At 39.7% G+C, this 118,341-nt stretch overlaps 3 protein-coding genes across 3 annotated transcripts; all 3 read right to left on the bottom strand.

Moving 5' to 3' along the window:
* Positions 1-12,705: 12,705 nt before the first annotated feature.
* On the bottom strand, positions 12,706-41,393 carry LOC143880233 (peroxidase 4-like). Its single transcript, XM_077383063.1, has 4 exons — positions 41,051-41,393; positions 39,996-40,187; positions 14,836-15,001; positions 12,706-13,582 (listed from the first exon to the last, which is right to left on the bottom strand). The coding sequence occupies exons 1-4, from the start codon at positions 41,327-41,329 to the stop codon at positions 13,197-13,199; spliced, it is 1,023 nt and encodes a 340-aa protein (XP_077239178.1). The 5' UTR covers positions 41,330-41,393; the 3' UTR covers positions 12,706-13,196.
* Positions 41,394-47,486: 6,093 nt separating this feature from the next.
* Positions 47,487-85,147, bottom strand: BLOS1 (GCN5L1 family protein). The gene is made up of 3 exons (XM_077383062.1): positions 84,901-85,147; positions 68,291-68,496; positions 47,487-47,758 (listed from the first exon to the last, which is right to left on the bottom strand). The coding sequence occupies exons 1-3, from the start codon at positions 85,001-85,003 to the stop codon at positions 47,669-47,671; spliced, it is 399 nt and encodes a 132-aa protein (XP_077239177.1). The 5' UTR covers positions 85,004-85,147; the 3' UTR covers positions 47,487-47,668.
* Positions 85,148-97,238: 12,091 nt separating this feature from the next.
* On the bottom strand, positions 97,239-98,509 carry LOC143878555 (uncharacterized). Its single transcript, XM_077380827.1, has one exon. The coding sequence runs from the start codon at positions 98,501-98,503 to the stop codon at positions 97,373-97,375; it is 1,131 nt and encodes a 376-aa protein (XP_077236942.1). The 5' UTR covers positions 98,504-98,509; the 3' UTR covers positions 97,239-97,372.
* Positions 98,510-118,341: the final 19,832 nt, after the last annotated feature.

The raw sequence follows: 118,341 nt of genomic DNA, 5'->3' as shown, positions 1-118,341 counted from the left end.
GGCCAAATCCCCCTTATGACACATTGAAGGTTTGTCTGTTGGGAGAAGGAATTTATGGAGAAGATCATGGATGAGAAGGATGTTTTCTTCAATTTTCCTTCCTTTTATAAAAGCCAAGAGGGTTGGATTCAACAGCATTCCAATGACTATCTTTAATCTTAAAGCCATGATCTTGGTGATGGTCTGTCTTGGTGATGGTTTTGTAGAGGAAATTGCATAGGGAGATCAGGCGAAATTTTTCCGGGGATGTTGCATTCGGCACTTTGGGGCTTAAGGCTATGAATGTTGAGTTTACTTCAGTTAGCAGTTTACCCTGCTTAATTTTTTTTTTGGATTGCCTCAATGAAGCCTGCTCCGAAAATGTACGAAAAAGTTTGGAAGAAGGTACCATTAAAGCCATCCGGGCCTGGTGCGTAAGTGCGTTGTTTCCATCAGTCTGCATCCCAGCCTCATGAATCTCTTCTTTACCAATTGGGTGAGAGAGGAAGCTGCCTCTTCGATAGTCAGCTTTCTGCTTGGATCTGGAATCTCCTGAGTGTGGGCCTTTTCGCTGTTAAGGCACTTTCTGAAATGGGATATAATGATTTCCAAAATTTCCTGGGGATTTGTGGTGATGCTCCCATCTTCAAGTTTCATTCCCATTATATTGTTGGTGTTGGGTTATGGCATTTACGGCTGAATGAAAAAACCTTGTGTTTGAATCACTGAGATGGAGCCAGTGCAATTGAGATTTTTGTCTCATCATAGACTCCTCGAGGCCTGATACTTTGAAGAGCTCCTCTTACTTTTCCTTCTTCCCTTAGAGTTTGGCAGGATGGGTTGTTTGCCAATTTTTTCTGAATTTCTTCCAGAGATGCCCTGATGAGGGGAACTCGTATATCTTTATCTATATGCCCTCTTTCAGTTTTTGGGTGAATCTGTACATTGGATTGCCTCTGAATTTTGTTGCCCAAGCTCTTTCTACGATCAAGTATAAAATTCCATCATTCAACCACATGTTCATGAATCTGAACGGTTTAGGCCCGAGTTTTTTGTGGCTTTGAAGGGTGATTATTATCAGCTTATGATCGTAGATGCCAAGAGCTCTGTCTTCTGCATAGGAGAGGGGGTAATCATGAAGCCAGACATTGTTCATTAATGCTCTGTGTTAGTGGGCAAGCTTTCTTTCTCCCTTGTTTGCTCTGTTCTTCAAAGAAAGGGTGTTTCCTATAGCCCTGGCATATGTTAAGGAGCAGTTTTTTATGAAACAGTTAAATTCTTCCATTTTCATATGGTTTGGAGTTGCTCCTCCATTTCTTTTATTTGGGAACCTGATGACATTAAAGTCTCCAATGGTGATACATGGGGAATGAAATCCTGAGGATAATTGTTCCAAATCAAGCCAGAGAGTTCTTCTATCGCCGCAGAAATTGTGCTTGTATATAGCAATGAGCATGGTTTTAAATTTCACACGAAATACTGAAATTTCGGATTTTGGTCCGCGCTGACACCGGAAGTACATGAATTCGGTGTCGATCCAAATTTCGGCCGAAATTTCTGAACTTTTGGAGTTTTGGAAATCTCGGCTTAAATTTCAGCCACATGTAGTTTTTAAATTTCTTCCGAAATTTACATCTTTTGCGAAATTTATGCCAAAATTAACAAAAAATGTTTTTTTTACCGATTTTGGGCCGAAATTTCTGTATTTCAAACCTTGGCATTGAGGTTAATGGTTTGGTGTGTCTGTATTACTTCAACTTCAGAGTGGATTAATTGATTTGTTTCCTTCCCGATGGATATATTTACAATTATGGGATCCCAGAAGAACCGTATTCTGCCTTTGACCACACTGGTGTAATTTCCATGCTATAGCCAGCCTCACAGATATCCTTTGAATAATTTTGCATTCTGTTTTCCTTTAATTTTGTTTCGAAGAGACAACTGATAGCACTTTTGTTCTTCTAATCAAGTTCTTAATCTCACCGCGCTTTGCTTGGGAGCATAGTCCCCTACCATTCTCCACTCATTTTTTTGTTTTTGTTTTTTGTGTGTGTGTGGGTGGCGTAGGGGGCGCTCGTCTCAATTCTTTCTCTTCTCTTTCGAAGCTTCACTTTGTAGCCAATTCCTGATTTTCACTTTGCCAACAGGGTTTCTCGGTGTCTGACATTTTTCCTGGGCGTATGAGTTCTTCCGGGGGAATGGGTTGTTCTTTCAGGTTTCTTCTGTGTTTCAGCTGAAGTGGAGCCGGTGTTGTCTCTTCTTTCCATTGCTTGCCTAGATGTTAAAGCTTCTCTCTTTGCTTTCATCTGTTTAGCATCCTCTATTTCATTCGATTGGGAGTTCCCAGATCTGGTTTTTCTAGGATACTGAAGCTGTTTGACAGGGCAATTGCTTCATGTATGGGTGAGGAAGGTTCTTTTTGCTCCAGTTGGGGAATCACCTCGGTCTCTCTACCGTGGGAAACTCTAATTTCCTCTGCTTTTGGAACATCTTCCTTTTTCTGAATCCATTCTTGCCTTGTTTGTGAGGTCTAGCTTGAGAATTGGGGGAGTGTGGGCATCTTTCACTGGTGTAGCTGAAATCGTTACAGGGTTTGTTTGCATGCAGAGGCATTCCAATCATATTCCACTGATTGGGCTTGGGGACCTGAAGGATTGTAGATCTGGATGATGTCTGGAAGGACTCTTTTGGTGCTGACCTCTACACACACTCGGTTATAGCTAAGTCTGGAGGCTTCCACCATTGGCATATCCATATACAAAGTTCGAAAGATGGTGCTAGCGATTGTGCTAAGCCCCTTTGCCGTCCAAAACTTTAAATGTAGGCCTTGAAATTTAACACAGATGAGAATTGTGGACAATTTCAGTCATTCAAGGGGACATTCTGATGTCCATCGTTGGAGTATTAGTGCTCTGCCTGTGTAGGTGGGAGTTGGGGATTCCAGGACCGACCTGTGAATAATCTTCTGCATTTGTAAATTTGAAAAGAATAAAATCCATTTGCAAGGGCAAAGAGTCTCATCAGGTGGGCCTCTTTCCCATAAAATACCCACCAGGCAATTTTCCCATTTTCCATTGCTTCACGGATGTCATCTTCCTCAAAGTGAACTTATACATTTTCATCGTTTTCCAGATTCGGTCTGATGTATTCCAGTTTGGCGGACTAATTTTTATGTTTTCTTGCTAAATAGTTGGCTCCATTTTTTATACTTCTTGTTTTACAGAGTACTGCTAATACCCTGTTCTAAAGAATGAGGAAAAGAAGAAGAAGAGAAGTTGAAAGAAGAAAATTGAGTAATTTCTATTATTCTGTATCAGACTATCTCCGTACATTTATGCTGATGATGGATCTGTTACAACCGTTAACTCAATTCAGTTACCACAATGATTACCAACTAACTATATTTCTAACAACTCTTACAACTGTATTAACCTTCTTGAAAATGACCTTTCTACTTCTTGGTTACATAGTCAGTCAACCACTTGGGCTGACCCCTGTCTCTTTGAAGCTTGCCTCTCTTTGGTGTGTTGAGTTCTTTTTTTTGAAAAGGTGGTGTGTTGAGTTCTTGAACAGCTGACTCTGCTTCTCGATTCAAAGGTGTATCATTGCCACCCCCATTAACAGCCACCTTGTCCTCAAGGTGAAGGGAAGGAAATAATTTGTGAAATTCATCAGCATCTTCCCACGAAGCTTCCCCCAATGGTAACTGTTTCCACTGAACCAGCCATTGTTGAATCAATTTTTCTTGCCGGAGGACCCGTCTCTCACCCACAATGGCCAAAGGTTCAATTACTGGACGGTTGTCAATGCTGACCATCGGCAACTCAAGTGGCGAGCTTACTAAATTGGGATCTCCTCGAAATGGTTTCAAAACCGAAACATGAAAAACAGGGTGGATTTGTGAACCCTCAGGTAGCTGAAGTTTATATGCAACCAATCCAATCTTCTTGGCAATTTGAAATGGACCGAAAAACTTTTTCCGAAGCTTATTAGTAGGTTTGTGTCCCACTGTTACTTGGCGATATGGTTGTAGTTTTAAAAAGACCCACTCCCCTTCTTGAAAATGTAATTATGTTCTGTGTGCACGGCCTTAGCCTTCATTCGGGATTGAGCTGCATTGAGATTGGTTTTCAGAGTATGCAGGATCTCATCTCTGGTTCCCAAGTCTTGGTCTAAAGCTTCCAATTTGGAACTACCTCTGCAATAAGCTGGAATATTAGGGGTAAGTCGCCCATAGATTGCTTCAAACAGAGATCTGCCCAATGATGAATGAAAAGCTGTATTATAATGGTACTCCGCCCAACCCAAAAATTTGGACCATTTTGTAGGATACTCCGATGTAAAAGCCCTCAAATATTGTTCTAAGCAGCGATTGACGACTTCAGTTTGTCTGTCAGATTGCGGGTGATAGGCAGAGCTCATCCGTAATTCTGTCCCCTGTAATCGAAACAACGTTTGTCAAAATTGACTCAAGAAAACAGAGTCTCTATCACTGACTAGCGATCTGGGAATTCCATGATGTTTGCATACTATGTCCATAAACAATGAAGCAACCTTGCTGGCATTGGGTAAAGCTCCAAAATGGGCTCCTTTAGAAAATCTGTCTACTACCACCAAGATAACAGAAAATCCCTGAGAATTGGGTAAATGAGTAATGAAATCCAAACTTAAATCTTCCCAAACCTGTTCAGGAATAGTCAAGGGTTGTAGGAGACCATAAGCAGGAACAGTAGGGCTTTTGATTTGTTGACAAGTAACACAATGCGAAACAAACTTGTGAACATATGCTTTCATTGATTTCCAAAAAAAATTTGTAGCTAAACGAATATAGGTTCTGTGAATACCCGCATGACCACCGATAGGTGTAGAATGAAATTCCTGAATCAAATGATCCTTGAGGGTGGAATTAGCAGGTAAATAAAGCTTCCCTTTAAAGTATAGTAACCCATCTCGTGTTGACCAGTGAAGAAAATCCTCAGGTTGCAGTTGTAACTTTGTGAACAGAGCTTGAGAGTCATTATCCCATACTAATTCATGCTTGAGAGTATCCAAAAATTCAAATTGAATACTAGTAAGTGCCATTAATTCCATTGACAAGGAAGATGAATCAATCTCATGTAATCTGGATAAAGCATCAGCTGCATTATTCTCCTTACAAGGCTTATAAACAATTTCGTAGTGATACCCCAAAAGTTTAGTTAAATAATGCTGCTGTTCTGGAGTCTGAATTACTTGATCCATAAGACCCCGTAAACTCTGCTGATCAGTCTGAATTAAAAATTTGCTTCCCAACAAGTATTGACGCCATGTAGCCACTGAAGTTGTAATAGCTCACAATTCTCGTATATAAGTTGAAGCTCTTTGCATTCTAGGACATAATTTCTTGCTAAAATATGCAAGAGGATGCCCATTTTGCATCAACGCCGTGCCAATTCCCAGCCCAGAAGCATCCGTCTCCAAACAGAAAGGTAGAGAAAAATCTGGTAAGGCTAGAACTGGAGCCTTGGTCATTTGCTTGTTTCAAATTATCAAAAGCTACTTGAGCTGAATCATTCCACAAAATCCTTTTTTTTAATAGGTCTGTTAAAGGGGGGCTGCAATGGTAGCATATCCTTTGATGAATTTTCGATAATACCCTGTTAAACCCAAAAATCCTCGTAGTTGTTTCAGAGTAGAAGGTAGGCCATGACAGCATAGCTTCGATCTTCCTAAGATCAGGTTGAACTCCTCTTTCTGAAATAACATGATCCAGATATTCAATAGAATATTGACCAAATGTGCATTTACTATGCTTAGCGCAAAACGAATGATGTTTGAGGGTTTGTAAAACATGCGAAAGAAGAATGCCATGATCATCCATGGATTTACTAAACACCAGAATGTCGTCAAAGAAAATAATGACGAATTTTCTAAGAAAGGGTTTAAAAATGTGATTCATAGTGGCCTGAAAGCTGGAAGGAGCATTTGTTAAACCAAAGGGCATGACAAGAAATTCAAAATGTCCATCATGAGTTCGAAAAGTAGTTTTGTGAATATCAGAAGGAACCATTCGAATTTGGTGATAACCCGCGCGTAAATCCAATTTAGAAAACACTTTAGCACCATGTAATTCATCAAGTAACTCATCCACTGTAGGAATTGGAAATCTATCCTTCACAGTAATGGCATTCAAACCACGATAATCGACACAAAATCGCCAGTTCCCATCCTTTTTCTTTACCAATAAAACAGGGGACCTAAAAGGACTAGTGCTAGGTTGAATAACCCCAGAATCAAGCATTTCTTTAACAAGCTTTTCAATTTCAAATTTTTGAAAATGTGGGTATCGATATGGCCTGATGTTCACAGGTTTTGAGTTTTGTTCTAATAAAATCTGATGATCAGTAAGTCGAGAATGAGGTAAGGAAGAAGGTTCAGCAAATACCTCTGTAAATTTATAGAGGGTCGGTTGTAAAGCTGGAACCACGTGTTGATACTGAGTATGAACTAATTGTGCAGGAAGGGTACTGATTGACGCAGGTAATAACATGAAACACGATGCTAACCCCCCATTATCCGCCAATTTATGCAACTGTGTTGGCGAGATAATATCTGATTGCTTATCTTTAAGCCCTTGGAAATGAAATGGTTTCCCTTGCCATACAAATTCCATAGTTAAGGAATTATAATTGGTTGTAGCAGGGCCTAAATCCTGTAACCATTGAACGCCCAAAATCACATCAGCCCCTTGTAAAGAAATAACAAAGAGATCTGTCGTGAAAGAATGGTGTTGGATGTGAATTTGAATGTTGGAACACATTCCTTGGCAAGTCAGAAATTGGCCATTTCCAACTTGAACCTTAAAATGAGGTGAGTGATTAATAGGTAATCCCAAGAATTTAGCGACTCTTTCTTGAATGAAATTATGAGTACTGCGTCCATCAACTATTACTTGAAGTATATGATTGGCAATAACACCTTCTAACCGCAGCGTTTTTGACACATTGAGACCCGTTAATGCATGAAAACTAATAGTAAGCTCTGATGAACCATTCACAAACTCTGGCTGGAGTTTAGATTCTACTGAATTAAACAAGTCATCTTCACCATTTCCACTTTCTAAAAGCAACAAAGACATCTGATTTTTGCACTTGTGACCCGAGTGAAATCTTTCATCACAATTAAAACAGAGCCCGTTTTCTCTCCTTGATTGCATTTCAGCATAGGACAATTTCTTGATTAGAATTTTCGAGGTACTTGGATGGGCAGCAGAAGAAGAGGGTTTGAATGATGGTATAGTGGAATTGGAAGTAGGAAAGGAAGAATTGTTGAAGTTTTTCTGGTTGTAAGGAGTAGGAGCAGGACCTAACACTGAGGGTTGAGTTCCCAAATTAGAATTCCATGGTCGAGCCGTCCGACGAGATTCAACAATTTTGTCTTCCTGTAAACGAGCAAGACCGATTGCCTGATGCACTCCGTATGGTTGATGTGCTATTACCGCTCATTGAATCTCAGGTTTAAGCCCAGAAATAAAACAGCTTTTCTAGAATTGATCAGAAAGACCGTAGACTTTATTTGACAATTCTTCAAATTCAGCTTGATAATCAAGAACATATCCAGTTTGAGTTAATTTTGATAACGCACCTTGCGGATCGTCGAAAGGAGAAGGACCAAAATGATATTTGAGGGCGGATTCAAATTATTGCCAAGAACGCAGTTGATTGCTATTAGACATCCATTGAAACCAACTAGAAGCTAGACCTTCCACATGGAAAGAAACCATTGGAAATTTCTGATTCTCTGGAATCTGATGAAAAGAGAAGAATTTTGTAACTCTAAAAAGCCACGCGGTCGGATCTCCTCCATTAAACTTCGGCAATTCAAGCTTGATGTGTTTCGAAGATAAGGTGGGAAGAAGAGTAGAATTCAACTCGTCATGGTTTGAAAAAGAGGTAGAATTGAATTGGTTTTTGCTGGATTCCAATTCCGAAGACAATTTGTCTAATTTTTGTTGCATTGGAAGAAGGATAGCCATGAAATCTTCACGCATTTGTTTCTGCAAAAGAACCATTTGAGCAGAGAATTTTTCTTCAGCCACATCCGATTGGGAGTTTTGCCGAGATCGAGTCGCCTCCGCCATGAATTACAGACAATGAAAGCACCAAATGATACTTCTTGTTTTACAGAGTACTGCTAATACCCTGTTCTAAAGAATGAGGAAAAGAAGAAGAAGAGAAGTTGAAAGAAGAAAATTGATTGAGTAATTTCTATTATTCTCTATCAGACTATCTCCGTAAATTTATGCTGATGATGGATCTGTTACAACCGTTAACCCAATTCAGTTACCACAATGATTACCAACTAACTATAGTTCTAACAACTCTTACGACTGTATTAACCTTCTTGAAAATGACCTTTCTACTTCTTGGTTACACAGTCAGTCAACCACTTGGGCTGACCCCTGTCTCTTTGAAGCTTGACTCTCTTTGGTGTGTTGAGTTCTTGAAGACTCTGCTTCTCGATTCAAATGTGTATCAATTTTCCTTTTGCTTCATTCTGATTCAAGGGGACAATCTGGTGCAAGCCTTTCCCATATGGTTTATCTTTTCTTTGCACTTCACAACTGTTCCCATTTTCTCTTCCTTCTCAGGTTCTGGTACAAGACTTGGTATTTCTGTATGTGGGCACGAAGGTTTTTCAAAATTTGAGTTGTCTTTTGAGAGGTGGGAAGTTTCTGCCTCAGGGAAGGTCCCTCCCAAATTTAAAAACACCTTTTGGCGCCCTATACCAATTCCACTTTGTATTTCGATTCCTCAGATGAAATGTTGACTAGTCTTTTTGGAGAATACTAGTTTCGTGAAAGATGATGTTGCTTTTTTTAAGAAGGTCAGTGACCATGCTATTATCCTCCAAGTTTTCTAATTCCTTGTTCAGAGTATTTCCACCTTTGTGTATGGAGGCGTCGGCTTCCCGCAGCTTACAGGAAATGGGAGTCTCTATCAACGTCCCGATTTTGGTGTTTCTATTAGGGTTGTTTCCGACTTCCGAAGGTGGGGTGAGAAATTGGTTAAGGGTTTGGGCGACCAGGCAGGGGGGGGGGGGGGGGGGGGTGTGGGGTCTATGTAGATTTCAGATGGATTGTAATTTTGTGGATCTGATAGCTGCTTTTTTAATTTACTTTTCTTTCTTGAGGAAGAATGCTAAAAGCCCATCCTCCCTATACTTAAAAGTGGTAGCTTTGACCGTATCTTGGGTAAGAACCGTTCCTTGTTTCAAATTTGTATCTGCTTATGACCTATGGAATGAGTGGAAAGATTTATGCCATAGTGTGGAGCAAATGAAGAAGATTGTGTAAGATTGGGTGGCCATGGCCCATGGTTTTTTCAAGTTTAATTTTGATGGGTCTAGCTTGGGGAATCCTGGGCCCGCCGGAATTAGGGGGTGTTCTAATAAATGACTCAGGGGAGATCCTTTGGGCATTTGCGGGTCCCATTGGCATTGCAGATGCTAGTGAGGCAGAGGTGAGAGCGGTGCACCAGGGCATCAAGCTATTAGATAGAGAGATCATAGATAAAGTCGTGGTTGAAGGGGATTCTCTAAACGCTATTAGATGGATCACTAGATCCCGTGATCACTCCATGGCGTTTTGATAGATTCTTCAATGAGATGTATGATTGGTTGGGGCCGTCTGTTATTGCTTTTCAACATGTAAGAAGATCGACAAACGCCATGGCTGATAACCTAGCTAGGGAAGGGGTGACAAAGGATGCGCTAGAGATTTATGATTCTTTGCTTCCTTGATTTTGTTTTTTCTTCTCTTTCTCTGTAGGCCCTTTGGCCTCCTCTTCTTTTTTCTCGTATTGACCATCTCAGTCTTCTTTATATTAATATACTTGTTGCCATTCCAAAAAGATAAAAAAATATTGGTTGTTTTAGCAATTCATCTATTACTCTTGCTGGGCCTCTTCCTGGGTCGGGTGGCTTTGGAGAACCCATCTGATTATCAGGCAGATAGGCAGGAATAGGGAGGTAGTGAAACTAAGCAGATGAAATAAACTTTGACTACAGATCAGGGTGAATAAAAGCAGGACAAGGAGTTAATGCAATGCAGATGCCTAATGGTACTTGTAAAGGAGGGGTGGGAACTGTCTAAATGCAAAACAAGAATGGAGTGCGATAAATGCGGATTATATAGTTATGGAACGGTTATCAGAGAAGGGTTGCCTCATGTTGCTTGTCGAGGATCCATGCAACAGAAGATTCGTTTCCTACCTCCCGAGCACCTCACTTTCTCTCTCTTTGTCTTTTTGTTCGTCTAGTTATAACATACCGGTAGCTCCAAAACCAAGCATTAAAGAACAAACCAAATCGATACCTCCAAAATTCTCTAAGATCTTTTCGGCTGGAAACCACTGCAAATCTGAACAGGCAAGGGTTTTCCCCTCCCCTTCTGTTTCCTATGAAATTACATTAGTTGATCAAAAATTGGTGTTCATCTTTCACATTTCATTGAATTTAGAAGGGTATTTCCGAAATCTATTATATGATGACACTTAGTAACATAAAATTAAATCAAAATACATGTTTACCATGATGTTGAATGCAAAGTTTACGATTTATATATCTTCTGCAATTTTATGCTAGCAATAAGTTAGAGGAAAGATATACGAACAATACGGAGGAAAACAACTCGAGTTTTGGGCTATGTAAATGATAGATGTGAGGGATGGTCGACAGTGGCATGGGTGGTGGTGGATGGTATGAATGGTCGATGGTTTGGAGATGAGAAGTTGGTTGGGTTAAATAGCCTTAAGAATGCCTCCTTCAGGCTGAGGAATTGTGAATGCCCACATCTCAAAGTACATGGTTTTGATTAAAATGTATGGATTGTTATGTACGTATGCTTAAATTTCATTATACACAAAGTGATTGCTTTTATTATTAACTTAGTTTATCATTTTTGAAGTCTGTAATTCTACAGGCATTGCTGAATTCATTCTTGGTTAGTGCTCTTTACACAGGGGAAAATGGTGATCACACCTACTTAGTTCCGGGTAATTGCTCATCCTATGGCTAGCCTAGAGTTTTTACTTTCAATTTTGTTTGTATGGAATGAGTATGAAGTTCTCCTCATGATTTATTTCGTAAATTCCAATATCTCCTGATTTAAACAAATAATTTCAATAGCCCATGGGACTTCCACAAATTTTAGATTTCCCACACTCATTGGTGAAAGAAATGGAAACTTTGCCATTTCATTTACCAACTGATGGGAGTGGGCTGACTTCAGCTGCCTACTACCCTTTTCACCTGTGCATGGAGTCATCGAGTTCCGTATACAAAATTTGAAGCTTTATGAAGGATGAGTACAATTTTCACCAATAAACATTCGTAATTTTACATTTTTTTTTTAAATGGATTCGTAATTTTACATTAGTGTCTACTTAAACTAAACTATGACATTAGTGTCTACTTAAACTAAACTATGTTTCAATTTAGGCTCTGTTCACTTGTTTTCCCGGGAAAGGAAAAGAAAATGTTTGCTGGGAATCTGACGTGGCATTAGGAAGAGAAATCCAGGGAATCTGTGCAGGAAAGGTTTCCTGGACTGTTCACTTGCGAAGGAAAAGGTTTCCAGGGAAACTGCGTGCCCTTCTTTTTGCTCTAGTTTTCCAGGGAAATGAAATCCGTGTGTTTTTATTCGGAAATGAAATCCCTAAAGTGTGGGAAAATGGGCTTTTGCATGTCATTTTTTGCTTTTTTGCAAATATTCCACATGTGTAATTCTATTTTCCCTGGAAAGCAAGTGAACACCATAATTCTGTCTTATCAAGGTCTTGTCAGGGAAAAAATAAGTTGTTTTCCAGGGATTTGCTTTCCTGGGAATGCAAGTGAACAGAGCCTTAGAGAATGGAAAAAGGTTTTGTTGTAATTACTTACATTGGGCATGACTTCTTCCATGGATCGATGCTTTTTGGAACTGTCATTAGTTACAATCTTAAAAGCAGGAACCTTCTCTCGGGGTGCCGCTCCCACCTCGGAACCTCGATTCGGCGCTCCTTAGGAAGGGAGCTTGCAGGGAGCGTGACCCCAGAGAGACATGAACCGTTCTAATGACGCTCACATCCTGCTTCTATTACTCTATAGGTCCCACCATCAACAACTTCCTCACATGAAACTCCTCCAACTCTTCACAGTACTTCATTGGAGCAAGCACAAAAGGCTTGTCCATCTTCAGAAGGCACGAGGAACGAGTGCACACAAATGAAGATGGTGAAGATGGTTAGAAATTAGCTTTTAGATGTACTTAAATTTTGAAAGATACATATGAAAATGGTTGGAAACTATTATTTTTTTATGTACTTGAATTTTGAAAGATATATAAAGAAAATATTACATACACGCTCCCATGGCGCTACCAAACTTAGACTCTTCTAGACCCCACGCTTCCCCGCCCCCACACCCGCTTCGTGCTTCTAAGGTTACAATTCATAATGCAAGCATTCTGTCACTGATGTTGCTATTATCCACCAATAGCACTTATGCTTTTTCTTTTTCTTTTTTTGCTGGGTAAATTCATTCCTAACCTGTGATCTCAATTTTGTGATCCTTATATACAAATTCGTAAAGGACCTTACTCAAACATTCTCATAATATTTATTTACTAGCATGATTCACCAGTGAAATTAATATTTCATTAAATTGAACGTTTTTATGCCCCACATATCCACGCGCCCACATAATATATACATATAAACCTCATAGCATTGCTCAGCTCATCTGTTTTGTTCTTTGTTCTTCAGTTAACTTTCATTCTCTCATCATAGCATTGCTCAATTCATCTGTTTGTTCTTTATTCAACTCTCATTCTCTCATGGATTCTTTTCGATCTAAAATAACTTCCATATATAATTAAATGCTAAGCGCCCCTTCCAGCCAATGGGGGCTCCCTCTCACCTCCATTTCTACAAGGGCGCCCTTCAATTTAGAATACCTCTCTCTCTCTCTCTCTATATATATATATATATATATATATATATATATATATATATATAGAGAGAGAGAGAGAGAGAGAGAACGGTTCCTACACATATGTGTAGATAAGTTATCTACACACTAGCTTAAAATACATATATAGAAAACGGTTCCTACACATATGTGTAGATAAGTTATCTACACACTAGCTTAAAATACATATATATATATATATATATATATATATATATATATATAAAGTCTTAGTTGACCTTTCTACAATTTATTCTGACTTCTCCCTTGCTTCCTGTGAGAGGATTAATGTTCCCCATTTTCACCATGGCCTTAGAAAAGTCCTTGAAGAAGTTTGAAGGTTTGCTCGCGAATTTCTTCACCCTGGATGCAGTGGAACTTCCATTCATGAGCTCTTGATCTGAGTGTAGAAGGCCTTTTTTACCCAATAAATTCTTGTAATAGTACTCATCGAAATGGGTAGGAGTCATGGTATCGAGAGGGGCGAGTGTGTTGTTACTCCCAACTCTTGGGCACCTGGATTGCAACGACTTGGCAAATGAGATGTCTATGTTGGAGTCATTGTAGATTCGGTTTCGGAAAGTTGTGCATCTCGCTAGACCAATAGTGTGTGCTCCTGCAAGCCATAAAGAACTCGAGCCATCAATATTATAGAACTCACACACAAAAACACATTGACATACTCCATAGTGCTAAAATGTTCATATGCAAGAATTTGAGAAATGATGGATACATTGAAGACCTATACAGAGAGTTTCCTGATGAGGCTGAAATGGAACTTCAGATCAATGGATTTACAACCTGTTCAGGTAAATTTTCGGGGTATCTTTCTTCACAATGATTGTCCTTCAAGGTTTGTTAGAGGATGCCCAAGTTGCTTTCGGTTCCTCCTTTTTCTTCCCTCTGTTCTTGTGTTAGTTGGGAGGATTAGGCGAGTGGTAGTGCCCCTCTTCCTTTGGTTGTTGCTTTTTAGGGTTTTCCTGTTGGATTTTGGTCTTTGCAATGGTGAAAACCGTATTTGTAAAACCCATATAGAATTTTCAATTAAGATTAATTTCCACCATGTGGTTCCCATAAGTAATTTTGCATGACACGGTTTGTATTTCAAGCCCTATTTAGGACATGGGAATCATCCTTTGGTGGTTTCTTTGATGGATTAGGAAACCACTTCCATAGTGGGCAGGTTTAGCAACTGCTCTCAACTCTAGCTCTAAACTCTAAAGAACAAAGGCTCATCAAGTTTTTTCTCATCCATCAATAGCAAAAGGGCATAAGTCTAGAGGAGAATAAATTTGAGGATTGGCTGTTGGTTTACAGTTCAACAGGGAAGATCATCTATGGCCTGTAAGTACAGAAGTATTTCTGTTTCATGTATATTGTGGTTGACAAGATCAAACTGTTTGAATCAGTTTAAATCAGTAATATATTTAGCACTTGTTTTTCTGTTTCACATTCTCCTCCTTTTGGCTCTGGTGGCTAGGTGTTTTGTCTTCCTCATTGTAGGTCTGCATTTTCTTCTATACAAAATTTGAGGTCCATCCCATTCTGTTTCTAGTTAAAAAAAAAAATAGTACTAAAGTTTGATGATTCAACAGGGAACTCAGCCAAGTTTACTTGACACAACATCAAGATAAGTTGAAGTGTCCAAAACTCGGTAGAACTAAAAAGCATAAATGCTACCAGAAGTACTTGACTTGAACCAATGGCTTAGATGCTTAAAACAAAACACTTCACCACAGATCTGTGTTACCATCGTGTCATATTATGAGAATGTCTGTTCATATGTACAGATTATATGAATGTTACTCACCTCATGCATGCATGGATGGACGTACATCATCAAAAGTATACAAAATAGAATAAACTAACCTGAAAGAGCCACTAGGTCTTTTAATGAGAGCCCTTGATTTGAGAAGCTTGTTGCAAGGGCGCTTAGATTTGATGTGGGTGGAGGGATATCATTATTGGCAGTTGTTATATTAGCTGTAGTAGAATCTCTTCTTCCTAATGGAACCGTCCAGGAAGGGCCACCCAACTGAAAATTTAAACCCAGCGTCTCTTTAGAGATGGTATAGTAAAAGATGGGATGAGGAATAACAGACTAATAACACAAAAATGAAAACTGAAAAATAGAATAAGTTGGAAATTGTGCCCAGAATTTATAGCTGCCAATCATGTGTCGTATTTGTTGAGAGTTTTTTTTTTCTTTTTTGATCGGTAAGCATGGGTTAGGCAGGACCCCCACCCGATGTAACCCGATGTATTAAATAGAAAGAGAATTACATGAAGATCATAATTGAGAAAAGAAGACAGCCCCACCTTGGGGGGCATTTGTTGAGAGTTGTTTATGAGTTATACATGGTGTTTGTGTTTGTTAACTTACCAACTTCTCCAAAAGTTTAAGCTGTTGGAGAAGGGCAGTATGTAATCTTTTATACTTTAACACTCCCCCTCACCTGTGGCCACTTGGCAAACACGTGGCACATGTGGTGCCACTTTGGGCCGACCATTGCATGTGGGTTTTTGCTATCCGGGAGGTTTGAACTCGAGACCTTTGGCTCTGATACCATTTTAACTTACCAACTTCTTCAAAAGCTTAAGCTGTTGGACAAGGGCAGTATTTAATCTTTTATACTTTAACAGTGTTTAATGCCTTAAATGGGATATCCACTTGGGGAAGATGAAAATATCGGAACTCCTTTTTATTTTCTTAAATATAGGGAAAATCAGTTATGATTTCCCATAATGTATGAACACTTGCAATTTTCTAAAATGTAGGGAACTTATTTGCTTCTTTAAAAAATGGAGGCTGCTCTTCTTCTGATTTTTGAAAATTGTAGGAAGAGACCTTGCGATCTTTTTAAATGTAGGAAAAAATGCCGAAAAAATAAAAAGACAATAACAAAAAAGAGCCACTAAAAAATGATAATATAAAAGCACTAATAATCTTGCATTTTTTTTTTTCTTCTGCAAGAGATTCCAAACATTTTTTTGTCTTTTTTTTAATGGCAACATTGTTTCTTATCTGAGTTGCTTGAATATCTAAATAAAAAACCTGTATTTAACAATCAACCGCACAATACGCAACCTATATGTCCATGTAGGAATTCACTCTAGAATTATTTTAGTTTGAACAATTCACATGTTGCCATTTGTTTCTCTATGAACTACGCATTTATAAATTAGTCGTTTTTCGGAAACGTTATTTACCATAATCTGTAGGATTGTTAAATCATCTTCAAATGACTTTACATGTGTTTGGCTGACACCCCCAATAAAGTGTCCATGCACATTGAGTTGGTTGCATACAATAATATCCATGAAAAAAGTGTAAGTACATTTAACAAAATATTATTAAAAATATAATATTAATTGAAAAGATTGTGGTGTGTGCACATGCATATATGATGTTTTATCAAAAGACATGAGGCATATAATGTTGGCGTCAATAGGGTGTGGCCCACATTGGACTCACGCCTATTGATTTAGATGCCCGACGCCCTATTAATACCCCCTTTCCCCTAGTGTTTTGTTTTGTAAGGAGTTTTCAAGATAAATCCTGATTGATATTCTCAATGCAAGTAAAAGAAAACTAGAAATTAAGATTGGGGTGAAATTAGGACTATAGTTCTAATCCCGAATACTCTTTTATGCATATGTATCTCTTCTTGATGGGTGGAGAAGAGAGAGATACAACAAGAGTTGAATTCCTATCATAAGGGGTCCCTAGTTTGGGAATGAAAAGCTCCTGTGAATCTATTGATCTAGTCATCAAGCCTTCATCATATCAGTAGTGTTGCTTTACAGTTCGAAGAGGTACTAGGGAGAGGGACATTGTTAGTGGATCGGATTTGTTAAACTATAAAAGATAAATAAATGCCTTTCTCCAACAGCTTAAGCTATTAGAGTAATAGGTTGTTTCACATGGTATCAGAGCCAAAGGTCTCGAGGTCGGCCCAAAGTGGGACCACATGTGCCACGTGTTTGCCAAGTAGGCCACACGTGCGGGGGAGTGTTAAAATATAAAAGATAAATAACTCCCTTCTTCAACAGCTTAAGCTTTTGGAGAAACTGGTAAGTTAACAGGATCATCGCATTGGAAAGCATACCCTATGATCTAATCGGCATACCGGGGCTAAGTTATCACATATTACTCCATAAATAAAGTTTAACGATTGGTATCAGAGCTTCCCTTCAGATTGCGGTGATTGAGATGATATTACAGTCCGACTCTATTCATGTGATCCTATGTATTTGATGTTCTCCTAAAAATAAAATTTTCATTTCTCTGTCACATGACTAATATTAATTAAGACCGGGGTCCTTGGTTTGAAAAGGAAAAGTTCTTGTGATTCCATTGATCTAGCCATCAAGCCTTCATCAGATCAATAAGCTCCTTCATGTTTCAAAGAAGAAACCGGGATAGCGTTGTCATTACTGGATCTAATCGTCGCATCTGAAAGCATACCCTAGGATCTAATCGCCATGGCTGGAGGTAGGTTTCCACATATTACTCTATAAATAATGTTTATAACATATAATTCATACTTAGCTATCATCCATAAACAAGCATTGATCCATTTGTAGATTTGGACCATTGATTGTGCTATTTTGCCACACGGTTCAACATCTCCCATTTTGCCAATACAATTTAATAGAACCTCCCGAGTCCCATGAGGATTGCTTTTCTCCATAACATGTCCATAGAGATTGCTTCAATCAATGAATCTACTACTATTTTTCGATATGGAAAATAACATACCACTATCGTATTTTATCCATAACATTATAAATATAATATACTAGATTTTAAAATATTTAAATTTTGAGCTCAGACATCTCATTTTAATGAATAGATAATGCATCCATATCATCACAAAACAGGTCAATGGGTTTATTTCTATTTAATTTAACTTCAAGTATAACTTTTGAAGATGCTAAATTTCAAGTGATATATTCGACTGTCATGGTGGATTTTGCAACACACATCTTCTTTTCACTATATTCTGATTTCATAATACCACCTAGGGCAAACACATATTATAGATTATCCATAAAAGCCATTATTTTTATTAGAACTTTATCATTGTTTTTATTTAGTAGTACTTTTGGGTAATTAAAGAAACATGTAATGGGCTTATATATATATATATATATATATATATATATATATATATATATATATATATATATATATATATTGAACACATGTTTTCTCTAGTTAATATTGTTGGAATATCATGTACAACGATTCAACGATGGCAAGGGGCACGGGGATATGGCATTCCAATTTCTCTTGTAGACCTAAAATATTCACAGTAGGGGTTTAGGCTAAACATCTCTTCCTGTACAAAAATGTCATCAGTTGAGACTCTGAATAGAGCTTGGTAACCTACCTCAGTCATTGCGTTGGAGACCCTAAGCAAGCATAATGAATATTGTATAGGAGTTTGCCGACTAAACCGGATCATTCGTTTTCAAATGACTTAGTGTTATTCTGAATATAATTCATATAGTATACCTTGACCGAGGGATCATGTCATTCTATTCTATGTGCCCGCAGCACAATGTTAGTGTTGCCTACTAGCTAGTCATGATCAGAGATCCACTTTTTGATGCACTAGATTGTATGGCTTGGCTAGGAGGCTGATATGGATGCCCAACATGAAATCTACTACCACAAAAGAAGAAAATTTACAGTTCACAAGTCAGATAAGACTCTGTTACTCTGGCCAAATGATGTGGACCGGGTCCACGGTAAAAGCCTTGGGGTTTCATAGATAGATAGGTAGTCGTTTACTATTAGTCTTCTTTCTTTGTAGTAGGGGTAGCTTTGTAGTTTTCGACTGTCTAGTGTCTTTTGTAGTGAGGTAATCTTGTAATAAGGAAGAAGGGGATGTGTGGAGTCTTCCTTCTATTCCCTATTCTCAATAGAGAGATGAGAGAAGGCAGCTCGACCTTTGCTTAATCTCTTCGATAATTGCAGACACCTTATCTTTAGGTTTCAGTTTCATTCACTCATTCCATCTCGTCAGATAGGACTTTGTTACTCTGGCCAAATGATGTGGACCGGGTCCACGGTAAGAGCTCTAGGGTTTCATAGATAGATAGTTAGTCGTTTACTATTAATCTTCGTTCTTTGTAGTAGGGGTAGCTTTGTAGTTTTCGAGTGTCTATTGTCTTTTGTAGTGAGGTAATTTTGTAATAAGAAAGAAGGGGATGTTAATATGGTAGTTGGGATCACATGGGGACCATTGCCACTTGGCAAGGTTGTTGGAGGTGGTTCTGGGCCACATTGAGGGGACCGCATGCCTCTTGACATGGTGTCGCATGGCAACCACTTAGTAAGGTTGTTAAAGGTGGTTGGTGCTACATGGGGCCACATGTGGTAGCAGAGAATTGACATGTGGCAAATGGGGGACCACATGAGTAACGACCTAAGCGCCTAGAATGGTGACAAGTGTCCAAGGGGACCACATGTGCACATGGCAATTGGACACTTATCTCTCTCTTATTGGTGACCAAGAAACAAGTACAATCCGCTTGGCACATGTTGATTGGCTGTCTACCCCATTCCTCCTCTATAAATAAGGGTGCATGGCCCTCATTTGGGGGAGTTTTTTTTAGATATTTGATTGAGTGTTTTCCAACCTGTGTTGCATGGATTCGGATTCACGTGTCGAGATCCGACACGGATTCGAGGTGTCGGGTTCAGTAAACCCCAAAAAGTAGGATTCGTTGATTTGGTAATTTTTATTAAATAAATTAAAATTTAAAAATTTTAAATATATACAAATATGTATGTAATATTGTATGTATATGTAGAGTTTTTATTAAGAGAGACGAAGAAAGGGGAACGGGGGTCAATGTTCGAGGGTCGAGGCACTAGGTTTTTTATTTAAAGAGTACATGTTGTGATTTATATTAAAAAAGTTAAGAAGAATATACATTTAAAGGGAAAATATATAGTTTCGCATTTTAAAACATAAAACGATGTGACGGATTCGCCCAAAAAAATTGAATTCGTGCAGGACACAGCTACAATAAGAATCCGGGTCTGTCCCACATGAATCCATCTCCGATTCACGTGTGGAGATGTGTTTACACGGATTCGACATAGGAGGGCAAAGAATCCATGCAACGCAGTTTCTAGCCAAGGCTGAGAAGAATTTTCAGCCCCTTTGGGGAGTTGAAGGTGTTTTGGAGGGAAAGTTGTGGCGGAGAGCTGGGAGAGCTCTTGGATTTTGTGAGGGATTTTCTTTCCCTCTCTCCCTTCCTACTTTGAATTCATTGTAGAAACCTCTTGCTTTTATTTCATGTCTTGCTTGTTTTTATCTTGCTGATTTGTCATAATTCTTGGTTTTTGTTCTTAACGGTTATGCCTTTCTGATTGATGTGTTTTCCTATGGCTAAACAACAAAGCTTGAAGATCATAAGAAGTTCAGTTCTCCATGCTTCCTGAGAATTAGTTTATATCATATTTTGTGTACAAGTTCCGAGGAGAACAGAACCTACTTTGGAATTTCTAGTTAAAGAACTCCTCTACTTTCTCGATCCACATTATGTTAATTTGCTCTGTCATATGACTTCTACAAGAGTGTGTGTTCTTGAAACAGGATCAGTGATCTACTCTTAAGTCTCTGCTCACCAATTCATAGTCTTCACCACCAAATTAGAATTCTGAATAGAGTTTTCTCTTTATGTAAACTACAACCAAAAAGCTCAAAATTCCTGTCTTGTTCATTGTTTCTTATATTCTGCAAGAACATGGAAACTGAGTACCAGGCGCTGTTTTGAGAAAATTCCATGTTTTCTGGTTGTTCGATCCATACACTGGTTCCTTTCAGTTTTTGTTTGAAAATTTCCTTGACAATTTGAGGAATATCACTCTCTTGATCGAATTGTGGACCTAATGTTTCGTATCTACAAAGAACTCCATCTTTTGGCGTTCATTCATCTTAAACATTTAGCTCTTTGAATAAGACCAATCTGCAAAGAAAATTAACTGCACTTGGTTAATTCCACCATTTCGGTTTCTTGTGATTCAGTCCTAAATGTTTTCAATATTTTCTCAGCATTGATAGTTCTTTGGGTCCTTTCCCTATAAAACTCAAAAGCAACTCAATTCAAGAGGATCCACCTGAATCAATGCCTTGATACACTTGCGCTAAGACTTAGTAACACCACGTCAAAATATTCTGGAAGTGCAGATTGCTTTTCACTGAATTGAAACCATTCACAAGTAGTTCAATGGTGCAGATCACATCTTGAAGAAAACCCACATAGTAACAATGCTGAAACCTTCATATGATTTTCAACAAATTGAAGCCATACAGTAGCAACATGAGGGAGAAAATTTCACAAACAGAGAGCACGAGATAAAGGCGTGGATGAATTGTTGATTACAGTCAAGATCTAGTTCTTCCACCAAAGAACCAGTAACGGGTTGAAGAAACTCAGTTCAGAACTTTGATGTGGTGAGCAACAATTCTTCCACGTTACAACAGACAAGTAGAAATCGGAGGATCTAACCTCGGTCATTGTCCAATGCCATCCGTGGCTTCTAGCTGTTGCCAAAGCAAGTTGGACATCGGATACTATCATGGCGATTATCAACATAGCTGTTGCTGCACTGTGTAAGCTTTTAGCGTTGCTCATTATATTGGATTCAGCCGCATAGTAAAGGAGCCGAGCAAAAGAGAATTCCATGCTTAGAATTCCTCTTTCTTGCTCGATGGGAAAGAGAAGCCTACTTCCATTGAGATCCATAGTTTTACTTGGCTTGAATATGTAGAATCCAAGCTTAGTGCCATTTTAGGATTGTGAATCAATACTTTAAGTTGAAGAATGGGGAACATGGGGTTCAAAGTCAGCCATTAAACCGGGATCTGACCAGTACACTCTCGAACTGGTTCAATGAGAATTTGCTTACATGGATCAAAGCTCTTGAGTAATCTAGTTGATGTTTGGCAGATTGAATTTCTGTGTCAGATTGAAGAAACCTGAGATCTTATGTACACAATGATTTCTGTCAGGGAGATTATGAGGATGGGCATTATGAAGACTAAGTTCAGGAACATCCTAGCAAGGTGGAATCAGTGTTTTTCTTTTCACTCTAAGAGCATAGCCACTCTGATAAGCTGCGAGTAATTTACTCTCCAATGGCAGAAGCTTGGGGACTGAGTTTAAGGTTTCACATCGGATTGTTTGGGTGAGTTTAGTACAGCTAGGTCACGTGATTGAGCAGCTGGTTATAGGGTTCATTGTGCCTTCCTCTCCATCTCAGTACTGAGCACGGACACCACCCTTGTGTCTGTATTAGTATGGATCCGCCTTATGTTCCATGCCTCGACCTCGGATACTATCATGGCGATTTTGAGGCCACTCGTACACGATGGGCTGATGCTTTTGAAGAGTATTATTATTATTATGGTCGAGATCACCTAGATCATCAGAAGACTTTTCGTCGTGTCTGAGAGAGAGATCATTTCTTGCGTTTATATTCTCCCCGAGTCTATTGGCAGCGATGACAAATATAAAAACAGCGTCAGGAGCGAGAGGCTAAGTAGAGGTAAGGGAGAGGAAACTGATAGGCAGTGGTTTGAGTTCAGACAGGGACTAGAAGAGTGTCAAGCACAGTTTCAGAGGGATTCAACTAAGCTGAGCAGTATGTTAGCAGCATATCAGAGGAGTGCTACTTCCTCTTCTCCACCTCATGAGGAGGATGAAGAAGCAGATGAGTTGCCGACATTGGGTGTTGAGCTAACATCACTGCCTCATGAGGAGGATGAAGAAGCAGATGAGTTGCCGGCATTGACACCATGATGTTTTTGGCCGGAGAGCGAGGGATGACATCCCTACATCCACTGACTTGGGTCTACACTTGCTTCACATCAGAGTCAGGCTTCACGGCGAGCTCTTTTCTAGCGTGAGTGGGTGTTGGGGGTGGGGGGGGTGGGGGGGGTGATGTGGACCGGGTCCCCGGTCAAAGCTCTAAGGTTTAATAGAGAGATAGATAGTAGTTTACTAGTAGTCTTCTTTCTTTGTAGTAGGCGTAGTTTTGTAATTTCTGAGGGTCCTTTGAAGTAAGGTAATCTTGAAATAAGGAAGAAGAGGATGTTGATGTGGCTGGGTAGTTGGGATCACATGGGATTGCTGCCACTTGGCAAGATTGTTGGAGGTGGTTGTGGCCCACATGCAGGGGCCCACATGCCTCTTGGTATGGTGCCACATGACAATCACTTAGCAAGATTATTAAAGTTGGTTGGAGCCACATGGGGGCATATGTGGTTGTGGGGAATTGGATGCGGCAATTAAGGGATCACATGTGTAACCACCTAAGCTCCTAGAATGATGACGAGTGTCCTTGGGGACCACATGTGCACATGGCAAGTGGACACTTGCTCCTATTGATAGCCAAAAACCAAGTACAATCCACTTGGCACATGTTGATTGGCTTCTGAAATGTAGGTGTGACAATTCAAGAGGGGGGGGTGAATTGATCACTCAAAAATTTTGAGCTTAATTAGTTGGATTATTAGAAATTAATTTGTTAATTAAGCACTAGTTAATCTAACCCTTGTTAAAATAATCAATATAGTGAAATCTAGGGTTTATATGTCACTTTAAGCCTATATACTTTAACCCTTGTTTTAAAAAAAACATAAATACAAGAAAATGGTAGAGTTTACCAATCACCACAATGTGCAAAGGAAATGAGAGAAAGCATCTATAAGGCACAAGATTTATAGTGGTTTGGTCATCCACAAGACCTACTCGACTTTTCCAAGTTTTACCTCCTTGGGCGCTCTACTAAAAAGTGATGAGATTCTTCAACGGGAGAATCTCCAAGCCGTACACCCGACTCCTCCAACTCCAAAGGGAACAAACCCTTTCTGCACGAAACCTTGGCGAGGGCACACTCCCTCTTTCAACGATTCACCTTTGTTAACGGGCCGAATCAGAGACCCTCGGATACAAATGAAGAAATATATAAAAAGAACTCTTAATGCCTATTAATAGGCGGATTACAACTTTGATAGCCCGCAAACTCTTCAAAGAATAAAAATGTAGAAGCTTAATGGAGATCCTCTTGATAGAATGTTAAAATCAAATTCAAAGAGGTTTAGCTTTTGATAGAAAAAATTTTGGCTTAAGGAAAATAGGATTTTATCTTTCTAAAATGTTCAAAAGCTTGTTTAGATAGGTTTTGATAGTGTTTATATAGTGTATTTGAAAATATGACCGTTTGGGGGTAAAATTGTAAAAAACATGATTGAAAAAGTTAACCTGCGCAAGCCCCAACGGCTAGTTTGTCCGACTGTCGCGGTCGACCGAGCCACCGCTGTCGCCCGCCCCTATCGGGCGTCATTTTTTATTTTTAAATTTCTTACCGTCGCGGTCGACCGGCCCCATGGCGGTCGCCCGGCGAAGGCTACCTGTCCGCTCAAAATTTAAAATCAAAAACCTATCTCGGTCGACCGACCCACGGCGGTCGCTCGCCCAAACCCAGGACGGATTGGTTCTGATTCCACAGAATCATTTCCGTGGTCGCCCGACTTATCCTGGTCGACCGGCCCGCCTTTGTTCAGAGGATGCTGGAATTCCACCCATCCTTCCGCGGTCGCCCGGGACACCCCAGTCGGCCGACCCTGTATAAAATTCTATTTTTACTTTAAAAGTTCAGGGGCTTTTGAGCCATGGTCTTTAGGCCTAAGTCCTAGGTTTTTAGACACATTTTTTGGTGTGTGTATGGTTTTCAAATATATAAAAAGTTAAGTACGAAAATCATTTGAAAATCTATTGAAAGTGCATTTTACAAAATATCAAGAGGACTCTAAATTCGTTCTAAAAATGATACCATTGAGTCTTCTTGGAATGTATCGGCTCCTTTGCACTTCCTTGGACTACTTCGGCTTGAGTGAACATCTTGACCTCGTTCTAGCTCTTGTGACCTCCTCCAATCTTCAATACATGTTGAATGGTACATGAGGTGTCACCAAAGTATGTTCAACTCCAAGCTCCTTCTTGACACTTGATATGGAACTTGTGGGATCTTGAACTTGAGCTTCTTAACTTTGAACCTCCTCCAAATGGTGATGTCTTCACTGTGAGTGCAAGCTCTTGATCATCATGTGTGCGGATCCACAAGCCATGTGTTGAGATGAGTTGTGTAATGACGATTATGACATGGAATTCTTGTATATAACACAGCACCTAAAAGCAACACATTAGTCCATAAATGCTAATCAATTTGTGTTTGCTAGCATCAAAATAAGAGGTAAGGTGAATGATTAGACCCATGGGAACCCTTGGGCTTACATTCTCCCCCTTTTTATGATGGTAAACAAATTGATTAGGGAGATAAGAGATATCGACCAAATAGATGAATAAGCATGATATGATATAAACAATAGAGCATAGCTCCCCCTTACTATATGCACATGTATAAAATGATAATGTAAAGCATGTGGTGCATATAGAATTGGACAACGTAATCAATTCTCAAAACTCTTCCCCTTTTGGCAACAACAAAAAGATAGGGATATGCAAGTGAGGTGTCAAGATGAATGATAGCTTATATAAGCTATATATAGGGTATATGGTATGACATTTAAGCTCTTATGATGCTTATCAAAGAAAAAACAAAAATGAGATGCTTGATAAGCTATTTTTTTATTTTTTTTTATTTTGATATAAGATTTTGCAAGTTTAGCACAAGTATGGAGGCAATAAACCATGTGAGCACATCACAATGATCTATAAACATGAATAATAAACCATTTAGCTCTCCTCCTATGAATTTGTCAGAGGCCCTAGGTGAAACCTATGTGATAGGGCATGACAGGACACTATAATGGCAAAGGTGAATGATTTGAACACTTGGGCTCCATTAGCAACTTTTGAAGCATGTAAGTATCTACCTAAGCAATGATATGCTCAGATCTATGACACAACCATTTAGGTTCATAAGTTGCTTCATGAGGGGATCTCTGGACAGTAAATAGACAAGTCTCTTCCAGAGCATGAATATGCTCTGAACTATAATATAACTTTTAGAGATCTTAAGTTGCTTACCCTTAGAGATTTACAGATATGAAAATGTAAGCTCCCCTGACTATGTGCATCCAGTCTAAATATGAGTTCCAAGCACATAAGCCATTGATTTGAAATCACCTTAACCATTCAGACTCTTTGCTCCATTCAAATAAGAATTACAATTTGATTAGGGATGGATGATTATTAGACTTAAGATATGACAATGAATAGAGTACAGTCTAATAAGCACATGGATAAGAGAATGAAACCAATGAGGTACACATCCATGGCAACCAAAGATCATGTATATATAGATAACAACTATAATGCTCCATATACATGAACAAATGATGGAAAATTGATACCACATTTCAATTAAAATATCTTGAAATGATAACAGTGGTATTTGAAAATCTCTCGACAGAAGTAAAATTGAACTTTGCATTCTTCTATTCGGAACTCTTCTACTGATGAATGTTTAGAAGAGCTTAGATCAATGCTTGAACCTTTCTTCCATGTAAGGGTAGCATCTTTACAGATCTTCTCGGATTGAGAGATTGTGTACTTGTTTTAAATCCTCTATCTTATCAAAATGTCATCTTTGAGAGGATTTAGGTAATGCACATGCCAGCCTTTAGTCATGAATCATAATTTCCCTAGTCTCTGTTCATCCTTCACTGTGGAAAGAGTGTCGAGTTGGACAGATGAAAATTGTGTACATTTCTTATCTTATTGCATATGGCATGATGGAGGGAGACAAGTACTTTAGACAAGCTGTGAATGACCAATTATCTGAATTGGTCTTTTCTTCTACAGACAGGTCTGCTGATGAGCAAATCAATCTACTGAAGTCCTTTAAGCCATCAGCTCTCCCCCTAAGTATTTGTCATAGCCTTTGGTAAAGCCTATCAAGTAAGGCATGACAATACAGAGTGGCTATAGATATGACTGTGAATATATAGCCACATGATCTTATCATGATGAATGATATCTTTATCTTCAAAACCACATGATAAGAGATAACTTCATAGGCAATGATATGATCAATTTATGCCTATCTTATGAAGAAGAGTTCTAGAGAGTTTTGAAACTCTAGAACAAGATATTTGTCATTGGAAATGATGAAACCATATAAGTTCATCCAAGATAGGTATAAAGCCTATAAGAATGTGACATTAAGGCTCAGGCTAAGGGAACTTGTCATAAATGAGAAGCTATCTTAAAGTGAAAACACAAGACAAGCCCTAACTGCACCACAAATGAAGCAATGAGGCTCCAAATGGGTGCACTTATCATATGTGATGTTGTATACACATTAAACAACATATAATAAGATAGATGGACAGATATTTACATGTAAAACTCCCTCTTTGTTAAGGACTCACACATAGTATGAATCCAAAGGGCTGTCCAACACAAGCACCAAGGGATTTAGAGGTGAATGATTTACAATCAACCCTTTAGCTACAAATGCATGATTGCTAGGGGTAGTCAAGTGATATCAAAAGAGGTGATACCAAATGAAATTAAATGACAACCTAGCATATCATGCTCCCCTAACTAGGCACATATGGCTAATCAAGGTTAAGATATTGGCTAGAAAATAAAGAGATTAGATGTTTTAATTAAAGAGATTAGTGTACACTCTCCAACTTACTAGGTAAGAGGACTAAAAGTACCAATTGAGTAGCTTTAACTTTAAGTTTACCATCTTTACCATGTAGCTAATGCCTTATAAGGGGATAAACCTATAGATTACATAGATAAGCTATTTTAGCTCAAATCTATAGGACTCAGACAAAAGAGAAATTTAACTATAGAGGATTATGTCTGAGAGAGACATCCATGGCTCATGCAAGTGAGAGCATACCACTATGGGTAATCATGAGCAAGATATGACACTTTAAAGCATTCATGGATAGTCTACCATGTTTGGATACAAGGAACATGACACATAAGGTTCATGGTCCAAACATCTATGTCTACATCCACAAACCACTTATACAAAGATAAGGCACTAAGCACAAAGTGCATAGGCCCATAGAAAACCAAAATGTGTGGGAGAATATATTCATTTTAAGTCTTTGGAACACATCTACTTTAACCCATCAAGATTTCTTATAAATTTAATGATAATCATTAAGCACACAAGAATGGGTTTGAAGGACAACCAGGTGCAATGTAATAGATATGACTACTCACCTAAGGCACAAAAGATGTCTAAGAAATGATTTGAGTGGATTTTAATTTCTTAATCTTACTAGAAATGATATTCAAACCAGATTGAATATTTTAAGATCTAGCAAATGCCAAATTTGTCCTAGATAGAGTTCAAATATGAAGAAATTGAACTTGTTAGATCAAGTTGAACTCATGGGCAAAGGAGTGGTTGATTTTCATGGAAGCACACATATGGTTTTCACATTGAAATTTTCTATTGTGGATTTTCTTTGTAGATGAATACTAAGTGGATAGTGATGTGTTTTTGCACTTAGATGGATTCTTCTAAAAGATGTTCAATAAAGCACAAAATATATGGTCTAAGATAATTATAACTTTATTTTACTTATAGACTATAGCATGAATATGATGTGATCATTAAAGCACAATGAGAAAAGATACATTCTATTAAATCGTGTATAAAGATGAGTATCTAAGCTCAGAAATGAAATGATATATCGTTTAAGCACATGTGATCTTGATACAATAAATGCAACATTGAAATAGTATGTAGAGAGAATTTAAATGATATATCAATTAAAGCACAACCCCATATATCAATAAATTCAAATAATGATTTGAGTGGGGGACTTTGGAACCCAAATTACTTTGATTCCGACCAAGTTTGTTTGCGGGAATATAACTTTTCTAATCCAAACAAACTTATTTGATTTCACAAATCTAAGCTTACACCTAGATTTGTGATGTCCTAATCTACCACAATAAGTACATGAGTAATGATTGGTAGATGAGGAACATGAAGAACCACAAGAATGCGCATGAGAACATATATGTTTATCTTTATCTTCTTGTAATCTTTGGTTCTTTAATGAGAGTTCTTTATTTACTAGTTTTATCTCATTTAATTGATTTTCAAGACAATCTATTTTATGAGATGAACTAGTTTTCAATTTTTCTTCATTTTCACAAACATGTTTGTACTTTTCATTTAAATCCATGTTTGTGTTTTCAGGGCTTATATTTTCTTTCTCAAAAGCATTGCATCTTTGGATTAAGTCATTATTTTTATTTATCAATGTTTTGCTTAAATGACTTAATTTTTTATTTCTTTTTAAAGTTTCATTAATTTCCATTTTTAAATCTTCAATTTGATTCTTAAATTTGGAAATTGAATTTTCAACATTCTCTTTATTTGCAAAAGATTTTTTACTCTCTTCTTGTTCAAAAACTTTATCATTTGAAAAGAGAAACATTTTTCTCAAAAATATTTTCAAGTATGGTCCAGTCTTTTGCATTTATACATGTTGAAATTTTCTCAAAGATACTTCGAGTTACACCACAACACAATAAAATTATTGCTTTTGAGTTCAAGGAAAATAATTTTAAATCATTTTTACTACATTTTCTTGAAATAGAAAATCACCTTTCAATGACATCTAGCATGTCATAATCTATGGATTTGAGATAGGCTAAAAATTTTACTTTCCAAGCTCCAAAATTCATTCCATCAAAAAATGGAAGAATTAGAGCGGATTGGCCTAACTCGAAATCCATTTGGATTGTCACTTGATCTTTTCTCTTGTAGATTTTTAAAGTTAAAAATCTCTTTAAGAGCCTAAGCTTTGATACCATATGAAACCTAGGTGTGACAATCCAAGAAAATGTAGGTGTGACAATCCAAGAGGAGGGGTGAATTGGTCAAATAAAACTTTTGAGCTCAATTAGTTGGATTATTAGAAATTAATTTGTTAACCCTTGTTAAAACTTTAAGAGCCTAAGCACTAGTTAATCTAACCCTTGTTAAAATAATCAATATAGTGAAATCTAAGATTTAGATGTTACTTTAAGCCTATATACTCTAACCCTTGTTTTAATAAAACATAAATACAAGAAAATGGTAGAATTTACCAATCACCACGACGTGCAAAGGAAAGGAGGAGATCAAGCATCCACAAGGCACAAGATTTAAAGTGGTTCGGTCTATCAGAAGACCTACTCCACTCTTCCAAGTTTTACCTCCTTAGGCGCTCCACTAAAAAATGATGAGATTCTTCAATGGGCAAATATCCAAGCCGTACACCCGACGACTCCAACTCCAAAGGAAACAAACCCTTTCTGCACGAAGCCTTGGCAAGGGCACACTCCCTCTTTCAATGATTTACCTTTGTTAACAGGCCGAATAAAAGACCATCGGATACAAATGAAGAAATAAAAAGAAAAGAATTCTTAATGCCTTTTGATAGGCGGATTACAACTTTGATAGCTCGCAAACTCTCCAAAGAATAAAAATGTAGAAGCTTAATGGAGATCCACTTGATAGAATGTAAAAATCAAGTTCAAAGAGGTTTAGCTTTTGATAGAAAAATTTTTGGCTCAAGGAAAATGGGATTTTATCTTTCTAAAATGTTCAAAAGCTTGTTTAGATAGGTTTTGATAGTGTTTATATAGTGTATTTTGAAAAATGACCGTTTGGGGGTAAAACTGTAAAAAACTTGGTTGAAAAAGTCAACCTGCGCAAGCCCCAACGGCTAGTTTGCCCGACCGTCGCGGTCGACCTAGCCATTGCGGTCGCACGCCCCTATCGAGCGCCCTTTTTTATTTTTAAATTTCTTACCGTCGCGGTCGGACGGCCCCATGGTGGTCGCCCGGCAAGGGCTACCTGTCCGCTCAAAATTTAAACTCAAACACCTATCTCAGTCGACCGACCCACAGCGGTCGCCCTCCCAAACCCATGACATAATGGTTCTGATTCCACAGAACCATTTCCACGGTCGCCCGACTTACCCCGGTCGATCAGCCCGCCTTTGTTCGGAGGATGCTGGAATTCCACCCATCCTTCCGCGGTTGCCCGAGACACCCTTGTCGACCCGCCCTATATAAAATTCTATTTTTACTTTAAAAGTTCAGGGGCTTTTGGGTCATGGTCTTTGAGCTTAAGTCCTAGGTTTTCAAACACATTTTTGGGTGTGTATGGTTTTCAAAGATATAAAAAGTTAAGTATGAAAACCATTTGAAAACCTATTGAAAGTGCATTTTACAAAATATCAAAAGGACTCTAAATACATTCTAAAAATGATACCATTGAGTCTTCTTGGAATGTATCGGTTCCTTTGCACTTCCTTGGGCTACTTCGGCTTGAGTGAACATCTTGACCTCGTTCTAGCTCTTGTGACCTCCTCCAATCTTCAATAATTGTTGAATGGTACATGAGGTGTCACCATATCATGTTCAACTCCAAGCTCTTTCTTGACACTTGATAGGGAACTTGTGGGATCTTTAACTTGAGCTTCTTAACTTTGAACATCCTCCAAATGGTGATGTCTTCACTGTGAGTGCAAGCTCTTGATCATCATGTGTGCGGATCCACAAGCCATGTGTTGAGATGAGTTGTGTAGTGGTGATTATGACATTAAATTCCTGTATATAACACAACACCTCAAAGCAACACATTAGTCCACAAATGCTAATCAATTTGTGTTTGCTAGCATCAAAACAAGAGGTAAGGTTAATGATTCGACCCATGGGAACCCTTGGGTTACAGCTTCCTACTCCCATTCCTTCTCTATAAATAGGGCTAAATGACCCTCATTTTAGGGAGTCTTTTGGATGTTTGATTGAGTGTTTTCCAACTAAGGGTGAGAAGAATTTTCAGCCCTTTCGAGGAATCGAAGGTCTTTTGGAGGGGAAGTTGTGGCGGAGAGCAAGGAGGGCTTCCGGATTTTGTAAGGTATCTACTTTCCCTCTCCCTTTGTACTTTGAATGCATAGTAGAAATCTATTCCTTCTCTTTCATGTCTTTTCCTTATTCTTATCTTGCTGATTTGTCATAATTCTTAGTTTTTGCTCATATTTTTTAAGTATTTCTTCATAATCAATCTGATAACTCTACTATAACATTTTGGAATTTCAACGTTGTTTTTACCTTCCACTTATCCGTGCTCTAGATCCACATCACTAAAGGATTGGGGAATGATATCATCCCCCCTCCTCCCGTTCTAACGGATAAAATCCCCCCCCCCCTTAACGTTATTCGTTAAGCTTTAAAGGCAAAGAAAAACGTTAAAGGTTCAAATCTCCATAAAGCAATAAATACACCTTTAAAAAAGTCAAATCAATGGTCATGTCTATTCCCTGTTTATTTTCCAAATGATATCCCATTTTCAAAGTGTTTTCCTCACCTCTATTAATTGTGGTAGTGGGGAAAATGAGTAATCTTAAGGAAAGGGATATGCTGGTGTTTTTGGTTCCTACGCTACAGTTAGTTGTTAATGTTCTGGTGTGTCCACTTATCTATTATAAGGATTTGAACAAAGGGTTGCCCAGTTTCAGGACATTAAATAACGTAGTGCTGTAAGATTGCACTGCAAATTGATGTCTGAATTCATAGTGACTTGCTCCTTAAGAAAGATTTTTGAAGAATCTGTCCAGGAAATGTAGGGATCCTCAGTGGAGTAATTCACCATCAATTTAATGGGATCCTGCTGCCGAAGTTGAGAGGAAGGATTACCTATGCTTCAGGATGATCGGTGCAAGCCACAATAATTCACAAAGTTGGGAGTTCCATGAGCCGAACCTGATTTTGAAAATAAAAAATAACCGAGCCGACGCCAGACGTCCGGGAAACCGGCAAACGTCCGTGACGGACGCAGGTGCGATTTTGAAATCCAAACGGTCATATTTGTCGGACGCCCAGACTACGTCCGCGACGTCCGTGAAGATAAAAAAAAAATTAGTTTTTTTTTCTCTAACTACAACTATATATACACCTTTAAAAACCCTAAATCATAACTCTTCAACCCTTGCAAGTTTGAGCCACCATTGTTGAACCTTAACTTTCAAATCTACAAGTTTTTCTTGAAATTACTAAAAGAGATTTAATAATCAAGAGAGCAATCACACAAAAGAACACAAAAGATTTACATGGAAAACCCTCCAACGAAGAGGGAAAAATCACGGGGCGAATCCGACGAAATATCCACTAATCAAATAAGTAATACAACGTCTCTTCCTCAAGTTTTTCACCCAAAAACTTGAGACCATACAAGAAATAAGAGAGATAAAAGGGTTACCTCATTGTGAACAACAAAACCCACTTTCTCACCAAAATCACCCACTTCAATCTTCAAGTCGAAGAAACCCAAATCCTCACGAAGGCTCCATTCAATGAGAGGATCCATCGGCGCGGTGAAAATCTCCCAGAAGAACGCTCGAAATCCTTGGTTTTGATCCCGTACAAACCCCGAAAAAAGAGCCACCAAGAAAACCCTTGTTTCTTCTTCTTCTCTTCTCTCTCTTTCTCCTCTTTTTTTAATGAGTTTTTTCCAAAAAACGTCACATAACCCACGATTTGGGTTTATCCTTTTTTTTATTTTTCATTTTCACAAAACGACAATACACACTCACTACCGACTGACTCGTATTCCAAATCAGAAAGATCTCTTGTTTCCTAGTTCATATGGGGAACTAATATGTGTGGGATGTGGGGCCTACATAGGCTGGACCCACCAACAATCTCCCCCTCTAGGCCTATGAAGAGGAGACACCAACCTTGACTCTTACTTGGAGTCCATGCCAACTATGACTAAGCATAGCTCAAGCTTTCCTTTTGAGACAACCATAGTCAACATATCAAACGGATTATTGTCAGTGCGAATCTTCTTCAACTGCAACAACCGTGTTTCGATCACATCACGGATCCATTGGTTCCTGAAAAACCATTCCACTATTCTCAAGTATTCTTTGCCTTTTTGAGATTGTATCTCCTGAAATCTTTTTGGCTCCCCCTCACTAGTAACCAATATATAATCTGAGGTAGGATATCTCGTTGATGGCCGAGATACAACACCCCAAAATGACTTTGGCAACTTAGCGATCTTCACCATGCATCTGACTGTCTCACTAATAGTGTGATTCATCCTCTCTGCCACCCCATTATGCCGTGGAGTACCAAGAACTATCTTTTCATGTCTTATACCATGTTTAGAACAATAATGTTCAAACTCTTTTGATGTATACTCTCCCCCGTTACCAGTACAGAGGCACTTCAAAGGTCTTCCTGTCTCTCTTTCTACCATGACATGAAATCTCTGAAAACGTTGGAACACCTGGTCTTTTGTTTTCAAAAAATAAACCCACATTTTCCTAGATGCATCATCAATAAAAGTGACAAAATACCGATTGATACCAAAGGATTCCACCTCAAAGGGACCACACACATCAGAATAAATGAAATACAAATACAGGTGTGACAACCCAACAGGGGGGTGAATTGGTTAATTAAAAATTTTGGGATTAATTAGTTCGATTATTAAAATTAAGTTACTAATTAAGTATTTATATTCTAATCCTTGTTCAAATATTCAAGATGATGAAAGCTAGGGATTAGATATTACTTTAAGCATGCATTCACCAACCCTTGTTCAATTAATACATAAACACAATTTAGGTTAGAAATTATCAAACACCACACTTAAAAGAGAAGGAGAAAAGAAGCAACCACAAGGAACACATGATTTATAGTGATTCGGTCTATCACAAGATCTACTCCACTCTTCCAAGTTTATCTCTTTGGGATCTCCACTAAAACTTGAGATTATTCAACGGGCGAATCTCAAAGCCGTACACAACCTCCTTCAACTCCAAAGGAGACACACCATTTCTGCATGAAGCCTTGCCGAGGGGACACACCCTCTTACAATGATTCACCTTTGTTAACAGGTTGAATCGAAGACCCTCAAGAACAGATGAAGAAAATAAAAATAGAACTCTCTCTTGCCTCTTGATAGGTGGATTATAACTTTGAAAGCTCACAAACTCTCTAAGAAATATATGCAAATGTAAAGCCTATGGAGATCCTCTTGATAGAATGTAAAAATACAAATTCAAAGAGGTTTAACCTTTCATATAAAAGTTTAGGTTCAAGAAGATGAGATTTGATCTTGCAAAAGGTTATTTAGAAAGGTTTTGATAGTGTATATATAGCCCATAAGGAAATATGACCGTTTGGGGGTAAAACTATAAAATACAGGGTTAAAAAAGTCAACCTGCGCACGCCCCACAACTAGTTTTCCAAGCCGCGGCGGTCGACTAAGGCACGGCGGTCGCCCGCCGTTATCGGGCTCTTCTTTTTAATTTCAAATTTTATACCGTCGCGGTCGATCAGCCCTATGGACGTCGCCCTGCGAGGGCAATCTGTTTGAATAAAAATTCAGCTCAAAAATACTATCTCGGTGGCCCACCAAGACCAACCTGGAATGATTCTGTTTCGACAAAACCATTTCCGTGGTCGTTCGGCTCACCCCGGTCGACCGGCCCGATAAATTTCGAGATGTCCTGGAATTTCAGGTTCCATCCTGCGGTCGCCCGACATAGCCCGGTCGATTGGCCCTTTATAAAATTCCTTTTAAAATCCAAGGGCTTTTGGACCATGGTCTTTGGGCTTAGGTCCTAGGTTTTCAAACATATTTTTGGGTGTGTGTATGGTTTTCAAAGATATTGAAAATTAAGTATGAAAACATTTGAAAACCTTTTGAAAGTACATTTAAACATAAAATCAAGAGGACTCTAAATACATTCTAAAAGTGTATACCATTGAGTCTTCTTGGAATATCTTTGCTCCTTTGCACTTCCTTGGACTTCTTCGGCTTGAGAGAACATCTTGAACTCTGTCTTGGCTCTTGGGACTTCCTCCAATCTTCAAATCATGTTGAAAGGTGCATGAGGAGTCATCATGGCATGTTCAACTCCAAGCTCTTTCTTGACACTTGCTAGGAACTTGTGGAATCTTCATGTTGAGCTTATTTACTTGAACATCTTCAAATGAGGATGTCTTCACTCTAGGTGCAAGCTCTTGGTTCCTTTGATCCTTGATTTACAAGCCATGTGTTGAGAAGAGTTGTGTAATAGCAATTATGACATGAAAATCATGTATACAACACAACACCTCAAAGCAACACATTAGTCCATAATGCTAATCAATTTGTGTTTGCTAGCATCAAAACAGGAGGTAAGGTGAATGATTAGACCCATGGGAACCCTTGAACTTACAATAAACCATTTCTAAAATATTAAATTTTCATGGCGTAATAAAAGAGACCCTATGTTGTTTACCAAATAAACAATGATCACAAGGGTCAAAATGCGTACCTTTGATGAATGGAATAAGAGCATTATTTGCCAAAATCTGCAACTCCTTCTCACTCATGTGAGCAAGCCTCTTATGCAACAAGCTAGGAGAATTGTCTTCAGTAACATTTACCATATCTTTGCACACTTCTGCTTAAGTCTTGTATAATGTACAACAAACTTTCCCCTTTGCAACAACAAGTGAACCTTTGGTAAGCTTCTATGTTCCCTTAATTACCAAAGTAGCTTTCATAAACTTGCCTATTCATGGCTATCCCAGAAATCGGATTAAGGCGCATATCAGGAACATGTCGCACATCCCTCAAAGTCAATGTGCATCCAACATTGGTTTCTATGCACACATCATCAATTCCAACAATCGTTAAGCAACTAGTGTTGCCCATCTTCACCATACCAAAGTCTCATGCTTGATATGAAGTGTAGAACTCCCTATTGGGAGTAGCATGGTAAGAAGAACATGTATCAACAACGCACTCTATACTCTGATTTGCAATATGTAAACACTCTTATCCTCCAAAAAAAAGTGTTATCACTTCTTCATCAGATACGGTAGCCGTAGTGTCTTTATCATCATCATTTTTCTGATTTTTACCTTCATTTTGTTCTTTTTTGTAAACCCAACAATTCTTCCTTATATGGCCCTCTTTGCCCAGATGGAAGTATTTTTTCTTCTCTCTTGAATTCGACATTTCTCTGGATTTGTCATAATTTTTTGACCCTCTGCTTTTACTTCTAATAATTTTTTGACCCTCTACTTTTACTTCTACCCCTATTCTCTGTGACAAGAGCATATGCATGGTCTGTACCCGTTGATTTCTTTCTAATATCTTCATTAAGCGCTACTAGTAACTTGGCTCATACTAAGTACACCATCACCATCTTCATTGAAGACAACTGGTTCACTATACTCTGAACTTCATTCAAATGCTCTGCAATTGAACCATCTTCCTTGAACTTCAAGTTTACAAGCTTTCTAATTAAGAAAGCTTTATTTCCAGCAGTCTTTCTCTCATAAAGACCCTCCAACTTCGTCCAAAGAGAACATGCAGATATTTCATTAGACACATGATGGAACACACTATCATCCAACCATTGCCTAATATGTCCAACAACCTTTCTATTCAGTTTTTGCCAATCTCTATCAGACATGCTAGTCGGCTTAGCCATATCACCTTTAATGGGTTCACACAAATCCTTACAATAAAGAATATCCTCCATCTTTGGTTTCCAAATCATCCAATTTGATCCTACCAACTTGATCATGGTTCCTGAAGAACTCTCCATGTCAATTCACACAAACAATTATGCTTCCAAACAACCACAGCTCTGGTATTGTTGGGTTTTTCGCCGAAGAAAACCCACTCAACTTACGAAGCAAATAAATATGTGGATTAAAGAATCAAACAATCAAGAGAGCAATCACACAAATGAACACAAAATATTTACGTGGAAAACCCTCCAACGAAGAGGGAAAAACCACGGGGCGAATCCAACGTCTCTTCCTCGAGTTTTTCACCCAAAAACTTAAGACCATACAAGAAATAAGAGAGATAAAAGGGTTACCTCGTTGTCAATAACAAAACCCACTTTCTCACCAAAAATTACCCACTTCGATCTTCAAGTCGAAAAAACCCAAATTCTCATGAAGTCTCCGTGCAACGAGAGGATCCAACGGCGCAGTGAAAATCTCCCAGAAGAACGCTCCAAATCCTTGGTTTTGATCCCGGATAAAACCCTAAAAAGAGCCACCAAGAAAAACCCTAGTTTCTTCTTCTTCTTCTCTTCTCTTCTCTCTTTCTTTCTCCTCTTTTTTTCTTTAATGAGTTTTTTCCACATAACCCACGATTTGGGTTTATCCTTCTTTTAATTTTCCATTTTCACCAAACGGCAATACACACAGCTACTACGGACTCACTCCTATTTCAAATCGGAAAGATCTCTTGTTTCCTAGTTCATTTGGGAAACTAATATGTGTGGGATGTGGGGGCCTGCATGGGCAGGACCCACCAACACCAATCCCATGAAGTGACGAGGGTATGGAGATCACATAATTTTGTTCAACTTTAAAAGCATCATTGTAAGCATTTCATGAATTAGTTTACATAATTTGACCGGCAAATGGCTTTCACATGGCATGTGACTTCCCCATCGAAGGCGAGGGTGCTATGCTTGCATCACCATGTAAAAAAAAACCCGGGTGGCCCTATCATATCAAAACATGAAGTGTAAAATGTTGATTCCCACCCTATCCATGGATTCAGGTGGAGATGGTGGGCCTATTCACAGGCAGAAAATGGTCCGGCCCACTATATGCATGGCTTTGGGTAGAGATGGTTGGCCCTACCATATCAAAGAATAAGGTGTAAATTGGTGGGCCCCACCCGTGCTATGCATGAATGTAAAATGATAGCCCTCACCTTATCAAAACATGTGTTGTAAAATGATTTCTATGCTTGTAGAGTAAAAAATTCGACCATAAAGGTTTCCATGAAAAGAAAACATGATAAAAGAAAGACACGTTAGTATATGGTACTGGCCTTCTTGGCCCATGCTATGCATGGGTGTAAAAGAATGGGCCCCATCCATCAAAACATGAGGTCAATGGTGAGACCCCATATGCATGAGCTTGAGTAGAGTTCATGGGACCTACTCCCATAAAAAAAAAAATGAGGTAAATCGGGGTCCCAGGATTTGAGTGGAGAGATAGTAGGCCCACTCATGGGTGTCAAATGGTGTGCACCATTATGTGCATCCATTTTTGTAGAGTGGTGTCTCTACCATGTAAAAATATTAGGTATAAAATGGTCGCCCCACTTATGCTATGCTTGGGTGCAAAATAATTGGTTTTGGGGTTGGGACTGTAGCTCAGAGGTTGAGTCTTTGTTTCTCAACCTTGAGGTTGCAGGTTAGATCCCAGCTTACCAACCCAAAATAAATAAATAATGGGTTTCACCTTATCAAAACATGTGTTATGGGCCCAGGCTATGCTCTGCATGAGGTTAAAAAAAATCCACTTTGGAAGAAATTCTAGTTAAGCTTTTCTACGGAAAAAGTTTTCCATGAAATTTTTTCGTAAAAAGAAAATGAATGACTACGAAAATAAAGATTTGGTTATACTTTCCATTGTTTCCCTTTCAAGAAGGGCCATATCTACTTAACTTTGAAACATGTGACGTTGTACATATTTTTCGTAGGGCATACGAAAGGAACTAAGATTTGGTGGGACGTCACATCTTAAGGTGACCACATACACTAACATAAGTAAAACGCTGAAAATTTTTAGTGAATTTTGCCCTGAAAAAAAGGGGGAAAAAAAAACGCATCCCTAGCAAAAAAAATTTTAACAAAATACTTTAACTATAATTCTAAGCGCCTCTAATCTGAGTGGCTTTTCTAGATTCTCAGAGTTCCTCGATTTCCGGTGCATGGAAAAGGACGATTAAAAACCAAATACATTCCAGTGCATGGAAAAGGACGATTAAAAATAAAATAGGCTATCCCATCACCATTCTGTCAAGATGTACTATAAAGTCTATAATGCAGCAGGGACCACGTAAAGCACCCAACACCTATAACTTTTTTAGGTTTCTTTATGGAATACAGAGGAACCATATATTACTGAAATATAAGCAAACAACTAAGCAAGCATTGTAAGGTGAGGCTTACCGTAACGACTGAGTCGCGAGCAGCTAGAGCGAGAATATCCGCACATGAGACCACTCCTGGACATACCTTTTCTACCGCAGATTTTATGTCATCGACAACGTTGAAACCCCGAGCTGAATTTATGTTGGGCAAAGCAGTTTTCTCCCCAGTGAAATTTGATGTGTCATCCAAGAGTATAGATCCATCACAACCCTAATCATCATGTAAATAAGTAGACAAATTACAACATTTTCAGTAAATACTTTCTTGAGACTGTCAAGTGTCAACAAACAAAAAAAAGACGGATCGATTTAGTTACAATTTTTAGGTTTAAGAGGATGGTGCTACAACATGGAAGCTTCATGGGCACTTTCTTATAAAACCCAACTGAAAATATGTAAGTTCATTAAATGCACATCCTTACATGGGAAACTGAAGATAGAGGAGGATTTATTATATGCCCTCCCCTGGTACAAGAGACTCCTCTTGAAGTATTGGGCCCTGTTTGTTTTGGATTTTGAGAACCAATTAGAAGTCCAAACTCATTATTGGACTCAAATTTAAATGTACAGTTGAGTTGAATAATCAGTTCGGACACAATATCTGAAACAAACAGGTCTGTGTAAGTACATCAATGATTAAATAACACTAACCCTAACAAATTAAGCTTTTGGAGTAATTGGTGGTTTCACATGGCATCAGAGCTATTGAGATAATAAAAATCCACATGTGCCGCCACACACGAGGGGAGTGTTGAAGTATATCAATGATTAAATAACACTAATTCTAACAGCTTAAGCTTTTGGAGTAATTGATTATTTCACAGGAGCTAAGCAATGGGCAGGATTTATCTTGGACATGCTAGACTTGTATCATAGAATTGATTACTTATACCGACACAAATATAGATCAGCAAATGAGATGGCTGATATGCTGGCAAAAGCACTAAGGATCGATCATACTTCTAGAGGGACACCTCGTCTCACGCTTTTGTTTGATGTACTATTTTTACACGCTTGTCCCAATAGCACTTATGGTTCTTTTGGATCATAAAAATTAAGGTTTAGAAAACATACATTTACAAAGCAATCATGGAACTGCAACCGAAGTAAGGAGGCGCCGATTCGAGTTTCGTTCTTGATCGCCGCAACCACTGCTGCCTCAATGGTAGGAAGTACTTTTGGGCACGAAGATGAGTAGTAATTTGGGGACAATTTTCCATAGGCAATCGTGCCAAAATATAAAAAGATGATAGCAAAACAGGACAAGTGGTAGGACGCCATGAACACTGTCACTAGAATGAACTGCAGTTGCTCCAAAAAACTAAAGAACGGAGCTTGGTTATAAAGACACATCCATGGTGTAGTTGCAGCTGCCCACGTGAACTTTCTCTCTTTTGCTTTTTTTTAATCTTAGAATATATCTAGGAATACGGGCAGATATGGTAAATTTTATTGATACTAGAGAAAAAATACAAGAGGAGGACATGCCCCAAGGTTGCTTTAGCCAGATTGCGCAGATCAGTTTCATAGTATTGTAATTACATCAGATAATCATGTTGTAAAGGATTTAGCTTGTAATCATGTTGGCCAACTTTGGGAAAGTAGCACGTGATTGTTTGGCGTACCTTGTCTTTGGTTATTATGTCATCTCTCAATTACTTTCCCCTAAAAAGTAAGGAGAACACTTCTAAAACGGGATCCCGTTAAGAAAATAATGACCAGTGAAAATGACCTTTGATATCGTCATTTTCTTTTGATTTTTTTGCATTTTGTGGTGATGTGAGCTCAGGTTCTTGTCTTCTTGTGCATGTGTCACATCAAAAGACGTCAGTTTTTTTCCCTAAACGGAATCCCGTCTTGCTAGAAGATTACGATAAGCTATTTCAATTATTACTGTTAAAGAATAAAAGATAAATAACGCCTTTCTCTAACAGCTTAAGCTATTGGAGAAGTTGGTAAGTTAACATGGTATCAGAGCCAAAGGTCTCAAGTTCAAACCTCCCGGATAGCAAAAATCCACATGAAGTGGGCCACACGTGCGGGGGAGTGTTAAAGAATAAAAGATAAATAACACCTTTCTCTAACAGCTTAAGCTATTGGAGAAGTTGGTAAGTTAACAATTACAACCAACACGGTGCATGAGATTTGTTGAAGACCCTATTAAATGGTGTCTTTGATGTTTTTTCCTTTGAAAGCAATACTCCTCCACTTAAAAGTAAAAAATTTTCTTAGGGAAATGATATCAGCACTATCCTTTATTTTGATGAGAGCACTCCTCACTTTATTAAAAGTACGTTATGGCCCTCACCATAGGATGATCCAAACCGTCCATTGGATGGGCCACAGCCTAAATATGTTGTGCCCCAAAAATCATTTCCATAGATTGATCCTAATCCTTTGATCTGAATGTTAGAGGGTTGATCCTAACCTATAGATCGGAGGGTTAGGATCAACCTATGAAAATGATTTTTGGGGCACAACCTATTTAGGCTGTGGCCCATCTAATGGACGGTTTAGATCATCCTATGGTGCGGGCCATACCGTTCTTTTAATAAAGTGAGGAGCGACCCTCATCAAAATAAAGTAGTGCTGATAACATTTCCCTTCTATTATTGGATGAGTCAACATTTTTTTTCAGGTTGAGAAGCTACACAAGATTCCAACCATGCTGTTTGCATAGGTTGGACGCTTCTGCATTGGAGAATCTTTTTCCTCTTAAAGGGCATGTTTGGCAGCCCTGATAAAAAAAAACTCATGGGATATTTTTCCACAAGGTGAGAGAAGGGTAGACAGGGCTGGTGAGAGCGATTTTTCCACAAGGTGAGAGAAGGGTAGACAGGGCTGGTGAGAGCGATTTGAGAGGGACGGGTGATTTGAGAAGGCTAGATAAGGCTGGTGATAGTGTCGGTAAAAAAAAAAACCTCCCAAAAAAAAACAAAAAACAAAAATAGTGTCGGTAAACAAATAAAAGAATTCCTTGTACATATTCTCCCTTTTTTCCGATGCCATCTCCTGCTCTCCTCAATTGCATCCCTCAAGTCCTATTTGCCCCTCTCTTACATTATGTAAACATATAATCGATGAATATTTTTCATGGTTGCCAAACATGCCCTTTATGTTCAAAGTATACCAAGAGCTGAATGAGAAATTATGAAACGATGAAAGTTTATGCTTTGGATTTCTTCAAAATTCTTTACTGGGAATACAAAAAGTCAATTGGGAAGTAACAAAACTTATCTAGGGCTGCTAGTAAAACCGGATTTCGTTTGGAAAATAAAGACGAAACACTATGCTGTGACACATGCATAAGAAGACAAGGAAGTGACCTTGAATCCCCACAGAAAGCCAAAAAGAAAAAAAAAGGAAATGACCAAATTGTCGGTTAATTCCAATTCGTCTTTATTTTCCAAATGAAATCTCGTTTGTAAGTGTTTTCAAAACTTATTTAAGATGTACAAACTGTTTTAGTTTTGGATTTTGAGAATCGATTGTGATTCCAAAACTGATTAGTGGACTCAAAATTAAACGTTTCCAATAATCACTTTAGGACCCACAGTGGGTTCTCAAAATCCAGAACAAACGGGGCTTTAGCATACAAAATAGTAAAAAGGACCTCATTTTTATGTTACTAAAACATGGCCTTACCTTTAGTATCTAAATTTTTTAACTTACAAAACTACTATACCGACTTCTTTATGTCAAATGTCAGTGCCAGGGCAAAACTATTATAATGCCGTCGGTAGTTCCTTTGCTTTTTACGCCTTGACATTTTTGCATCAACAACTTCATATCGTGCACATGCAAGGGCATTTTTGGATTATGTGAAAATTAAGGGCTTGGTTATAAATTTTAGGTTTAATTGGATGTTTTTATAATATAGAATTATTTGTTGGGACTTCTTATGTGTGTGTGATAGTTGTGTGTGTCTGTGTGTGTGTGTGTGAGAGAGAGAGAGAGAGAGAGAGAGAGGTCATTCTTTGGTGGGGCCATTGACTACCAACAAGACTTGTCATAATAAGACCCCCCGGCCATAGGAAACGACAGTCCTAGCGGGACCCTAGAATGACAACATTAGCAGGGCGTCCTCTATCCTGGGCCATGCATGTTGGCACCCCATAAAGAAATCAAGCTTTTGAGAAGAAAAGTCTCTGATCAGTTCTTTATTTGATTCTTGATTTCATAAAATAGATAAGAAGGTTGTCGTGTAGCCCTCGTAAAAAACACGAAAAAAGAAACTACAACAATTAATTTAATATAAATTAAAGAAATGACAATTAGTTAGTAAGAAATAAGATATCGTAAAGATGCAACAAACAAATCAAGGAAAGAAAACGTGTTTTCTATATGTAATTATTAACACGGGCCCACACAGCCCCACAGCAATGAAGTAAGAAGATTTTTGTGTTATTTTATTAGGAATTAAATATGGAGTGGAACCCACTTGAAGACATCTATAATAAAATTTATTTGAGTACGTACATCCTACCCATCAAGGGTTGGATGATCGATCGTGTTTGTAGGATCGTGGCGCTTACCAACTCTCCCAAAAACACTTGCTGATGAGAAAAATGCTACCATTATCTTTATCAAGAGTCTAGACGAGTGGGCATTGCTGGCACAAGGCCTAGGACCACGCGGCCAACATGCACTTAGGTGTATATACCATAGTATTGATATAAGGATTAATTAATTAATTCTCACGTTGGAAGAAATAAAGAGTTTCTAATTTTAAGAATAAAGAGGGATGGGAAAATAAAAGGAGTTCCCATTTTACAAATAACACGATTTTAGAACATTCAAAATAACATGATTTTAGAGATAAAATAAAAGGAATTTTTGGGATAAAAATAAGGTAACCTGGATGTCCAAAATTAAGTGGAAGCCCAAGTCACCCTTGTGTTGTGAGAAGAGAGGAGTAGATCAAGCAGAGAATACCGGTTTGGTCATCATTTGGTATAATTTCTTGATCCTTCTCTATTTTAAATTTGATAACTATCAAAATCTAGCAACTAGGGATCCTGGAAATCGACAAGGGATGCAACAAAATTGTTATATGTATACTCCGAGGCCTTCCTCTGCATCCAGATCCCTTGATCGAACTAGAGTTAACTAACATAACAGCACATGTGTTCCGGATCGCTTGATCGAACTAGAGTTAACTAACAGCACATGTGTTGGCAACGGATTAATTCAATAAACAGCAGCATAGAAAGCGTCAAGCTAGAAGCGTTTTGGCATGGAGGAAAACAATAGTAACTATCTGATTAACATATCTAATCTTGAGCTAGGCTACCCCATTTTGTTGAGGAGGAAGGGAAAAGAGACTCGCAAAACAATACCAGATGTATCAAAAACAATGTCTAATATCTCCTTTGGTCAATTTGTAGGCACCATTACATTGAAAATACTTAATATTAGTAGAGAAGAGATTTTCAGCCATCAACTTGAAATATTTAAAGCACACAAAGCTGCTGACCTAACAGCCAAAAGATAAATCCAAGCATAAGAACTGAACTCGTCAATGAATATAACATAATACTTGAAACCACTAAAAGAATTAACAGGGGCAATGATGCAGGCAAACGCACGGAAGCGTAAGGTGCAAGGGCTACCCAAGTTAAGAATTATATGAATGACAGAGAATGTGAGTTTCAAGATCAAATCTTTGAACTTGCAAAATTTAATAGAGGCTGGCTGATCTCTCTAATGAACTTGGAACTCTTTTTATTCCAAATGAACAGATCTACAGGTTATAAGTTATAACTGTGTTAAGCTACTGAATTTCATTAGTAACAAGAACCAAATAGGACCCTTGTTTGGTCGATTTAAAGACCGGTGCTGCTTGAGTAGGGAAGCATAATTGGCTACTTGTCCCGACAACTCTAGAATCAGTTGTGTTTGTAAATACACGTCTCAATGAAGCAAGCAAAGTTAGGACAGAGTCCTTTTACTGAACAATCACTTTCAGCTATATCTCCTAGTATATTTTATCTGAGAATTCTGGAAAATTCAGAACTGATGATCAATGCGCAGGCAATTCAATAGAGCAAACAGTGAGCTATGCTTCAATGTTGGTTTCAGCAAATTGTTCATCTTGCCTATTCAAGGCTAAACTACATAATTTTGTGCCTTCAAATCCACTAGCTACTGAATTAAATGACGCTTAGCTCATTTTTATTTAGTTTTGATCTAGGAATAGTTTTCTTCAAGGCATGGGAATAGGAATCTTGATTCAGCTTTCAACTGGCACTGAATTTCAAATTTGATATGACTTAAATATAACGTCAGGTCTGAGATTAAAATGCACTAGCGAAACAGTCAGTCACGGTCAGCACATTGATTTCAAGATAACGAGTTTTAAAGTCAGCTCATCACAACCTTTAAGATTAGGCACAAAGGGGAAAATGAAAGTGGATCGAAATGGATGGAAACATGCTAGAAGAGTAGCAGAATTTGGGTTCTAAATGAACTCAGATCGAGGTGAAAATTCTCAAAAAATAGTGGTCTGAGCTCTTGGTTTTGCTGCAGCCTTCAAACCGAGAACAAAGTCCTATCTACTTTGGCTCAAATTCATTGTTTCTCCAAAGTCTCCCCATCCAATTCAGTAGAATATTGAGTTCAGTCACAAAGTAGGCACAAGGTGAAGACGTCGGCCTGCTAACAGCTTGAGGAACGAGATGGATTTCAGACCCAGATCAGTGCACACCTCACTAACCAGCTGGGTCTATCAGAAAACCCGATTGGAACATGCATTCAGACAATCTTACATGAAATTCTGAAGTTAAAACCTTCCACTATCAATCTTACGGGTTTTGGGTTTTTTTTTTCTTTAAACCCGACCCTACCCAAGATTGAGTTGGGTTTTTCAATCTAGAACCCGACCCTACCCAAGACCCATGATTTCTAAACCCGACCCATGTTATTCTCGGGTCGGGTTTTGCACCCTTACAAAAAGCCCAAGTTCCGAATAACTGTCATCCAATTCAAGCCAAATGCAAAAATAAAACACAATATACATCTTCGGAAATTGGAAAGATAAGACCTTACAAATGTGATATCCATCTTTCTAAAAGTAATTAAAAACACATGCTAGGATCAGAACATAATCACAAACATCTGTCATAGAATGTTTCAGCAAGGGATGTTATCTTAAAAAAAAATTGGTCTATTTTTTATTTTGAGTTTATGCAGGAAAAACTGATTGAGATTTTATCCATAATTTTTATAAAAGAAAAGACTGATGGATGAAAAAGGCTTTAAAAATGTCCCAAAAAACAAGAAATTTTCACAACATTAACAAAAAAAAGAAAAAGAATTATATAGTAGAACTTGAACATGTTTCAGTCTGAGTTTCCCAGATTACATTGAGACTGACACTTGTCACTTGGATATTTCCAAAGGTCTAACAAGCAGAAGAATAACCATATCATTAAATAAAAAGACAATTACTATCCATTGGGGAGTTATGATGCTTTTACCAACAATATCAAAGACAAAATCCAGAGGAAGGTACCATGTTAAAGAACAAGATCTTTCTTTTGCAGTAATGCTGTTACAATTACAACAATGGGATTGCGTTTAAATTTCAAGTAGATTTCTAATCTGGCTTTACAAACAAAAGGACTCTCAATCCCAATAAATTAGCCATTAGCATGAAGTATTCAAAAGGAATTTCATAAAAGGTACATGAAATCATGCTTGGTAGATGTTCCGGAGGGCTGTATTGATGCTTTTACAATCATAGTCCATAGTTTTCATCCAATTCTCGAAGTCCCCAATCTCCTGCATCTTACAGTCATGTTCAGATGTAAAGCCAAACTCCAAAAGACCAAAACAATTAAATAATAGCCACTCGAGTAATAAGTGTAACAAACATGAAGCCTTTGTTGCTAGAAATTTCTGCAATTAGGAACAATTACTTGTTGAAATCAGAGTAACTCATAGTTCTATTTCAAAATTGTCTACCTACAATGTTTGTTTCTCTTCTCAACTACGATACGATATGGAGTAAGAAATGCATATTTCATGGTCTCATCTTTCACAAGAAAAAGGCCGGTTTTAGTCTGCACGGACATCAATCTGCTTGTTCTCACTGGTGTAAGGGATGGGAAGCAGGTGTAATCATATGGGTCCTTGTAGACTACTTGTTGATGCCGAGATTCGGACTTGGCCACTAAGTGATTGGCAGCAACATACTCGGACGAAGTGGGGTTTGCGTGCACAGAGAATAAAATTAAAAGGCCCGAAGTTTGGACTCAAAGAGAAGCCTTCGACACAAAAGTCAGTACGCGACACCAAACAGGAGATAAAAAACAATGGCGGAGGAGGGTCACAAGTGAAATTGAGGGATCGAAGATGCGTACCTTGGCCGCTGGGTTCCCTTTTATAGTCGGTTCGAGGTCAGAGATAGTTATGAAGATTTGCCTTCCGTGAAGCCCGCCGATTGGGCGAATTTCCTTTGAGGTCTGTCTTCGCCAGGATCCGAAGCGCCAGTTAGGGCATTATTTGAATAACAGTTACCCACATTGGCGCCCTGGGGGTGCAGAATGACCTTTATATACTAACTTTCCATTTTAGCCGTTTGAGGCCAGTTGACCAGCTATTTGCCACATGGAGCCTATTGGAGGTCCGGTTTTTACCCTAACAAATTGCTCCATACTTCCTTGGGACGTTCCGTTAGTTAGGTCTACCCTGCTAAGCCGGTCTTTTGGTAGTGTCTTCTCCTTCCGTGGGGAATGGATATGGCTCACCTCGATTGGATCTTGTCAAACCAAGGTGTTCGGATGGCGTGCTTGTTGGTGATTGGAGTTCACGTTGCTTGGAGATTGACTTGGGACTTGTTTTCGGATGGTCAGACGTGTCAATTTGGTCTCGTATTAGCAGGGTCCCCTTGGTGCATCGATAGGATGGCGGTTGTTGAGTTCTAGAGGTTGAAACAGTTGCGTCGAGTGGAATAACTGTCTGACGCTTCATTTAACGAACCATCACGTTGGTGATCATAGTGGTACGCAGTTTTGAGGTAATAATGGTACGCATGGCGGGTAGCCAGTGGCGTAATGCCACGTGTCCGCTGGTGCCTTGTAATACCAAGGGTCACGTCGATTCCCGCTTCCACTGAGGTGGCCCAAATCTATAAATGGGCGTGATGGGTCTCATGTTTCTGCTTACTCTTGGTAAGGCGATTTTTGGAGAGTTCGAGAGCTTTAATTCAGGGAGGTTCGACGCGGTTGAGTGAAGCTTTCTTTCTCGTTTCGAGGCATCCGATCAGCTTGGTGCTCTACACCACTCGTCTAGCTCCTAGTAGGTCTTCTTTCTCTGTGTCCTTTTTTATCATGTTTTTTTGAAAAGTGACTTTATATTTATACTATGAGGAATACATTGGGGACCAGGGGTCCCGCCATGCATTTACATCAAGAAACAAGTAAAAACAATCATAAATACATCAAGATAAAGTATAGCTCATCCAACCTGTCAACTCCCACCATTCCTTACCAAACTACAGACCCCATGGCAAACCAACCGAAAGCCATTTCCCAACCTCCTTCCTAATCAACCAAAAAGAATTCTTCTTCCCTCCAAATCTCCTGAGGACAAGTACATGTACAAAAGGGGATATCACCCACAGTGAAAGACTGGAATCTCTCAAGCTAAGGGGAAACAGAGTCAATACAACTACTCCATTGCTCGGAGCAGTACCTAAGATAACTAGGCCTAAGAAATTGAAGCTTTAGTGAAGATTTGCTTCCTTAGAAATACTCGTCGAGATGAACTTAATCAAGGCAAAACAACTCCTGAAGAGGGAACCCAAAGACTCTCAAACCTATCCTAAGCCTTCCATGCTAACATTCCTCCGACAGCCTCTTCCGAAAGATTTAAAGGGGCTCCTTTGAACTACCAAAGAATCAACACAAAAGTTTTCCTCCCTTTTAAATTGAAAGAAGAACTTAATGCCTAAGCCCCCTCCCCAATCTTCTTTTCAGCCTCTTTTGCTCTCACCTCTTTTTCTTCCTTGTCTCTTACCGCCATTGCTAGAAACATGTTTTTGGAGGCCCCCAAGTCTTCATCATATTCAATCCCGAAGACGTCCCCCATTGTCAGCAAGTCATTGAATTCTTCCGAGAACGATCCACAACTCCCTGACTCCTCTGAACTATCAGCGATCCGCTTATCCTTACCTTTAGAATCCTCACTAGGACCTGGGAGCTCCCCAGCTTGCTGATTTACTTCCTATCCCAGCATCTCCAAGTGCGTCTTCCTTTTTCTAAAACTTTACTAAACATGGGAGATCGAGGAGAGGCAGATGCAATTCCCTATCACTTGGCATCTTAGAGGAGTTGAGATCAATGACGGGATTACTGGTGGAGTCTTTCCTTAAATGTGCTCATCGCTTCTTTCGCGGGCTAAGGGAAAAGGTAGGTGATCCCTTCCTTGCCAGTTTTTCATTATAGCGAAGATCTTTCAGGAGTTCAAGATCTCCAACGTCGGATGAAAATTCCTGATCGATCGAGGTGCTGCAACTCCGCGTAGCTTCCTTCCCTGGCATAGCTGGCTCAGTGAAGTTGTCAAAATTTCGAAGGAGCTTTTGAGATTCAGTAGCAAATCTCCTCTTCCTGTGATCTTCTTTCCTAAAAATACCTTTAAGTTTCCTTGTAAAAACAGAGAGAACACCTCGAGTAGCTAGTACCAGAACTTCCGGGTTAGAATTTCTATGAGGTACATTACCTTTCCCTCTGCTTAGGCGTTTATCCTTAGAGCTTTTGATTTCCTTATTAAATCTGTTTTTTTATTTTTAGGGCCTTTTTCTCCTATTCTGAATTCAGAATACAGCTATCGGCAATATCGTTACGGAGAGCCTTTTCTCCTTTATGATTTCTGTAATGACCCGCCTCCAGTCTGATCCAACCTTTCCAACGCAACAGCAGCTCTGCTTTCTGACATTCTAGGCAAGTTGTTGGCTCTTAGGCCAGACGCGGAAGTGGATTTTTCAAAATTCAAGCAGGGGCCCACCAACGGCTCTCTACCGTTGTCGTAAGCCTCGGGATTAGCAATTGTCATCTTTTCCGGCTAGTCAGCCATCGCCGGCGATTAAATGTCGGACATCTGCAGACCGGGTCCCTCAGAAACAGCCAAATTATCTTTACTACTTGATTCCCCCATTACCGACATCGCCATATTATTAATACTATCCTTAGATATCACCTTGAATCCTATAGAGTAAATGTTGGAATCTACTTTTAGATTAATATATGAGGGGATTGATTTCCAAAGGGATATTATGACCAAGGCCGAGGCAAAAGTCATACAGTGGTCATGGTTACCAAAGAGTTGAGTCTGAACAACCTGACCCAGGTACTGTCCAAGGATCTCCACAGTTGACGTCGACCAGGCATGAAGAGGAATATCATAGAATCTGATCCTGATAGTTCTAGATCCCGTTTTATAAGCTGGAAACCAAGGCTGAAAGGAGGAGAGGTATCCCCCCATGGCATCACCTCCACGCCTGAGAATGGCAGTCGCCTGGGATTCCGACTCAAAGCAAAATAAAATGTCCACTAAATTGATGGAATAATGTTTTTGCAGATCGGACAGGCCCCAACATCTTTTAGCCCACTCCCATACATATTCCAGTAACCAAGAACCAAATTTCAAACTCCCGATGAGGCAATTCTTAAGACTCTTCTTTCTCTCCTCTACTAGTCTAGTTGGGATCTCAAGGGCCAAGGGATCATCATGAACGTCAACCTGAGAGGGACCGACTTTAGGCCTCCAAACCCTGGCTGGGACCAGTTTGGTTTTAGGCTCTGAACATTTCCTACAGACATTACGCAAGCCAAAGTTTTTGTAATGGCATTTTGAGCACACCCAATCGCTGCCATTCAAAGGCATGCGACGGTTGAAGTCAGACGCTTTGCGGCCCGGGTGTCTTCTGGCCCCGAAGTCCAATCGCCTCGCTCTGGTGTACCTATCCTCAATACTTCCCAACGACCCCGAATGGGATCTGGGGGGAGCCCACTGAGGCCTAATCAGATGGTCGCCTTGCTTGAACAAACTTAGTGTCCTCCGGCAACAAATATTAAGGACCCCAAAAGATTCAAACACTAACTAGGATTAGGGTGGAGTATTACATCCTGGAGTTGGTTTCCTTCAATTTGTCGTGACCTAGGGAGCGCGCGTGCCACTGGGGGACAGTGAGCAAGGCATGCTTCTATGATGAGTTTTTCTAGGTAAGTCTTTGGTTTCTCCTGCATGAGATTTCCACCAAATCCATAGGTACTACGTGATGGCTCAGGCGCAGTTGGCTCCGAACTCATGGTTGCGCATCATTGCCTTTATTATGAGTGTGACGGGTATGAAGAGACATATCATATTGGCCCTCTTCTGGAGGTGCTTCTCTCTGAAGAAGTGCACGGGTGAAAGGGGATGGTTTTATCTAAGTCAGCCCCAGGTGGGGATGGTATCAGAGATACCGATCTACATCTACTGATGGAAAAACATGTACCTTTTTGCTAAGCTGGACAAAGGTGTTAGTAAGAAGGGAGGGATGTGAATTGGGACTTTGGCAGAGGCTAGGGAAAGCCAAATCTAGGGAAGTTGAATTAAATTCCGGACTTGACTCTTGATGAGAGGGGGACCTTTAAGGGCATATGGGATGCCGCCCTGATTGACGCGGGTCTGTCGTGGGCGGGGGCATCCTTGTCGCTTTTAATTTAAGCCCGGTTGTGCTCGCACCCCACCTGAGCTAGAATGTGAGGTGGTGGAGACTCCCAGGCCTGAGGACTAGAGGTCAGAGCTTCATCAGGTGAGGAGGCAAGGTGTCCGGAGGGGATCGGGATGAGGAAACCGACTCTAAGGCGTATGCGCCTGATGATGACATGCTGGAGGTAGAGGAACCTTTTCTAAATCTTTTCCAACTTTATACATAGTGTCTTTATTTTTATTTCTCTGATCAGAGCTCCTCTTTCTTGTATATTGCAAAGATGTCAAAATTCAACAAAGATTCAACAAGGGAATTGATGATATAAGAGGAAGGCCATGGCAGACCATGTTGAACAGTTGAAGGGTGCTGCAGGCTCGGTCGACGCGAAGCAGAAGAGGGCTCGGGTCATCGTCCCGCGGGAACTCCGATCCGCGACCTAGAGGGCAATGTCTCTGTACCGGCGCAGGCCACGCCAACGCCAAGGTTGGGGGCTAGAAGCTCGGGCGTGAAGACGACAACTTCGATGGAGAAGGAGGTCGACCTACCGGTGGCGGTGAAAAAGGGCATCCCGAAGTGGGAGATTGACGTGGGCAACTCAGCCTTGGAGGACCCCAAGGTGGCAAAGGAGCAATTCGTCTTCGGGATGTCCCCTCAAGAGCAAAAGAAGACGGAGGCCTTGGGGGGCCATGGCGCTGATCCGATCGACCTACAATGGCATAGCCCAAGTGAGTCTTTCAGCTCGGTCGGCACTCAGCTCGGTTTTGCTTTCTCTGCATCTAACTTTTTAGTATGTCCAACCAGGTTTCTGTCAGCACGCCTTCCGGTACAGTCATCTCCTCGCTGACCATGAGAAGCTGAAGAAGAAAGAGGTGGCAGCAAGTGAGCGGGCTGTACAGGAGAAAAGGAAGGCGGTGGAGCACGAGGGGGAGGCTGCCCGTTTGACGGTGGTGGAGGAGAAGGTCGAGGCGAAGGCTGCAACCGATGTGGTACAGGCACAGGAGGCGGGTGAGGAGAAGTTAAGGGGGCACTGATCGAGGAAAGGGGGGTCGTTGCTCGGCAAGCTCTGGAGGACTTTAAGGTTTCTAGGGAATACCAGGAAGACTTGGTTCTTTCAAAAGGGGACGCCATGCTAGAGGGCTTCCAGATGTGCAAGGAACAAGTGCTTGCCATCGACGCCAACTTCAATGTTGCCTCGCTCCGAGCCCAGGCAAGCTCCCTGCCAACGACCTCTAGGCTGTCGAAAATGACGATGAAGGTGGGTTGGTTGACTTGACTGCTGAGTTGCCGATGTATGTGGATGTTCAGGTCGAAGTGCCCGATGATCAGGAGGTGGCTTGATGATCAGGAGGTGGCTTAGGTCGGCAACGGATGGCGGCATGCAATTGGATGAGCACCTGTGTACTGTGTGGACTTTAGAACTGCTCTCTTACCACCACGCTCATTGAATGATGCTTGGGGTTGATTGGTAAGGTTCCTAGGGTGTATTGCCCTTCATTGTCTCGGTCTTCCGTCCTTTCTTATTGCTGATCGGTTGTCTGGATGTTACTTCGAGGACTGGTCGTTTCTTCAGAGTATATGCCAAGTGTCAGTTCGATTCATATTAAGGTAGTTTGGAGTTTGGACATCGTGTAGCTGGGCAAGCATTCGTTTTCGGGTACTCTTTCCGGTGGCCGTGGCTTTAGATCTTAGTTTTTCTTCGATCCCGCGGACGACGCAGATCTGTTGATACCGAAATCCGGACTCGCACTAAGTGATCAGTAGCAACGAGTTCGAACAAAGTCGGGTCTAGACGCACAGAGAACAAAGTTATAGGGTCCGGAGTTTGGACTCCGGGGGAACCACTCAACACTGAAGTCAGTATGGGCACCAAATAGGAATAAAAAAGCAATGGTGGAGGGGTCATAAGTGAAATTGGGGGATCGAAGATGCGTACCTTGGCCACTCACCACCGTCTTCACTTGGAACATAGGTGACAGTAAGGGCGTTATTTGAATAACGGTTACCCACATTGATGCCCTGGGGGTGCAGAATGACCTTTATACCCTCAATTTCCCTTTTAACTGTTTGAGGCCTGTTGACTAGCTATTTGCCACGTGGTGATATCTTATTGGAGGTCGGTTTTTACCCTAAAACTACTGAAGCAACTTCCTAGGAATTGCAGCGCGGGGTTGGTTTGGGGGGGATCTTAAAAATAAGAGAACAGGAAAATAAAAAGAAAAAAAGAATCCGGTAAATTGTACATTTTTTAAATAATTTTCTAGAAACAACTTAAATAGAAGTTACCAGATATAGACCTTTTCACACGCACTATTAAGTTCAAAAATTACCATTCAAAATTATGCCCACAGATTCATAACACAATTATAATAAATTAACAAATTGTCCGCGACAGCGGAATCAAATGGGGAAATGGTATATACCTGTAATTGGGGGAAAATAAGAAAATGACAAAAAGGTGAACGATTAGAACATCATTTAAAGATGAGATCGACACATACCATTGATTATTTTTTCTTTGTATAACGCATAACATGACAAGATACAAAGCAGGCCTTGAGTTCACGAGGACCCAGGTATGGTTATAATCAGAATGAATTATGGTTCGATTTTATATTTTGAACATGCAATGATTATTTCTTAATGAACAGTAGTATTTGAGTTCCAAGGATTCAGTGGATGAACAGTAGTATTTGAGTTCCAAGGATTCAATGGACTAAGAACTACATACATAAAGGTTCCATCATTGAAAACCAATTGATGCAGTGCCGACATGGCAGCCAAGTCATGCCTAGGTGGTTTTGGTGGAGTTCCAAGGTGCATTCCCGCATTAATGTTGCTGAACCGTTTTGAACCGGATTTTTGGTCTTTTAATTGGCAGAATTATGGAAAGTAGTAAACTACGAAGTTTTAGGTCTCTTTGAGATCTTTCCAACAAGTATTTATGCTCGAAAATTAGCCCAATTGTTAGAAAGTTATGGCAGTTTTAGTGGATTGTGTCTGTGGGTTCCCAAAACAGTCAAAGTTAGTGAGTTCAAATACAATTAATGTTATGTAAGTCCCTAAGTTAGCTAGTGGAGAAGGTTGAACGAATTTTCTTTGGTTTTCTTTTATTTAAAGGGTTAGAATCCAAATTTAGGGGGGATTTTGGATGTTGATAAACTTATGTAATTGATGAAATATCAACTGGGTTGAACTTTGCTCCCATTTTCTTCTTCTTCTCAAAGTTGTGTTCTTGAGTTCTATTATTTCTCTTCTTCTTCCCTCTTAAGCACCCACATTATCTGGTACCAGAGCCAACATTACTCTCTTGGGCTAGCTTCGATTTGATTTTCATGGCGGCACGAAGAGGTAGAGGAAGGCGTGGTATCCAAGTGATGGAAGATTTGAGAGATGAAAGAGATGATGAACTTCAAGCGCTTTGAAGACAAGTTGATCAACTTACCATGCGACTTGAACGCCAAGATGCTCGTAGTGAGCGTGGTGGATCAAGCCATGGAGGTTCTAGTGATGAATCCGATGTGAATCCCTTCGCCAATACTCATGAGGAGCCTAGGTTGGAAAGGTTCTATCGTGATTTTGACACTGTCAAGATTGACTTGCCGGAGTTTCATGGTCGTCTACAACCTGAAGAGTTTCTTGAATGGCTTAGTTCCATTGAGAAGTTCTTTGATTACAAGGAGACACCCGAAAGCCAACGTGTGAAGCTTGTGGCTACAAGGCTTCGTGGCTACGCTTCAACATGGTGGGATAAAGTTCAAGAAATAAGAATCTGGAAAGGAAAGCGTAAGATTTCTTCTTGGGACAAAATGAAGTCAAGGCTTAAGGAGAAATTTCTTCCGTTGGATTTTTCCCAAATTATCTTTTCTCAATTCAACAACCTATGCCAAGAATCCAAGAGTGTATTGGACTACACCGAAGAATTCTACAAACTCATGGCTCGTAATGATATTCAAGAGGGTGAAAATCAACTTGTGGCAAGGTATATTGATGGTTTGAGTTTTCCATTCGTGATGAGGTGGAAATGCACCGATCATTGAGCGTCAAGGATGCTTATCAACTAGCCTTGAAGGTGGAGGCTAAGCTTTCTCGTCATGGTGCTAAAAAGTATGTGAATGTTCGTAGTCTTTATCCTTCTTCTAAAGGTGAATCTTCACATGGTGGAGGTACAAAGTCAAGGTCCGAATATTTCAACAAAAATTCTACAAAATCAGCCCCTACACATCAAGTTGGAAATCAGCCCAATCGTCCCAACAATTCAAATGCTTGTTTCAAGTGTGGTCAAGTTGGCCATCATTTCAAAGATTGTCCAAAGAGGCAAGTAGTGGCATTCGGTGAAGAAGAAAATGATGATGATTTTGTTGATAATTCGAATCAGCCCATATATGATGAGGAAAATGACATACAACATGAAGAAATCGAACCCAAAGAAGGAGAAAGCTTGGTGATCCAAAGAGCACTTGCTACACCTAAGGTTGAATCCGATGATGATTGGCTGTGTTCCAATATTTTCAAGACTCGATGCAAATCTCATGACAAGGTTTGCACCATTGTGATCGATGGTGGGAGTTGTGAGAACATCGTATCTCATGACATGGTGAACAAGCTCAAGCTCAAGCTCAAAACCGAACCACATCCAAAGCCCTATCGGATTGCATGGTTTAAGAAAGGTAATGAGGTAAAAGTTACTAAACAATGTTTAATTTCATTTTCTATGGGTAAGGATTACCATGATCAAGTTTGGTGTGATGTCGTTCCTATGGATGTGTCTCACATACTCTTAGGAAGGCCATGGCAATATGATAGAAATGTTACCCATGATGGTCGTAAAAATACATATACCTTTCGAATGGGAAAAGTAGAGATTGTTCTTTTGCCTAGTAGGAAGGAAAAGACACCCAAATATTTTCAAGAGGAGGGTAGTAATTTTCTCACTTCATCAATGTTTGCAAGAGAAGTGAGAGTAGTGGTGTCATTTACATGCTAGTGGCAAAATATTTAGAAATGTCCTTCAATGTGCCTAGTGAGTAAGAACCTCTCTTGGAGGAATTTAAGGATGTCACACCCGATGAGTTGCCCAATGGACTCCCTCCTTTAAGAGACATTCAACATCAAAGAAAGGCTCACTACAAGGCTCACTACCATATGAGTCCTAAAGAGCATGAACAGTTGAATAGGCAAGTCATGGAGTTGTTGAAGAAATGTTACATCAAAGAAAGCATGAGCCCTTGTGCGGTGCCGGCCTTACTTACTCCAAAGAAAGATGGAACATGGCGTATGTGTGTGGATAGTCGTGCCATAAACCGAATCACTATCAAATACCGGTTTTCCATGCCAAGAATTGATGATATGTTTGACATGCTTGCCAGTGCAAAGATATTTTCTAAGATTGATCTTAGAAGCGGCTACCATCAAATTCGAATCAAGCCGGGTGATGAATGGAAGACCGCTTTCAAGACAAGTGAAGGCTTATATGAGTAGCTTGTTATGCCATTTGGTCTCTCCAATGCTCCAAGTACCTTCATGCGGGTAATGAATCAAGTCATTTGCCCTTTCATTAGAAAGCTTGTTGTTTATTTTGATGACATTCTTATTTATAGTCATGATAAAAGTGAGCATGTAGAACATTTGAAGGTTGTTCTAACCACTTTGAGAGGTGAAAAGCTCTATGTAAAACTCAAAAAATGTTCTTTCATGACAACTAGCCTAGCTTTCCTAGGATTTGTTTTGACTTCAACAGGGATTAGAGTGGATGATGAGAATATCAAAGTTATCCAAGAATGGTCTACTCTAAAGAGCTTGCAAGAAGTACTCTACCTATGATGTGGAATTTTATGCCATTGTTCAAGCAATTCGACATTGGCGATCGTATCTTGTTCAAAGTGAGTTTATTTTGAATTCCGATCATGAAGCTCTCAAGCACATCAACAATCAAGGAAGCCTAAATCGAAGACATCCAAAGTGGGTTTCTTTCTTGCAAGAATATACTTTTGTATTAAAGCATAAGAGTGGAAGGTGCAATCAAGTGGCGGATGCTCTTAGTAGAAGAGTGGCTCTTCTTAATTCTGTGAGTGTGCAACTTGAAAGGTTTGATATTTGATACCATTAGAGACATGTATGCTAATGATGAAGTCTTTGGTGAAATTTGGACGCTTTGCAAAGAAGGGAAGCGTGAAGATTATCTTCTTCAAGATGATTTTCTTTTTAAGGGGAGTCGCTTATGCGTTCCAAAATGCTCCCTTGGAGAGTATGTTATAAAAGAATTACATTTGGGAGGTTTGGGAGGATATTTTGGTAGAAACAAAACTGTTTTGCTAGTGAAAGAAAAGTATTTTTGGCCGACCATTTACCGAGATGTGATGCGTTATGTGAAGAGGTGCCGAATATGCCAAACATGCAAGGGACAAACTCAAAACACCGGTACCTACACTCCACTTTCACTTCGTAATGCTCCATGGGAAGATGTTAGTATGGATTTTGTGGTTGGCTTGCCGAGAACTCAGAGGTAATGATTCCATCTTCGTAGTTGTTGATCGCTTCTCTAAAATTGCCCATTTCATTCCTTGCAAGAAGACTATGGATGCTTCCTATGTTATTAATCTTTATTTCAATGAGGTAGTTAAGCATCATGGTATTCCCAAGTCCATTGTTTCGAATAGGGATACTAAATTCCTTAATCATTTTTGGAGATGCTTGTGGAAAAGAATTGGTACTATTTTGCTCTATAGTAGCTCCTATCACCCTTAAACCGATGGACAAACCAAGGTGGTGAATCGAACTTTGGGAAACTTGCTTAGGAGTTGGCGGCAAAGAGGCCCAAGCAATAGGATATGGTGCTTCCCCAAGCGGAGTTTTCTTATAATTATGTTATGAATCGTTCTATCGGTAAGAGCCCCTTTAAAGTGATCTATGGAAAAACTCCAAAACACTAACTTCCCTTAGTGATTTTCATAATAAGGGCTTCTCAAGTAAAGCCTATAAATACATCTCTTGGGAGTTAATTGAAACCCTAAACACGTTTTTCTACAGCTCTAAGAAAATATTTTTCGTGTGGGAAGAAAAGAGAACCAAGCTTTGGAATCGGAGGGTGAAGATCAAGGTAAGAACTATGTTTTTTTTTTATCAATTTATGTTCTTAGAAACCCTAAAGCAAGGATTTTGTGATATTGAAAAGATGAAATTGAAGGCTTCGATTTCGTTTAAGATATGTTTGAGGACTGATCTTTGATTCCTTAGGGTTCGCTTTGTTTCGGAACCCTAACGAACCTAAGATCGGATCGTTTTGGTTTTTAGAAAAGTTTGTCTTGAAAGGTTGAACTAAAAAGTTTAGATTATTTTTATAATAATTATATGTCGATTCGAACGCGAAATTAACTTAGTTGGATTACTCTCGTCGATACGAATCCAACGGATTCGACCACGCACGAATCGAAGCTAAAACGAGAAAGTTTGGTCGATAAAAGTTTTGGTAAAATCGGGGACGAATCTGAATTATCGGAAAGAAATTGTGAAACTTCGAAAATTCATAACTTCTTGGTTTCTTGTCTGTTTTCGACACTGTTGTACTCTACGGACATACCGGAAACGAGTACTTTCTGTTAAAAATAGTTTCAAAAATTTTTGGAGACTCTATAATGATGATAATTCCAAAATACTAAAAAGAACCCTAGGACAGTTTGCCGATTCTTTTCCAAAGAGGCACCAAAGGGTGTCTTGTGTCAGTAAGAGGATATATATATGCCTCATAGAAGTGAAATTAATGATGAAACTCATAGAGAATATTCATACTCTTGATTGTACATGATTATGAAAAGGAAAGTAGTTCAATATCAAAGTACGTTATTTCGTACCACTTTAGTGATATGATTCTCTATTGAATGATATGCCCTTTTGATTTGTAACTCTCTATTCTCTTTGAAAATATGAAATCTCTGATAAACTTAGTCTTTGATTTGAGTCTTGCATGCTTATCCTTTATTGAACACAATCTATTGAATTTTGTACTCATTGAAAGCCTACGATTTTCGCATTGAATATGTGACCCTTTTGATATAAGAACCTTTTGATTATTGTATACCCAACTATTCTGAAATATCTTGTGGAACCAACGTGAAGCACAATCTTTGGAACTTTATACGTACTTTTGAACTTTGTGCATATGTGGAAACCTTTTGTGAGGCTTAGGTATATATGTGAACAATAAGGGCCTGCACCAATGGGGCTATACGTTGGCTTTTGGGTCCCGTCAGTGGGTGCTATTTGCTAACCTTGTCGATAGGTATATGAACTTAGAAACTAATTTCGAACCGCGAGCAGTTGGATAAAATAACATGGTTTTTGGGCTAAGCCGATGACCTTTGGGTGATTTAGTACCTTTCTGATCGCTTTCAGTAATCTCTTAAGACTTTGTGACTTCTCAAATTGAGACATACTTTGATGTGATACTTTGAAATATGACTTTGTAAGATTTGTTTCTCAGATATTGTACTTGTACCAAGCACCTCATGTGTAGCTTTTGCCATCTTCATTTACCTATTGACCCTCTTTATGTAGCATGCTTTCACCCCACTTTTGTGGTGCGTCATTATGTACAGAGCTTTTCAACTGACTGTGGTTTAACAATTTTCAGTATTTGAATCCTCATGGAAATCTCAAGAGAGTGCAATTGCATCACCACCTATTGGAGTCTGTTAAATCTAGCATAGTGAGTATTGTGTAATAGTAAAACTTTGTTCTAAATTTATGTAAGACAGTATTGTTTAGTTTATGTTATGAGTGGTTCTGATATTGTTTTGCTAGCCTTGTATACTTGTAGAGCTTGCTTTGCAGGTGTACGGCGCTGCCATGTCCTACGCCCAGGGTAGGGTTTGGGGCTTGACAGAAAAGTGGTATCAGAGCCTAATCTTTAGGTCCTAGGTGTTATAGATTTGAAAAGTGAGGATTGAATGGAAAATCTGGATATTAGAACCATGTAAGTTCTTAGCTTATTTTAAGATAGTGATTTGTGACCTTCTTGAACTAAGAATATAATAGTTGACTTTTCAACCAAAGGAATCGGAGGAACAACCTAGTGCATTGTTAGAATCTAGTTTATGATACTAATAACTAGTGGAATTCTAGGCTCGAATACATTGTGTGACCTTAAGCTTGTGACCATATAGACTGTTACATGCTAACCTAAGAATTCAGGGATTCGAAGAACCCATCTTATGGTCTTCAGAGCTATTAACTACTTATCATTAATAAAGATGATAACACTAGAAACTAATGAAACACTAGATTTGATTCTGCACATTGTGAGACTTAGACTGATGACCATGTAAGCTATTAAGAACTAGGCTATGAATTTATGGATTTTGATGAACCGGTTTGTGACATTGAGGGCTAATAAGTCCTAGTTTGAATCCAATAATTATCTGAGTGTAGAAAATGTGAAGTGTTTACTCGACTATGGGAGAATCAACTAACTATGATTTTGCGAAAAGTTGAAGATCTGGATTTCAAGAAAATTATCATTTATGTTGAGGATATTAGCATCAATGACGAATAACTCAGAGGATGGCATGATGGACTTGTGTGTATCAGGGACGCCTGGTTTGCAGACGAGTTAGTTGTGCTATTTAGAGATCACATGATAGTCTCACGTGCACCGGAGACGCTTGGTTCAACATGTGGGTTAGTCGTGTTGGAATGAGACGAGATGGTACGACAGGTTCGTATGCACCAGGGACGCTTGGTTCAGCATGTGGATTAGTTGTACTTGTGTGAGATAGCATAGTCTCTCATAAGACTTTAGAGCCTTTGGTTTCGCATGTGAGTTGGCTGTGTTGGTATGGGACAACAGGGTGAGCTTGAATGCATCTGGAGTGCTTAGTTCGACATGAGAATTAGCTATTTTGGGATAGGACAATATAGTCAACTCATTTGGACTAGGGGAATTTGGTTTAGCATACAAGTTAACCACGCTGGTATGGGACGATGTGGTGAGTTGTGTACCCTAGAAGCCATTAGTTGAATTTGTGATTCAGTTTATTGGTGTGAGAAGATATGATTGATTCAAGTATTCTGAGACAAAGCTAGAGAATGAGAATGAGTTAGGGATTTGATTTTCTTTGTAAGAGGCACCGTTTGATTTTGCTCTATGATTACTTCGAATCACATATATACACCTTAATCATCTTGTAATCCTCTTTGATTGGGAATCTAAATGATTAGCCCTGTCTTGAGCACATCTTCGCCAAGATATGGTTGATTGTTATCCAATTTAACGAAACATCACCGATCCAATAAGAATTTTGTATCTTCCTTACGTTTTCCTACCATACGTGGTACAGTTTCGATTGCTTTCCGATAAACCTCTTTAATCGGAATAAGATCAAAGATCATTAGTGTGGCATCTGAATAAATTCTGTGGAAAATTTTGTCCTTGAAATTAGGGAAATCTATTCAGTTTGTATCAATCTCATCTGATATTATGTGTGTTATTGTAATTTGAATCTGGCCCTAAGTTTTACCTCAACCTTAGTTGGTCAAATTGAAAAGATAAATTTGGTACTCTGTAAATCTGAAACATATATGTATTTCGAATTTGAATCCTAGAGTAAGCCATTGTAATACGGTAATCGCTTGTCAGTGAAAAAGTTTGAGATAAAAGAAACATCAGGATAAACAAATTTAGTATTGAACTTGTTCTACAAAGCCTCAAATTTTAAAATTTTAAAACTCAGCTCCCTTGAGGAAACTAAACAACTTATGCTATTGTATATCGTAGGGGTGGACATGGTTCGGTTCGGTTCGGTTTTGGGTTAACCCAGAACCGAACCATGTATAATCGGTTCCCTGAAATTGGAACCAGAACCGAACCATATATGTGTGGAACCGAACCGAACCAGAACCATATATAATCGGTTCGGTTCGGTTCGGTTAGGAAGGACCATAAGAGATGGTTTGCATTGACTATGGATCCGTACATTCCCATTGGTAGAGGCTGTAGGGGCCATTTAAAATGATAGGTGATATCGATTGAAGATAAATGGTTCCCATTCCTTGTACCAATGAAAACAATCTGATCCGTTGATCCAAACACCTTAACTGGATGATTGTAGGCCCTTGATCAATCATGCCTGGCTTAAGGCTCCACCAACAAAATCTAGAACATTGATTTTCCTATACAAGGGGTGCTTACTTGGCATGAGAACAAAATCATGTGGGCACGATGTTCTACAAGATCAACGGTCTTGATTGCACATAAATGTATGGGAGTTAAAAATTGATCGTTACCGTTGATCTCTTTTATAGGCGAATCCTATCAGCGTGGGCGGACCCAATCGATTTCAATTAACGCTAAATGTCAAGTGGGCCACCCTTCACTAACCATCCAAGACGTACATTACTATTGGAGGGAGCCAGGTGACCCACCCTGCATTGGAATTGGTCCCATGTATTACACCAATCCACCAATGGGAGGAAACAAGACATAAAGAGAGACCCCTCTTTCTCAGAAGTTCCACCACATTTTGTTTGTCTTTTCCTGAAAATCACTATTTTTTCAGAAAAAGAGTAGCCCAATGCCATGAATGTGTATTCATTTCTAGGGAAAAAAAGGAAAAACAAAAAGGGTTGGAAATATCATTTCCCTAGGAAGAACCACCCTATTCAACTTTCCTGGTTAATCATTGTTGGATGATCCTTTATCCTTAAGTTGTTATCAGTATCTTGATAAAAAAGAATGCTCTTTTATATGGTGTTTACGCTACATGCAAGCACACCTTAAAAAAATACAGTGAGGCCCACACCAATTCGGTTCTCGGTTCGGTTCTCGGTTCCAGGATCCCAAACCCAGAACCGAACCGAATTTTTACCGGTTCCCGGATTTTTTAACCGGAACCGAACCATATAGAAATGGAACCGAACCGAACCGAACCGAACCGAACCAAATGTGCCGGTTCGGTTCGGTTCCTCGGTTCGAACCGGAACCATGTCCACCCCTAGTATATCGTCATCAATTCTGAAATACCAGAAGAGTGCTTCGGTACAACAGCTCATTGGTAGTCGAGTCTTAAATTATATGTAATACTAATGATCACCGATCGTTCACATTTGGGACCTCACCTTTGGAAATATAATGAACGTATAAGGCCAAACCTAATTTTGTATGAACCCCATAAGTATTATTTGAGCTATACAAATAGGAGGCTAGAACATATTGTATGGTGCAAAAAAAAAAAAGAATTTTCTGGAGTAAACCTTACAGATATAGTGTGTGATTGTTGTAATTTGAATCTGACTCTAAGTTTCGCCTTAACCTCTATGTACCAATAGAAAAGCTAAGAACTTGTACTTTTGTATGTGTTCTCAAAGTATAAGTTATTGTAGTAAGACCTTTGTTCCGCCCTTAGATAACCGTCTCATCTTAGTTTGTAAGTAGAAGATTTTGAGATATGAAAAACTTCGAGATAAAAGAATTTAATATTGAACCAGTTTAGCAAAGTCTTCTAACCCAAGGTTTTGAAAACTCAGAGCTATATAAAAAAAAAAAGAGAGAAAAACAATTTGTAATCGAAAGAAACCGCCTTATATATTTGAACTTACCAGTGAGATTTGGCCCCTCTAAATCTAGTGAATGTGTTACAATTTGTCTAAGTGGTCTATGTTCAGAACCTAAACCCTTTTGAATCCTAACAGAATGTGACTAAGTGAACTCCGATAATCGACTTGTGATGCATGTTTGAATCCCTTATATTTTATCAGTTTTTAACTATGTGGACTTTGATATTTGATCTATACCTTCGGTTAGAACCCTCTGAAGTCTATTGGATTGTTACCATTTAAATTTTATCCCTTGTTCTGTGTTTCGAGAGAGACCTATCTCGTATGTATTAAATCTAGTTTAAGATTTTATTCGATAAACCGTAAGGGACCTCTATCGTTGTTATGGACTATTGAACCATTCACATTTTGGATTCTACCTTCAGGAATGTAATGAACATAGAAAGGAAAACAAAATTTTGTTTGAAACCTATAAGTATGTTGTTAAATTGTACGTTTGAAAGTTAGAAATAATTACCTTAGCAAAGGAATTAAAGGAAATTAAATGAAGCAAACTCAATAAATATCATATGAATCCTAGCCTAGGGCTACATATTTTTCCTAGGATATCATGTGTTGACCTTATGATAAGGCCCTCTTAATAATTGTACAGTGTGTGAAGTGAATAGTTAAAACAATCAACCATATAATTATATCGCCTTGTGTGTTACAACTCAGCTTAAGAATTGTTCAGAATAAGAAGATAACTTAGTGAGTAAATTTCGAGGACGAAATTTTTGTAAGGGGGGTACAATGTAAATACCCGAAAATACCCCTAAAATGAAAATTTGTTTCTCCGTTTTGGGAGGGGCGTTCTTGTCCCTTAGTGATTTTCATAATTAGGGCTTCTCAAGTAAAGCCTATAAATACATCTCTTGGGAGTTAATTGAAACCCTAAACACATTTTTCTACAGCCCTAAGAAAATATTTTTCGTGTGGGTAGAGAAGAGAACCAAGCTTTGGAATCGGAAGGTGAAGATCAAGGTAAGAACTATGTTTTTTTTTATCTATTTATGTTCTTAGAAACTCTAAAGCAAGGATTTTGTGATCGTGAAAAGATGAAATTGAAGGCTTTGATTTCGTTTAAGATGTGTTTGAGGACTGATCTTTTATTCCTTAGGGTTCTCTTTGTTTTAGAACCCTAAAGCACCTAAGATCAGATCGTTTTGGTTTTTAGAAAAGTTTGTCTTGAAGGGTCGAACCAAAAAGTTTAGATTATTTTTATAATAATTATGTGTCGATTGGAGAGTGAAATTAAATTAGTTGGATTCCTCTCGTCGATACGAATCTTAACGGATTCGACCACGCGCGAATCGGAGCTAAAACGAGAAACTTTGGTCTGTAGAAAATTTGGTAAAATCGGGGACGACTCTGGAATTATCACAAAGAAATTGTGGAATTTCAAAAATTCATAACTTCTTCGTTTCTTGTCCGTTTTCGACGCTCTTGTACTCTACGGACATGTCGGAAACAAGTACTTTCTGTTAAAAATAGTTTCAAAAATTTTTGGAGACTCTATAATGATGATAATTCCAAAATACTAAAAGAATCCTAGGACGGTTTGCCGATTCTTTTCCGAAGAGGCACCAACGGGTGTCTTGTGCCAGTAGGAGGATATATATGCCTGATAGGAGTGAAATTAATGATGAAACTCATGGAGAATATTCATACTCTTGATTGTAGGTGATTATGAATAGGAAAGTAGATCGAAATCAAGGTACGTAATTTCGTACTACTTTAGTGATATGATTCTCCATTGAATGATATGCCCTTTTGATTTGTAACTCTCTATTCTCTTTGAAAATATGAAATCTCTGATAACCTTAGCCTTTGATTTGGGTCTTGCATTCTTATCCTTTATTGAACACAATCTATTGAATTTTGCAGTCATTGATAGCCTATGATTTTCGCATTGAATATGTGACCATTTTCATATAAGAACCTTTTGATTGTTGTATACCCAACTATTCTGAAAAATCTTGTGGAACCAACGTGAACCACAATCTTTGGAACTTTGTACGTACCTTTGGCTTTTTGTATATGTGGACACCTTTTGTTAGGCTTAGGTATATATGTGAACAATAAGGGCCTGCACCAATAGGGGTTATACGTTGGCTTTTGGGTCCCGTCAGTGGGTGCTATTCAGTGACCCTGACGACAGGTATATGAACATAGAAACTAGTTTCGAACCGCAGGGATAACATGCTTTTTGGGCCAAGCAGTCGGATAAAATAAAATGCTTTTTGGGCTAAGCCGATGACCATTGGGTGATTTTGTACCTTTCTGATCGCTTTAAGTGATCTCTTAAGACTTTGTGACTTCTCATATTGAGACCTTCTTTGATGTGATACTTTAAAATATGACTTTGTAAGATTTGTTTCTTAGATATTGCATTTGTACCAAGCACCTCATGTGTAGCTTTTGCCATTTTCGTTTACCTATTGACCCTCTCTATGTAGCATGCTTTCACCCCACTTTTGTGGTGCGTCATTATGTACTGAGCTTTTCAGCTGACTGTGGTTTAACAATTTTTAGCTTTTGAATCCTCATGGAAATCTAAAGAGAGTGCAGTTGCATCACCACCTATTGGAGTCTGTTAAATCTAGCATAGTGAGTATTGTGTAATAGTAAGACTTTGTTCTAAATTTATGTAAGACAGTATTGTTTAGTTTATGTTATGAGTGGTTCTAATATTGTTTTGCTAGCCTTGTATACTTGTAGAGCTTGCTTTGCAGGTGTACGGCGCTGCCACGTCCTACGCCCAGGGTGGGGTTTGGGGCGTGACAGCTAGAGTCTAGAAGTCAGCTTTTCTTATTGATAATTTCCTATAAAGTATATTTTAGGGAAATTACCACATACAGATCTTTGCATTTATCCTGACTATAAGTTCCATTATAAAGCATTCAAAAGTATGCCAGAGATTTACGACATAATTTTGATAAATCAATAAATCATTCATGAAGGCACAATTAAATGAAGAAATGATAACTAATGCGAGAAAACTAGAAGAAACCCAAGTTATAGTGAATGACCTTTAAAGCAGAGTTCAATGCATGTGAAGCAGAAAGCCATTGCTTTGTTTGCTTTGAGTAACGCATAACAGTACTAGCCAAAGTGCGTATCTCATATTCAATACGCTTCTCATTTATGAAAGACTCTTCCACTCCACCATTGACAGTGTCAACTAAAAGTTCTGATACATGCAGTGCAGTGCTCAAGGCATCCTTCTTTGCATCGTCTGAAAAAATATAATCAACACAACTCAATGAAAACAATAAATTGGTGGCGAGTAACTGACAATGCATAGAATATATCCTCATATACAGTTTATTATCACAATTGCTATTAGTCAAATAACAATGAAGTGGCTCTACTTCTCGAGTAAATATTCTTGGCAACAAAAAACTGCTATTCATGCCAGTCTTAGCATTTTTAGCCTCAACCAGAAATCACCAAAATTATGTGTAACCTGTTTCAGTTCCTCAAGTAGCCTATGAAGATTTCCTAATAAAGGTAAAGGCATAACTAATTGGGGTGCACTATTTCTCAAGATAACCTATAGCATTGTCTTAAATTTCCACTGAAACCGACACGAAATGAGTGAAATGTTTCCATTTCCATCCCCACTTAAACCGAAGTGACTCTATTGGATCATCCTAACCCCTCCAAATGGGTAGGGGGGAAATGGGCAGATTTGTTGACAAACCGTGTCTGTCCATTTTTCCCTCTACTTTTGGATGGGTTAAGATGATCTTATGGACCTGATTTTTGGTACACACCTTGTCTATGTAAAGGCCTTCCAAATGAATGCTTTGGATCACGCCAAAAAATGCGGGACCCATGTGTTTGTCGCACTCGAGATCATATAAGCTATATGAGCTCGAGCTCACTAACAGTTTTCCCATATATATATATGGGCTCACTGTTCGTGAGCTCGAGCTCATATAAGCTTATATGAGCTCAACCGCATTTTTTGTTGTGATCCGAACCACTCATTTGCAAGGCCCCATCATAGATAGGGTGTGTACCAAAAATCAGGTCTATTAGATCATCCTAACTCATCCAAAAGTGTACGGAAAAAATGGGCAGATTTGTCGACAAACCGTGTCTGTCCAGTTTTCCCTCTACTTATGAATGATAGGTGACATTTGGTATGTACTAAATTATAAGGCATGCACGACATTGAATGTCACTAAGTGTCAGATGTTTTTAAACCATTATGGATGTTCTCTTGCTTATGTGATGGTCTCTAACTATGTATTTGTGCTTATTCTAGCATTTCCTAAACTTTCATCTTTATAACAAGGTGTCTGCGGGCCCTCGTTACAAACAAGGTACTACCTATCTATCCTTTTACACGCCAACTCAGCCTTCTATAGCAGTGCCGATAATAACCTCCATTTCCAACTTCTCCACTCCCTCCTTTGCGAGCTTGTCCGCTTTCTCATTCGCCGACCTTAACACATGAGAGAATCTGGGGTGAATTGCCCTGCAACAGTCCCTAATCTCTGATATCAGGCTTGCCAACTTCCATGGTCCCGAGGCCGATCCATTTGCCCATCCTATGACATTTGTGGAATCCTCCTCCACGACAAGCGGGTGAGGGAGATTTCTCAAACACCAATTTAACCCCTGTAAAAGTGCTCTGGCCTCCACTTCATTGGATTCACAAATTCCAATGGAACTCAAAAAAGACATCCACATCGCACCCTGAATCCTGAATCATCCTCCCCCCCCTCCCCGCCGATGCCTGCCTGTCCTGGTTTTCCCCGGGCGTTTCCGTCAAAATTTAACTCTAAGAAGCCGGAGGGTGGGGGAACCTATCGAGGGAAGGGCCGGTTTTTTATCTCCCTCTCCCAAATAACCGCTCACCAATGCCGAATGATCTCCACTGTTGAGTATGGACTTGGTTCATGCACCGTTCTTTGCCCAAGCCACTACATCCACCTTGATGTCCCATGATAACCTTCCATATCCTTCTTCTTTTTCCTCAAATATTCTTTCATTTCTTTCCTGCCGAAAGTGAGTAAGAGGGGCTGGTTCATAAAATATATATGTATATACAGAAATATCTAGATTTGATTAGATCCAAGTAAAATGAGAATTGATTAGAGTAATGATAATACAAAAGCGTGTAACAGTAATACACACATCTCTAGATGGAGATAAGAGTAACGATAATACAAAAGCAAATAACAAGGGCTGTTTCAAAAATATACATGTATATACACACATCTCCAAATTTGATTACATCCAAGTAAAATGAGAACATTCATCGACAATGGAGATATAATGCAAAAGTGAGTAACAAGGGCTGGTTCCCAAAATTTATGTATATACACACATCTCTAGATTTGATTAGATCCAAGTAAAATGAGAACATAGGATAAATTTGACCTACAAAGTTCAGCAACCTTCTCACTAGGATATTCACTAAAATTTTGACATGAAGATAGATGAGGAAATATAAATAAATAAACCTTGAAGGAGCCCCATGGCCAAAATGCCAATGTACCATTATGTCCTTACCAAAATAACATCTCAAATAAGAATTGGAAATGGCAAATGAAGAAACCAACCCACTGGTTTCACCATTCAGCCATCATCCATCCGTTCTTTTCTTTCTATAATATATAATGAAAAGGGGAAAGAATCAGAACAGCTAAGCGAATTCATCAAACTACTAGTAGATACTCTAAAACCTGAACAGTCTTTTTCCCTTAATGGTGGAAAAGAATCAGCAATAAGTTTCAAAAGATCTCTTGGAACTGAACACAATGTACAAAAGACCGTACCTAGCGGACACTATTCCTGACACTAAAGTTTATTTACCCAGGTGGTGCCGAACTCAGAAAAAGAACATTGGAAGGCCGGTGAAATATTACACATCTGGCTAGAAAATCCATAAGAGCAGATGAGGATACACTATCTGTATGGGTAACCCAAAACTATTGAAGAAGCACTTTTTGCTGAATGAGCGCGGTCATAATCGGGTCATGAGAATTGTAGGCAGCTGTCCAAAGAACCAGTAAGACAGCAAGCGTACCTATAATGTCAATCACTGAAGGATGTTTCATACTCAAGGAATTGGCCTGAACTTTGCGAGGGTGACCCTCAAGAGACTCAACACTCTCCCATGTTTCATAAAGTCAATCACGGTATGAGTTGATGGGCTCACGACAACCCTTTTCTCCTGAACTCCTATTATTGAATGGTCTTTACAGCAAACAACATCAGCATGTCCTTTTTCTTAAATATCTTGTCTGATATGGCAATCATGGATGAGAGGTGCTTCTCGTCACTCAATGCTAAGTTACATAAACTATGCAACAAGGGTAATACATAATTGGATTGTAATAGATTTGTAGTCTGGCGCAAACCCATCCAGTGATTCAAAACCCTTACTTTCTTTTGGTTGTGTCTGTAGAATTTCCTCGTCACATAATGCTGGACTCAACTCGTATAACATTACACACATTGCATTATAATAGTTTCCCAACTTCTTCTTCACCTCAACCTCCAGAGCTATATTTGGGCCCTTCTGTGTTCTCCTTTTGGTTTTGAATTTGGTGCATTTTTTTGTCTTGTGTTTTTGCTTGCTCTCCCCCCATAGGTTCGGGGTTGCTCTTAATTTTATTGTAATCTTCTCTTTATTAATACAATCTGGTTGGGGTCTGCCTAACCTCAGCTTACCCATCAAAAAAAAAACCTCATTTTCACCTTGCCATGAGCAATTTTGTGATGGTGTTGGAATTTTATTGCAATATTATTCAATTATAAATAGGCCCTCCCAACACCATGTGGCACTTTCTCTGCTGTTTCAACAAAAGAAAGGTCTTTTTTCAGTTTGACGTAGTGTAACCACCATGATATTACAATAAATATCATCAGCCTCCCTTCTGAAATATATGGATCATCCGGGGCTCGTTTGACACTTTTGCCACCCAAACGTCATATTACCGCCAACAAAAATTAGACCTAAGACAAGTAACTCTGATCATTCAGTTTCACAGACATAATCTCAAGGGTAGTAACACCAAACGAAGAAAACCTCTACTCATCGGTTTAAGCAAAATAGGAAGGCAAGATGTTTACATTTTCACATCAACAACAAACAAATAGGCTTTGATTAAAAAACCAGCTCAACAACCTCCAAAACAAAACCACAACTTGATTTTGTGTATTGTTGGGCTGGGTGGGTACTGGACCGAGATCGAAGGTTGGCCGCGTGGACCTAGGCCTTGTGCTAGGAATGCTCAATGCTCTGGTGCCGCGATGGTGCTACTTAATAAAGATAATGGTTGTCTTTCCCACCACCAATTGGTTTTGGGGTAGTTGGTAGCGCCACGATCCTCCATGTATCAACCAAGTGATAAGAACAATTTTCACCCACTAAAAAATTTTGAACTATCCGAACTTATAAAGGCTCTACTTTCTTCCATCGACGGTAATTCCTGTTACCAATTTTCATGCACACAAACTGACGACGAAATGGTTTAGCCAATCCTAGGCCGAATCGAAAGTCTTCTACTTTTCCGTTCTTTAATAGAAGTTGACATCTCTGGTGACAGTATATCTTCAGGGTTCTGAAATTGGTTGATGTGTGAGTATTTCCCTCTGTTACGTGGTAAATAAAGCCCACATGGATTAGCCGTTGTGGGAGTCTGTTAGCTGGTTATGTCTTAGGTGTTGTGTTAGGGTAGTGGAGTAGAACGTGGGCTCTGTTGAGGGCATGTGGTCGACTCTTTTACTTTGTGGGTAGTTATGTAGAGTCTATGTTATATTGACTGTTAATGTTAATGAAGCTTCAGCTGATGTTATCTAAAATTTCAGAATATTGGCGGTCGTTTCTCCTCGAATTGAACCAAATCTATCTCTTTCTTCTTCTTTCCTATTCAAAATTGCTCCTACGAGGAATCGAGGCAGAGTCAGGGGCTGTGGTTGTGGTTGTAACAATTTGGTATCGGAGCCGGACTACACCATGGCTGGGAAACCATCAGAGAACCTTGCTCAAGAGCTTCTGCAAATAAGGGAGAGATTCGAACGAAAAGATCAAACTCTTGATGCTATTATGCAGCAATTTGCCGCACTAGATGCCAAGCTTGAGTTCGTGAATGAATTTCCTAGGAGGATTGATCGTTGCAGGTGTCCGGAACGACAACCAAATGGGACGACATGACACTGGTAAATCCTTTGCTGGTCTGTAGGGGGCATTCATAGTCGCTCAATTAAGTTGGATTTCCCCATCTTCGAAGGAGGAGATCCGTCGGGCTGGATTTATCGTGCAGAACAGTTCTTCTCGTATCACAACACAGCCGAAGAGCATCGGTTACACTTGCCCGTTCCACCTCCAAGGTGAAGCACTTCAGTGGTTCCGTTGGTATGAGAGGACCCAAGGAAATCTCTCTTGGGTGCAGCTTACCAAACCTCTCGCTCACGATTCGGTCCAACTGAATATGAAGATTCTGTGGGTGCTCTAGCCAAGCTAAAACAAACAGGTAGCTTGCGTGAGTACCAGGCTGAGTTTGAGCACCTAACTAACCGAACTGAGGGTTTAAACGAAAATTTCCATGTGAGTTGCTTCATATACGACTTACGAGAAGACATTCGAATCGAAGTTCAAATGTTTTGTCCCACCAATCTTATGGATGCTATCGGGCTCGCTCGTTTGCAGGAGGAGAAGCTCATGGCTCAGCGAGTACACATTAAGGCTGATGCAAATAAACCCGTTTTTGCCCCAACTCCTATTGCTGCCTCAAAACCCCTTGGAATGCCAGTAAAAAAAAATCACAGTTAATGAAGCTCAGGAGCGGCGTGAGCGGCGTGAGAGGAGACTATGATCAGTGTGACGAAAAGTGGCAACCTGAAGATCGCTGCAAGGCGCCACGCCTCTACCTTATCGGTGGGTATAGGGATGAAGGCATGTGTGGAGAAGTACAGGTTGTGGAAGAATCCCAGCACAAACAGGTTCAAGAGGAGCCACCAGAGAGCTCCTTCCAGGCTATTATCAGATCTAATACTCCTCAGATCATACGAGTGGTGGACTAGCTTTGTTGGAAGCCTATTTTTATCTTGGTGGACTGCGGGAGCACGCATAACTTCATCGACCACGCAACTGTCCTTCGAGTTGGTCTACAACTAGATGAAGCAGATAAATATCAAGTTATGGTGGCTAACGGAGACAAATTGACTAGTGAGGGTATGTGTACAGACGTAGCCATTAATATATAAAGCTTGCCTATCACTTCTGATTTCTTCGTTTTGCCTTTAGGAGGATTTGATATAGTTTTGGGCTCACATTGGCTACAAAAACTTGGCCTGATTTTTGGGATTTTGCCAAAATGTGGATGAAATTTGCAGTCAATGGCAATGAACACATCTTCAAAGGACAGTCAGCCTCAGCAATATGATGGTCGTTGGGGAAACAGAGTTGTAGCAGTAAATGAAGAAGCGCACTAAAGGAGTTGTCTTGCAGTTGCATATCATACATAAAATGCCAACAATTGGTGCGTTGCACCCTGATATACACAAATGCTTAATGAGTTCACCGATGTATTCGACGAACCTAAGTGGCTGCCACCTTCTCGTCCGCATGATCATTGCATTACCTTAGAGCCCAACAGCCAACATGTGAGTGTGAGGCCTTACCGATACCCACACTATCAAAAGAATGAGATTGAGCGCTTAGTCCGAGAAATGTTAGCATCTGGTATCATTAGACCAAGTACCAGTCCATATTCATCACCGGTTATATTATTGCACAAGTCCGGTGGGAGCTGGAGACTATGTATTGACTATCGGGCACTCAACCGACAGACGGTGACAGATAAGTACCCTATACCTGTTGTTGATGAATTATTGGATGAGTTGTTTGGCTCTTGTCATTACTCGAAGTTGGATTTAAGGTCCGAGTGTCACCAAATCCATGTCCGTAAGGAAGATACCCCAAAAACAACCTTTAGATCTTGGTAATGCCATCTGCCTTACCAATGCCGCATCCAAATGCAGGTTTGGGTGTCAGGAGATTGATTATTGGGTCATTTTATTTCCAAACAGGGTGTCGTGGTGGATCCTACTAAGGTTGAGTGCATGCTTGAGTGGCCATTACCATCTACTCCAACATCTTTACGTGGTTTCCTTGGATTGACAGGTTATTACCGTAAGTTCATCAAGGACTACGGTAAGATTGCTGCTCCCCTTACATTCATGCTCAAAAAGAATAATGTTAAATGGACTGAAGAAGCTAATCTTGCTTTTAATGAGCTCAAAAAGGCCATGTCGCAACCTCTTGTGCTAGCACTACCGGATTTCAATCAACCATTTGTAGTTGAATGTGATGCATATGGACGAGGCGTCGGAGCCGTTTTGATGCAATCTGGTCTGCCTATAGCCTTCCTCAGTCAAGCCTTGAAGGGTAAGCATTTATCTCTGTCAACTTATGAAAAGGACCTTTTGGCGCTTACAGTTGCCATGCAAAAATGGAGGCCCTATCTTCTTGGCCAGCAGTTTATCATAAGGACTGATCAAAAGAGTTTAAAGTACCTCCTTGAGCAGCGTATAGCCACAATAGCACAAAAAAAATGCCTCGTCAAATTGTTTGGTTATCAGTACCAAATCGAGTACAAGATAGGAAAGGAGAATGTTGTTGCCGTTGCTCTATCACGACGGACTAATGAGGCTTCTATACAAGCTTTGTCTCCTCGAATGCCCACTTGGGTAGATGACATCAACGCTATGAATCAAACAGAAGGTGACATCATAGAGTTAACTGCAAAAATCAACAATCAACATCTTGATTCAAGCAAATATATTCTACATGATGGCATACTATTTTACAAAGGCAAGATATATGTTATCTAAGCATCATCAATACGGTTCCTTATTCTCAAGAGTCACATGACGCTCCTACAGCTGGACATTTGGGTTATCAGAACACCTTGAAAAGAGTTCGAAGCTCATTTTATTGGGTAGGACTTTGTGGCGATTTGAAGAAATACATCTATGAGTGTGACAGTTGTCAAAGGCAAAAGGCAGATAACACATCTCTAGCTGGGCTGCTGCAACCACTCCCCATTCCAGATAGGGTCTGGACTGACTTTTCTATGGATTTCATAGAGAGACTGCCCCTCTCCCATAGAAAATCAGTCATATATGTGGTAGTGGACAGATTATCAAAGTACACACATCTCACCGCTTTGGGGCATCCTTACTCAGCTGTACTAGAGGCACAGGCTTTCATCGACAATGTTTTCAAGTTACATGGCTTACCAAACTCTATTGTAAGCGACCGTGATCCGGTCTTCACTAGTTCTTTTTGGAAGAAAATATTTCGCCTGCAAGGAAACAACTCAAGATGAGTTCCTCTTATCACCCTCAAATGGACGGACAAACTGAAGTTTTAAATCGATGTTTGGAAACGTACTTGAGGTGTTTCTGTAGTCACCGTCCTAATGAGTGGACAAGAAGATGGCTTGCTTGGGCTGAGTGGTGCTACAACACCACTGCACACTCTGCCACCAAACTATCACCTTTTTAAGTTGTCTATGGAACTCCACCTCCTTCTTTACTCTCTTACGTGCCAAGGACTACTAAGGTGCAAGAGGTAGAGAGTTCGTTACGATCAAGGGATCAAACGTTGTTAATTCTCAAGGAAAATCCCGCACATGCTCAAGAACAAATGAAGAGATATCCAGATAGCCATTGCACTAAAAGGGAGTACTCGGTTGGAGACTGGACATCGCACTGACAGGGAGTATTCGGTTGGGGACTAGGTGTTTCTACGATTGTAGCCTTATCGTCAGTTTTCCGTTGCATCTCGAAGAGTTCAAAAACTGTCCCCAAATTTTTTCAGCCCATATGAAATAATTAAAAAGATAGGACAAGTGGCATATCAGTTGGATCTACCCCTTGGGCCTAAGATACATCCTGTGTTTCATGTTTCTTGCTTAAAGAAGAAGTTGGGAGCTTCTGTGGTAATTCAGTCTTCACCCCCTTCTCCACTGATTGACGACTCAGACGATAGTGTTCCAAAAAAGATTATGGGCTGCAGAATGGTTAAAAGACACAACCAAACTGTTACTGAAGTTCTCATACATTGGCAAGGTGCTACAGCAACAGATGCTACTTGGGAAACTTATGAATCTATTGTAAGCAAGTATCCTGACATAGACCTTGAGGACAAGGTTGATCTTTAAGAGGGAGGGATTGATGTGTGCGTATTTCTCTCTGTTACATGGTAAATAAAGCCCACATGGATTAGCCGTAGTGGGAGACTGTTAGGTGGTTATGTATTAGGTGTTGTGTTAGGGTAGTGGAGTAGAACGTGGGCTCTGTTGAGGGCATGTGGTCGAGTCTTTTACGTTTATGGGTATATTGACCGTTAATAATGTTAATGAAGATTCAGCTGATGTTATCTATGTTAGTGATTTTGCATTTTCAAAATCATGTATATTACATGTTTTAGTGTTTTGGAAAATGTTTTATCAAAAGCGTTTGGGAAAAAGAAAATGTTTTCTTGGAAATATTTGCTTTTACAAAAGGATGTAGAAGTGTAGTTGAAAAGATAGTTCCACATCGGATGAGAGAAAAGAAAGAGAAGGGCTTATAAAGCACTACCTTTTCTAACTCTTGTTGATTGCACATTGGGTTGAACCCATGGTTGGACCCGCGGGACGGTGCAACGCACCGTTCGCACACGCGCACGCGCACGCGCGCGCGCGGCGTGGGCAATGGGCTATAGGGCGCATAGTGGCGCTTTATTGGCGCTTTTTTAGGCGCACTTTGCACTTCGCACGTACGCAACGTCGCGAGGAGCGATTGTAGCCTTTAATTTTTCCAGATTTGATCTGCACCGTTGGATCAAGATGAAGGTGGACCGGTCAAATGGTTCGCAGGCCCATCAAGCCGAATGGTTCAGTTGGGTTGGGCTTCGGTTCGGGCCTAACGGTCGGCCCAACGGGCCCATGACTCCAACGGTCAAAGGGTGTGATCAAATGGGTTGTGTCCCTTTCCCCAACGGTCATGTGCCAAGGGGGTGCGATCCACACCATAGATGGTTGATCTAACGATGACTGGGTTGGAGAGAAGTTTTACTCAAGCCAACAGTCACATCTAGGATCGATCAGGACCGTTCAATATCAATGGGTGCGATCTAACGGTCAGATTTCAAACATTCTGGAAAGGTGCCCTGTAGAGGTGTTTTTCACACTGAAAAGACACCAGATGATCTATAAAAATGTGCAAACTTCAGTCATTTCAGATAGAAATCGAATTGGCAATTCTGACTGATTTTACACTCTCTTCTACACTCCTACAAAAATCCCCAAGTATTTCTACATACTGTTTTTCTTTTGTTTACTGTTCTAGATACTGTTTTTCTGCAGAAACAGAATCTAGAGATTTCTCTAAGGCTTGAGATTTCGGAAGGGCATTTCGGGTTTGATTCCGCTAGTGCTACGCGTCATCAAACATTAGTAGGGCTTCCCTACTGGGCTTCATTGTATCTTGGAGGCAATTCGCGGATCCCCTTTGCACACTACTAGTGGGGGCGAATCTTGTCTTAAGGAAAGTGATATCACGCCTTGAAGCAACAAGTTTCTGTTTTCTATCATCAACAGTACCCTCAACAAATTTTCCAACAATCTTAAGACAAGATTATTCTACTGTTGTTTCAATGGCACTTTATTCAGTTCGTCAAATGACCCAAGACTTTGTCAAACTCGAACGTTTCGACAAAGGAAATTTCAAGCGCTGGCAGAAGAAGTTGCACTTCATTTTGACATCACTCAAAGTGGTCCATGTTCTCACTACTCTAAAGCCGCCAGCAAATGAAAATGAAACTTTGGCGGAGGCTCGTGCAAGGATGAAGTGGGAACAGGATGACTACATTTGCAAAGGGCACATCCTAAATGCTATGTCAGATACACTATTTGACATATATCAAGGCATGGGATCAGCAAGTGAAATCTGGAATGCACTTGAAGCCAAATACTTGGCGGAAGATGCCAGTAGCAAGAAATTCACTGTGAGTCAATTTTTAAATTTTAAAATGGTAGATGATAAGTCTGTTATTGATCAATTACATGAAATACAACATGTAATTAATCAAATTCATTTGCAAGGCATCCTTCTTGATGATTCCTTCATTGTCCCGTCAATTATTGACAAACTTCCACCAAATTGGAAAGACTTTAGAAAAAGTCTAAAACACAAGAAAGAGGAAATGTCTATTGAAGACTTGGCTCAATGCCTCAGGATTGAGGAAGAGTCAAGAATCAGAGACAAGAAAGAAAATGAAACTGTATCCTCTAAGATCCATTTGGTGGAAAATGTCAAGAATTCGAACCAACAAAGAAAAGACAATTGGAAGAGAAACAAACACCCTGAAAAGAATACTAATAAGAATAAGAAAAGAAAGGGTGCTTGTTTCAACTGTGGCAAACCAGGCCATTACAAGAGTGAGTGCCGACTTCTTAAGGATAAGAAGTCGGGTGCACCAACAGACAAAGAAAAGTTTGTCGCCATGATTTCAGAGGCAAATATGCTTGAAGATGGCAATGATTGGTGGATTGACTCTGGTGCGACGATGCATGTCTGTAAAGACAGGAACCTGTTTTCAACTTATGAAACAGTTGAAGATGGAAGCGTGTTATACATGGGAAATTCGTCGACAGCAGAAGTCAAAGGGAAGGGCAAGGTGGAACTTGAGTTCACATCCGGCAAGCGACTCACTCTAACCGGTGTCTACCATGTACCAGAAGTTAGAAAGAACTTAGTGTCTGGAAGCATTCTCAACAAGAATGGCTTCAAACTTGTATTTGAATCTGACAAGTTCATTCTTTCTAAGGGGGTACCTTTGTTGGGAAGGGATATATGTATGAAGGGATGTTCAAACTTAATATCAATAAAGTGAATGTCTTTGCTTATGTTTTGGATTCTTCTTTATCTTTATGGCATAATCGTTTAGGACATGTAAATACTAGGAAAATGAATGATATGGTTAAGTTAACCTTAATTCCTAAATATGAAAATGACTTAGTAGATAGATGTAAAACATGCATGCAAACCAAGATAATCACTAAGTCATTTCCTAAAGTAGATAGAACTTCTAACTTGTTAGATTTAATTCATAGTGATGTATGTGACATACATAGTGTTCCCACAAAGGGAGGTAAAAAGTACTTTGTTACATTTATTGATGATTATTCTAGGTACTGTTATGTTTATCTACTTAGTCATAAAGATGAGGTTTTAGAAAAATTTAAGATTTATAAAACTGAAGTAGAAAACCAATGTATAACAAGCATTAAATGTCTCAGATCAGATAGAGGTGGTGAATATCACTTTCCTCATTTCTGTGAATCAGTAGGCATAGTCCATGAATCTTCTGCCCCTTATACACCACAACAAAATGGTGTAGCAGAAAGGAAGAATAGGACACTTACTGAAATGATTAATGCTATGCTTGTTAATTCTGGTTTAAATAAAAGTTTTTGGGGTGAAGCCTTACTTACAGCTTGTCACATTTTGAATAGGGTACCAAGTAAGAAATCTGATATAACCCCTTATGAATTGTGGAAGAAAAGGAAACCAAACTTAAGTTACCTTAAAGTTTGGGGTTGTAGATCTATAGTTAAAGTCTCTAAACCTAAGTTAAGAAAATTAGGTGAAAGGGGTATTGAGTGTATCTTTTTGGGATATGCTAGTCACAGTAAGGCCTATAGGTTCTTAGTTATAGAACCTAATGATTTCATAGATGTCAATACCATAATTGAATCTAGAGATGCCTTTTTCTATGAAAATAGGTTCACTGCAATTCCTAAAGAAATTGAACCTACAACTTCTGTAGATCATCCTTTAGAATCGCAAACAGAAGTTGGTGAACCTAGTGTACAACCTAGTAAAATAAGAAGAAGTTCAAGAGATAGAAGGGATAGGAGTTTTGGCCCTGACTTTGTAACCTACCTGGTAGAAGGGACAAGGGAAAAACTCCAAGGTTCTGTCTTGTTAAACTTAAGCATAGAAAGTGACCCTCAAACCTATGGAGAAGCCATAAAGTCACAAGATGTTGCTTTTTGGAAAGAAGCAATTAATGACGAAATGGATTCTATCATGGGTAATAAAACTTGGATTTTGATTGATCTACCACCTGGGTCTAAACCTATAGGATGTAAATGGATCTTCAAGAAGAAGATCAATGTAGATGGGACCATAGAAAAGTTTAAGGCAAGGTTAGTTGCCAAAGGGTTTACTCAAAAACCCGGTATTGATTACTTTGACACATATGCACCTGTTGCTAGGATTTCTACCATTAGAGTGTTGATTGCCCTTGCTTCCATATACAAACTTCACATTCACCAGATGGATGTTAAAACCGCATTCTTAAATGGTGAACTTGATGAAGAAGTGTATATGGAACAACCTGAGGGATTTATTCTGCCAGGCCAAGAGCATAAAGTATGTAAGCTTATCAAATCTTTGTATGGGCTTAAGCAAGCCCCTAAACAATGGCATGAAAGATTTGATAAAGTCTTAGTGTCAAATGGTTATAAGATACATGAATCAGATAAATGTATATACAGTAAATTTAAGGGCAGCAAAGGTGTTGTTATTTGTTTATATGTTGATGACATGTTAATTTTTGGTACTGATATTGCAAGCATTCAAAGTACTAAATCATATCTTTCTCAAAACTTTGATATGAAAGATATGGGTGAAGCTGATGTGATTTTGGGTATTAGAATCATAAGACAGGACAATGGTCTTATTCTAACACAATCACATTATATTGAGAAAGTTCTTAAAAAGTTTAACCATTTTGAATGTTCACCCATTTCAACACCTTTTGACCCAAATATAAAGTTGTATCTTAATACTGGCAGGACTATCTCTCAACTAGGGTATGCTAGTGTAATTGGTAGTCTTATGTATGCTATGACTTGTACTAGGCCAGACATAGCATATGCTGTAGGTAAACTTAGTAGGTTTACCAGTAATCCTAGTTTTTCTCATTGGAATGCAGTCTATAGAGTTTTAAAATATTTAAAGAAAACTATAGACTATGGTTTATGTTATAGTGGGTATCCAACTGTAATAGAAGGATACTCTGATGCTAGTTGGATAACTGAGCGTATAGACCATTTATCAACCAGTGGGTGGATTTTCACCCTTGGTGGGGGAGCAGTCTCCTGGGCCTCTAAGAAACAGACATGCATAACAACTTCAACTATGGAAGCAGAGTTTATAGCTCTGGCAGCATGCTGTAAAGAGGCGGAATGGCTTCGGAATTTGTTATTGGAAATTCCGTTATGGTCTAAACCAATGCCATCGATTTATGTCCATTGTGATAGTCAGGCCACACTATCAAGGGCATATAATCATGTTTATAATGGTAAGTCCAGACATATAGGACTTAGACATAGTGCTATAAGAGAGTTACTTACTAATGGAGTAGTAACTATTGATTTTGTGAGATCGAGCCAAAACTTGGCCGATCCATTCACTAAAGCTCTTACAAGAGATCTGGTGTGTAAAACATCATTAGGGATGGGGTTAAAGCCATTAACCAATAGTCACCAATGATGGAACATCAACTCAACACTTGAATAAACATCAAGTCTTGAGTTCAATGAGTCCAAGTACATCATATGGAGTGATTGCAAGCACTATAATCTGTATTATTTGCCATCCCAAGGTAAAGTGCTTGGTACCTGTAATGTTTAAAAGGAGAAGGCTGAGTATTTAAACTCTTAATAGGCTTATAACATAGTGTTGGAGTGTTTTAGTTACAGGGGCACTCTTGATAAGCTTACCTATGTGAGTGTGGAAGTGGTGCCGCTTCCTATGAGACCTGGCTAGTCTCTAGAGCGCTCACGAAACCAAGATATAGACACAAGGCCAGTACATGTGTCGGTTTTAGAAATTGCCCAAAGAGATGAAATCTTGTGTGTGAGACGTATCCGGTTAACCAAATAGAATAGCTAGTTCAAAGATACGTCTACTATGCAATTCTGGTTAACTTTGATATGTCCTCACTAAGTGAAGGTTCAAATCGAGAGATACCTTCATCTATGCATAAGATTTCCAAGCCTGATGAGAAAATTTTCTTTGATTTTGAAAATGGTGGGGGATTGTTAGTGATTTTGCATTTTCAAAATCATGTATATTACATGTTTTAGTGTTTTGGAAAATGTTTTATCAAAAGCGTTTGGGAAAAAGAAAATGTTTTCTTGGAAATATTTGCTTTTACAAAAGGATGTAGAAGTGTAGTTGAAAAGATAGTTCCACATCGGATGAGAGAAAAGAAAGAGAAGGGCTTATAAAGCACTACCTTTTCTAACTCTTGTTGATTGCACATTGGGTTGAACCCATGGTTGGACCCGCGGGACGGTGCAACGCACCGTTCGCACACGCGCACGCGCACGCGCGCGCGCGGCGTGGGCAATGGGCTATAGGGCGCATAGTGGCGCTTTATTGGCGCTTTTTTAGGCGCACTTTGCACTTCGCACGTACGCAACGTCGCGAGGAGCGATTGGAGCCTTTAATTTTTCCAGATTTGATCTGCACCGTTGGATCAAGATGAAGGTGGACCGGTCAAATGGTTCGCAGGCCCATCAAGCCGAATGGTTCAGTTGGGTTGGGCTTCGGTTCGGGCCTAACGGTCGGCCCAACGGGCCCATGACTCCAACGGTCAAAGGGTGTGATCAAATGGGTTGTGTCCCTTTCCCCAACGGTCATGTGCCAAGGGGGTGCGATCCACACCATAGATGGTTGATCTAACGATGACTGGGTTGGAGAGAGGTTTTACTCAAGCCAACAGTCACATCTAGGATCGATCAGGACCGTTCAATATCAATGGGTGCGATCTAACGGTCAGATTTCAAACATTCTGGAAAGGTGCCCTGTAGAGGTGTTTTTCACACTGAAAAGACACCAGATGATCTATAAAAATGTGCAAACTTCAGTCATTTCAGATAGAAATCGAATTGGCAATTCTGACTGATTTTACACTCTCTTCTACACTCCTACAAAAATCCCCAAGTATTTCTACATACTGTTTTTCTTTTGTTTACTGTTCTAGATACTGTTTTTCTGCAGAAACAGAATCTAGAGATTTCTCTAAGGCTTGAGATTTCGGAAGGGCATTTCGGGTTTGATTCCGCTAGTGCTACGCGTCATCAAACATTAGTAGGGCTTCCCTACTGGGCTTCATTGTATCTTGGAGGCAATTCGCGGATCCCCTTTGCACACTACTAGTGGGGGCGAATCTTGTCTTAAGGAAAGTGATATCACGCCTTGAATATTGGAGGTCGGTTCTCCTCGAATTGAACCAAATCTATCTCTTTCTTCTTCTTTCATGTTCAAAATTGCTCCTAAGAGGAATTGAGGCAGATGCAGGGGCTGTGGTTGTAACATTGGTTTCTAGACGAAATTATCAAACCCTAGGTCTCAGTTATTTGAAGAAGAAAAAAACGTATAGAAAAAAAAATGGTTTGAAGGGTGTTCAAAGAAATAGGAGGAAATGGATCTACGCAGAAACTTAAAAGCGAAATTAGAACAGAAAAATGAAATAAATAAACAAAAGGAATGACTGCTTGTTCTTAGAAAGGGGATTAGTAAGAAAAGGGGATGAACAAAAACTGACCGGTTTGGTCTCGAATTTGGAGAGAGATTCGGTGGTGCTGCTGATAGATTTGAAACAGCGATGATTCTAATCTCCCCACCGCTGATTTCGGTTGTTCCTCCATTCCATTGAAGATATAGTCGAGATCGAGAGAGAGAGAGAGAGAGAGAGAGACGTTTAAGTGTTTAACACATAAATCAGGGAGTAAAATCTCGCTCTTGCAGCGTCCTTTTTTTCGGTTTTTAATTTCTTTCGTGGTCTTCCATCTGTTTGCCAAATGGTTTTTTACCCTCTTGGAAAGTTATTTATTCGTCCCCTTTTCTTACCCTGGGACAGCCCCCTCGAGTGTGTTTATGAATTATGATTTATGAGCACTCTTATACACTCGAGGGGCTGTCTCAAACAAAAAATGGGAGGGGCGGGCGCGAATATGTTTTCTATTCTGGGCTCCTTTGTCATGAGGTTTTTGCAGGGACTTTCCATCCCTCATCAATATCACGTCTACCTTCTCATACACACTCATTAATGAAGAGAACGATAGGAGGGGTATCTTGGTAATTTACATGAAATCCTTTATTACTTCATAGCACTTACTAAACCTAAAATTATAGGTGGGACCGAAAATGATCTAAACCATTTATCTATAATTCATCCGTAGGGGGCCCCATATGTAGGAAATACAGAGACACTAGTACACTACCTGTATAACAGCTCAATTTTTTGAATATTTTAAGAATATTTTAGAGTTATTCTTGATAAACGAGAGACATAGAAAATATAACAGATGTTGATAATGTTAGAAACATTTTCCATTTGGGGTGACAAACATTGAATTAACCTAGTCATTTAAGGAGTTGTGATCCCAAGTATGGATGGCAACCTAAGAGGGTGGGTGAATTGGGTTCAAAACCTTTGCCAAAAATATTACGGAATTAAAACTAAATGGCAAATTAACAACTTAAACACACAAATGAAAACAAACCACAAATGCACAAAATGATAGAAAGAGTGCACCCGAGATTTAGTGATTTGGTCACGACCAAGGACTTACGCCACTCCACCAAGACTTCTTGGTGATTTCACTACGGTTAACGGAGGGGCATCAAGCCAATTACAAAGATAGTGGCTCCGCCTTGCAAGACTCGCCATCCCGGAGAAAGCTCCACGTCTCCAACACTCGCACTTGAGAAGGCTTCACGCGTCTCCTTACACTCGCCATATGAAGATGGCTATTGCGTCTCTACCACACTTACCAGATACAATGATTGAACCAAGAAAGAAAAACAAATCCCTTCAAAGAGGGTTACAACATATGTAGAAAGGATGTACAAATCAAGCCTATGTCCAATTCTTGCTCAATGAATGTGAGAGGCACTAATCAAGATTTAATCACTCTTTAAGATGTTCCAAATAGGTTTTAGAGTGTCTTGGACGAATTGGAATGAAGGGAAACACACACACATATATAGTGTAGAAAAAAAACTAGCAATTTTAGAGGCATTTTGGTAATACATTCAAAGCCCCACAAACTAGTAGTTTTATCTCCAACGGATAGAAATCTAGTCGTTGGCAGTCGACTAGTGTTGACCAGTCGGCTGCCCCTAGGGTCTGGTGGCTATATATAAAAAACCTCATATAGTCGCTCCAGTCGACTGGGGTGACCAGTCGGCTGGACCGAACTCTGTTTTTCAAACAGAACCTTGTCGGCAGTCGGCTGGCCCGACATGAAAAATACATTTGTTTGGAAAAACAGATCAAATGGGCAGTCGAGTGGGGAGCTTCAGTCGGCTAGCCCTGCCAATTTTGCTTTTTCCAAGTCAAATGATATTCAAACATTGGGGTGTCTTCTCTAGGTCTTTTCCTACTTTGTTGATCATGTTTAGGGACTATTCTAAGCATTGAGATTGGCAGGCGATACCGCATGGTTCTACATGGGATTATTAATAATATTCGGCGCTTGTTGGAATGCTAGCTTACGCTCATCAATCAACTTCTAGATTACATGACTCAAAGTTATGCATTGATCGGTTCTATGCCTTTATCCTCGGTCAAAATCACAGTGATCCTGCACCCTCCATGTCTTGGGGAGTGGATTAGGAGGAGGTTTAATGGGAGGTAAATAAAAATGACCTGAAGCCAATTCTTGTTGCAATATGACAGATGGTGGAAACGGGAGAGGGGTAAATTCCTTATTGGACTTTTGCTGAGGTGCAGCCCCTGATTGATTGTATTTGAATACCATAGAGTTTTGCGACTGGTTAATCTTGGATACATTGTCAACCTCGCTGATCTGAGCTCAGGTTTGTTTCTTGACTTCTTTTGAACCTGGGTTGCTTCTATTGTAAACTCCCTGTACCATTGCTTCCTCGATTTGTATACCAGCATTGTTGAAGTGTTTGAAGTCTGGATAGTATTGGAGAGACATGTGATATTGGAGCTGAGGGGAGATATTCTTGATGATTATCTTGACTTGTTCCTCTTCAGATAGGAGTTCCATCATCTGCGCCGCTAATCTTCTCCATCTTTTTACAAATGTCAAGAAAGATTCATTGGTGTCTTACTTGGTTCTTTTCAAATCTTTTCGGGTGATCTCCGTCCCATCATCATACTTGAATTGTTTTATGAATTGTTCGCCGATAACTTTCTGTGTCCTATAACGAGTTTTGTCTAGGACCATAAACCATCTTCTAGCAACTTTAGTGAGAAAAACCAGGAACAACTGAGTCATTTGTTCAGGAGATAAACCTTGAGGCTGACACATGATGGTAAACATTTATAAATGTGTGATTGGACAACCAACGCCATCATATTTATCAAAATTTGGCATTTGAAAGTTTGCTGGGAGACAGATTTCAGGAAAGAGTGTAAGATCACTCGGATTGAAACCCCCCTGATCTTGAAGTTGAATATCTTGAACTTTCTTTGTAAGACTGACTGTCTAGTTTCTTCATGACCATTTTATCAACCATTGCCTGAGCAGGTTTGCTGTTATCCTCGCTATACTGTTCTTTTTCAAAATCTTCCTCGGTTTTATGAGGAATAGAAACATACACAAGCTGGATTGGGGCTTCTGAAGTAACAACATGGTGCATAGGCCTCTTACTTTTGGAGTTAGAAGATGATGGTCCAAACCTCTCAGAAAGTTGGGCCTTGAGGACTCGGTTCTCTTCTTTGATTTCTTACAATTGCTTGAGAACTAATGTGAGAGTATCGGCAACAGTGATAGGTGAAAGATTATCTGAGTTTTCTACCATTGGTGAGGACGAAGAAGAAAAAGAAGATGCTGGGGTTATCACAGAGGATGGTGGAGAAATAGGTCTTTTCTACAACCTCGAAGAAATCCGACCCCAAGGAGTAGTGGGCTTATCTATGGTACCAACTTCCTGTCATGGAAACAATGAACAGGAGGTATATGAGCTTGACATTCATGGAGTGTTTCTTCTCAATGACTGAAAATGATTATGGAGTACACATGTAATGGAAATGATAGGATGAATCCTAAAAGACCAAGACATAACAATGATGACAGAACCGTACAGGGGAATGCCCCTAGTCTAAGGACTATCAGAATGAACTCTGAAGGGCCTAACAAATGATCTTGAACAGGGTTGTCCCTAGGGTAAGAAGGAATTGTTCTTAAACTAGGGATGCAATGAATCCAAGAGAATGATAACCTAAGCTGAATGACCGAGAAGGGAAACCCTATCCTAGATAAATAAAATATCTTCGAGAGATCTTAAGCTACAGGACGCAAGGCCTATAATGAGAGAGAAATGAGTACCAAGTGATGCGTAGAATGAGACCTAAACATTGACTCACAAAATGAAGACCAAATTGAGGACAATGAAGGTAACCATCTATGAGAAAGACTAAATACCCTAAGAAATTGATTTTCTTAGCCTAGGCTAATGACTGGGATTGCCTAAGACTAAGAATGATGAAATGTAATTATAGGGAATGACATGACTAAATGAGAGAAGGGATTTACAGAATTTGAGAATTATGAAATTGAATGAGCAAGAATTTATTGGATTTAAAAATAATAGGATTCGTTAGGAGAAAGATCAAAATTTATGATTGAATGATTTGGCGAGATCGCGCATGATTGATTTTGAAGGATAGATCAAGAAGAGACTAACCTATGAGATGTTGGGAAAGATGAGATTTATATCCTAATCTCAAAGGGAAAGTTTTTTTTTATCTTCTAACATTTTATATGGTGTTACCTGAGGGTACTAAATCCTAATCTTAATCTAGCGGAATGGAGCGAGGATCTCGGCTCATGACTTGTTTGTGTACCTAAAACCGATCGTAGCCATTGGAAGATGGACTACGGCCTAATCTAGACACAAATGGGTAGGATATCTTAATCTAAGCTCACACATGTGATGCACGTGAGTTCGTACTATATGCAAGTGTGGGGTAATCTATGGGTAAGGCCAAGAGTTCTCTTAGCGCGAATCCGTGTTCGATATACTCTACCGGTGTCCAGAGTAGCAGTACATGAATCAACAGATCCGTTTACGCACCATAAAAGTACTAGGTTAAGGGTTGAATGCTTCTCTAACACAGATGCACCAGGTCATGACCTCCCACTCAACCATGCTAGATAACACTCCGGGTTCCTAAATAGGACGTGTGTGCATGTGAGATGGAAGGGTTTGGATGCAAGTAATGTAAGTGTGTACAATAAGTTCTCGCAATCTATGATGCCTTCAGGTTTTGTTAGCTTTAGTTTGCAGTATAGTGTGATAAGAAAATAAAGCATAACATACAAACCAATCTAGCAAAGAGCAATAGAAAGATATAAGATAGAGTTTTTATGAGCCAATTAAACTAAATTCAAATGAGTTATCCTTTGAAATATTAATAAAGTTAGGTTGTTCCCAGCAGAGTTGCCAGTCTGTGGGACCCGATCTCGTGAGAGGGGCGCGACCCGCCTCTCTTTTGGTCTCTCGTACCTACGAGAGCAGCGTGTGCTTTTGATTATTAATATGAATCATCTTTTTTGTGAACTTGGGATCACTAAAGAAATCTGGATTTCACGAAAAAGAGAATGACCAGAGTCGCCACCTAGGTAAGGGACCTATGACTCATAAGTGACACTGCAATGATCTGCGATCCCAAAAGTCTAGATCTGTTACCTGATTACGTGAATGGAAGGTATGATGGATTATCACCATATGCACAATTCTCGCCCGGTAATTCGGTCTTTAATTCCAAAGATTAACTCACTTAAATTTCTTTCAAAATGCTCATTTAAACTCTCTTGATGTGATCTAAGTGATATGCATCCTAAAAATCTAATATCGATGTGGTTCCTAGATGCGTCTTTTGATTCTCTCAATTTGATTTGATTCAATCTATGTGAAAGTTCTCCTAAAAAAATCTAAGTTGAAGGAATCCTAAGTAATTTATTTGATTTATTTTCGCCGTTCACAGTTTATACTCATGCGGGCCAGGAGTGTTCCCTACATGCAACTACATGCCTATGTGAGTGTTTTTGATATTTTATGAGATTGATGATGCTTGATTTGAGTTGAGTTAGATTGATTGAATTGACTTGAAGTGACCTATGCTATATGAACCTAAATCAAATGTAATGGACCTAAGTTTCATTTTTAGTACTTTGTAAAGTTTGGATCTAAAAGTTCTACTGGGGGACCTAGAGTGTGATTTCTAAGTTTCCAATCCTTGAACCTAGAACTTGTGATTTTGGAGGTTAAGATTTTGAATTAAAGTTTTCCAATTTTAATAGCTTATTTTCTTTAGATTCTTAGGATTTTTGAATTTCTTTAAGTTCCAAACTTAACAAATACAACTAATCATGCCAAGAAAGTAATTAATATGCCAAATAACAAAACATGCAAAGAGAAAGCAAAGCACAATAACCAATAAGACATCTAAACATGTGATTTCTAGGCACAAAATAAGTGAAGTAACTAGGCATGCGAAGCAAAGCATCTAATCATGTGAGAGACAATAACTAATCGTGCAAAATAACTAAACAATGAAACATGCAAACAACGATTTGAGAATAAAAAAGGGATGAAAAGGGGATGAAAGAGTTGGTAAATAGTTTAGGAGGCTGGAGGAGGGAATATGAAAGGTGCAGGAATGGGTTTTAGGCGCTGTTTGGTTGCAGGAAGTGGGAATGGATTTTCGGGTGCTGTTTTTGTGACCAAAATAGAGCACAATAGGGCTGTTTTGGGGCACAAAACTGGGCATAATAGGGGCTGTTTGTATGACCAAAACAGAGCACAATGGGGCTGTTTTGGCGGGCTAAAACTGGGTATGGAGGGGCTGTTTGTGCGACCAAAACGGAGCACAATGGGGCTATCTTGGTTAGCTAAAACTGGGTATAGAGGGGGCTGTTTTGGTGACCAAAACGGAGCACAATGGGGCTGTTTTGGTTGGCTAAATCTGGGTATAGAGGGGGCTGTTTTGGTTGGTAGGGGTAGAGTTCATTGGCCGAGTGATCCAATAGGCTATATGATATGAGGTTAATTAATCAAGGGTGCATTGGTAAGATGTGGGTGAATTATTTATGGTATGGATGAATCGATGGTACATGGAGATATAGGTATATGGGATTTAGGCATGAGGTATGGGAAGGGTCTGATGTGTTTGGTGGGTATGGAGTTTGAGATGATGATGGGCTATACTATTGGTTAATGAGGTAATGAGATATGAGAATTAACAGATGCTGTTAGATTCGGATGAAAAGTGAGATGGGGCTATGGGGTGTGAAGATGGGGTTAAAGGTGCGTGACTTAGTCGAGTCAAAGAGGTATGACTCGGTGGGATTAAAGGGTTGCAACTTGGTTGGACAAAGGCGAGTGTGGCTGAGTTAATCGCATGACTTGAGTGAGTCACAAGGTGCAACTCGGGTTGGAGATGTAAGGTGATGTCATGGGGTGACTCAGGTTGCTACTGGGTTGGATTGGGCTGAAGGTGTAAATTGGCTAGGAAAAGGGTGCGGCTCGACGTATGCACACAGTGCATAGAGTGAAACTTCTGTGAGTTTGGGTGGTGAAACCCATGTTGGTTCGGATGTGTTTGATGATCATATTGCATGGATGGATGTGTAAAACCATGTGCACAATACGTGGATTTAAGCTTTAGGCTCTAATGATGCACATATTATATGGTTATATGGAAATGCATGCATGCATACATGATAGGACCAATTCATTACATACATAGTGCATATTCGTTAGATTACACACACTGTGTATATCTTATATTAATGCACGATAGGTTGGCGGTCCAGATACATGTACACAGTACATAATTTTAATGTATAGGCCATGGGGAGGGTTAGGTTAGGATGTTGCGGCTAGGCGGGTGAGGCCTGAGTTGGCTTGGGTTGAGCTCGGGTTGGTCCGGGCTGACTCGGATTGGGTCTGGGTTAGGCTGGACCAAGTGAGTTAGATCGGGGTTTAGTTGGGTTGGACCGGGTTGACTCGATTTGCACCCGAGTTGGCTGGAATTGAATTGGGTTGGATCTGAGCTGGACCCGGATTGGGACAGGGTGTCATGGCTCGGTTGGTTTGGGTGGGCTAGATGGATAGAATTAAATATAAAGGGATGCGGATATATGGCGTGGGTGTTAAGGCATGGGACATGATAGCCATGGGGATTTAAGATGATGTTAAGATGACGAATGTGCTGTTAAGGTATGGGATGAGCATAGGCATAGTCTAATGGGCATGAGATTGAGAATACGGTCTAATGGGATATAGTAGGGCCTGATAGGATATAGGAGGGCTGTTGGATGTATGCCATGGGAAAATGGGCTATTGGTACATGCCATGGGAACAAGGACATGATGGATGGCCTATTGGTGTTAAGAATATGATTAGGACAAATATGGGTTTTGGGTCCCAATCAAAGGGTTTTTTTTTTTGTGGGATGCGTAACATCTGATTTAAATACTTGGGGCTTCACTAAGTGCACCACTTGACATAGGTTCAAACTTTCGAGTATGAATTGAAATTAACAAAAAAAAAAAAGAGAACAGCGCTTAGCCCCCCCACTCATGAAACGGCTCTGCTGCAATGGATGGCAGAGGGTCCATTTTTTTTTTTTTCGGTATGCCGCTCGAGCGTCCCCCCGGGGGGGGCCAGCCTCACTCAATTCCAGACCCAGGAGTTCACTTTCCCGTATGAGCATTCGGTACATGCTGCTGCTACCATTGCAAAAACTTGATCATCAGGCACGAGAACAAAGGAAAGAAACAAAGGAGCTAGATTGCGTTCTGTCAAATCCGTTGTTTCAGCAGAGGTGTAAGCACTCATCTTCGGCGCAAGAGCGCTCGATGGGGACATGGATCTTCCATTACTCATTTGTGCTATCCCTGCCGTGAAAGAAAAAAGTTCAGGTAAGGAGGGTTTCGGGATTTCAGCGAAAAAGGTGCTTTCTCCATCACGATTATTGTGAGAAGACACAGGGCGATTCTCAAAGAAATTGGATTTGAAAGATGAATCTCCTACTCAAGGACTAGACTGACTCGCTTCTCAATTCTCCTGGAGTTATCATCCTCATTGTTGGTAGAACATTACCTCAACTCGTCATTGGTATTGATGAGTGGAGGAAGACCTCCTAGGGATAAGAGACATAGGGCTGAAGAGAGAGCCAAAAAAGGATCTTTCGTGTATAATCCTGCATAATCTCGAATGTTATCAGTTCCGGTACGTAGACCAAATAAGACAATGCGAGCACTCAACTCATGCTTCTGTTCTACTCCTGACTAGCTCTCTTCGTTCGCACCTTTCCTACGGCAGACCGTTCCGTTCTTTTTTTTTTATAGATTTTCCTTCTGTCCCAGATGCGAGACACATGGAAAAGGCACCGTGGGAAGCAAAGGCGCGAAACCAATCCATGGCATTGCAAAGGGCGTGGAGCTAAAGAGAAATGAGAGCAAGATATGCATGAATCCTAATATGGATGCAACTAGATAGGCTTAACACAATCTAGAAATTAGTTAAAACAAGAGAAACTATGAAGAAAGTTGAGATAAACGAATAAACTATATACATTCTAACATGGGATTGCATGCACCCTAGTCCAAAGATGAGCCCAAATAAATAAATAAAAATCTACTTCTGGTGTTTTGATGTCGATCGTCTCATTTGCTTTTGATAAAGATCCTTGGATGATAACAATCCCTTGTTGAAGATGACTCTCGAGATGATTCCTTGTTAATGTGCAATTTCAATCCAAAAGAATCCAAACCAATGATTTCAACCAGGATGAAATTTTGGATATATTTGAAAGGTCATGATCAAAGATTTAAACCAAAGGAGAGGGGAGAGTGATGAGTTTGGGGGAAGAAGGAATCCAACTATGGTGGTGGTGGAATAAGGAAGAGAGATAGAGGGAAAGAGAGTATTTGTGGGACCCGATCCCACCAGATGGGCGACGCGACCCGCCTCCCTCTCTCTTGGCCTCTCATACCCACGCGAATGGCGTGTGCTTTTATTATTGATTTTAATTACCCAACCAAGCAGGCAGCAACCAAGCCATAGGGTGCAAACAAACATGCAACCCAGTACCCATAAGGGCAGGGGTAAGCCGCCGAGCCTAGCAAGGTGTGATTTAATTCATCTTTTTCGTGAACTAAGGCAATCCGAGTTCCACGCAAAAGAGAGTGACAAAGTCGCCACCTAGATGAGGGATCTAGGACCCATAATTGACCAGAAATCTAGACTCGTTACCTGGTTACGAGAATGGAAGGTATGGGAAGTTATCACCACATGCACCATTCCTACCCGATAATCGGTCTTCAATTTCAAAAGTTTACTCTTTTGAATTTCTTTTAAATGGCTCATTTAACTCTATATTAATGTGCGAACTACTGTGGACCCCGATCCGAGAGAGGCGGGGGACGAGCCCCACACGCGCTGCGTCTCATGATCATCCACGTGAATGGAGAGCTCTACCAAGGAACTCTCGAAAGAAGTGCCCCTCACAGCATGAGTGGCGATACAAAGGTGAGATACCTCTCGATTCGGGGACTAGCCCAGATTCGAGGCGTACCTTAAACAAAGAAGAGTCACCATCCAAGGAAGTGGGCCAAGGATCCCATACTATGCTCTATTGCAACGGATAACCAGAGATATAAAAGAAGGTTCGTGCCTGGTTACGAATTCGGAAGGTCCAAAGAACACCTCCTCCGCCCAAGTGCAAGCACCTGGTCTCTTATGCCATTTATTATTAATTTTGAAGAGTTTTGGGGGAAAGTCATATGAAATGGGAACGAATATCTCCGAGAAGACGCCTATCTAATCATGCATATCTCGGAGATGAATAATAAGCACACACAAAAGAAATAAAATAAGTGTCACCTAGGGGTAACTAGATTCTGAGTGACAAGCCTAATTGGTGTCTGAGTTCTGGTGTGCAAACACATGCATACTACAGCTAAAGGTATAGGATCTGTACATGAAAGTAAGAAAACACAGCAAAACACACAACACAATTCAATTCTAAACATAACTGGATAAAATGAATCCTAAAACTCTAATGCATTGACTCAGACCAAGATGGCCGTCCATCCCAGCTGCTCTACGTATCCCGGCCTCGGGAAGAATCGGAGTCAACGAAATTCGATGCCCTATTCTAAACTACGATGCCTAACCATCTAGAACCGCTATCTTAGACTCGATCCACTAGACTCGACTGATTTTTAAAGTTTTTTTGTAAAATTGCTTAAATTCAAGTGAATTGTAATTTTTAGGACTCTCTATATGCCCTAACTAATGCAAGTTGGTTATCCTTAAGCTAATGTAGGTGGGCCCTACATCCTATGTGTAACTAGGCTGTGCATCCTAAAGAAAACCATGGGCTGACTATATGCTTCCTAGTCTAGCCATTAGTTCGACTAAGTGTCTAACCGATCAATTTGAGGCCTCCTAACTCTAGGGACACTCACACGACAGGACACACCATATCAATACAAATCAGGACAGACTCCTAACTCTAAAACACCCCAAATATCTAGGACAGACTCCTAACTCTAGGGGAAGATCTTTTTGAAAAAGGTTTTTAAAGAAGTTTTGTATTTTTTTGAAGGTTTGAAATGTTTATTTTTGAAAGGTTTGGCTGGACTTGAGATGTGGATCCCAAGCTGCACTACGTACCCTGTTTAAAGGGATCAAGCCAACGTAGTTCGGAAAGAATCTCCTAACTACTCCTAATAACTCAAGATTTTTGAGATTTTTGGTTTTTCAGATGTTTTTGATGTTTTTTGACACAAGAGGACAAAATCTTATCATCATAAGGGCAGGACAGACTTTTGATATCCCGCAAAGGTTGGACAACATCCTATGCTTTGCGGGGAAGGCTGGATGGAATCACATCTCTGCAAGGGTTGGACAGCATCCTATACCTTGCAAGAAACTGGATAAAATCACATGACTTGACGAGAGGTTGGATAGAATCCTAACCCCTATGATGATAGGACAGACTCCTGAAAGTTTGACTCTCTAACTAAAGACAGACTCTCTAGCTAAAGACTCTGAGAAGGGCTCTAATGAGACATGACATGTCTCCTAAGACAAAAAGATGACTAGGCCCAATGAGACAAAACCTGTCTCCAAAGGGGTTTGACATTCATGTTGAGACATAGCTCGTCTCCCTAAAAGATACGAGTTGTGAGACTTGGATAAATTTTCTAAGGGGATAAGCTCTAGACAAGGCTTGTCTCCAAGGGAAGAGTGCCTTACGAGACATAGTGTATCTCCTAGTGAGGGCTCTAGATAACTCTTTCATTGCCCTTGCAATGAGAGGACAAATTCTAAGGGTTTCCAAAAGACTGAGCAAGTCTTAAAAATAAACGAAGGGAAAGCTACTTGGGCTAAGCGAGTACTCTATGGATGGGCTTGGGCTATCGTCTTCATCGCCCTTTCTTAATGAGAAAGGGCAAGGGTTCAAAGGGTGTCTAAAGAGCTAAGAAACTTCTATCTAAAGAAGAAAAAAGAAAACAGGGGATACTACCATGACAAGGTATGTCCCTCTAAATATGGGCTTGGGCTAGCGCCTTCATCGCCCTCGGCAATGAATGGGTTTTTACAATCTAATATACCTGAAAGGAGGAGAGGCCTCTACCTAAAGAAAGAGGAAATAAGAGGGAAGAGGGTACTACCACGACCGGGTAAATCCCTCCAATGATGGGCTTGGACTAACGCCTTCATCGCCCTTGGTGCTAGTCCAATCGCCTCCAATCCCTTCATGATCCTCCGCCTCTTACAAGAGTCGGTGGGCATCGCCCATGGAACATCACCAACAAGCATCCAATCTCCATACTTGTTTTCATAAGTGAGCACATACTCAGACCCATGAATAAGATCCATCAATCGACTCTCACTCAAACCATCTCTGCCTGGTACTCCATGTGAACCGCATTGCCCGATGGTAAAACAGCTGAACATCTTCTCAAGTGCCGATGAGAGCTCCATATAGTTGGAATATGTTTTGAGGTGAACTTTTCTTAGGTATGGAGCACCATCCATGCCAACCTTAACATACAGACAGCTGATTCCAGCCTTACCTTCAGCATCGTCACTGCTCTTTGTTGGGTTTGGAGCCATGGTGTTCTTCCGGAAAGATCGAATTGGTGGTCAACATACAACTTATGCCTTTGCAGCAGGAGCAGTCCCATCATTTGCATTGGAAATTTGATTGTAGATATACCTTCACAATCAATCAAGACTGTAATTCGAGGATCTTCTACATTGACCAAATGCAGGACTCCATGTTCTATTTGGGATACTACTGCTTGAGCAAAGCGAGGTCTATCATGAGACGCTAAATTTGAGCAAGCGAGTCCAAGGAGAATAATGAGGCAAGGTCGGAGCTTCACATCACAACCATGCCAAAAGACTAAATGTGACCACATCTCTAGGTCTTGTGCTGAAAGAATATAATAAGTCTCCCTCCAACGAATAGTCCTCTTGATCGATGAAAGTAAGCGCGAAAAATCACTATTTGCCGCAGTATAGAATCTATGGAGGTCATCCTCACTAATCCTTTCAGGTAAAATAATTCCTTGCTTTTCCAATTCCTCGTGAAGTTGTAGCAGCCAATTTTCAGACACAGTGTTCTCTGGCGCTTCAACTGATATCCACATTTCGGAAGTTGACTCTCCATTAGGTGACTCAGGACATGGTTCACACTCATCCATACTCCTTGATGTCTCTTTACAATAGTCTGACTGATTAGAGACAGCTGTCGCAATTGAGAGGAACAGCAATGGCCGGGAAAGTTTCTGCATGCCTTCAACTAATGTCTTGAAGGGTGCCCATCTCTGAATCCATTTAAATGGCGGATAGCTAAGGGCTTGCAATGCCTGAAGACCCTGCCATATGAATGGACACCTTGCTCTGGAGAACCTTCGCAAGATCTCTAGAGATGCAACTTTAAGCAAAAAGAATATTATCTGATCAGCAGACCCACCTCCTAATTTAGCATGCTTCAGAGAAACCAAGTTCTTGAATGTCCTCCGCAGAAAATCCTTTGGGGTGGATGCAACTAAACATTGTTTGGATGCCTTCCCAGAAAAAACAATGCTTGATACTCCCAAGATGTCACTTGATCCAGACACATGTGTAGAATCTCCCATTAGAATGAATCATTAAACCTCTCTGTGATTCCAACCAAAGCTGATTGCAAAAGTCTCTGACTTTTTCGCTCCTTTTCTTTCAGATTCGCATAGCTTCAAGAATAGACAAAGGTAGCAATAGATTTATGTTTTTTCTACTTCCGATCTTTTCTTCCTCAAACCGATTTTCTTCCGATATCAAGTGGACAGATCTATAACCAGCTGATGTAAAATAGAATGGATCTAAAGCTTAATAGCTTAGATTAGTAAGAAGGAAAGTAAGAAGAAGAGATGAAATGATTAAACTAAAGTACGAATAGTAGGAGCTTTAGCCAGAATCTTGCTGTAATCGGAAATAGGCCGGCATCTAACCGGGATCCGGTGAGGATGATCGAAGAAGGCTAATTGCTAGAGTTTTTAAAGGGGAACAAAGAGGAATTTAGCAGATTCAAGAAAAAATGAGGAAAGAAATAGAGAGATCTCTTGACCGGAACTCTACCGGAGCTAAGCCTGAGTTTGGATGAGATTCGATCGGAAAAAAAGGACAAAAATAGAGAGAGAAACTGAAGGAAATGCTTCTGACGGTGATCGATTGGAGATCTGACGGATTGGCCGGAGAAGAAGGAGAATGGGAGCTAGGGTTTGGATCGGAGTTCCGTCGGTTTTACCGGAGAAGAAGATCAGAGAAATGAAAAATTGCAAGATCTAAGGTTTCCTAGTTGAAAGAGATGAAGGACGAGAGGTAATGGATGAAGGATAACCGGATTTTGATCGCAAATTGGCCGGAGAATGGCCGGAAATGACGAAAATGGATTTGAGATCCATTTTCTCTCTCTAGAAAACGCAGAGTTTCTCTCTCTTCTCTCTTCTGACAAATTTCTTTTTTTTTTCTTTTAAAAAATGAGAGAAAATTCGCATTTAAAGAGAAATTTGGGAGATTGATATCGGCACTCCAAAAATGATGAGAGCGCGAAATTTTGATAGGCGCGCGAAATTACGTGTCCTATTCGGCCCAGATTTGGCACCGTTCCAAGATAATTCGCCGCCCTTTTCCGGTTACACTGCGGACACTTCTTCGGATCGTTCGCTAGGCAAACGCGCTCGGATTTCAACGAAATTTTACGAGGAGCTAGTTGAGACCTTAACCTAGCCTAGGAAGAAATTTGGGGTCCTATCTCATTCATTTGATGGGGTTTTGCTCAAACATGGAGAAATTAGGGTATGGTCAAAATGGGTGTCTACAACTACGTGATATGCATCTTAAGATCTAATTTCAATGTATTCTCTAATGTGTATCTTGATTTTCTTAATTTGTTTGAATTCAATCTAAGTGAATATTTTCCTAAAATGCTAATTTGAGTGAAATCCTACATATTTTAATTAAGAATTTATAAAAAATTTAATATACAAAACCCCACCATTTGTGTGTGGGGCCAACTCGTGATTAGTATGCCATCAAGCATCCAAGCTGCCTACGTATCCAAGCCTCACTGGGATCAGAGTCGACGTAGTTCGGTGCACCTAAACTAAGCTACTTATGCCTAACTCATCTAGGATACCTATCTAGACTGGATTGACTGTTTCAACAGTTTTAAGAGAAATTATTTAGTTCAAGTTGAAGATTTTATTATCCTAGGACTTCATCTAAGATGCTATATGGTCCTAGCCAAGTGCAAGACGTCTCTTAGACTAATGCAGGTTAACCTACATCCTAGGTAACTAGGTTTGTCATAGGAAAAAATTGGGTGACTAGTGTAACTAGATCTATGGCATGATTGCTATCATAGCAAACGGCCGTGATGAGGCTGGATTCCTAACTCTGGGACTCCCTAAAACCTAGGATACAATGTGACATAAGTGTTCCTAAGAGGCCCTAAAGGTTCCTACGATAGGAGACCGTACTCCAACGTCTCCTAAGACACGGATCGAGTTAATTCGATTTGTTGAACTTAATGAAATACCAAAGGCTCTAGGGCTTGATTAGTTTCGGCCTCGAATTGCAACCATGGATGGGAATCATGCTCTCAACCATTGTATAATTTATGATGTAAGTTATAGTATCTTATTGCTTGGCTTGTTTCTCAGGATTTTCGTGGACAATGGACCTCGGAGCCAATATCATACTATAATTTACGCACTCCAATTATGCAGGATTAATCACAATTAGTATACGATTGTGGTTGCGATCTCAGTAGTTAGACTATCGCGGTATAGTGAATTTACATGGGGGATCTATGAACCCTAAGGTTTCGGTTTTAAAAAAATTGGGGATTAAATTCATGATGTAAAGTTAAGATTTGTTGGAGGTTTTTACTGACTTTTGTGTTGATTTGCTATTAAATTATGATTTATTAACATTAAGACCAGATTGCTAGGATTACACAGAAACCCTAAGCAATCGAACTCCACATCAGTTGAAACGTTTCCAGTAACAAGATATGGATGATTGTGGCATACTAAATTTTTTTTATGAATTATCATTAAGATTTGATATCAATATTTTATTTTTCACAATCCAAATCAGAATATAGACTAACACAGCAACCTATAGCATATCAATTTCAAATTAATCCAAACATTCACAAAATAAATCTATAGATGATTAGAGCTTACTGGAAACTTTTCATGAATTATCATTAATGTTTGATATCAATTTCTGATTTTACAAAATTCATATCAGATTATAGATTAACACAACAACCTATAACATATTAATTTCAAATTGACTCAAAATCTTACAGTATAAATATAATCATGAAATTAGACTACTGTATGACTTTCATGGAGTTTTAGTATTATTTGATGCCAATTGAAATTCACACAAACATCGGATGAAACCAAATAATTACTTAAAAGCAAACCTAATGGTTTCCTAAAATCAAATAAAAAATTCCAGTAGATATATAATAGATTATAAAATTTTCTAACAAAATTTCAAAACTTAAAAATTAAATATCCTCCATAAAAGTGATTTTTAAATAGAAAAGGGGAATTTGTTTCCTAGGAATTGAAACCTATTTATTCAAATAAATTACAAAACCATATTAAAACTTTGTAAAACCAATTGAAAATTTTTCTCTAACATTCCACTAACCTAAGTTACTGTTTTGTAAAGAAAAATTTCAAAAATTTACTAATTTAGTACGAAAAAGAATTACGGCACATAAACCGAAGAATCGATTAAAAAATAGTAAAGAAAATATTTGTTTCAAATTTTATTCCATGAAAACTTCAATTTATAATTAAACATGAGTTCTGGAAAGTTTCATCAATTTTTAAAATTGTTTGATATTTATTAAAAATAACCCAAAATGAAAGTAAATTAAAACCGGATTAAAAAATATAAAAAAATTCCAAAACTTTTATGGTGAACTGGAAATCTAAGAATCGGTTTGGAAACAAAATTTCATGAATTTTCAACTTGATTGGACCCATTTTCCATTTAATTCTTCAAGAAATAACCCTTTGTTGGGTTAACTTTCGAAAAATAGAACGGAAACCGAGGCGGTCAAACCATGGTCAAAGATCATGATTTCCAGTAGTTTTAGAATTTTTAGAAGCCTAAAAAAATTCATTTTTTTAAAAAGATCCATACAAAGTTAAAAGTAACCAACTATATTGTTTTTAGAAAAGGATACCAAAAAACAATTTGTTTCCTCTTTTTTTTTTTCAAGAACATCCCACACGTATCTAAAGCCCAATGAGAATCAATTACTTTAAAAAATCCTCTTTAATTCAAATACGCTCAAGACCAAATAAACCGAATTACAATTATATTATAATTCGAGATTTAACATATGGTGGGCCCCACATGTAACGACCGAAATTCCTTTTGGGACTAAAATTGAAAATGCCATAGTGACCCCCTTCTACTGTAGGTAATGAGAGTACTTAATGATCTACTCTGAATGGTCCACTCCATAGGATGATCTAAACCGTCCAATTGATGTGCCACAACGTGAATATGTTGTAACCCATAAACATGTTCGTAGGGTGATCCAACCGTTCAATTTGTGAGTCATCAATACATATTACTCACACTCCCTAAATCTTTTCCATTGCCTTCTAAAACTGACACTTGGTAAACCCCATTGCATATTGACCTAAATACATATGGGCCCCCCATGAAAAGTGATTTTATTTATCATATCCAAATAAGTTCAGAACTCATTAAAAACAATGCGGGGTACACTTGCTTGATCAAAATGTTCAATGCGGGCCCGCCAAATGAGTCCAAATTCTCAATTGTTTGGATTCTTGTGAATGACCCTTCCCAACACCTGACGAAAAAAATGCAAAACATGGCAGAAATGACTGAAAAGAAAATGTAAGAGACGGACACGGAAAGGAAAGACACTGGAAAAATTGATAGAAAAACACTAACTTCTTTATTGATTAAAGATGAGCACGAGGTGTCTACACATGGCTTGCTTTGGGATCTTCAAGGTTGAGGTTCTTTGCTTGACACATTCCAAGGATTATGCCACCATTTGGTTCAAGCTCCTTTGCAAGTTGTTGATCCACAAGCTTTGGTCTTCATTGATCTTTCTTTGTTTGTTCAATGCTTTGAGATAACTAATGTTGAGCTTCTCCTTGGTTGATCCTCTAAGGTATGATTGATCCAAGTATGCTTTAGCTCATTTGCATTGTGTTTGGTCCATCTTCAAGCACAGGCCATCAATGTTGTGTGCTAGCATAGATTGACCTGTGAATTACCTGTCTATAGCACAACACTCAAGGCAAACTGTGGGACATGATCCCGCGAGAGGGGCGTGGGGCGCGAGCCGCCGCGCGCTCTCCTTTGGTCTCTCGTTCCCACGCGATTGGCGTGTGCATTTTAATATTGATTTGAATTCGTCTTTCCTGTGGACTTGGGATCACTAAGGTGTGGTACCCTGATCCCGCGAGAGGGGTGTGGGGCGCGAGCCGCCGCTCTCTCTCTCTTGGTCTCTCGTATCCACGCGATTGGCGTGTGCATTTTAATATTGATTTGAATTCGTCTTTTATGTGAACTTGGGATCACTAAGGCAATCCGAATTCCACACGAAAGAGACTGACAGAGTCGCCACCTAGATGTGGGATCTAGGACCCGTAATTAACCAGAAATCTAGACTCGCTACCTGGTTACGAGAATGGAAGGTATGGGGAGTTATCCACCACATGCACCATTCTTGCCCGATAATCGGTCTTCGATTCCAAAAGCTAACTCTTTTAAATTTATTTTAAATGGCTCATTCAACTCTATGTTAATGTGCGAACTAAGTGACATGCATCATATGATCTAATTTCAATGTGAATCCTAAATGTGTATCTTGATTTATTAATTTGTCTGGATTCAATCTAAGTGAAAGTTCTCCTAAAATTCTAATTTCATGGAAAGTCCTAAGTGATTTGATTAAGCATTTACAAGAAAATTAATATACAAAACACCACAATTTGTTTGTGGTGCCGACTCGCGGGTGGTATGCCATCAGACATCCAAGCTGCCTACGTACCCAAGCCTCACTGGGATCAGAGTCGACGTAGTTCGGTGCACCTAAGCTAAGTTACATATGCCTAACTCAACTAAGACACCGACCTAGACGGGATTGACTGTTTCAACAGTTTTAGGAGAAGTTATTTAATTCAAGTTGAAGATTTTATTATCTTAGGATTTCATCTAAGATGCTATATGATTCTCATCTAAATGCAAATGGTCCCTTAGACTAATGCAGGTTTGCCTTACATCCTAGTTTACTAGGCTTGTCCTAGGGAAAGATTGGGTGACTAGTGTAACTAGACCTATGGCACGGTTGCTATACATAGCAAGCGTCCGTGATGAGGCCGGACTCCTAACTCTAGGACTCCCTAAAACTTAGGACACGACACGACACCGGTGTTCCTAAATTGGGCTCTAAGGGTCCTTACGACGGAAACCGTGATCCAACGGTTCTGAAAGACACAAGACAAATCGATTTAAATTCTCGAGGTTAGTGAAAAAAGGGATGGAAGAGATGATGAAATAGTGTGAGGGAATGAGAAAGATAGAGAAAGGTGCGACTGAACTTGGGAGTGCCAAATTGCCTACGTACCCCGCGATGGGGATCAAGCCACACGTAGTTCCGCTGGGGAGGTTGCTTGGATTTTGGAAAACAGGTTTGGTATTTGGATCAGGAATCGGGTTTGTATTTGAGCATTGGACTTGAGATTCAAAAACATTGATATAGCAATGGGATTTTGGAATTGGGAATTTGCATCAAAGAATTGAGCATATTGGAATCATCAAGGGTTTGAATTTTCGGAATTCAAAGTGGGCGGGCTTATGAGATTCGGCCAAATGGATTCAGACATGCGACTCGGATTGTGTTGGGATATGACTTGGTTGGATTGGGTTAATGGTTAGGGTCAAGTGAGTCGGGTTTAAGTTAGGAGCAAACCCGAGACTAGCCATGGTCTAACTAGGAGGAAGCAGGGTACAAACCAGGGTGCGGACCAGGGTGCACCAGGGTGCGAACCAGCAGGGAACCAGGGTGCGAACCAGCAGGGAACCAGGGTGCGAACCAGCAGGGGAACCAGGGTGCAACCAGCAGGGAACCTGGGTGCAACCAGCAGCGAACCTGGGTGCAACCAGGGTCTAACCAGAGTGCGAACCAGCAGGGAACCAGGGTGCGAACCAATATCGAACCAGGGTGCGAACCAGTAGGGAACCAGGGTGCAACCAGCAGGGAAGCAGGGTGCGAACCAGTAGGGAACCAGGGTGCGAACCAGTAGGGAACCAGGGTGCAACCAGCAGGGAACCAGGGTGCGAATCAGTAGGGAACCAGGGTGCAACCAGCATCGAACCTGGGTGCAACCAGCAGCGAACCTGGGTGCAACCAGGGTCTAACCAGAGGCTAACCAGGGGGAAAACAGACCCTACATGCTTCCTAACATGGTTTTTCTTTTAAAGTAAAAGATATGCATGAAAACAGACCCTACATAGAATTGAAATAAATGCCTACCTCTTTGGAAACCCACTTTGTGTTTGATTTTTCTTTGATGGTAATTCCTTGAAGATGATTCCTTGCTTGATAATGACTGCTTTTGATATATATCACCCAACGTATAAAATCACCCGATCCGGCAAGGATGGCCGAACCCTTGAAGAGATGAGGGAGAGGGATGAATTTTCTAAGAGAGGGGTTCTTTTTCTTCTTTTTGTTGGATGGTGGGATGAGAGGGTATTTATAGGAGAATGGGATAGGAGGTTAGGTGAGGTTAGGTGAGGTTAGGTAAGGTTAGGTGAGGTTAGGTGGTTAGGTGAGGTTAGGTGAGGTTAGGTGAGGTTTGGATGGTTAGGATGAGAGGAGAGGTTAGGTGAGGTTAGGTGAGGTTTGGATGGTTAGGATGAGAGGAGAGGTTAGGTGGTTTTGGATGGTTAGACCCAGGTCAAGATCTGCCATTGATCTAACGATTTACGGAAATCGGGTCTCGGAATGGAATCAGGGTTCGGGCTATGAAGTGACCCTATCTTATTTTGTCCCGATTGATGATCCGTAAAGTCAGATCAAGATATTAATGACCTAAAACATATATTAGGTTATTGTTGGTTAAAGTAAAGCAAAATGTGGGTGTCTACAGATGCCCCTCTTTGGTAGAGACGACGTAGTCATCGAATACCAAAGTTAAAATGACAGAACCATTTTGCGTAACTTTAATCGACAAAGGAACCCCCTAAACACAATGCAACCTAATATAATGCAAGACCTTAGATGAAATCCTAGAATTGGAATGCAATAAAACAAACCCGCTGCGGTGCCGCTGGCAACGAGAGAAATGGGATACCATTTTCAAATGGATTTTCGGAGGGAAAGGAATATCGCTTTTGAACAGCTTCAGAGGAAATGAGACGTCATTTTCAAATGGTCTCAGAGAGAATAATGGATGACTTTTGAAAGATTCTTAATGAAAATGCAGCATCATTTTTGAATGGGCTTGGGCAAGATAAAATACCGTATTTATACGGATTCCAAGGAAATGAGACATCATAGTTGTATGATGTTCAAAGGGTATAAGAGATCATTGTTGTATGGACTTGAAGAGAATGAAATACCGTATTTGTACGGATTCCAAGGAAATGAGACATCATAGTTGTATGATGTTCAAAGGGGATAAGAGACCATAGTTGTATGGACTCGAAGAGAATGAAATACCGTATTTGTACGGATTCCAAGGAAATGAGACATCATAGTTGTATGATGTTCAAAGGGTATAAGAGACCATAGTTGTATGGACTCGAAGAGAATGAAATATCGTATTTGTACGGATTCCAAGGAAATGAGACATCATAGTTGTATGATGTTCAAAGGGTATAAGAGACCATAGTTGTATGGACTCGAAGAGAATGAAATACCGTATTTGTAAGGATTCCAAGGAAATGAGACATCATAGTTGTATGATGTTCAAAGGGGATAAGAGATCATAGTTGTATGGACTCGAAGAGAATGAAATATCGTATTTGTACGGATTCCAAGGAAATGAGACATCATAGTTGTATGATGTTCAAAGGGTATAAGAGACCATAGTTGTATGGACTCGAAGAGAATGAAATACCGTATTTGTACGGATTCCAAGGAAATGAGACATCATAGTTGTATGATGTTCAAAGGGTATAAGAGACCATAGTTGTATGGACTCGAAGAGAATGAAATACCGTATTTGTAAGGATTCCAAGGAAATGAGACATCATAGTTGTATGATGTTCAAAGGGGATAAGAGATCAAAGTTGTATGGACTCGAAGAGAATGAAATACCGTATTTGTACGGATTCCAAGGAAATGAGACATCATAGTTGTATGATGTTCAAAGAGGATAAGAGACCATAGTTGTATGGACTTGAAGAGAATGAAATACCGTATTTGTACGGATTCCAAGGAAATGAGACATCATAGTTGTATGATGTTCAAAGGGGATAAGAGACCATAGTTGTATGGACTCGAAGAGAATGAAATACCGTATTTGTACGGATTCCAAGGAAATGAGACATCATAGTTGTATGATGTTCAAAGGGTATAAGAGACCATAGTTGTATGGACTCGAAGAGAATGAAATACCGTATTTGTAAGGATTCCAAGGAAATGAGACATCATAGTTGTATGATGTTCAAAGGGGATAAGAGACCATAGTTGTATGGACTCGAAGAGAATGAAATACCGTATTTGTACGGATTCCAAGGAAATGAGACATCATAGATGTATGATGTTCAAAGAGGATAAGAGACCATAGTTGTATGGACTCGAAGAAAAGAGGCACCGTTCACAAACGGGCTCAAGGAGAAGACAAGACCATTCACAAATGGACTCGAGAAATGAGGCACCATTCACAAACGGGCTCAAGGAGGACGATACCATTCACAAATGGATTCGAGAAAAGAGGCGCCATTCACAAATGGGCTCAAGGATAAGACAAGACCATTCACAAATGGACTCGAGAAATGAGGCACCATTCACAAACGGGCTCAAGGAGAAGACGAGACCATTCACAAATGGATTCGAGAAATGAGGCACCGTTCACAAACGGGCTCAAGGAGAAGACAAGACCATTCACAAATGGACTCGAGAAATGAGGCACCGTTCACAAACGGGCTCAAAGAGGACACGAGACCATTCACAAATGGACTCAGAAAATGAGGCACCGTTCACAAACGGGCTCAAGGAGAAGATGAGACCATTCACAAATGGACTCAGAGAATGAGACACCGTTCACAAACGGGTTCAAGGAGAAGACGAGACCATTCACAAATGGACTTGAGAAATGAGGCCCCGTTCACAAACGGGCTCGAAGAATTTAGAGATTTTTTATGAACTTGAATTTGACGTAGGATTGGATTTTTTTTATTTTTTTTTTAATTAAGGATTTGGATTTGATAAATTTTTTATTTTTGGAAAATGAGGTACCGTCCGCAAACGGGCTCAAGGAGAAGATGAGACCATTCACAAATGGCCTCGAGAACAGAGGCACCGTTCACAAACGGGCTCAAAGAGGACATTAGAGCATTCACAAATGGACTCAGAGAATGAGAAACCTGTTCACAAACGGGTTCAAGGAGAAGACGAGACCATTCACAAATGGACTTGAGAAATGAGGCCCCGTTCACAAACGGGCTCGAAGAATTTAGAGATTTTTTATGAACTTGAATTTGACGTAGGATTGGATTTTTTTTTATTTTTATTTTTTTTAATTAAGGATTTGGATTTGATAAATTTTTTTTATTTTTGGAAAATGAGGTACCGTCCGCAAACGGGCTCAAGGAGAAGATGAGACCATTCCCAAATGGCCTCGAGAACAGAGGCACCGTTCACAAACGGGCTCAAAGAGGACATTAGAGCATTCACAAATGGACTCAGAGAATGAGAAACCTGTTCACAAACGGGTTCAAGGAGAAGACGAGACCATTCACAAATGGACTCGAGAAATGAGGCACCTTTCACAAAAGGGCTCAAAGAGGACATGAGATTTTTCATGAACTTGAATTTGACGTAAGATTGGATTTGTTTGAATCGGGGATTGGATTTGATGAATTTTGGATTTTTTTTTATTTTTTTTTTTTTTTTTTTTTTGAACTCAATGAAATCGGGGACATTATAGATCGTGCCCAGTAAAGATATTGGAAACCAAGACTTTGACGAATGATGAGACGACCAACCTTATGAACGAAGAACCATTAGTAACAAGAATGGATTAGGAACACTTTTATGAAACTTCAACAAGATTTTTCTCAATGAGACTGTTGGTCTTGTCTTCTGGGGATTTTGATAACTGAAACCTTGAACAAGACATTTGAGATTGGTAATTTAGAACAATGGATCTCCTGGATATAATCATGGAAAAGTGGGATTTGTCTCTTGACAGGTGTTTAGATAAACATTTCTTGACCAGGATAGTATTTAACTAACTGGAAGGAGATTCCGAATTTTAATGGTTCATCTTTCTGAGAAATTGGCTCAACCACCATTGCATCTGGGGCTCTTCCAAGCTTAAGGTGCCTTCCTGGGGTATGATCTTTTTACGGAAGCTGGGCTTTCTGATGTTTCTACTTCTGAACTCTTCTGAGTTGATCTTCTTTGAAATGTAGCTGTTTGACTAGATTCTCGAACCCTTTCAGGTATAATTGCAGGGAGCTGCCTAGGCCGGGCCTCCTTCACCAAGACAGTTACATCATTTAGACATAGGAACGACGATTGACTCTTTCTAAAGAGAAAACTTAGATGAAAGGCACTACTCAAAGGATTGAGCAGCCCTGAAGGAGTGAACTTAGAATAACAAAGATTGACTGACTATACTGACAAACACAGTGATGCTTCTGACTTAGTTAATATTTTGTTTGGTAAGTCTATCCTTTCGAGGAATAGTTTTTCAATTGGTAAACACTGGACTTTTTCCTTAAAACAGTAATGCCTCAAGGATTTAATTACGCCCCCTAAGATTGCTTAGCTTCAATGCCCCCAGTTTTGAGGATATCACTTGAATTTGCTTGAACTTCAGTTGATCTTCAGTCTTGATACCAGCTGTAGCCTTCTTATAATGATTCTCTTACCGTGACCAAGTCACCTCTTCGGGGTTTTTAACTTGGCGGACCGCGCTAGCCTTAACTTTTGCCTGAACCCCCATTCTAGGTTTTCGATCCAGCAGGCTATCCCCTTAGCTTTTGCCTAAGCCGCCCTTTCGGGTTTTCAACTTAGCAGGGGAATGATCTTAAATTTTGCCTAGACCGCCCTTTCAGGTTTTCAGTCTAGCAGATCTTCAAACTCCGTTCGTTTTCTTATTCATCATTTTTTTTTATTGTGTCTCGGGACCTAGCTCATTAGTTCTGAACACCAGAAGGACTTTATAGGTAGGATAGGGCTTTTCAAAGAATGGCTTAAGGTTCAACAAAGATTTCGACCGAACCTGTGAACAGGTTGCCTACATATCCCAAGGTAGGAATCAGGTCGTGTGTAGGTCAAGGCGAATGCCCCTAGTTTGAAGATCAATTGTTTGAAGGTTAATTGATTTTTTTCCTTTTTTCTTTTCTTTCTGGAACAATTAACTTCTCTTCTTTTGGAACTTGTCCCTCTTTTTTTTTTCTGGAACGATTGATTTTTCTTTTTCTTTTTGAATCGACCGAACTCGGTTCAACCGAGTTGCCTACGTACCCCAGTATAGGGATCAGGTCTCGCGTAGTTCGGGGCGGATGCCCCTAGTTTGATGGGTTTTCAAGAAAATTTGATTCAGGCTCGAAGGGTTTGCAAACCGGTATTCTTTTGACGTTGGGTTCTGATTTTGGGATTTATTCGGCCAAAGGAGGCCTTCCGATGTTCAAATTGGGAATCGATCTAGGTTACTAGGGTCCCTCTGGTACTGATTATTTATTTATTTTTTCTTTTCTTTTTTTTCACAGAATTTGACGGCATTTCCAGGTAAGAGATAATGGATCTTCTTCTTCCAAGATTCTAATACGTGCTTTTGATTTTCATAGAGTGAAACTTGTTCTTTGACATCCTCCATCTATGGATTCGTACTCTCGATATCTGATGATCACTTTTCATTGTTTGCTCTTGAACTTTTCATCTTGAATTTGTTGGCTTTATGTTATGAATTTGAGAACCAAGGTCATTGATTAGAAATATGAAAGTTGTTTCCACTCTATGCCCCTTGTATAGCATATATCTTCTCACTTTCTTCATTTTCTTTGAGCTTTCCATCTATGTCTTGCCCCTGGTATCGGTTGTAGCTTTTCTAGACAATCTTCTTATTCTTGAAATAATTTTATCAATTCTTCACACTCTTTAGAGGGTAATGTATTTTCAATCGGCATTCACTGAATCAAAGTTTCAGTGCCAGTGTTTATCATTTCAATTTCATCTTTGAAAGGTTGGGATTGGCGCTCCTCCTCTCGTTCAAGTAATTGCTGTGACTCAAGTGGAGTTTCGTCAATTTTGTCCTCATTTGAGGAGGGAGTCTTATTTTAAGATCAGAAGCACACTTAAGAAACAGACACAAGTGAACTTTTTGGAACTGACTGAAATTTTATTTAAAGAAAAGCTATTACATCAGACGACCTATCCTGAACATGCTCAGGATTCACAACTCTAAATAAGAAAGGGAAACAGAAGATAACTTGCCTGGACTAGGCATTGACCTTTAACTGTAAGACCGGACTCAACAATTATACTGACCATGATGACTGACTCAACATAAAATAGTAAGTGACTAAAACTTTAACTGCTGCAACTGTTTGGCGTTGAAGGCTCGGCGAAGGCTGGTTCGTTCTGAACATCATCATGGCTGATACTTTCAATTTTGGACAATGATGACTGATTCGCATAGGGGAATGCCCCTAGCTCAAGGATTCTGAGAGTGAACTCTGAAGGACTTAGCAAAATAATCTTGAAAAGGTAGCCCCTAGAGGAGGAAGAGACCAGGGGTACAGGCAAGATTGGATCATCAAGATTGCACGATCAAATGATTGAGACACAATTTCCGCCAATGAAGACACAATCGAATCCCACAAAAGACGAATGATAGACACATGATCAAAAGATGAGATTGCATAGGATTACTTTCAACGGATAGATCATGAATGACTAATCCTATGAGATCTTTGGAAATGATGGGATTTATATCCTAACCCCAAAGGGAAAATTTTTTTTTTTTTTTTTTTTTTTTCACATTTTATCAGTGTTACCTGAAGGCATCAACCTTAATCCTAATCTATCGGAGTGGAGAGAGAATCTCGACTCATGACTTTGTTCGTGTATATAAGGACCGATCGTGACCATTGGAAGATGGACCACGGCCTAATCTAGACACCAATGGGTAGGATATCCTAAACTAGGCTCACACACGTGATGCACATGTGTTCGTATACTACATGCATGTGTGGGTTAATCTAGGGGTAAGGCCAAGAGTTCCCTTAGCGCGAATCCCTGCTCGATATACTGTACCAGTGTCCGGCGTATCAGTACGTGAACAAGAGATCCGTTTACGTACCATAAAGGTACCAGGCTAAGGGTGGAATGCTTCTCTAGCACAGAGGCACCAGGTGATGAAATCCCAGTCAACCATGCTAGATAACACTCCGGGTTCCTAAAATAGGACGTGTGTGCACGTGAGATGCAAGGGTTTAGATGCAAGTGATGTAAGTGTGTGCAATAAGTTCGCGCGATCTATGATGCCTTCAGGTTTTGTTAGATTAAGTTTGAGTAAAATGTGATGAGAAAATAAAACAAGACAAACTAATCTGACAAGTATACAAGAGATAGAGTTCTTATGAGCCAGTTAAATTAAATTCAAATGAATTATCTTTTGGAATTTTAATGAAGTTAGGTGATCCCCAGCAGAGTCGCCAGACTGTGGGACATGATCCCGCGAGAGGGGCGTGGGGCGCGAGCCGCCGCGCGCTCTCCTTTGGTCTCTCGTTCCCACGCGATTGGCGTGTGCATTTTAATATTGATTTGAATTCGTCTTTCCTGTGGACTTGGGATCACTAAGGTGTGGTACCCTGATCCCGCGAGAGGGGTGTGGGGCGCGAGCCGCCGCTCTCTCTCTCTTGGTCTCTCGTATCCACGCGATTGGCGTGTGCATTTTAATATTGATTTGAATTCGTCTTTTATGTGAACTTGGGATCACTAAGGCAATCCGAATTCCACACGAAAGAGACTGACAGAGTCGCCACCTAGATGTGGGATCTAGGACCCGTAATTAACCAGAAATCTAGACTCGCTACCTGGTTACGAGAATGGAAGGTATGGGGAGTTATCCACCACATGCACCATTCTTGCCCGATAATCGGTCTTCGATTCCAAAAGCTAACTCTTTTAAATTTATTTTAAATGGCTCATTCAACTCTATGTTAATGTGCGAACTAAGTGACATGCATCATATGATCTAATTTCAATGTGAATCCTAAATGTGTATCTTGATTTATTAATTTGTCTGGATTCAATCTAAGTGAAAGTTCTCCTAAAATTCTAATTTCATGGAAAGTCCTAAGTGATTTGATTAAGCATTTACAAGAAAATTAATATACAAAACACCACAATTTGTTTGTGGTGCCGACTCGCGGGTGGTATGCCATCAGACATCCAAGCTGCCTACGTACCCAAGCCTCACTGGGATCAGAGTCGACGTAGTTCGGTGCACCTAAGCTAAGTTACATATGCCTAACTCAACTAAGACACCGACCTAGACGGGATTGACTGTTTCAACAGTTTTAGGAGAAGTTATTTAATTCAAGTTGAAGATTTTATTATCTTAGGATTTCATCTAAGATGCTATATGATTCTCATCTAAATGCAAATGGTCCCTTAGACTAATGCAGGTTTGCCTTACATCCTAGTTTACTAGGCTTGTCCTAGGGAAAGATTGGGTGACTAGTGTAACTAGACCTATGGCACGGTTGCTATACATAGCAAGCGTCCGTGATGAGGCCGGACTCCTAACTCTAGGACTCCCTAAAACTTAGGACACGACACGACACCGGTGTTCCTAAATTGGGCTCTAAGGGTCCTTACGACGGAAACCGTGATCCAACGGTTCTGAAAGACACAAGACAAATCGATTTAAATTCTCGAGGTTAGTGAAAAAAGGGATGGAAGAGATGATGAAATAGTGTGAGGGAATGAGAAAGATAGAGAAAGGTGCGACTGAACTTGGGAGTGCCAAATTGCCTACGTACCCCGCGATGGGGATCAAGCCACACGTAGTTCCGCTGGGGAGGTTGCTTGGATTTTGGAAAACAGGTTTGGTATTTGGATCAGGAATCGGGTTTGTATTTGAGCATTGGACTTGAGATTCAAAAACATTGATATAGCAATGGGATTTTGGAATTGGGAATTTGCATCAAAGAATTGAGCATATTGGAATCATCAAGGGTTTGAATTTTCGGAATTCAAAGTGGGCGGGCTTATGAGATTCGGCCAAATGGATTCAGACATGCGACTCGGATTGTGTTGGGATATGACTTGGTTGGATTGGGTTAATGGTTAGGGTCAAGTGAGTCGGGTTTAAGTTAGGAGCAAACCCGAGACTAGCCATGGTCTAACTAGGAGGAAGCAGGGTACAAACCAGGGTGCGGACCAGGGTGCACCAGGGTGCGAACCAGCAGGGAACCAGGGTGCGAACCAGCAGGGAACCAGGGTGCGAACCAGCAGGGGAACCAGGGTGCAACCAGCAGGGAACCTGGGTGCAACCAGCAGCGAACCTGGGTGCAACCAGGGTCTAACCAGAGTGCGAACCAGCAGGGAACCAGGGTGCGAACCAATATCGAACCAGGGTGCGAACCAGTAGGGAACCAGGGTGCAACCAGCAGGGAAGCAGGGTGCGAACCAGTAGGGAACCAGGGTGCGAACCAGTAGGGAACCAGGGTGCAACCAGCAGGGAACCAGGGTGCGAATCAGTAGGGAACCAGGGTGCAACCAGCATCGAACCTGGGTGCAACCAGCAGCGAACCTGGGTGCAACCAGGGTCTAACCAGAGGCTAACCAGGGGGAAAACAGACCCTACATGCTTCCTAACATGGTTTTTCTTTTAAAGTAAAAGATATGCATGAAAACAGACCCTACATAGAATTGAAATAAATGCCTACCTCTTTGGAAACCCACTTTGTGTTTGATTTTTCTTTGATGGTAATTCCTTGAAGATGATTCCTTGCTTGATAATGACTGCTTTTGATATATATCACCCAACGTATAAAATCACCCGATCCGGCAAGGATGGCCGAACCCTTGAAGAGATGAGGGAGAGGGATGAATTTTCTAAGAGAGGGGTTCTTTTTCTTCTTTTTGTTGGATGGTGGGATGAGAGGGTATTTATAGGAGAATGGGATAGGAGGTTAGGTGAGGTTAGGTGAGGTTAGGTAAGGTTAGGTGAGGTTAGGTGGTTAGGTGAGGTTAGGTGAGGTTAGGTGAGGTTTGGATGGTTAGGATGAGAGGAGAGGTTAGGTGAGGTTAGGTGAGGTTTGGATGGTTAGGATGAGAGGAGAGGTTAGGTGGTTTTGGATGGTTAGACCCAGGTCAAGATCTGCCATTGATCTAACGATTTACGGAAATCGGGTCTCGGAATGGAATCAGGGTTCGGGCTATGAAGTGACCCTATCTTATTTTGTCCCGATTGATGATCCGTAAAGTCAGATCAAGATATTAATGACCTAAAACATATATTAGGTTATTGTTGGTTAAAGTAAAGCAAAATGTGGGTGTCTACACAAACGATCAGTCCATAAACAACTAATCAATTTGAGTTTGTTAATCATCAAAACAAGGTGATTGAATGAACCCATGAGAACCCTTGGGCTAACAATTAGCTTCTTGGAGGTGGTTCTTACAAAGAGAGGTTGTAATCCTTGAGGCCGTGTGCGAGTAGGATTAGCTTCTTAGAGGCAGTTCTTGCAAAGAGAGGTTGTAATCCTTGAGGCGGTGTGCGAGGATGATTAGCTTCTTAGAGGCGGTTTGTACAAAGGGGGTTTGTCCCTTGAAGTAGTTTGTTGTAAAGCCAGGAGATTCGGCGTGCGGAATCTTATTTTAGTAAAGGTAAATCCCAAGAAAAAGACTATGTACTTGGGTAGTGGAGTATGTCCGTTTGTGACCGAACCACTATAAATGATTGTGTCGTCTCCTATTCTCTTCCTCCTTCTTCTTGTGGTATATAATCTAAACCCTATTTTCTATTATTGTTGTTAATTGAACAAGGGTTAGATTTATAATTGATAATTGTGAATATTTAACCATTAACTTTAAAAGTGCACTTAACTAGGGCAAAATCTTTAATAATACAATTCATCCCCCTCTTGTGTTGCCTATTGGGATTTCAGATTTAAACTATACAACTACTAGCATAATGAATATCATTCAGGTCATAGCAAAGAAAAAAGAAAGAAAAAGTTCAGATCAAAGACTAGCGAAACAAGAAGATCAGCAAGAATCACATCTATTTATCAAAGAAATTTATAAAGACCTAAGATCCAGAATATATCCAGAAAATGAATAAGAGATTAGATAAGAAAACTTAAGAATCATCACAAAAAATGTAATCAAAAGGATATCTTACCTTTTCTAAGATGAAATTACTGAAAAAGATGACTGATGTTGATCAGAGTCCTATGAAGAGCTTGGAAACAATGGTAAATATAGGTAATCAGTAGAGGTTTTGAGCTTCAGATCTTGCAGAGAAGAAAGTGACCGGCAGAAGTGACCAAAATCTGGCCGGAATTTGGCAAAATTTAGCCGGAGAAGATGAGGATTGAACTAGGGTTAGAGTTTCGTCCAAAACACTCTCTCTGAAAACTCTAGAAAGATCTCTCAAGAACCCTAAAATTAGCTTATGAGAGAAGCCATGGCCTCTATTTATAGAGATTTTTAGTAATTTTTTATCCCCATAAGTTGCATAGACAACCCACCATGTGTGTATTTGGCTTTTGTTTTGGTTGAAAATGAGTGGTCCAAAAGAAAAGCTTTAATGAAAAATTAAGCTATTATGTCTTACCCCCTTTAAGTTCTGGGACAACCCCCCCTTTCTGCAACAGGTTTATTTTTCCTCTAAAGACCACTCACAAATTGGATAATACACCATTCCTTCTACACTATATTACACTAGGCTATGAACTACGCTCATCTTATTAGGCAAACTTTGACGGATTTTGGTGAAATTTTACAGTGACCTACTTGGGAGCCTAACCCAAGATGATTTGGGTTCCAAAATCCCCAACATAAATATATCTTGCTTATCTTAGATTTAGGGATATGTGTTTTAATTTGAAAATCTTTTAAAAAATGTAGTATAGATACCATGAGCTTATCTTTGATTGATTCCCACGTATCTATATGTATTTTGGCTAAGTACACACACCATAACTTATACCACCTTGCACTTAGTATTCATCCACATGACAAGCCACAATAGAGAACTTAATGTGAAAATCATATATAAGCTTAAATGATTATCAACCTCACCATTGTCCACAAGTTCATGTTAAACTCATAAGTATACATCTTTCATACTTGAACTCTAGTTTGGACAAAATTAACTTTTGCTAGATTATTTGGCATTTATATATCATTTCTAGCAAAATTAAGAAATTAAATGACATGTCTAGAAAAATGATCACTTTTTAGACATCTTTTATGTCCTAGGTGAGAAAACATGTCTATTTCCATGCACCTAGTTGTCCTTCACACCCACTCACAAGACTTTCCTATTATGTGCTAAATGATTATCAATATATGTAATATGAAGTCTTTGATGAGTTATATGTGTATGTGTTTCAAAAGCTTATATTGGATATCCTCTCATGACTAATATGAATTTTGAAATATAGATATATGTATTTGTGTGAGCTCCCTAGCTTGCTTATATGTTACATATTTAGGGAAGTATATTTGAATTGTAGAATATGATATCACACTTAGAAGAAGCATGAGCCAAAACTTTCATATCTTTTGTGCTATGCATGTTTATCATGTGGAGCCAGATTATGGCTATCATTTAATCATGATAAATCGACACTTAAACTGTTAGTGTAATTGTAGCCCAAGGGTTGAGTCTAATGTGTTATCTTTTGTAAGAACCGGTAAAATAGATATATATATATATATATATATATATATATATATATATATATATAAATATAAAAATGGCCTCATAGGTGGGTAATCATCGGCCATTACTCATTTTCCCCAAGTTAATCGGGCATGAGGACATCTGGCATAATGGGGCGTACACGATTCGAACCCAAGTCTAAGCTAAGATTGAACGGCTTCCTACCACTAAGCCACCGCCCCAGATGTCAACAAAAACGGAATAGATATATATATATGTTAAAAATTTCCAATAGTCACTATTCACAATAGTCACTATGCGAGATT

The sequence above is a fragment of the Tasmannia lanceolata genome, unplaced genomic scaffold (genome assembly GCF_043159265.1).
Source record: "Tasmannia lanceolata isolate RefF3 unplaced genomic scaffold, GAP_Taslan_0.1 ptg000006l, whole genome shotgun sequence".
In the NCBI taxonomy this organism is placed as follows: Eukaryota; Viridiplantae; Streptophyta; class Magnoliopsida; order Canellales; family Winteraceae; genus Tasmannia; species Tasmannia lanceolata.
The sequence above is the reverse complement of the archived record's forward strand: the minus strand, read 5'-3'. Positions and strand labels throughout refer to the sequence as shown.

Coding starts and splice junctions, on each gene's coding strand:
- LOC143880233 (XM_077383063.1), bottom strand. CDS start 41,329: ATGTGTCTTTATAACCAAGCTCCGTTCTTTAGTTTTTTGGAGCAACTG. Junction 15,002..39,995: donor CTCGCGACTCAGTCGTTACG/GTAAGCCTCACC, acceptor TTAAATTTTCAG/TTGGGTGGCCCTTCCTGGAC. Junction 13,583..14,835: donor AGACCTAGTGGCTCTTTCAG/GTTAGTTTATTC, acceptor TATGGCTTGCAG/GAGCACACACTATTGGTCTA.
- BLOS1 (XM_077383062.1), bottom strand. CDS start 85,003: ATGGAGGAACAACCGAAATCAGCGGTGGGGAGATTAGAATCATCGCTG. Junction 68,497..84,900: donor CCAAATTCGAGACCAAACCG/GTCAGTTTTTGT, acceptor ATATTTTTTCAG/ACGATGCAAAGAAGGATGCC. Junction 47,759..68,290: donor CATTGAACTCTGCTTTAAAG/GTCATTCACTAT, acceptor TGTAAGATGCAG/GAGATTGGGGACTTCGAGAA.
- LOC143878555 (XM_077380827.1), bottom strand. CDS start 98,503: ATGGGAGATTCTACACATGTGTCTGGATCAAGTGACATCTTGGGAGTA.